Here is a 117,034-nt window from a genome sequence, read left to right as displayed (position 1 = left end):
GGCGTCTACAGCGCCATCTAGTCTAAGGAAAGAAAATCATGTACATCGAGGAATAGCACGGATAGAATATTACATATACAATAGTCAACTACGATTGTTCCCAGGACAGACCCCGTGGAGGGCGACTTTACATGGGATTATAGATAATATAGACCTCTGTAAGGTCGACTTCCATCAATTAACCCATTGTCACCACGAATTTATCACAATGGATTTCAAGGGGCCTGACATGGAATATTGCCATTAATTAAGTTATTAGTCCACATTACTAACAATCCCTTTCCTCCCAATTAATGAAGGAACGAAGGTATTTATTTGTTAGAAAATAAAATAGAAACCGCGAGTATTCAATGGTGAGTCTGAGTGTATAGTTATTGAATACATGATGAGATTTAAAACAAAACATAAAATATATCTCTTCATATTTTCTGTTTTAATTATATTTCAATAACAAACTGAAGTTATTGTATTATTATTGCAAATTGTGTTTGTTCTTAATATTGACATGTTATATACTTATATATTACATGTTTTTATTATTGACATCACGGATATCGATTAAATTAAAAGGCTAAAAGCATCCTTTTTGTAACACTGTAGTAACACGTAAGTACATTGATTACCGCTAGATGGCAGTAAATGGTAATATGTACACTCGGATACTTTTCGTAATAAAAAGTAATGACTTAAAAACGCATACATGTCAATAGTTATTTTATCTTAGTACATTGTATAACAAATAATTCTATTTACCATCGCGTGAATATTTTTATAAATATAATTATTTTAATTAGGTTTTGGTTATATTTTTTACAATGGCCACCCTCCAAATGACGTGGTTAAAAAAAAGTTATTAATTAGTCTATTCGCCATTAAAATGGCGTCATCGAAGGAAACTTATTGTTTGTGTGGTCAACCATATAATATTGGACAGTTTATGATAGAATGTGACTGCTGCCGTGAATGGTTTCATGGCAGGTAATGTGAAAAATATATGAGTTTCTGTGTGATAACTTCGTTGTGTGTTAAAAAAGATGGTGTTTAGTTTGACAGAAGCCTGCCGTTCGGCCATACTCTTGTCGCCGAATGTTTTCTTGCATTATTATCATTTACGTTGTATTCATATGCTTGATTTACCAACGGACGTATTATTAAACTATTTTAATAAATAAATAATAATATTATCCCCTCTATTACAGTGTCCATAATTGTTGTACATAGTTAATATTATAAAGCAAGTGCGCCGTTCAAAATTCTTTGTTTTGTTATTCTATGGTCTCGCCTCGATACCACATTCAAATAAGAAATATCAAATCAAAGTAGATACATAAAATTATTTTCTACCACCATTTGCATTAAATTATTTAATGTAATTAATACCTGAATAAAGTACATAAGTACAATCTGTAGTTTTAATTTCATAAAAAAAACAAATTGATTATCGTATTGAAGTGAAACCACGTGCCTATGTTTTTATTATAACAAATTTATTATGTTTACACAACGAATGATATAATATATAATTAGCCCTGCATTTTTAGTTCACAATATTTAAAAACAAAGAAATGTCTGTTATTGATGGATATAATTTTAATTTAATTATTTTAAATTTATGTATTTAAGACACATTATTATGTCTGGTTTTCAGACTAGACTTTAGGTTTCAGAGCAGGAGTTTTATATATTGGTTTTTGTATTCATTGATCTGTGATCTTCATCGCTTATATATTGGGATATTTAATTTTTAATTGTAATAGTAGTTCAAAATAATAATCTTGTTATTCATGAATAGATTTTTTAATAATTGTACTATTTTGAACTAATTCCTGTTTTATCGTAATATGGCAACTTAATAATATCTGTAAATGAGTAGTTCTTTTGATTTTAGTGGTAGTTTTGGCTTTAGTGGTGTTGCAGTTTAGCAAGTGAATTTACTTCTGATGGTCACCAGTTCTATTCCTCACACTCTATAATATTTATGAGTATGAATGTTTGCACTGGTCTATATATTTTCAATGTTTAATATGTATTTACAAAAAAAGGATATCAGATGTCTAGTACTCATAACACAAGTTCTGCTTGTTTGGAGACTCGATGGGGTTGTGTGTAGTGTACAGGGGTATTAATATTTCTATGTAATTAAGTGGTAAGCTAATTGCCCATCTGATCTCTGTATACATGAACAACATAACACATTATCTTGCTATGAACGTAGTCACTCTCAGGATTTGTTCGAGGACTATGAGTTCATACCTCCATGCTCAGTAAATTCATAAGTTAATCTGCCTTCACTTTCAAGATACAGTAGAGATATCTGAACTTCTTGAAATGTAGCAGCGTTTTCAATCATTCAATCCTACATTTTATAACTGTATTACTATTGGCAATGAATAGATTTATTATTATTTTTTGTGATAAACGATGGAGTGATGTACATACATGCTGTTGTAATTTGGACTCTATTCTACACATTTAGTGTCTCATCTAGGCCGCTGTATGTGTAGAGACGAGACCTACAAATATGCTATATTTAATAGCATGTTTGTAGGTCTCGTCTCTTCGTCTTTCAAAAGTGTCTTCTATACTCAAAAGTGTTATTAACTTTTGAGTATATTTTTCCATGACCTGTAGTTTGTGTGAGAACACTTTTTTTTTTCTTTTCATATTAATTTCTTTTCTATCTGCAATAAGCCCTTCCGGCTATAATCAGATTGTGTGGTGTTATGGGCATTTGGAGATGAGGCACATCCAGTGAGGTGCCATCTCATTTTTTTTTTTCAGATGTTGGCAATGCGAGCCCTTTTTAGTCTAGATGGATAGTTATATGTATCTAGTAGTTTTAAAGCTAAGTTGTTATGGCCAGGTGTGAGAAAACTAAATATTATTATTTACTAGCTGTTCCCGCGACTTCGTTCGTGTGGAATTATACTTTATTTTTTTAAATAAAAGTAGCCTAAGTTACTCCTTATTACATTAGCTACCTGCCAAAAAAAGTCCCGTTAAAATAGGTCCAGCCATTTCAGAGATTAGCTGGAACGAACAGACTGACAGACAGACAAAGATTGTAAAAAGTGTTTTTTTTTTTAAATGTACCGTATTTATAATTATGCATGTAGTAAAAAACGGTTATTTCAATATTACAAACAGACACTCCAATTTTATTTATATGTATGTATTGTATATGTATGTATGATTATCTGCATTTAGCTTCTCATTTACCTCGTTCTGTGTTTAGAGATGAGACTATTACAAACATGCTATTAAATAATAATTTTAAGTATACTTTTCCATGACCTGTAGTTTGTGTGAGGTAACTAATTATAATTATATATTTTATCCTCTGTTTCAGCTGTGTGGATGTTAAGATATACCACTCTGATGACATTGATAAGTATCATTGCCCTAAATGTGCACAGACATATGGACCTTCTGTATGTGAGTATTGCATCAATATTTACTATTAAATAGAGTGTGGATGATTTTTGTTTGATAGAACTAGAAATATAATAGACTTTAATCAAACTTAACACAATATATTTCCATATAAATATATGTACTGTATATTTATACTTTATGGTATAAATGTATGAAACTATTGTGATAAATTCATGGTGAATTTACCACTATGTGACTGAGTTGACCTGACCTCATGCTCATCTTATCAACCTCATCTGGTGCCCCGCCAACGTAAACACCTAGCGCAGAGCACATCCATAAAAAAAATCACCTCCTATGCCTTTTATTATTAAATTTATTTGTTTAGTTTTCTGAATGAAGTCATTATTAATATCTCAAATTCAAGTTCAATAAATAATAAATATATTTTACTAACTTATATCACATTTTATATCTTTCTAATCAATTGAAACTGTATATTGAATTGAATAGTAGGGAAAAAATATCGATATATAAAACTTGATGTTCATAAGCAGACATATATTTGATTTTTTGTATTATCTAATTTGATATATAATTTTATATTTTTCTTCTCAATTGGATCAATATTGAATTGGGCGGTAGGGAAACAATATCAATACAAAATACTTGATGTTCATAAGTGGCTTAAACATGCTCGACATAAATGAATGATTTTTAATTTTTTTTATTATTCACATTTTATTTTTTTCATATTTATATTTTGTAATCGGCTCATAAGTCTTTAACAGATTTCTTGTGGGAGTCTGATGACGGGAGACAACTGTACCTCCAGTGAAGAAACTGTCTCATTTTACTTTACTGTTATTATATTTGAATGAATATATTTTTTATTGTATGTTCCAGTAAAAATTCCAACGAATAACCACAGAGCTGATCGGTATGAGATCGGAGCGGAGAGTCACCCATCTCAAGTTGGGACACCAGCCTGGGTCCGGGCTTTGTCCGCGCGACCTTTACGTCCGTCACAAGCTGCTTTACAACGACTCCGATCACATCAGTTCACTGAGGAGTTTATCAGAGACGACGGATTTACCAAACCGGTCATATTTAGTACTCCCGAGGGATTGGACTTGAAGGTTCCCAACCCAGCTACGTTTACCGTGAGATCTGTGCTTCGATTCTGTGGTGCACAATTAGAGGTAATGTTCACTAACTCCATACAACTTTCTGGTATAGTTTGTCCTTTAAATGAAAGGTAATAGCAAAACAAACAGCTAAACAAATTAGGATCAGGAAACCTCACTATACATCCTATGTGGTTGTAGCCCACTCATGAATACACGAAATATGGAAAGTATATCCAGAGGAGACAAAATCCATCGCTCCTAAGAGTATTCTTATATTGCGTCATTGGGGTTCTTAAGATATAGTCGAGCGCAGTGATGGCTGGCTCATCCGTCATACTCATGAACGAGTGCTGCTTGTAGGGACTGGTCTGCTCTTATCACTACGACTGATTTAAACTTATTGTTGTATTTATATATATATATATATATTATAGTATTTATATTTAATTGTTATATTTGAGCCTAAAGGAATTAGTGCTGGTTGGTAGTTTGTATTCACACGTTTCGACTTGTAAAATGTGAACTTACAAAGATTATTTAAAAGAGTAACACACAATATTCTTCCTTATTCTTCTTGTGATGAGACAGCTTTCCGAATGAGCGGTAGACATAAATAAAAAAAATTTGACTATTCAAAAGTGCTTAAATTAAGTTTATTGAATTAATGATTTTCTATTCTATTCTATTCTATTCTTAAATTATTGTTACTGACGATTACTTGATAGCAAACTCTGAAAAAGGGAGCACAATATCTTTACGCAGGTCGCACTGCTACAGGTTTTAGCTCCTGACAATATTAAATAGAATATAATTTAGATCGTTATCTGGGTTTTTTTACACAAATTATTTTATGGTAAATAAGGATATTTACCTATCCCTTGACCCTCGACGTTTCATCTAAGTTGCACTAGGCGTAGTCAGGAGATGACTGGAGTAACAGTGATCGGACGATCTAGTGACGGTAGTAAAATAAAAAAAACGTGGAGAAACCTTTATTGTCCATAAAATGATTTCTGTTAAGAAATAGAAATAAGCTTTACTTAAATAAACTCAATACAATCATTTTATTCTACCACTCATTCCGAAAACTCATCACAAGAAGGATAAACCTTGCTCTTTTGAATAGATGTTATTTAAAATAGATAATTAAATAAGACCAATTAAAAACGAATGTTTAAAAAATAAAACTTCATTTATTATATAATAAACAGGTTGAGGTGATAGATGTACGCAAACAGTCCACATTACGGATGCCCTTGGGTGATTTCGTCGATTACTTCGAGACCCCACCAGAACACCGCGACGACAAAGCTCTCAATGTCCTCAGTTTGGAGTTCTCAGACACCAAGTGAGTATCACCAATGTATCACATGTTCAAATTCAAAATATCTTTATTCATGTAGGTCTATTACCGACTCTTACGATATGTCAAATCTACCATCAACTTGGAGTGCCTTTGAGTTAAGAAGAACTGACAAGAAACTCAGCTCATATTCTTTTCAATGCTGTTTTTTTTGCTATTCCAATTAACAGCACATCCATGAAGAATTCATAAATTGGTGCTACCTAAGGAGACTGGTCTGTTGGGTTACAGTCACTAATTAGACTATATCCTTTTGACAAAATTGCAATAGTGTATGATGATGGTCACATTATTCTCTCTAATTGAAGTTAAAAATAATCTGTATTTTTGTAATAATATATGTCTAATTTGAAAAGAATAAGAGCTGTCAGCTCTTATTCTTGACATATCATATGAGTCTGTAATAGACCTACATGAATAAACATATTTTGATTTTGTTTGATTTGAAAAAGCCAATTCATTCGTTTACCGAATGTACCTTGTTGTTTTATCTCTCTGTAAAAATAATAGAAAATTTACGCCTTAAGGAATGTCCATATTATTATATCATATGGTAAGTACATAAAATAGGTGTACCTACTCCGATGACTGATGGTGATGTGTACTGTGTCAGCCTGGCGCCGCTGGTGGAGCCCCCGGGGCTGGCGCGGCGGCTGGACTGGGCGGAGCGCGCGTGGCCCGAGGCGGCCGGGGAGCGCCCGCGCCCCGCCGTGCAGAAGTACTGCCTCATGTCCGCGGCCGGCTCCTACACGGACTTCCACGTTGACTTCGGCGGCACCACCGTCTGGTACCACGTGCTGCACGGCCGGAAGGTATAACAAGCCTGCCACTTGTTGAACGACCTGATATTATGACAAAGGTGTACGAGGCATGAAAGCCGCAAATCCGGCTCGAAGGACCAAAAACTATGTACAACATAGTTAAAATTGTGGAGATAAATAAAAACGCGATAATGCTATTTTCTAATCTTTCTAATAATATTTTTATTCTTAAAACAAATTCAAAATAAATACGAAATAGTTTTTAAGTCTCGTACATAAAGTGCATACCAATAGTTATTCATACACGGGATTTTCATTTCACGTTGGACATATACACCTATATAAATGCATAATGTAAATAAATTGGCTTTGAAAAAGATCTATGAAGTTACATGCCAGTTCTTCTCAATTGAATCTGTATACTGAACTAAACTATAGAGAGAAATTCTCAATACAAAAAACTTGACATTCATAAGCGACTAAAATGTCCTACATGAATAAATTATTTTTGATTTAATTTGTTTAATCTTACTCTATTATTTTTTTACCGCCTCGGTGGACCAATGACTTAGCACACTACTTTAATTCCGATGGTCGCGGGTTAGATTTCACTATAATTTATATCCCATAATAGCTCTGCTTATATACCACACCATCCATTCATCCATTTTTCTATTTATTCAGATATTCTACTTGGTACCTCCGACGGCCACCAATCTTGCCTTATACCAGCAGTGGAGCGCCGCCAACAACCAAAATGAGCGGTTCTTTGGAGATATGGTATGCAAATTTAGATCTTTACTAATATACTAGCTGTGCCCGCGGTTACGTGAAATTTGTAGCCTATATGTTATTCTGATGTATAAGCTATATTACTACAAAGTTTTAAATTGAAAAATTGAAGAATTCGTTAACGATAATAATGTTTTTATAGAAAAACTTTAAATCCATAGCACTGACAATATTATATAATTACACTAATAATGAGTACGTAGCGATTTCTATGTTGATTATCGCATGCCTCTTACTTGTTATACTGTAAATATTTATCTAAAAAAAAACATCTATTAAAAAGAGCAACACACAAGTTTCTTCCTCGTTCTTCTTGTGGTGAATCTGCATTCCGAATTAGTGGTAGAATCAAAATATGACTATTCAAAAGTGCTTGTAATGAGTTTATTTGTATAAAGATTATTTCTATTTCTATTTCATTATAAACCGTTTTGTAGTTTTTGCGTGAAAGAGTAACAAACATCCATTCGTATTCACAAACTTTCGCGTTTATAATATTAATAAGATCCCCCCGGTTTCCCCTGGAGATCATCGTGATAAATTCCTGATGAATTTGTCACGATGGGCTAACTACTCTGACCTGATGCTCATCTTATCATCCTCAACTGGTGTCCCGCCAGTGTATACCGTTCGCGCAGGCGGGTGCACCATTCCATTATCATCCATAAAAAAAAATATAACTTCACTATTTTGTCTCACTGCTTGATATATCGAAAACCTTTGAAATTAGATCCTCTTTACGAGCAAGTGAGTTACAAATGTATATTATTATTAATGTTGGTGTCAGGTGGAGTGGTACGGCACGGCGGAACTGCTGGCTGGACAGACGCTGTTCATACCCTCAGGGTGGATCCACGCGGTGCTCACGCCGTGCGACTCGCTGGTGTTTGGCGGGAACTTCCTACACTCGTATGCCATAGAAATGCAGCTGCAGTGAGTTCTTAGGAGTTGTTATTAAATGTATTTTTTTTAAGTTAAAGTTCCTTTTATTTATGTAAATAATAATAATAATAATAATAAAACTCTTTATTGTGTACACATAAAATAATGAGAAAATACAGTAAATAGTAAAATAATAACAAAAGGCGGTCTTATCGCTAAATGCAATCTCTTACTGACAACCTAGAAGACCTAGAACCTATTAATACGTATTGCACCGAGCTAGAAATCGAACTCGCGACCATCGGAAGTTAGGCAGTGGACTAAACCGCTAGACCGTCATGCCATACGTGGTTTGCACTTACAGTTACATAAAAATATATATATTTAAAATCTTGATGGTGTGTCTGTCTGGTGCTAGGGTGTACGAGATCGAGCGGCGCGTGGAGACGCCTACGATGTTCCGGTACCCGCTGTTCGAGGCCATGCACTGGTACGCCGGCGCACATCTTCTCACCATGCTGCGGCGGCACAATGAGGAGACACAGGTAACCTTGCATCTCATCTCATCTCATCTCATCTCAAATCAAATCATTTATTTGTTTTGCTAATTCATATAGTACTGTCCCAGAAGCCAACTGTACCTACCTATTCCTTATCTATACCACAGATAATATAATATTACATATTAATACATATAAATAAAATTGAAGTGTTTGTTTGTAATTTTGAAATAACGGTTTTTTACTACATGCATATGAATATAAAAAAACACCAAAATAACATTTTTTACAATTTTTGGTTGACACTGTCTGTCTGTTTGTTCCGGCTCATCTCTGAAATGGCTGGACCGATTTTGATGGGACTTTTTTTGGCAGGTGATCTAATAAGGAGTAACTTAAGCTACTTTTATTTTAGAAAAATAAAGTTAAATTCTACGCGGACAAAGTCGCGGGAATGGCTAGTAATAAATATAATGTCCAGTATATTAACCCTGCAAATTTTTATATATTCTTGTTATATGTAGAATCCAAACTATAATAACGATAAAATTACTAATGATGCCACCCTGTTTTGTTTTCAGGATGAAGATTTTACGCTAAGCGAGAGTGTGATACAGCCAGCGCCGTTACAGATTCCACCGTTGTTATTGCGCGGAGTGAAATTGTTAGCAAATGCATTAAAGGAGTGGCATGCGTTAAAAAGCGTGAGTAATAAACTTTATTGTTATACACACGAGGAAAGTTATATTTATATATATACTAGCTGTCCCAGCAAACGTTGTTTTGCCTTAATATAAAAAAAAAATTAGAGGTGGACTATCTTTAACATTTAGGGGGATGAAAAATAGATGTTCGCCGATTCTCAGACCTACTCAATACACTCACAAAATTGAACACACATGAGAATCGGTCAAGGCGTTTGGAGGACTATGAGAACGAAAACTGTGACACGAGAATTTTATATATAAGATTTCAGGCTATTAGGCCCATATAATTAATAATCTCAGGACAATTCACACAGCGCCATCTAGACCCAAGCTAAGCTAGCTTGTGTTATGGGTACTAGACAACTGATACATATACATAGAAAACACCCAGACCGATACAAACAATCATACCCATGAATACAAATGTTTGTGCCGTGCGAGAAATCGAACCCGCTACCATTGGTCGTAAAGCGGTGTGCTAGATTGCTAGACCACCGAGGTCGTCGGATAAATGCCTTATAGACTAATATACATATGAAATAATATTGTATAATATTAATAATTGTTGGTACTTTACATTGTAAAACAAAATTTGTATGTATGTATGTAATGATTTTGATTATTTACTAAACATGAAATACACCATAATATTTCACTAATGAAAAAAATTCATAATTCCACTAATGAGAAAGAACATGTTTTAGGTACTCTAAGTCTCAGTGTACTCTAAAACATGTTTTTTTTTAACAAACAAAAAAGTATAAAATGAAAGAAATATCTATAATCCTATTTGTATTAAGGGACAAAAGTATCAAAAAAAAAAAGTATCAAAAAGAAAAAGGTTTTTTACATTATGATACATGCATGTACATAGAAATTTGTACCCTGCGTTCTCATAAAATACGTGTCATTTTCAGACGGACACGGCGAAACGCGACAACGTACCCAAATGTCTGAACTCAGGGCAGCTGGTCCGTGAACTGTGCAAGGAGCTCCGCACATTGGAAAAGAGATCTCTTAGCGCCGCTAATAAAGATAAAGTAAGACTTATTACAAGTGTGTAAGATTGAAAATACACTACGAATTTATTATAGTCTTTGTTACACATTAGTTTTATAATTTGGGTTGTTATTATATATAAAATCCATGTTTGGTTGCTGAAGTTTCGGTAGAAGGTATAGTTTAAGGGAGAGCACAATAGATCTATGTAGGTCACAGTGCTTCAGGTCTTAACTCCTGACAATACCCCAAAACCCTCAATAAAAAAAAATTGGTAGCCGATCAACCCTCCACCAACCCATGGCCATTCCAACCTCTCGGTTATACTAGCCGAATCTACGGGGAATGCGCGCTGAAAAACTCCTGTCCCCTCTGTCGCACTCTCCCCCTTCTGGGGCAGCGGATGAAACGTCGACAGCTTCGGTGCCGGGCAGCTCTCCGTCTTCAGCGGTGTCCTTCCTTCTTGAACGCGTACCACCAGCAGTCCTCTCGTACTCGCTCCGCCTCCGGTGCCACTAATGCGCGAACTCCCGCAGCCTCCTAGGTAGCTGATCAGTCGACACTAGACTTCAGAGCTATATGAACTCTATGCAATGGATAATGATGCCTCGTTCAGATGCGAAACACGTGTCGCAATATGGCTGTTTACAGTCATATTATAACGGTCGGAATTTGATCATCAAATTTAATATATAGTAAAATAATAATACATAGAATGCCTATAGCGTTAAGTCCGCCTTTTGAACTATCATTTATTAGTGAATAAAAAAATTACAGGATGTCAAAGTGAAGAATCACACATCACCGAAGAAATCTCACTCGAATAAGCAACAGAGTTCATCAAAAAAATCACTCAAACTCACACTTCCCAAACCTATAATGCATATGGCGCATAATGGAGAGTTCCCTGATGATAAAGTGTACCCAGAGAAATTCGATGTATACAACGACAGTAGGTTTGTCCCGCAAGATGTTAAGTACACAAATGGCTTGCCCGAGAAGTATGTGGTTGAAGGGAAAGAGGTGGTGTTGACAGAGAAATTCCAGTTTCAAAACTACGGGGAGCAAGGTTATCAAGATGCAAACGGTTATGTTGAGAGGCAAGATAAAAAGAATATTCTGAAGATCAAGTTAAAGTGAGTAATTACTTATAATAATATAATATTTTTTCCTCAAGTTGGAGTACATTTTGTGGTTTATAAAATGTTTGTCTCTGAAACAGCTTGACCGATTTAGACGTAACTTGGTATTTTCGGTATAAAATGGTATTTTTATTTTATATTATGGCATTTTTAAAATAATTTATTGGTATAGGACATTTTAGCTGCTTATGAACGTAACTTTTTTTTTGTTCATATTATTTCCCTACCTATTTTTTTTTTGTTAATATTGTAAGTTCACTATAAAGATTAAATTGAGAACTGGTAAGAAACTCATCTGATTTTTTTTTTAAAAGACTACACTGTGTATTATCTAGGACTATGTCTTACATTAAATAAAAAACCCGTGCATGTGAAAGTATTGCCATGGACGTTTGTCATTTACTTAAAATTCATATGGTGTTATACTATTACTACTAGGTACTAGACATCTGATATAAATACTTAAATACATTTTTTTATACAACCATTATATACACAGAAAACTCCCAGACTGATACCAACAATCATACTCATGAATGTTTGTACCGTGCGAGGAATCGAAACCTCTACCGCTATCACAAGCCAAGCCACGCTAACAATTCTCCCATTATGAGAGCATTGCAATTATTAAATTTATTTTTAGGTAAGATCCAAGATGCTGACGTATACACAGAAGCCTTGCCTTCCATAATAAATAAAATAAGAATATTTTTATCATTGTATAGTTTAAGTAGTAAAATAGTTTTAAAATATAAACGTGTTGGCAATTAGCTGTAAGTTTATATTCTTCATTAAATAAATAAATAAAATAAAATAAATAAATAAATCACTTCATCGGAAGCGGTGTGCTAGACCGCTAGACCACTGAGACCGTAATTTTTTTTTATTTGTGGTTCTGATTATAAGAAGAAACATTTTGTTGCAGTAATTCCCCCTCATCATCACGAGAAGAGCCTCCACCTTACAGTGTGCCCGAGCATTCCATCCTCAAATCCCACCTCATCAGGGCTGACCGGCCCACTCTGAAACCCATCCATCAATGGACAATATCCAAGAAGGATATCGGTGATTACCATGAGGAGCAGATATTGTTCACAAACGAAAATCTACAGGCCAATATGAGGATAGAAGGACAGGAGTTGAATTATGGACCTGGTGAGTTGTTTTCTGCATGATTGTAATTGGAATGGGCCACCCCCATGACCCCCCTGGATCAGCCGTTGATCTCAATGTAGAAAGGGTAGAGGATTGTTGGATTGGATGATAATGGAATGATGCACCCACGGTTCGCAGGTGGAGCACTACTGGAGTATGTTAAAATGATCATGACGTCAGGTCATTTAGCCCATCTAGGCAAATGGTAATTTACCACAATGGTTTCCAGGGGGCATGGAGGATAATCTAATGATTGCTAATAATGAGGTTATTAGTTCACATTACTAACAATACACTTTTTCTCGGTAGAAATAAATGTGTCTCCAACAGGTATGTATTCAGCAGAGGATGTGCAGCAAGACTATCAGTATTCAGAAGCAGCGAAGCCTGGTTCGTACCAACCCGACTACGGGTACCAACCAGCAGACGTCTCCTACGTAGACTCCTATCAGCGGTATGAAGAGGCCCAACTACCGCAGACCGTACATCAGGTATGGAATTAAAAAAATAAATATAGCTTTATTCATGTAAGTCTATTATTACAGACTGTTATAATATGTCAAATATATCGTGAGTTTGGAATGATTTCCAGGTGAGAAGAAATGACAAGAAACTCAGCTTATATTCTTTTCAAATAAATGTACATGTTTACAATAATACATATTAATTTTAAATTCAAATTTGGGACAATAGAGTGAGATAGTTTCGTATACCTTACTATATTCTTCGCTGTTCTGTAAGACCCTGCTTAACGCGGGAGATACGTTCTAATAAGTTCCAGTGCTACACGAAACTGTAACTAATAGGTTTAGGGGAAGATGAGTAGAAAATTCGTCAAGTACTAAATTTAACAAACACAAATTCGACGAATCCCCGGGTAGAAATAAATTGCTTCTAGCTATATTATACGCCTTTTGTTATTAATTTTCTATTTAATATTTTTCTTATTGTATATCTTCTGTGCACAATAAAAAGTTTATTATGATTATTATTAGCGAAATCTCTCTATGATCTTCTAAAAGATCTCTGTCTGTCTAGAATTACAGTAAGTTCTATACTAGAATGTGTATCTAAAGCTGCACAGGCAGGCTCTTACCAGACTTGCCTGGGCAGGGAGAACACGAAACACGAGCGGTGAAGGTGAGTGTTAAGGTACGTCGGCAAGATGCCCTTTACACCTACACTCAGGTCACAAGTGCCAGGAACTGCTCGGAGTTTCCTTCTCTGTCATACGTTGAATCCGACATCCGTACGGTGAATCTAGGGAATGCTAAAATGTTGCGTCTTTTTACAGCAGACGGCAAGTTATAGCAATGTGCCTGTCCAAGATATGAACGGCAGTTATCACAACCAGCTGCCGTCGTACGACGCCGCCATTGCTCAGCAGTACGCCAACAATAATTATGTGAGTAGTTCTTTTTAAGTAAAAAAGTATTGTATTAGATTAAGCAAGAAAAAGTGTATGTAAATGTACTCAAAGAGAACGAGACACAGCGCGCGTACCGTCTGCTCGCGCAATTTTGTGAACTATAATACTTTTTTGCAGATAGCGCATTATTGTTTTTTTTATACATCATGCCATCTTCTTCAAGTCTTCCAGACTATAAATAGATTTATACTGTTTTAAATTTGACGCGGTCATTATTTATACGTATAACTAGCTGTTCCCGCGACTTAAAACTTAAACTAAACTTTTTCTAAAATAAAAGTGGCCTAAGTTACTCCATATTACATCAGCTACCTGCCAATAAAAGTCCCGCCTTTTCTGAGCGTAAAAGTTATGTGGACTAATTTTGAGGCGATAAATTAATTTTACATTGCCTTAACCATAGACCAATCTTTGTGAGAGCGTTTTATAACAGTTTTGTAGCTTCCACTTGATTCTTACTATAAGCTAAGATAACCCTATCATCTGCTAAAGTGGCTACGGTTGTTCCTGCTTTTCTGGAAGATCTGATGTGAAGATACTATATAGTAGTGGGCCAAGTACAAAGCCTTGTGGCACCCCAGCCATAATTTCGTAAAATGCAGTGGTGTACGCATTCTTCTTTACTTGGAAAATCCTTTCTCTAAGATAAGACTTAACCTATATGGAGTATATGGGAGGAGGTTCTTGATTTTGTAGAGTAAGCCTTCATGCCAGACTTAATCTAATGCTTGCTGTACGTCTACAAATGCTACGGTGCAATACTCTTTACGCTCAAACGCATCTCGAACAACCTTACACACTCTATGAACTTGCTCTATTGTTTCTTTCTGAAACCAAATTGGTGGTCAGGAATTACCAATTTTTTAGAGAGACTTTGTGCCAAACGTTCTAGGAATACCTTCTCGAAAAGTTTTGACACCACAGGTAAAAGGCTAATTGGTCGATAGGATGTGATGTCATAGGGTGGTGATTTACCCAATTTAGTTATCATGACAAGTTGAGAGACTTACCATAGAGCCGGGTAGTGTCCAATTGTCATAATTATAAAGGAGAATACCTTACTACACTGTTGAATAGTGTAGTAAGGTATTCTCCTTTGCGTGGTAGTTCTTTAAGTACGTACTTGTGAATCAGGTCATAACCTGGTGCTTTTTGTCTTTCATTTTTTGAATTAGTATTCCTATTTCTTGCGGTGTCGTTAGTTTTAGCGGAAGGTCAGTTTGCTATTCCTGATGTAGAGTCTCATTTACTATTCCTTATTTGACAAGGTTTTTGTCTTCAATAGGTTTGAATACTAAGGCAACATGGTTGGCAAATGCAAATGCTTTTTATTGTGGAGTTTTAGATGATTTATTATTTGACAAATGAATTGGAGGGTTTGAATCCAGTCGGAGTTTGATGTACTCTGCCTGCTTTCTAAAAGGAGTAAATCAACTGCAAAGTGAGAGACTCACTTTGAGCTCTATAGCTGCGTCTTCCGCATCTCGAATCGCATCATTTATAGCGCGTATATTTTATATTATAAGTATGTCTTTGTTTCGTAGTCAGATGTCATAAACACGTACGATCGAAGGACGCGCGTTGTTTCTCATTCCCTTATCTGCATTTATATGCCAATTTTTTCTTGCGTGAATGACGATTCACGCCCGCTAAAGAACCTATGAGTAACAGGCAGTTAATAGGGATATACTGCACTTTACGAAGAGATCAAATTAAATTCGGAGATAGGTTATGTTCGCTCGTTTGTTAATAATCGGGAAGTCATAATCCGTAGCCATTATCCACGCGCTGTAACCGCAGGTAATAGAAGAGCAGAAGCCGGCGGCGGAGCCCCCGTCGAGTGGCGCCGCAGGTGCGGGGGCCGCGGCCGGCGTGCGGCGCTCCGAGAGACCGGCGCGGCGCCGCGTGTCGGCCACCTACGACTACGAGGACGGCGACCTGTACATCGACGACGCGCCGCCGCCGCGCCGCCGCCGCCCGCCGCGCGCGCCGCGCCGCCCGCACGTGCCCCACGCCGCCGGTGAGTGTAGCTAGTGTCTAGTGTCTAGTGTCTAGTGTCGGCCACCTACGACTACGAGGACGGCGACCTGTACATCGACGACGCGCCGCCGCCGCGCCGCCGCCGCCCGCCGCGCGCGCCGCGCCGCCCGCACGTGCCCCACGCCGCCGGTGAGTGTAGCTAGTGTCTAGTGTCTAGTGTCTAGTGTCGGCCACCTACGACTACGAGGACGGCGACCTGTACATCGACGACGCGCCGCCGCCGCGCCGCCGCCGCCCGCCGCGCGCGCCGCGCCGCCCGCACGTGCCCCACGCCGCCGGTGAGTGTAGCTAGTGTCTAGTGTCTAGTGTCTAGTGTCGGCCACCTACGACTACGAGGACGGCGACCTGTACATCGACGACGCGCCGCCGCCGCGCCGCCGCCGCCCGCCGCGCGCGCCGCGCCGCCCGCACGTGCCCCACGCCGCCGGTGAGTGTAGCTAGTGTCTAGTGTCTAGTGTCTAGTGTCGGCCACCTACGACTACGAGGACGGCGACCTGTACATCGACGACGCGCCGCCGCCGCGCCGCGCGCGCCCGCCGCGCGCGCCGCCGCCGCCCGCACGTGCCCCACGCGCGCCGGTGAGTGTAGTGTAGTGTCTAGTGTCTAGTGTCTAGTGTCTAGTGTCGGCCACCTACGACTACGAGGACGGCGACCTGTACATCGACGACGCGCCGCCGCCGCCGCCGCGCGCGCGCGCGCCGCGCGCCCGCACGTGACCCACGCCGCCGGTGAGTGTAGCTAGTGTCTAGTGTCTAGTGTCTAGTGTCGGCCACCTACGACTACGAGGACGGCGACCTGTACATCGACGACGCGCCGCCGCCGCGCCGCCGCCGCCCGCCGCGCGCGCCGCGCCGCCCGCACGTGCCCCACGCCGCCGGTGAGTGTAGCTAGTGTCTAGTGTCTAGTGTCTAGTGTCGGCCACCTACGACTACGAGGACGGCGACCTGTACATCGACGACGCGCCGCCGCCGCGCCGCCGCCGCCCGCCGCGCGCGCCGCGCCGCCCGCACGTGACCCACGCCGCCGGTGAGTGTAGCTAGTGTCTAGTGTCTAGTGTCTAGTGTCGGCCACCTACGACTACGAGGACGGCGACCTGTACATCGACGACGCGCCGCCGCCGCCCCCCCGCCCCCCCCCGCGCGCGCCGCGCCCCCGCACGTGACCCACGCCGCCGGTGAGTGTAGCTAGTGTCTAGTGTCTAGTGTCTAGTGTCGGCCACCTACGACTACGAGGACGGCGACCTGTACATCGACGACGCGCCGCCGCCGCGCCGCCGCCGCCCGCCGCGCGCGCCGCGCCGCCCGCACGTGCCCCACGCCGCCGGTGAGTGTAGCTAGTGTCTAGTGTCTAGTGTCTAGTGTCGGCCACCTACGACTACGAGGACGGCGACCTGTACATCGACGACGCGCCGCCGCCGCCCGCCGCGCGCGCCGCGCCGCCCGCACGTGACCCACGCCGCCGGTGAGTGTAGCTAGTGTCTAGTGTCTAGTGTCTAGTGTCTAGTGTCGGCCACCTACGACTACGAGGACGGCGACCTGTACATCGACGACGCGCCGCCGCCGCGCCGCCGCGCGCGCCGCGCCGCCCCGCACGTGACCCACGCCGCCGGTGAGTGTAGCTAGTGTCTAGTGTCTAGTGTCTAGTGTCTAGTGTCGGCCACCTACGACTACGAGGACGGCGACCTGTACATCGACGACGCGCCGCCGCCGCCCGCCGCGCGCGCCGCGCCGCCCGCACGTGACCCACGCCGCCGGTGAGTGTAGCTAGTGTCTAGTGTCTAGTGTCTAGTGTCGGCCACCTACGACTACGAGGACGGCGACCTGTACATCGACGACGCGCCGCCGCCGCCCGCCGCGCGCGCCGCGCCGCCCGCACGTGACCCACGCCGCCGGTGAGTGTAGCTAGTGTCTAGTGTCTAGTGTCTAGTGTCGGCCACCTACGACTACGAGGACGGCGACCTGTACATCGACGACGCGCCGCCGCCGCGCCGCCCCCGCCCGCCGCGCGCGCCGCGCCGCCCGCACGTGCCCCACGCCGCCGGTGAGTGTAGCTGAGTGTAGCTAGTGTCTAGTGTCTAGTGTCTAGTGTCGGCCACCTACGACTACGAGGACGGCGACCTGTACATCGACGACGCGCCGCCGCCGCGCCCGCGCGCGCGCGCCGCGCCGCCCGCACGTGACCCACGCCGCCGGTGAGTGTAGCTAGTGTCTAGTGTCTAGTGTCTAGTGTCTAGTGTCGGCCACCTACGACTACGAGGACGGCGACCTGTACATCGACGACGCGCCGCCGCCGCGCCGCCGCCGCCCGCCGCGCGCGCCGCGCCGCCCGCACGTGACCCACGCCGCCGGTGAGTGTAGCTAGTGTCTAGTGTCTAGTGTCTAGTGTCGGCCACCTACGACTACGAGGACGGCGACCTGTACATCGACGACGCGCCGCCGCAGCCCGCCCCGCACACACGCTCCGCCCGCACGTGACCCACGCCGCCGGTGAGTGTAGCTAGTGTCTAGTGTCTAGTGTCTAGTGTCGGCCACCTACGACTACGAGGACGGCGACCTGTACATCGACGACGCGCCGCCGCCGCCCGCCGCGCGCGCCGCGCCGCCCGCACGTGACCCACGCCGCCGGTGAGTGTAGCTAGTGTCTAGTGTCTAGTGTCTAGTGTCTAGTGTCGGCCACCTACGACTACGAGGACGGCGACCTGTACATCGACGACGCGCCGCCGCCGCGCCGCCGCCGCCCGCCGCGCGCGCCGCGCCGCCCGCACGTGACCCACGCCGCCGGTGAGTGTAGCTAGTGTCTAGTGTCTAGTGTCTAGTGTCGGCCACCTACGACTACGAGGACGGCGACCTGTACATCGACGACGCGCCGCCGCCGCCCGCCGCGCGCGCGCGCCGCGCCGCCCGCACGTGACCCACGCCGCCGGTGAGTGTAGCGAGTGTCTAGTGTCTAGTGTCTAGTGTCTAGTGTCGGCCACCTACGACTACGAGGACGGCGACCTGTACATCGACGACGCGCCGCCGCCGCGCCGCCGCCGCCCGCCGCGCGCGCCGCGCCGCCCGCACGTGCCCCACGCCGCCGGTGAGTGTAGCTAGTGTCTAGTGTCTAGTGTCTAGTGTCGGCCACCTACGACTACGAGGACGGCGACCTGTACATCGACGACGCGCCGCCGCCGCCCGCCGCGCGCGCCGCGCCGCCCGCACGTGACCCACGCCGCCGGTGAGTGTAGCTAGTGTCTAGTGTCTAGTGTCTAGTGTCTAGTGTCGGCCACCTACGACTACGAGGACGGCGACCTGTACATCGACGACGCGCCGCCGCCGCGCGCGCGCCGCCGCCCGCCGCGCGCGCCTAGCGCCGACTACGAGGACGCACGACGCGCCGCCGCCGCGCCGCCTCCGCCCGCCGCGCGCGCCGAGCCGCCCTCAGGTGCCGCACGCCGCCGTTGAGTGTCTAGTGTCTAGTGTCTAGTGTCTAGTGTCGGCCACCTACGACTACGAGGACGGCGACCTGTACATCGACGACGCGCCGCCGCCGCCCGCCGCGCGCGCCGCGCGCGCCGCGCCGCCCGCACGTGCCCCACGCCGCCGGTGAGTGTAGCTAGTGTCTAGTGTCTAGTGTCTAGTGTCGGCCACCTACGACTACGAGGACGGCGACCTGTACATCGACGACGCGCCGCCGCCGCGCCGCCGCCGCCCGCACGTGACCCACGCCGCCGGTGAGTGTAGCTAGTGTCTAGTGTCTAGTGTCTAGTGTCGGCCACCTACGACTACGAGGACGGCGACCTGTACATCGACGACGCGCCGCCGCCGCGCCGCCGCCGCCCGCCGCGCGCGCCGCGCCGCCCGCACGTGACCCACGCCGCCGGTGAGTGTAGCTAGTGTCTAGTGTCTAGTGTCTAGTGTCTAGTGTCGGCCACCTACGACTACGAGGACGGCGACCTGTACATCGACGACGCGCCGCCCGCACGTGCCCCACGCCGCCGGTGAGTGTAGCTAGTGTCTAGTGTCTAGTGTCTAGTGTCTAGTGTCTAGTGTCGGCCACCTACGACTACGAGGACGGCGACCTGTACATCGACGACGCGCCGCCGCCGCGCCGCCGCCGCCCGCCGCGCGCGCCGCGCCGCCCGCACGTGACCCACGCCGCCGGTGAGTGTAGCTAGTGTCTAGTGTCTAGTGTCTAGTGTCGGCCACCTACGACTACGAGGACGGCGACCTGTACATCGACGACGCGCCGCCGCCGCCCCGCCGCGCGCGCGCGCGCCGCCCGCACGTGACCCACGCCGCCGGTGAGTGTAGCTAGTGTCTAGTGTCTAGTGTCTAGTGTCGGCCACCTACGACTACGAGGACGGCGACCTGTACATCGACGACGCGCCGCCGCCGCGCCGCCGCCGCCCGCCGCGCGCGCCGCGCCGCCCGCACGTGCCCCACGCCGCCGGTGAGTGTAGCTAGTGTCTAGTGTCTAGTGTCTAGTGTCTAGTGTCGGCCACCTACGACTACGAGGACGGCGACCTGTACATCGACGACGCGCCGCCGCCGCGCCGCCGGCGCCCGCCGCGCGCGCCGCGCCGCCCGCACGTGCCCCACGCCGCCGGTGTGTGTAGCTAGTGTCTAGTGTCTAGTGTCTAGTGTCGGCCACCTACGACTACGAGGACGGCGACCTGTACATCGACGACGCGCCGCCGCCGCGCCGCCGCCGCCCGCCGCGCGCGCCGCGCCGCCCGCACGTGACCCACGCCGCCGGTGAGTGTAGCTAGTGTCTAGTGTCTAGTGTCTAGTGTCGGCCACCTACGACTACGAGGACGGCGACCTGTACATCGACGACGCGCCGCCGCCGCCCGCCGCGCGCGCCGCGCGCGCCGCGCCGCCCGCACGTGACCCACGCCGCCGGTGAGTGTAGCTAGTGTCTAGTGTCTAGTGTCTAGTGTCGGCCACCTACGACTACCAGGACGGCGACCTGTACATCGACGGTGCGACTCGTGCGTGCGTGCGTGCGTGCGTATTTGCGTGCATACGTGCGTGAGTGCGTGTTCATACATATCGCGTTGTAGTAATTGAACAGCGCCATCTAGTGACAACGACATAAAACTAAATTTACAAAAGAAGATTAAACAGGTTGTTTGTTTGTCATTCCATATACATAAATCTAGTTATCTTTCTTACAGCAACACCGAACAGTTACCGCAGTACACCCGGCGCGAGTAGTGCAGCGGCGACTCGGGCGCCGGCCAACGGGATCGAGTCCCTCATACAAGCGTCCGTGCTCGCCGAGGAAGACCCTCCTAGCGCTACGTATGTTTACGTTTAATTATTTTAAAAAAAATACTGATTTTACTAATGAACAGAAGTGTTCAAAATCTACCCTATACCATCGTAAGCACAGATTATTATATTAGAGTCCGTTAGTTTTCTGTTCCCGCGTCTTTCCTTCCCCTCCCTTAACTAGTAACAAACGGACTGTACAGCGGCCTTGACGCGCGCGCGCATTGTGTTGTGAATTAAAATAAATTAGAACTGTGTTAACCTACTGTGAAGCTGGAAAGCTAGCGAAGATACCTTCGAGACCCTGAAGCCCAAGAAATCCGCAGAACCATAAAGGTAAATGACTGACGCTTCCCTAACATTTTGGTAGCAGAGTAGTTTCCCAAACAGAAGCATAGAAATAAACTGGTCACCCAACTGCAGGGATCGGGGAATCTGCTTGTAGGGACTGGTCTTAGGTTACGAACACAATTTCAAATTCAAAAATTATTTATTCATGTAGGACATTTTAGTCGTTTATGAACGTCAAATTTTTTACATTATAATTTTAATTTTTTCGCTATCATTGATTATATTTTTCGTTTCATGCAATAGCATATGCTGGTGGTCACTCTATTCTCCCAAATTTGAATTGAAATGATTCTGTATTATTGTAAACATGTACAACATTTATTTGAAAGGAATACGAGCTGAGTTTCTTGTCAGTTCTCATATCGAAATCATTCCGAACTGACGGTAGATTTGACAGATGAGTCTGTAATAGACCTATATGAATAAAGATATTTTGAACTTGAATAAGAATCTCTCGAATTAAAAGACTTGATATCCAGGGATTAGTGGAAAGATTAGCAAACTCTTCATAGCTTTACGTATGAAAAGAAATAAAATCTATTTAAGAAAAGTTGCCATCCGATTGGACTATTGCATAAAACAGATTGGCAATTAATATTATTTACCTACCGTTCAGTCAACTGGACGGGTGTGTATACTGAAAGTATAGATATCCGATTGAAAAGAAAAAGAAACTCCACTGGCTTTATTGATTTTTTTAAAAAGCCAGTTGAATCACTTTGTATACTTATATAGGTGTCTATGTCTAACATTAGATAAAAATCCCGTGCATAAACAGTTCATAATCTGCATCTTCCTTATAATAATTAATAAACATACACAACAAAACATACACACAATAAATTAGTGCTGGTTGGTAGTTTGTATTCACATGTTTCGACTTGTAAAATGTGAACTTACAAGGATTGTTTAAAAGAGCAACACACAAATTTCTTGCTTATTCTTCTTGTGATGAGACAGCTTTCCGAATAAGCGGTAGATTTAAAAAAATGTTGACTATTCAAAAGTGCTTCAATTAGGTTTATTTGAATAAATGATTTTCTATTCTATTCTATTCTACAACACAACATATCACACATACTATAACCTTATGATATTAAACATTTTTTATATATAGTTAGCACCATTGTACATACCATATTCTGACAAATAAATATATTATTATTATAATAAATATAATAATTATAATAAATAAAAATAAATAAGTATATATATTACTATCCCATTTATTTGTGGTCGGCGTTGTATGTTTTTCTCTTCCATTCATCTCTGTTCGCAGTCATTTCGTTATTTACTCCCTTTCTTATCATATCATCTTTCACACAGTCCATCCATCTCTTTTTCGGTCTTCCTCTGCCCTTATAACCATCCACATTTATATGTAACACCTTACTTAAGATATGATCTTCATTCATACGTGCAAAACAGCTATTGTCATTTAATAAATTATAACTATGTTCATTCCCCAATCACCAATTCCCAAATGGCCAGAAAAAAGAAATGGAATCGCAGTTTCAAGAAGGGTATATTAAGGTTTCTTAAGGGTCGGCAACGCGTATGTGACACCCTGGTGTTTCAGGCGTCCATAGGCTACTGTAACCGTTTGCCATCAGATGGGCCGTATGCTTGTTTGCCACCTAAGTGGTATAAAAAAAAAACATTACTAACAATTCCCTTCTGATGATGATGATGATGTTGCAGTGAGGATGCCGCTGTAGCTGGTATGCTCAGCATCAGTGAACGGTACACCGCTCCGCAGCGGACCTTCGGCCTCGCAGCAGAAACACACCAGACCAACAGCACGCCTGACAGGTATAGTATAATAATAATCTCAGAACAATTCACACAGCGGATTTTTTATGGATGACTAGCTTGTTCCCGCGGCTTGGTTCGCATTGAATCCATTAAATAAGTATCGGAGGTCATTGTAATAGATGACTTTATTACTGGCTGCTAGATGGCGCTGAAGTAGCAAAATTTGTTTTTTTTTTTAATAAAAATTATACTATCTTCATTCTAATAGCTCTAAGAACATGTGTACAAAATGTCATGATGATAGGTTCAGTAGTTTTTGCGTGAAAGCGTAACACCCTACTTCCACACTTATAATATTTTTAAAGGTAATTGAAATATGCGCCCGCTTGCGCTAACTTTACTCTAGCTTTAAGATAATAAAATGACTATGAAATCAGGCCGTTATCTGACTTGACTTCTTGACCTAACATCTTGGGAAATACCAAGTTACTACGATACGATGGTTTCTAGGGACCACCGCGTAGAGGTCAACCTGATATGGTATGTATGGGACACAGTCACCTAGATACATCAAAATAATAATTGCATTTAATAATGTCTAGTAAGACAAATTCAATATTGTCTACTAGGCACTACTGTATCTAAACTGTGTCACCCCACCTTACATTTTCCTACTTTTATTTAGTATATAAGATCATTATTTCTATGTACACATTGTCAGTTTATCATCATCAGTAATATACATCGTCTCGACCAGCAACATCGTATTATTCACCCGCAACAGTATGTATTCTTTTCTCACGATATTCACACAGCGCCATCTAGACCCAAGAAGTTAGCTAAAGCTTGTGTTATGGGTACTAGATAACTGATACAAATACTAAGAAATTTTTATTCCTAAATATATACATATTATACATAGGAAACACTCAGACTGATACAAACAATCATACTCATAAATACAAAGTTTCGGTCCGTGTAAACGAACCCGCGACCATCGGAAGTAAAGCGGTGTGCTAACCCGCTAGACCACTGAGGCTGTCATAGCTCATAGTATATACGATTAGACAAAAAAACTTTTGCTTAACCAGAATTAGACTAAAAAGACGTGCAGATGGCACTCCAAACACGCGGAAGGACTTATGAATTGGTTTGTAGGCCAACTCTTGCCTGACGGGTTTTTTTTATTTTATTGGGGGGTTTGGGACATTGTCAGGTGCTTGAGCCTGTAGCACTTCGACTTACATTTTCAGAGGTCGCTACTTAGACTCGTTCATCATCATCTGCTTCTTCCTTATCCCATTTATTTAGGGTCGGCGTAATATGTTTTTCGCTTCCATTCATCCCTGTTCGCAGTCATCGCGTTATTTACTTCCTTTCTTACCATATCATCTTTCACACAGTCCATCCATCTCTTTTTCAGCCTCTGCCCTTATAACCATCCACATTAATTTGTAACACCTTTCTTAAAATATTATCCTCGTTCCTACGCATTACATGTCCATACCATGATAGACGATTACTCTTCAACCTCTCTGACACCGGTGCCACTTTCATACTTTCTCTACTTAGACCCGTTAGGGACAAGAATTGAAGGATATTCTTAAGAGCGATGGTTTTTGTCTCCTCAGGATAGAGTGTTGCCTGACGGATACTACTTTAGTTTGATGGCACCGCTAGGTTTCAAACATCAGTCAGTTTGGAGTGCTTTCGAGCTAAGAACTGAAAAGAAACTCAGCTCTTATTCTATTCATATGAGTTTGTAAATTAGAGAAATTTAGATTTATTTTTAAATACAAACATGTAGGCTACCTACCTATATTGTATGAATGTCAAATAGATTCGCTTGCAAATTTCTGATTTAAAAAGTTGTTACATTAATTATTATTTGTAGTTTTAATTTTGATATTATATACACTGTCATTTATTAAATATTTTATTAATATCACTCCTTCTGTATCAACACTCCAACCAAACCCCAATCATAAGACAAGGAAGGTGTGGGAAGATATTTGTTTGTAATAAGTCTTGTACTTGTCAGTAGTGGCAGTTGCAGTGGCACGGGAAGGTCTCGATCTCGGAAGGCAGCCGCGAGTAGTGCCGACGAGGACTTTGCTGATGAGGACGTCATCAAGGAGGTCCACAGGGACGAGGAGTATGGTCAGTACATTCTACATTGTTACCCGACATGTGGCCCTACTCGGGGGCAATTTGATTGTTGAAAGGGGCAATACGAAAATGCCAGTTCTTCTCAATTGAATGTGTATACTTAACTGGAGGGTAGTGAAAAAATTATAATACAAAAAAATTAAGTTCATAAGCCGCTAAAATGTCCTACATGAATAAATGATGTTTTAATTTGAATTTGAATGTATTCGACACGTGTCGAGTCGAGAAGATGTCGGTGCCTATTTTAATATGATTGTATGTATATGTATTAAATTTCACCCTGTCATTATTTATACGTATAATTAGTAAAAATCACAGGATCATACCATGTTTTATTTTTTTATCGAGTTCCCGATATTTCGGCAGTGTTTCAAACGCCATGATCACGGGTAAACTGTAATATATGTGATTCTCTTTATGGTAAAGACTAGCTTTTGCCCGCGGCTTCGATCGCGTTAATTATCCCCTTAGGGGTGGAATTTATTAAAATCCTTAGGGGATGCCTACGTTATAGTAGATTTATGCATGCAAAGTCTCAGCCCGATCGGTTTAAAATTGACAAAGTTTCATACAAACTTTCATCCTCTATTTTATCCCCTTGGTGGTAGAATTAATCAAAATCCTTTCTTAGCGGATGCCTACGTCATAATATCTGCAGGTAGATGTTATGACGTAGGCATTGCATGCCAAATTTCAGCCCGATCCGTCTAGTGGTTTGGGCCGTGCGTTGATAGATCACTAGGTCAGTTACCTTTGAGTTATATATATTTAGATTACGGTTAACATTTGCTATCAGATGTATGGTCAACTCGTGTGTCTATTTGTCTATATTATTACTTAATATTACATACATGTCAGTAATTTACTAATTATTATTGGAATGGAGTATAGTGTAATGTGTTCCTTATACAGTGTACCCGTCACTGGAGGCGTCGTCAGACGAAGAGGACGAGTGGCCGCAGCGGCGTCGGTCCCGCCTCCCACAGCCCGCCAGAGACAAGTCAGTACTCCGACATTACTACTACCGCCGTATTAATAAGTAAACGTGGATTTATATTTGTCACACGTGATGTTACATGACGAGTCAGAAACAGTATGTAGTTAGTATATTTTGTATGGTAACGTTCATACTAGTAATGCGTAACGTGTTGTAATGGCATCTGTCTCGTCAGAAACTATACCGGATGCGTCAGAGCGAAAGGGTCTTAAGTACTATTAAAAATTAATTCTAACTGACGTTATTAACCTAAAACTAAAAACTTTAAAAAATATTATGTAATAACCGAAATAATAGTTCATATTAGATACTAAATTAGTATAATCTTTCACATGTATATAGATGTAATAATGGTTTGTGTGTTCCGCAGGGACGAGTCGTGGTCTCCGCGCGCCCGGCTCGGCCGCGTGGCGCCGCGACTGCGGGGCCCCGCGCGGGCCGGGGTGCGCAGGGAGTGCGTGCGGGCCGCCCTGCACGCCGCCGCCGCCCACCCCGCGCCGCACCCCGCGCCGCACCCCGCGCCGCCCCCGCACGTGAGTACCCACCTCACTGTACACATAGGTCGCGCGCAGGGAGTGCGTGCGGGCCGCCCTGCACGCCGCCGCCGCCCACCCCGCGCCGCACCCCGCGCCGCACCCCGCGCCGCACCCCGCGCCGCCCCCGCACGTGAGTACCCACCTCACTGTACACATAGGTCGCGCGCAGGGAGTGCGTGCGGGCCGCCCTGCACGCCGCCGCCGCCCACCCCGCGCCGCACCCCGCGCCGCACCCCGCGCCGCCCCCGCACGTGAGTACCCACCTCACTGTACACATAGGTCGCGCGCAGGGAGTGCGTGCGGGCCGCCCTGCACGCCGCCGCCGCCCACCCCGCGCCGCACCCCGCGCCCGCACCCCGCGCCGCCCCCGCACGTGAGTACCCACCTCACTGTACACATAGGTCGCGCGCAGGCAGTGCGTGCGGGCCGCCCTGCACGCCGCCGCCGCCCACCCCGCGCCGCACCCCGCGCCGCACCCCGCGCCGCCCCCGCACGTGAGTACCCACCTCACTGTACACATAGGTCGCGCGCAGGGAGTGCGTGCGGGCCGCCCTGCACGCCGCCGCCGCCCACCCCGCGCCGCACCCCGCGCCGCACCCCGCGCCGCCCCCGCACGTGAGTACCCACCTCACTGTACACATAGGTCGCGCGCAGGGAGTGCGTGCGGGCCGCCCTGCACGCCGCCGCCGCCCACCCCGCGCCGCACCCCGCGCCGCACCCCGCGCCGCCCCCGCACGTGAGTACCCACCTCACTGTACACATAGGTCGCGCGCAGGGAGTGCGTGCGGGCCGCCCTGCACGCCGCCGCCGCCCACCCCGCGCCGCACCCCGCGCCGCACCCCGCGCCGCCCCCGCACGTGAGTACCCACCTCACTGTACACATAGGTCGCGCGCAGGCAGTGCGTGCGGGCCGCCCTGCACGCCGCCGCCGCCCACCCCGCGCCGCACCCCGCGCCGCACCCCGCGCCGCCCCCGCACGTGAGTACCCACCTCACTGTACACATAGGTCGCGCGCAGGGAGTGCGTGCGGGCCGCCCTGCACGCCGCCGCCGCCCACCCCGCGCCGCACCCCGCGCCGCACCCCGCGCCGCCCCCGCACGTGAGTACCCACCTCACTGTACACATAGGTCGCGCGCAGGCAGTGCGTGCGGGCCGCCCTGCACGCCGCCGCCGCCCACCCCGCGCCGCACCCCGCGCCGCACCCCGCGCCGCCCCCGCACGTGAGTACCCACCTCACTGTACACATAGGTCGCGCGCAGGCAGTGCGTGCGGGCCGCCCTGCACGCCGCCGCCGCCCACCCCGCGCCGCACCCCGCGCCGCACCCCGCGCCGCCCCCGCACGTGAGTACCCACCTCACTGTACACATAGGTCGCGCGCAGGGAGTGCGTGCGGGCCGCCCTGCACGCCGCCGCCGCCCACCCCGCGCCGCACCCCGCGCCGCACCCCGCGCCGCCCCCGCACGTGAGTACCCACCTCACTGTACACATAGGTCGCGCGCAGGCAGTGCGTGCGGGCCGCCCTGCACGCCGCCGCCGCCCACCCCGCGCCGCACCCCGCGCCGCACCCCGCGCCGCCCCCGCACGTGGAGTACCCACCTCACTGTACACATAGGTCGCGCGCAGGCAGTGCGTGCGGGCCGCCCTGCACGCCGCCGCCGCCCACCCCGCGCCGCACCCCGCGCCGCACCCCGCGCCGCCCCCGCACGTGAGTACCCACCTCACTGTACACATAGGTCGCGCGCAGGCAGTGCGTGCGGGCCGCCCTGCACGCCGCCGCCGCCCACCCCGCGCCGCACCCCGCGCCGCACCCCGCGCCGCCCCCGCACGTGAGTACCCACCTCACTGTACACATAGGTCGCGCGCAGGCAGTGCGTGCGGGCCGCCCTGCACGCCGCCGCCGCCCACCCCGCGCCGCACCCCGCGCCGCACCCCGCGCCGCCCACGCACGTGAGTACCCACCTCACTGTACACATAGGTCGCGCGCAGGGACCGCATCGACAATACTCAATAAATACGACAATACTCACCTTATTTGTATAAATATATCAATAGCTGACTTTACAGGTATACTCTTCCGGGCGCAGATAGACTTTCACACAATCAATAATTTACATGCACATTGTTTCACACAAAATGTAAACAACGAGCCAATTCGCATTTTATTCATGCATGCTTTAGCGCCTGTGTTCAATCCGGCCTACGCCCGCGACGCCAACATCAGAACTCATTTGCCTCATATGCAGAAATAGTAAAATACAAAACCTCATGATTACGCGTGCTGTCTTTCCCGCGCAAAATTTTGCGCCCTCCTGAATCTCGCTTGATAGAATATATCGTCTAAATAACATTTTAGCCACTTATATCCGGCTCGAAGGACCAATTTTTGAAAGTGTTATTATTACTTCAATATTTGCATCATTTATTTTATTAACCAGAATATAGAAGATAATAATGTGATTACTTTAGAAAAACTTTTATATTTGCACATCTTCAAGCTAAAATATGGTATTTTACAGTAATTAAGAAATTACATTAAATTGGTTTTAATTGTTTTAAAAAATTTAAATCTTCTGAATGTTAGGGAAAATACTATATGTGGAAGCGTCTGTCGCTTACACATACGCTTACACATCACACGCTCCTGATGATTTCTTGGGCTTAAACATAGGTCGACGTCTCGATGATTTTTTTGCAAGCTTTCACAGTAGGTTTCACACTCAGTTTTAATTTATTTTAATGTAGAAATCATGCGCGTGCGTTATGGCCACCGTACGGTCTGTACTGTCATAGGTAAGGGGGGAAAGCGCAGGAACAGAAACTAACGGGCTCTAAAATAAGTCTGTGCTTACAATGTGTATAGGGTATAGGGTAGAATTCAAACAGTAACGTATGAACGGTATTACGGATATTGTATTAAGTTTTTAAACTGTTTTATTTGACATTTAAAGATTTAAATGTCAAATAAAACAGTTCCTTTGCAAAAAAGCTTACTATAAAATTGAAGAATTCGTTAACGATAATAATGTTTTTATAGAAAAACTTTAAATCTATAGCACTGACAATATTATCTGATTACATTAATAATGAGTGCGTAGCGACTTCTATGTTGATTATCTCATGCCTCTTACTTGTTATACTGTAATTATTTATATAAAAAAAACATCTATTAAAAAGAGCAACACACAAATTTCTTGCTCATTCTTCTTGTGATGAATCTGCATTCCGAATGAGTGGTAGAATCAAAATATGACTATTTAAAAGTGCTTGTAATGAGTTTATTTGAATAAAGATTATTTCTATTTCTATTTCTATTGTATGATACGTGCTGTCCGTATTGCTGTTCATGTAAATAGCCGCCGGTTACAACTTACCATCAGATTGTTTGTTACCTAAAATATGCTGTTATTAAATAATAATGACATCAATTAAAACAATTGTATGTTTTACAGCAAAACGCGAAACGTGCGGTGCTGGCCACAAAGAGCAGACGGCCTCCGCCGCCTGTGCAAAATACGCCAAACAAAAGTAAGTTAACATACTTTTACTAAAGTAAACTTTGTACAAAGTCAAAGTCCTGGATTACGTATGTTGTACCTAGATCTACCGCCAAATGTGCCTTGTAAGCTGTGTTGTTCTATTGAACAGTGAGATATGGTAGTGAAAAGAAATTACAGGATACTGAGACGTAAGATCATAGATCATAGATTTATCATCTCCGGAATGACAACGCTTGAGTCACGGGCGTCGCATGATAACGTGATGACTGTGATGATGTTCATTTATATAAGTGACGGTTGCCATTTATGTATTTTTATGTTTTATTTGTAATTGTAGAATGTTTTAGATTAGTGGTGTATTACCTCTGCTTAAATTATAAAGTTCATCAGACTGAATATGAAGGATTCTTCGGTAATGGTAACACTGATAACAACCCCAATAAAGGTTCATTCATTTTTAATTTAAGATTTTTGTCGGTGGAGATCTTTTCCAAGCTCCATTTTCCATGATCTTCCGTCAATCTCTTTAGTTGTTGATACGACACGACTCCAACTTTTCCTTGATCTTGCTGTGTCTTGGTCTTCCCCTTCTCCACTTTCCTTCTATTTTTCCTTCGATAATATTATTCATAAGTACTTCGTGTCGTATCAATTGCCTCGCCAATTCTCAATGATATTTATGATTTTTATGATCTGTCTCTTACCCTTTGCAGTACTTCTTTATTTCTTATTTTGTCTTTTCAACTAATTCTTTCTCTTCTTCTCTAACACCACATTTCAAAAGCATCCAGCCTATCCTTTTTCTTTTGAATCAATCACCACGTTTCACAGGCACACAATATACTTCAGAAATAGGTCTTGATGAGTTTTTTCCGAGAGGTCTTTGATATGTTAGCCCGCAAAAGATGTTTTTTTTTATCATTAAATGCTTTTTCGCGATAGCTTCTTCTTAGCCATAATTCCATTTATTTAGGGTCCCGTCTGGTCAATCTTCGCTAGTACGGTCACAGCTGGGTGGTCTATGGTGTTATTTCAGCTTTTTTTAAACCCCTGTTTTTTTTCGTATGGATGATAATGGAATGATGCACCCGCCTGCGCTAACGGTTTACGCTGGCGGGGCACCAGTGGACGTTGATAAATTAGTATGAGGTCAGGTCAATTAGCCGTGAGATAAATTCACCAAGAATTTATCACGATGGTTTCCAGGGGGAACCACGTGGAGGTCAATCTGAGATAGTTCATTGCTAGTTATTAGTCCACATTACTAACAATTGCCGCCCCCCCCCCCCCCCCTCCTCCTTAAGCCCCTCTTATTAACAGACATCCATGTGAGACGGGGTCTTCCGCGTCTCTGTGCTAGGTTCATGTTTAGTACTGCTCTTGTCATGTGGTCTGATGGTCGCCGACATCAGACTGCTGACATGACAGTACCACCTAATGTGGCTCCAAAATTTTTAGACTATTAGAATCGAATAGAATATTTATTACATCACACATCACAACACAATGATGATGCTCACACCATATAAGTTATTAACTGTCCCTGCTGCTGTTTCATCCACATGAAATTTATAGCCTATATGTTATTCTGAAGCCTAAGCTATATAACTGCAAAGTTTCACCAAAATCCGTTCAGTAGTTTTTGCGTGAAAGAGTAACAAACATCCATCCTTATTCACAAACTTTGGCTTTTATAGTATTAAATCGTATAATGGTTTCTACATAAAAGAAATACTTTTTCTCCAATTTTTTCTTTTTTTTCGATAGCTATTCAAGAATAATGTTTGTGAAGCTGTGTTATATGAATAAGTTGTATGTTTATTTCAGATTTAAGACTGAAAAAGGGCATGAAGACAGCTAAGCAGCGTCTCGGCAAAATCCTCAAAATACACAAGATGGTATATTAAATAAACATAGCTTACGTACGTAGATGTATATTTTATATATATATAGCACGGACCAATATGTGTTGTGGATATGTCGGTCTATCGTTTGTACGGTCGGATTTATAAATTATATATTTTGTACCTTATTTTGAATATTATTAGAGTTTAATTTGGGGCCGTTGATGTATTACGTAATCAGATTTATAACACTTATTTATTTAGACAAGGGGGTGGGCTGGGCCACCCCGCCCCCACCCCCTTGTCTAAATAAATAAGCAAAGTTCTTACCCCCTCCCCCATGCTTACGTAATCATTTTTTAATTGATGTATTATTTTTTTAATACAATGTGAGGGTTGCCGTTCTTGTAAAAAAGTAATTTACTGCCGATGACGTAATCATCATCTAGACTCCCCCACCCCCATGTCATCCAAAATAAGCAAAGCAAATACCCCCCTGCTCCTAGTATATAGTGCTTACGTAATACTTGAACGACCTCTTTGTGTTGATCGGACTTGAATATTTTGAGACTTTCCGTTTCTGCGCACCTTATATTTTGCTAGTTTGTAACTTGTGATATTATATTATACTTGATATATAAATTTATATACTTTAAGAGCAGTTGAGAGTGTTGTGGTTGTTTGCGGAAGGTAGTGAGTTCAAACTTGGATGAATGAAAACGTATGTGCGTCTATACTACACAGAGATGTGTAAATAATTTGTTTAATGAACACAAAGAAAATTGCATTAAATGCTTTTATATATTTAAAATGGTCGAGGTTTTGTTAACACGCAATATTAGAATAGCAACCCTAAATCGAATATTGTTAAGGTCTATTTTCCGTTGGAATTTACAAATTCGACCGTACGTCATCGCAATGTATCGTATTCAGGTCATAAATTGTAATTTACATACGCATTGTGTCGGCTCTGGAGCGTGCAGTTTTATATGACAATCGTATAACAACCTTACTACCTTTGTTTACGGTTCATAATTGTTTTATCAATTATAGTATTTAACCCGTCATTTGTAATACGTTTGTCATTGGACACTTAAAATATAATGTTGCCAGCTATAAGAGATGTTTGTGAATTGTGTCTTATAACAGGCGGGTTAGGGTTGACACTATTAAAAAAATAAACAATTTGTGTGTATTAAATGTTGCTGTTTCATAAATTATTGGTGTAACGGTTATATAATAATAAAGACCTAATAAATTTGTTCAAGTTATTCGACTTTTTGGGAAAATTAAGTGTTGCCACTGTTATATTTCTTTATCATAATAAAATGGTCAAATATTTTATTTTTGTATATGAGTGAGTTGTATATAAGGTTTTTTCTTTATTATTTTACGACAGGTATTATCTATGACGTTTCTGTAATACTTTTCTCTTTGGTAAGACAAAAGACAATAAATAGATCACCTTGCAGTTTTTGAGGTATCCTCTTGATGTTTGCAATGCGGTATTGTGATATGCGGCGCGGTATTTCACTAACCTCAAACGCATTGCACCGCAACGCAACGCATCGCATCGCACCGCAAGCATCGAGGTGCTACCTTAATATGCCCTCTCCGAGGCAAGCTGATTTTGATTTCTTTGTACGTGTACGTGTAAAATTGTGTGTTAAATTGTATTGATCCAACCTAACGGGTTGTGTATTGAGATCTGAAATGTTTAGTTTAATTCATTATTAAGTTTTATGATTGCAGTAGCTAAAAATAATATATGTCCCGTCTGTTATGTCTTTAGTCTTTGACAAAATTTAGTTTTTAAAACATTAAATTAGGTATTTTCACAATTGCATAATTAGATCCCACCTTGTTAGATAGTTGATTGGGAATTATAATTATAGGAGGCATCTCAATGCTTGGGGTGTATTGCGCAGCTCTGCGGTGAATAATTGTACTATAGCGTAAAGATGTTTTCGGTGCAGTAATACACAGAGTATTGTGTGAAAAAAATACTTTTTTTAAGTCATCAACATCAAGCTCTCACTACCGGACGTGTCTTTTATTTCGTCATCCCCTTAGATTATCAAAGCATTATCAACAAGTGTAGGAACAATCCCTACAATAATGAGAGTTCATAAATTCAAATTCAAAAATAATTTATTCTACATGAATTTTAGCCGCTATTGAACGACAAGTTATAGTTAGGAGTATAGAAATATATAATGTATATGATACATATATATATATATGTATCATATACATTATATATTTCTATAATATTAAATTAATTAAAAATGAGTTGTTACTACTATTTTATTTGGTATATCTTAGTGACATAATATTAGTAAAATTTGTGTGTGATTTGTTACACATAATAGAGACGATCGGCCTTATTACAAAAAGATAAACCTGGTTTAGCACTAGTAATAAACCATTCACCAATGTATTCCTTATTACAAAATGAAGTTTATCTCTAAATAGTGATTCGTCTATGGTCTAAAGTTAGACCTGCGATGCCCCTAGTTTAACAGTGGTTTAAATGCAAAAAATCAAACTCCATTTTAAAAATTGTATTTTAAGTTGTTGTTTTTCGAAAAATATTTTAACTAAATTAAAAATATATTAATTAAAAATATTTAAAGCTAATTTTACGATAATAAAAATATATAAAAGATGTTGCGGGTGAATAATAAGATGTTGCTGGTCGAGACGATGTATATTACTGATGATGATAAACTGACAATGTGTACATAGAAATAATGATCTTATATACTAAATAACAATAGGAAAATGTAAGGTGGGGTGACACAGTTTAGATACAGCAGTGCCTAGTAGACAATATTGAATTTGTCTTACTAGACATTATTAAATGCATTTATTATTTTATGTATCTAGGTGACTGTGTCCCATAGATATTCCCCCCTTGAGAGAAAAAAAATATATATTACACACAAAAAATTATAAAAGTTAATTATGAACAATATAAATTAATAAAATATTTTTTTTTTTTTTTTTACAAATTAAATCTCACTGTAGGATAAGATGTGCGTCCATAACGTGTTACTTTCAAAGGTCGGCTGTCAGCTGTTGACGAGCGGTGTCCTGTTTCTGCCTCGCCAGCAATTGCTTCGTTGTTTATTATGAATGCTGGCTTGAGTCTATCTATTGACACATTTGTTTCTTTTTCGTCACGCTTGATTGTGAATACTTTTCCTTTGCGTTTGACAACCAAAAATGGTCCTTCGTATGGTGGTGTCAACGTTGGACGTAATCTGTCACATCTCAGGAAGACGTGTGAGCAATCCATTAAACGAGGATGTACAAAAATGTTTTTATTTGTACTCTCTCTCTGTGGGATGGCTGCAACTCGGCTAATATTATTTTTAATATCTTTTATGAAGTCAGCATACGTGATTTTCGGCTCATCATAGAAAAAATTTGCCGGTAACTTGATGGTAGTGCCATATACCAGTTCGGCGGCGCAGCAACCAGTATCTTGTCGATAACTTGAGCGTAGTCCGAATAGAACTGATGGCAATTCTTTTGTCCAATTTATTGTGTTGGCTCTGGCTACTAATGCTGTTTTCATTGTTCTGTGTAATCTTTCCACTTTTGCATTAGATTGTGGATGGTACGGTGTAGTACGGATTTTCTCAATTCCCATCAACTTGGCAAGTCCTCTGAAAACGTCGGACTCGAATTGTCGTCCTTGGTCAGAGGTGATGTAGTCTGGACATCCAAAGCGGCAAATCCATCCCTCGTAGACAACTCTTGCAACAGTTTCTGCAGTTATATCTGCAACTGGAAAAGCTTCAGGCCATGAAGTGCATCTGTCGATTATAGTGATAATATATCGTTTATTTTGCGAAGTAGGTAATGGTCCTACGATATCAATGTTTACATGTGAAAAACGCGTAGCAGGCAAATATTTACCAAGCGGTGAATTTGTATGTCTATGCACTTTCGATTTCTGACATTGTAAACATGATTCACACAATTTATTTATATCTGTATTCATGTTTGTCCATATATAATTATTGCCAATTAATTTTCTTGTAGTTTTTTTACCAGGATGACTAAGATTGTGGTAACTTTCGAAAATAGTTTTTCTGAAATCTGGCGGCAAGTAAGGACGTACTATTTCAGTGGAAATGTCACAATATATTTTTTTATTTGTATTTGGTACTTGAATTAATGACATACGTAATGATTTATTCTTTTTGAGTTGTTGTAACTCAATGTCATTCTGTTGACTTTTTTCTAAGTCGGATAAGTCGATAACGGTTGGAAGTGATATTGTTTCGATGACTCGTGATAATGCATCGGCAACCGTGTTATCGTGTCCGCTTACATGCTGTATATCTGTACTGAATTGTGATATGAAATCCAAGTATCTGATCCTTCTAGGTGACTCGTCCACCGAAAGTTTCTTCGCAAAAGCATGAGTTAGTGGTTTATGGTCGGTGTATATTGAGAAAACACGACCTTCAATTAATCGTCTGAAGTGTTTTATTGCCATATATATTCCCAATAACTCCCTATCGTAGGTGGAGTATCTCGTTTGAGCTTCTGTTAACGATTTGGAGAAAAATGAAATTGGCTTCCATTCGTTTTTAATTTTTTGGTGAAGAACTGCGCCAACACATTTTAAGCTAGCGTCAGTCATCAATGCGATCCTTGCGTTCGACTCTGGAAACGTCATAGTTGTGACGTCACGCATGTCTTGTTTACATTGTAGAAATGCTTGTTCTGCTTCCGTATTCCATACGATAATTGTTTTATCGTTTTTCTTGCTATTTCTTAAAAATACATTGAGCGGAGCTTGATGCTTGGCAGCGTGTGGAATTAGGTGCCTATAAAAATTCACCATACCCAAATAACGACGTAAATCTTTGACTGTCGTGGGTTTAGGGTAATCGTCGATTGCTTTTAGTTTTTCTTGTGTCGGTTTCATCCCTTGGCTCGATATATGATAACCAAGAAAATCTAACTCATTTTTGAAAAACTCGCATTTGCTCATATTTATTGTAATTCCATTTTCATTTAAACGAGTAAAAATAATTTCTAAATGTTCGTAATGTTCCTTCTCGCTCTCGCTGGCTATCAGAATGTCATCGACAAATATAAAAATAAAGTCTAAGTCTCTGAATAGCGAATCCATAAATCTTTGGAACGTCTGACCCGCGTTTCTTAAACCGAATGGCATTCTTGTAAATTCGAAAAGTCCAAACGGAGTTATAATAGCGGTTTTCTCTGGCTCTGCAGTGGGAATGGAATGATAAGCCTTCCGGACGTCGATTTTGCTGAAGATGGATTTTCCACTAGCAATATACGAGAAATCCAATAACCTTGGAAGTGGATATCGGTCCGGTACGGTAATATTATTCAATGCGCGGTAATCACCGCATGGTCTCCATTCACCATTTTTCTTTTTTACCATGTGCAGTGGACTAGCCCATGGACTGCTTGATGGTCTGCATATGCCAATTTCTATCATGTCCTGAAATTCCTTTTTGGCAGCCTTATATTTATCTGGAGGAAGAGGACGAGCTCGAGCGCATACGGGAAATCCTTTTGTTATGATGTGATGTTTGATCTTATGCTGTACGGGAATATTCATTGATGTAGGCCTTGTGATTTTTTCATATTTTTCCAAAAGTTGCCTTATAGAGTTAGGCAGTTCGGAGTCAATGGAGCGAACAGAGGGAATGTTTGCTTTGATGAAACTTACAGGCGTTTTGAGCTCTGTAACTTTATCTATTAATCTCTTCCCGTGTATATCTACCAATAAGCGGTAGTGCTCTAGAAAATCAGCGCCTAATATAGGCATTTTTACGTCAGCAATGATGAAATTCCATTTGAAGGAACGTCGTAAACCCAAATTTAACGTTAGTGTTTTTTCCCCGTATGTCTTTATCACGGTTCCGTTTGCGGCGAATAATTTTAATTCGCTAGCGCTCTCATTGGTCTGTGCTTGCTTTTTGATCACCGAGATATTTGCTCCGGTATCCACCAAAAATCTATAACCACTGTTAGAGTCGGTTATAGCTAGGCGGTTAAACGGGTGAACAGCACAGAGTTCCGCCTTGTTCTGTGCTGAGCCTAGTTTTCCGACGGCTGTCTTTTATGGTTCCAGGAGCACGGCAGGTCACATTTATATGCCTTTTCTTTAAATCTACGATGATAATAGCAATAATTATTACTCTGTCTATGCGCTGACCGACGGCGTGAGTTTGATCTAGATCGGAAATTGCTGCGTCGGTTTATGTGTCGCGAGCGATTTTCGCGTAGTGCAGCAACTTCTAATTGCAGCGTCGCGAGTTGTGAAGACAGGTGTGTGACCGTATTTACGTCAGCGGTGCCTGTTGATTGCATTGTTGTATTAAATCGCATATTTTCATGTATGCGATCGGCCATTTCGCTTAATTTGTCCAGCGTCAATTGCTCAGTAACCGCTAAAACGGTTGTGACTGATGGAGGAAGCTGCCTCATCCATAATAGTCGGATGGTATCCTCATTAATTTTCCCGCAACCAGCTTCTCTCATTTTCCTCAATAACTGGGACGGTTTTTGATCTCCCAGGTTCATTTCTGCGAGCAGTTTGTGGAAACGTAAAAGACGTTATTTGTTATTTTTTCACTCATTTGACTTTGAAATAGTCACCATTCGCAGCGATCCAATAAAAATATCCCGCCGTTCCTTTTCTCCGTATAGGACTCTTACTTGTAATTTAAAACTGATTTTCAGCCTAATAGTACATTAACAAATATTATATATTAATGAAATAGTTATAATGAAGACATAGATAAATGGAAATAAATTTATTTTTAGTTTATACATTTTTATTTGAAGTAATATTATTTTTGATCTTTTTAGTTTTCTGGTAAAACGGAACATAATTGTATGCTAACAGACATGAGTGACTGATTTCGGTATGGAATACATAATGAACGATTTAACTGTAGTACTAAGTAGTCCTCTGTTAGATCTGGATTCGTAATAATGTTAGGTTTATTCCAAGTATTAACTTTAGGAATGGTTTAAACCACGACCATTTAGACCACGTTTCGTCCGAGTTTTAACAGATTTTTTGTAATAAGACCGGATGTCTCTGTAATATGTACGAGTATATGTATTATTTTGAACGAAAAAAATACTTTTAAACATTAAAAATATAATGTCGAATTTCAACCACTAATTTCAGTATTTATTGATGTATATAATTTTGGTTGTATACGCAACGCAACGCAACGCACCGCAACGCACCGCACCGCAACGCACCGCATCGCACCGCAAGCGTCGAGATGCAATTTTTAATTAACGTTACTTGTAACTTAATGCGATGGTATTTTGATAAACAGTATTAATGTATGAGAGTGGTTACAAATTAATGCGTTTTCGGTAATTGGAAGGAGACTATAATACACTAGTCCTATACAGGGTTCTTAAAGGGTATGCCAAGACGAAAGGCCAAGTAGAATACTCATAAAGCTGTATAACTTTCAGCAAAGTGGAATTCTTGAATTAGTTTTTTTTTTAAATTAAATTGACAAACAAGATTTTAAATGTTATAGAATTAAAATATATGTATAGTTTAGTTCAGATCCTTGCTAGGTCTGTAGCTAAACTAAACCCCTAACTCGCCTGTCCCAAACATTTGTGTCCATTTATATATATACATATAAATAAAATTGGAGTGTCTGTTTGTAATATTGAAATAACCGTTTTTTACTACATGCATATGAATATAAATACGGTACATATAATAACATTTTTTACAATTTTTGTCTGTCTGTCTGTCTGTTTATTCCTAATTACGTATTAAAAGAATATAATAATACAAACGATATTGGATCGAAATTTCCAGTGAAGATCTGTCAAGAAGTCCTCTTATAGTATGGTTGCCAAGTGCTAATTTAAAAAACCAATATAGAACGTTTAATAAACCAGGACTATCCAGTTTAAAAACAGAACGCAGTAATAGTATCGCAATAGTTATATTAATATATAGTAAAATTCAAGTAATTAATATAATCAGGTTTTTTATAAAAAGTATTTGATAAAATTATACTGTTGAAACTCAGTAATTAAGGGGCGTGTAAAGAAAGTCCTGAAAGTCCTGGGTTTTTAAAATATGCGCATATTTTAAAAACCCAGGACTTTCAGGACTTCCCAGGACACTTCAAAAACCTAGGACATGTCCAGGGAAAACAGGACGGTTGGCGACTCTATCTTATAGTAAATTCTATTCAATACAAAGTCATAACGCTCTTATATAATTTTTTTAAAAATACTTTTCCAATAAATTTCATCACAATTTTATTTAGTCTGTTTTTTATGTTACGATGGTGTCAATGAAGCATACGGCCCTTCTGATGGTACACGGTTACCGTAGAACGCCTGAAATACCACGGGGTGTCACGTGCACGATTTAGTTTTTTTTAAATAATTTGAAACAGTTTGTTAAAATATCATCGTTGATGTTCTGGAAGTTTTTTTTGTTGTTTCCTTTAGTGATAGTAGCTTAAGTTGTATGCTGTTATTTTGTCTATGGCGCTGCTTGATGGTAGGGTTGTTACTGTTACCATCAGGGCTTAAAAACGACTTGTCAACAGCTGCCTATAAACGATACGCTCGATCGCGTGGGACGACGATCGCGCGCGATTTATGAATTAATATTTTCTCCGATGAAACAGGGTTGCAGTGTTTGAAATAGCAAATCGAAATGTTCGCATTTGAATCACGATGTATATTTTGTTAATTCTATATGTAATCATATTGAATTTTATCTGTACAACGCAATTTGTTTAACCAACTTGCTAAAAGATTCCAAATTAAACCGGTTTTTTTTTCATAATACTGAAGCTGTAAAGACCAGCTGTGGGCAACAGCATTAGAATAGTTCTAAAACGTCTACACACGAGTCGATTTAGAAGCGATACAGGCAGTCACCACAATAGCTCTAGTAGTATCGTGTGTAGCCCTTATTATTTATAATTACTTGGCTATATATATAATAAGTAGGCAGAACAGATTTTTTTATTTTTTAATTCATTTTGCGATTGTATGGATAAAATTCGCATCTTAAGGGCCTTTGTCACAAATAACTATTAAGTGTTTATTTAAACTTTCGCGTTTACTACACATTATTAGAGCTAAAATATGTTTAACATGAATCATTATATGGTAAATAGAGATATTTTACCTCTCGACGCAACGTTGAGATAGGTAGGTGACATTTATTTACCATAAAATTATTTGTGTTAAAATCTGTTTAACTATATTTATAACTATTAAGTGTAATTTGTACACGCAATTATTTGACAAGTTTGCTGGAGAATAGAGATGTAGCTTGATTGTAATACAATTTATAAGCGTGTCCCTCGAAATAGATTGAAATTACTCAATGGTATTATGGATGCTATATAACGGGACATTACATATGAGTTTCAATCGGTTTTAAATGAAAATTGTTAACAACATTATTGCTTTAATGAATGAATAATGTACACTGGCGAGCAAATAACGACCCAGCCGTTTCCACGACAGCAACTGTAAATAATTTCATATTGAATATGTAAATAATTGACATATTTTTGATCGTATATACCAAGAGAACAATAATATATGTATAATGCTTTTAATCACTAATATAGGTAGGTGGTTATGTTTCTTTGCCTCTGAGTATGTGTACACAAGGATTGTACAATGTTTTCTAGTTTTTTTTATCTAATGACATATTAATAAGAAGAGTGTTCACTACTGCAGTTTTTGTAACGACTGCGTTGTCTATTTTTAAAAATAATTACATAATTTGATTCAAACAAGTATATGCTTAAACTTCTTATGCTACGTTTACATTCAGCCGCTTCCCCTGCCACTCGCGCTGCCGGAAATATTGCCGGGCGACAACTGAGCGAGAGGGCTGAATGTAAAAACACGCTGCCACTCGCGCTGCCAGTCCTTTGACTCGCGCATGAAAAACCAACAATCAAGGGAGCGCCGGGCACCGCGAGTGGCAGCGACAATGATGTGGGAAGTGTTTCCACTCGTGTTTCCACTCTCGCGCTGCTCACTTCCTTGCTCACTCGGGCTGAATGTAAATTTGGCATTAAACCTACACCCATTGTATTAATTATTCTATAATATGATTATTAATAATGTTTATTTGTTGCCAGAACAAAAGACACAAATATAAATTTGAATTCGTACGCTGTTGCTTAAAAGAAAAATAAAACTAAAGAAATGAACCTCTTAAACTACGTATAAAACAGAAACAGTGATATTAAATATTGTTTAATTGTCTTTGATAAAATAGACAAACATAGCAGACTAGTGAACTCTCTATTGTAATATGTCATATATTCCATTGTAAATAGACCATAAACTAACATCGATCCAACTGTGAAATCGGTCCTTAATAGTCAATAACTTATTTTGTTTAAAAACACTAAGTAGATATTAAGTTTCAAGCGCCTTTTTGCTTAGATCTAGATAATGTAATATAGATATTTGTTTTCCGATATTTTACTCCGTAGTGTAATGTTACTAATTTTTCCACACGTGAGACTGACAGAAATGTCAATATTTGGCGCCATTTTTTGGCAGTTTATTTTTTTGTCTGTGCCCTGTGATATATTAAAAAATATATACATAGTCAGGGCTTAAGTGTTTTTTTCTTGGCTACAATTTTAACTTTAACCTTTATATTGGTAATATCATCGAATTCTGTTATTTTTTTTATTGTTAAGGTAACTCCAAGTTAAAAAGATAATATCTGTTTTTAAACATCGGCTCTGTAATAGAAAAAATATTATTACATTAGACCATAGACCATACAATAAAGACAGTTTCTTAACAAAGAAAATTTCCGTTTTTATTTTGTTCATAGAGTTGCCTTTTTAAATCCGTATTACTTTGGCATAGACAGTAAAATTATGTTAGAATTATATTTATATATAGATAAATAATTACCTATATTTTTTTTATATGGTGTCGTATAATTATGATCTCACTGTGGATATAATGTGGACGATATTATAAAAATAGTAAAAATTATAAGATTTTCTATATAATAAATATGTCGCTGGCGACTTGCATTATCTGTATAGTTTTGTTTTATCTATAAACTGTGTGCCTAAAGAGAAAATATCGGGAAACAATAGTATGGAACTTAGTGTAAAAGATTTATTGTAAATTAAAGCGATTGTATATTGATGTGAAAGAGAAAGAATTTTCTAGACGTATCCAACTTTTTGTGTTTTATTTATTACCTAACCAAATATCTTCAATTGGGGGAAGTGGATTGTTAGTAATGGATTAATAGCCCCATTGATAGCAATGTACCATGGCAGGTGGACCTCCACGCGGATCCCCAGGAAACCATAATGTTAAATTCCTGGCGAAATTGCCGCGATGGTCTGACTGACCTGACCTCATACACATCATCTTCCATTGGTGCCATGCCAGCGTATACCGTTAGTGTAGGCGAGTGCACCATTCCATTATCATCCCTTGAAATAATATCATCAATTTGTGTACGATCAAATCGAGCCCTACTCTTATTTATACATCTTAAAATTCAAGGCTAAAAGTCCTCAACAAGCCAAGCACCTAATTTGTAAGGTATGTTGCATTTTAGGGTGCCATTAGGCAGTGAAATGAATGGAAAAGAGGCATAACATCTCATTTTTCTGGTATGGCAACAAATGAGAGGTATCATAGATATCATAAGATGATGTGATATATAAATGAACAGCACTACGAATCTCGCTATTATCAGGTGAGCCGTCAGATTATTAGTCAATCTAATTACATAAAAAAAAAAACTAAAGAAAAGTACTAATAAAATAATCATAGAGTTTGTATACTAACTACGCCAATAACCAAAGGGAGATGTGATAGGCATGACGTAACAAAATGACGCCATGACACCTGCGCGCGTCTTACGCGAAATTAATTCCATTTTTAAATTGCAAATTTTTGCATTGAAATTTGTATTTTTTATTTGCATTAGTATTGAGTTCAGTGCCTTTTATTTATTGTTAGACAGGTTTATAATTATTGTAGTTGGCTGTATAGAAAGAAAAACGTTAAACTTACGTAAATTCGTTATCTATGACAATTAAAACTATAGCTATATCTACTACATGAACAATAAATACTTGGTACCTGTATATTAGTATTCGACACGACTCATACATGAATTATACCAAATTTGTACATCGTGAGAGTTAAACGTGGCTATTGTTTTAATTACAACATTACATCGATGCGTATTAAGATTAGTTTACCGCCATTTTTAAAACAGGTTTGTTTTTATTTTTTAATTGCTCGTATCGACTTTGCTTTGGTAAATACATATATTCAGCCAATGCGGGGACTGTAGCAATTTCTTTGGAGGTATTTGATTTGGTTTCGGTATTTAGTTTTTAAAAACAACACTAACGACTAATCTTTTACTTGCTTATATAAATATACATACTTTGTATAAACTAAAAAATAACGTTTAAAGAATAATAAAAATATGTTTTTTACTGTCTTCAATCAGAAATGAGTGCACTGCGCAATTACTGCGTAATATTTTCTACTCTTGTAACAAGGTTAATCTAGCAGTACACATTAGAATACTAGTTATGGCCCGCAGTTTCTACCTCTATTAAAATAATCAATAATTATTTTCAAAATCGGTCCCGTAGATCCGGAGATTATTGCCTACAACCTCACTGAAACTGCTCTATAATATTAGTATATATTACAATTAACACTTGTACCTACTCACAAACAAAGAAGAAAAAACCATACAATTTTATGTTTTTATATTATAAATTTAAATCCATGTAGATATGTATACAGTTGTTGTGTTTTGACGTAATCCAAAAGTAACTTAAATATCTTGAGAGATGACTTAATATCAACTTAAAATACTTAGGCTTTTTTAAATTGATGTTAAGTAAGATATTTTATACCACTCGACGACATAATGTGATGGTTCTTGAATAGAATACGAAATAATTTATTGACATAAACTTACATTGAAGCACTTTTGAATAGTCGTCACTTTTTTTTCAATCTACCGCTCATTCGGAAAGCTGTTTCATCATAAGATAACGAGCAAGAAACTTGCGTGTTGCTCTTTTAAATAATTTTGCTGTTACTGTACATTTTTAGGCTAGGGGATTGTTAGTAATGTGGACTAATAACGTAAACCATCATGTAAATTGCTGGTGCATTTGTTATGAGGTGCTAACTGATCTGACCTCATGTTCATCTTATCATCCATCCACTGGTGCCCCGCCAGCATAAACCGTCAGCGCAGGCGGGTGCATCATTCCATTAGATATCATCAATTAAAAAAGTATGTGCACTATCATATTGATCTGAAGCTGGAAGGCATTCTTAGTAATGGATCTTGCAAGGGATAATCAATGAATTGCGTCAATTGAATTTCATGATTTTTGACAAGTCTACGAAATACTGATGCATAACTAACAAACAAACAGATACAAAACCTGTTTCAAATGCATTCAGTATAAATGTCTCTATTAAGCTATTTGGTTTATTTAACATATTTATGTTATTCATTAACATATTTATAAACTCCTTATGTATATTTTGTTATAAATTAAAACTACTTTTTCTACAAAGTAATTTATAACTCAAAAGCATTCAATATAATAAAATAAAAAAAATCATAGATAAATAATCACAGATCAAAAAAGTTATTATAAAATATAACAGAGCGATCAAGTTTATCTATATTCGTTATTTTCCTAAAAATAAGAATAAGATTCTATTCTCAGGAATTACTGACTTCAATAGATTTGAATGTGAAATGTGAAAGTCTGTCACTTTTTGTTGATAGTCCTCAACCTGTCCATCCATAAATGTTATATTATATATATTGATTAGCAGACCCGGCCACGCGTTGCTGTGGCTAAGGTTCTTGAATAAAATAATATTGCGACTATAAATTGAGATGTAAGCCATCCTATCTTTCAAGTTGGATCAAATGGCGCAGAAAGTGCAAACCAAATTTGCCATCGGTTCAGTAGTTTAAGAGTCTATCGCGGTCACAATGTGACTTGTCATTTTTATATACATATAAAGATATAGATATATACCGTTTTGTCTCAATTATTACCTCTACATTTTGTTATAAGCAGCAATTGTAACAGTTTATTATTTAAGACAAAGATGATTATTATTTTATTATATCAACATTTCAACAGGTGCAACATCGACTTGTCCTTCATTATCAGTAATAATAACAAAAAAATTACAAAAGCGGAAATTTGCACAACTGTCATTGGTACGTCAGTATCGAGAGTTGTCTATAACATTGATGGACACGTGGGAGGTGTAGACGTTGGCTTCAATGAGTATCAAGACATATTGTTCAGCGCCATTTTTAAAACAGGTTCGTATACATTTTGTTACCAGATTTTTCTGGGCAGGGAGAGACACGTGCGGTTTAGGTGAGTGTTGACCTACGTCGGTATAGGGCCCTCTACCAAATATGGCTGGGCAGGGAAAGAAACACGAGCGGTGTAGGTGAGTGATGACCTAAGGCATAAGGGTCCCTTAAAACTACACCCGGGTCTCAAGTCCTGGGAGCTGCTCGGAGTTTCTCTGCCACACGTTAGATCCGGCACCCACACGATAGATCCGGCACCCGCACGGTGAATCCATGGAATGAAAAGAAATTCCTCTTGGAATGGGATGGCTAATAAGCTAAAGCTGCTTGATGGTAAGCGGTAACCGTTTTCTATCTACATCACGTTGTCAGGTGATAAATGTGGTACCACTCACATGTAGCCATCCTAGAGAAGTATGATGCCACGGCTTTTATCCTGTAAGATACGTGTAGGTACATATTTCTTCTTTTTCTTATATTAAAATTGTATTCTCGTACATTCTGCGGCGTCACTGATAAAGAGTCAGAACAATTTGATTATTAACATGCATTATTCCCCCTATTAATTATACTACCCACGCGAAGCCGGGTCAGACCGCTAGTTTTATATGCTGACCCAAATTTTATACCAAATTCTGAGAAAATTTCGTCCTTACTCATCCAGACATTTTTTGCGTGTAATCTTACGATTTTACGATTTTATTATATTTAAAGAATCTTTTTTAACACTCTTGATAGAGTGGTTGTGGCTTTTATGATGGTATCAGTATATTTTCTTCGTTGTCAACCTTGGACAGAGCTCCTAGCAGTTTATCGTCATCTGGTACGGTATTTGGCTCTACAAGAACATTGTCCAATTGACTGATATTTTAATATGAATCTATTATTACGTTCACAGGTATGGGTTGCGTTCGGTATTCTGATGTTGACTGCCGGTCAAGGAATGGTGATGGGGTTCACAACCATACTGCTGCCAGCACTGCAGCAGCCTACGTCCGTTATCCAAGTTGACATACATAGAGCATCACATCTAGGTAATATATCGTTTTTTTTATGTAATTTGAATAGCAAAAAAGCTGACAGTAAGCGGTAATTATCGCCTATATTCAGAAACAGCAGTATCCTGTATTTCACTTGTTTCTTGAAGTATTTGTTGTTATTCTCTTAGAATATTTTCGGATGTATAGAATATTTTATCGAATTAGGTGTTATTTCGCGGAAGTCAATTTCATAATCTATACTACTTTATATTACTTTGTTTAATTCCTCTACCATTAGCTTGTGTAAGATCATAAATATTCACTGCGAAAACTTGACTACTCTTACTGGGAGCCTTACGACTGTCCTCTTTACTGATCAAATTCCAACTATTATTTTGATTCAATAATACCAATTTTACCTCTAAACGAGGCATCATCTGGTCTATGTGATCTACATAGGTTGGAATACTAGTGTTGACTGTTTGTCTTAATATGGTCGCCGAACAGGAGTTGGCTGCTCCATTAGTACGTTCGCAGGTTTCCAGTGCTCTCTGTACTCATTTACATATCGTTTGGTCAAGATATAAAGGCCAACTGCGGTCAATAGCATTATACAGATGTTCCAACTATATTTCATGTTTTTAGATTAATAATTATTATTTTTGTCTTTTTCAGTATCCTGCATAGCATTGTCTTCTATTATTGGACTGCTTCTATCATCCACTTTAATGGACTGGTGCGGCCGAAAAATGACTTACTTATTAATAATTTTACCAGGAATAGTTGGATGGTTGTTCATTTATTTCGCTGAAAGCTTTCCAGTGCTCCTCATTGGCCGTATCCTATGCGGTATTACTCCTGGAAATTTATCGCTAACATCATTCATAATAGGCGAATATACAAGTCCGAAATATCGAGGTATTTTTCTGATTCTAAAAACTGCTTCAGTATATATTGGGATTACAATCATTCATATTTCAGGAAGTACCTTAGATTGGAGATTATTAGCAGCGTTAACATTAATATTCTATGTAGTGCCGTTTGGAATGGCTTGTTTTTGGCCAGAGAGTCCTGCTTGGTTAGCGTCCAGACAGGAATTCAAGAAATGCGAAGAAGCCTTCATTTGGTTAAGAGGGACTGATGAGAAGTCAATGGCAGAACTCCAAGAGATGATCAAGCTACATAAAGAGCAATACATACTAAACAGAGAACGTTTAAGAAGCAGAACAAAAAACAAAGTGCGTTTACAAAAATTTACAAAAGGAGACTTTATAAAACCTAGTGTAGTTATGTTGTTTGCTTTTTTATTACTAGAAACAAGCGGCAAACATTATTTTCCAGCGTACGCTTTACAGTTTATTGGGGAAATAACGGAAAATGTACCTTATACGTACTATTATACGTTATGTATTGATTTGGTGATTGTAGGAAGTTGTATACTTTCATGTGTTTTAGTGAGAGTGTTTGATAGACGTAGCCTGTTATTAACTACAGGGTTAGCGGCTGTTGTTATATTAATTTTAGCAAGTGCTCATATTTTCTTAACATTCAATGGTACATTAACTAATAGAGCATGGGTTTCTATATCATTATTATTTTCATATTTCGCATTAGCAAATTTAGGTTGTACTACATTACCTCTTGTTTTTATGGGGGAAATATTTCCTACTTCACACAGAGCCGCAGGTTCTGTAATAGTTTGTTTTACAATGTCCGTAATATTTTGGGGTATTATGAAAGTGACACCACATTTATTTTTGAATATAAAAGTTTATGGTACGTTAGCAGTTTTTGGTGCGTTGATCACTACGTGCCTGTTAATACTGTATTTCATATTACCAGAGACAAAAGACAGAACGCTGGAAGAGATTGAATATTATTTCAATAATGGATGTTTTAGAAATGAAGAGAATGTGATTGATGATGTAAACATAAAAATGATTAACAGTAACTATTAGTTGTATAGGATGGGACTCGAGCTTATTGGCAGTTATTTTAAAAAAGCGATTTTGTAGAAATATGTTCCTAATATTGTAATAATTTTACATAATTAATAAAGTCGATTTCGCTGTCTGTTAGCTTAGATCTTTTAAATTAGGCATCGGATTTTAATGCAGTAGCAATAGATAATTCAAGAGGAAGGTTTATATGTATAATACATGTACACCCGTGGCGAGTAGCTAGTTAATGTATAAATCAAGGAACATTTAGAGGTAGAATAATAGTATATAGTAAAAAAAATTGTAAAAATATAATTTCGATGAAAAACTTGAACATCATTAAACGTTGACTTTACATATTTGTTTTAATTTAATAATATCAAATTATCTGTAATGCCAATTGAAACAAATATTTCCATCTGAAAACCTTTTAATAGCAGATCCCTGCATTTTTTATTTTAATTTTAATTATAAAATACATATATTATACTAGCTGTCCCGGCAAACGTTGTTTTGCCTTAAAATAAAAATAAAAAATTAGGGGTGGACTATCCCTAACATTTAGGGGAATGAAAAATAGATGTGGGCCGATTCTCAGACCTACTCAATACGCTCACAAAATTTCATGAGAATCGGTCAAGCCGTTTCGGAGGAGTATGGGAACGAAAACTGTGACACGAGAATTTTATATATAAGATATACCTATGAGCAGCACCAGGATTGTTTTATGTATTTACTAAATATAATTGGAGGCAACCGTATGTACATATATCTAATTTAATTTTCAAGGAGACTAACTATTGAGAATTATCAGACTATTAAGCTGCAACAACGTGTTTATATCATCTCCTCTATCTAGTGCAATAAGGTGTATATAAATTGAATATAAAATGTACAATGTTCAGGATCTAGGGAGTTTTCCACTGAAGTAGTCATCCGAACTGGACGGAGTGATAAATCTATTTTTTATTAGTAAGTTTTAATCTTCAAATATTACCTACGTAGAATTTAAGTAGTGTATTTGTCTAATATATTTTCACTCAGGACAATTCACACAGCGCCATCTAGAACCAAGTTAAGCTAGCTAAAGCTTGTGTTATTGGTACTGGTTAACTGATACAAATACATAGATATTTTTTAGTAAATGCATATTATATATAGAAAACACCCAGACCGATACAAACAATCATACTCATGAATACAAATGTTTGAACCGTGCTAGAAATCGAACCCGCGACTATTTGAAGTAAGATGGTGTGCTAAACCGTTAGACCATCAAGGTCATCAATCTTAAAAATAAAGAAATCCTTTGGCTGACAAATTACTGACCAACTTACGTAGTATCACAGATAACATAATATTACATAGTAGTATGGACAATGTCGTCTACAAAATAATCGTTTACAGAGTAATAGGCTTCAACAACCTCGGTGGTCTAGTGGTTTAGCATACCGCTTTACTATCCGATGGTCGCGGGTTCAATTCCTCGCACGGTACAAACATTTATATTCATGAGTATGTATGTATTTACAAAAAAAAATGCATGTATGTATTTATATCAGTTGTCTAGTACTCATAACACAAGCTCTGCTTAGCTTGGGACTAGATGGCGTTGTGTGAATTGTCCTGGGATATTATTTTTATTATTATTTCTACAAAGCTGCCTTTTTATAGCATAGGGGACAAAAGAGTTTGCAGCTCACCCGGCGATTGCCGCCGCCCATGAGCACCCGCAACACCAGGGGAATTGCAAGTGCGTTGCCGACCTTTTAAGAAGGAATAAGCTATTTTCTCGAAGGTTTCAATATCGTATCAGTTCAGAAAAGTTACAGCTGGAAGGTGACTCCACAATTGACGATTGAAATAGGTGACGTGAACTAGATGATATTTTGTATCAAAATATATGGACAATTATTGGTATATCTGTTAAAGTTTCGACAAATTAATAAATAAATAAAACAAATTATTATTTAGTAGTCTCAATTTTTAATTAAATTATTTCTAACTCACTAATTACTAACATGATTATCCTATATACAATGGATATTTGTTGATTTTATTCGCTAAATTCAAGCTCAACGCCTGATGATGAGTCGTTCAGAGGCGAAACACGTATATCAAATAAGTGTAGACTCAATAACGATCGGAATGAGAATTGATCAGCAATAGAGAAGGTCGTAACGCATCCAGTAGCGGTGGTTAGGTTCGAGTGTGAGGGGGATGACCTCCTCGTAGGGCCCGCTTGCGGTTAACCGCCGCTGGGGTTGATTGCCAGCTCGATCCGCGACCCTGGCACTATGGCGGCGAGGAGGAATATCGTAGGGTTTTTGGTGAATAAGGAGTCTCACAGTACCCGTCCGTCCAACCCTGATACCCGTCCCTAATACGGCCTGGTCTCCATGAGGGATTTTCCCCACATAAAAAAAGAAGCGGTAGTTAGGCTGCCGCTTTGAATATTCTCTCACATGCTAATGATATTAAACATAATAACATAAATTCATTAAGCATTTAACAGTTGAAAATACAAACAAATAGTACTGTCTACAATTGCAACTGTCAAATGGTCCATTTCATTAATAGTGTAAACTGAAAGCGAATACTAACGCAGATCTTCCGCTACAAAATGTGAACCTATAACCAAACCAATTGCATTATTATAATCTTTATCTTTTTCATTAATAGTATAAACCTTAAAGCAAACACTAACGCAGATCTTCCGCTACAAAATGTGAACCTATAACCAAGTCATTTGCACTGTTATAATCTTTATCTTTATCATTATTATTTATCTTTATAATTTATTGCCTTTATTATAATTTGTTACCTAGCTATCAATTTGTAGTTATTTATATATATATACATCTTTCATTTAATTGTCATTATTAGAGTTACAGAAGCTCGGCTGTGATACAATTTAACAATTTTATCTTATTACTTTTAAATATCATTAATAATTTTCTGATTCTCCGTATCATCTATTTCACTTACATTTTTATGTTGAACACTTCGATTACTGAAATAGTCTTCAATCTCTTGCAATGTTTTATTCTTAGTCTCTGGTAGGATAAAATATAAGATGAATAAACCCAGTGCGGTTATGGCGCCAAAACTTGCAAACGTTCCGTATGCTTTAATCTCTATTAACAAATATGGAATTATTTTTAAACTGACCATCAAAATCACAGATCCAAACACTACTACCATGCAATTACCGACCGCCCTGTATTCTAATGGAAATATCTCGCCAGCCAACGCTATTGGTATTGGACTACAACCTAAATTAGCGAAAAAGAAATATACTACAAGAAGCAGAACTACTATCCAGGGTCTATCGTTTGATATTATACCTTTCGAAACTAAGAAAAAGTAAATACAAGCTAAAAACAACGCAGTTAAGGCTGTAAATCCAGTAGTAAACAAGAGTGTACGAACTTTTATTAATCTGACTAGAGCAGATGAACAAATAGCTCCAATAGTAATAATCAAATCTAAAATGACAGTGTAATAATAATGGTACTCAGTTTGGGGGCCTATGATATCACTCATGAACTGTAAAGCATAAGACGGGAATACATGTCTCCCGGACATTTCCATAATAATAATAGCTATAATAGATATTAAAAGCGGTTTCAGAAAGTCTTTTCTAGTAATTTTGCTGAGTAATTGCAAAATGTATACACGTCTTATAATTTTCTTATCATTCGACAAACGTTCTCTCTGTGCCTTGATTAGTTCTTTGACTTCACACTTGCAACTGTTGCTTCGTCCTCTGATCCAATAGAAGGAGTCTTCGCATTCGTCAAACCGTTTTTTAGAGGCGTACCACGAGGGGCTTTCGGTCCATAAAGTAGCCATTCCAAAGGCTACCCCATGGGGAATTAATATAACAATAGCTCCTGCTCTCCAATGAAGATACGTTCCCAGTCCGTGGATAATTGCAACTCCGGACGTTATTGTTGCTGTTTTGAGGTTCAAAAACATGCATCTATATTTTGGATGAACATATTCAGCTATAGATACAATGCCTATTGAATGTAATCCGCCTGATGTTAATCCATTCAACATTCGTCCAATGAGAAGAGATATATAATTTTGAGCGAAATAGGTTAGTAATAGACCAATAATAGCTGGTAATGTGAATAATATGAAAGATTTCTTCCGACCAAGCCAGCCTAAAAAGAAGCATGATAGTAGACCTCCTGTCAATGCGGCTGGGGCAAATGATGCAGCTGAAAAGAAAGAAATAAATTATAAATATACCCTTACTGCAGTGGCTTACATATTCTCAACAGTAACTTTCGATGTTATTGTAAACGTAACACTTAATAATCCGACATTTCTCTTAGTATATCAGTACAGAACGTAGCTAGGGGATTGTGAAATGAAGTACTTGGTACTTGGAAGTGAGGGGTTTTTAAAGAGTTCTTAAGCCTCCATTAAGCGCACTTACACTCCTGGTGTTTCAGGTGGTAATAGGTTACGGTAACTATTTACAAAGTCGACATATGGTATAAAAAGGTGACGTAAATTTGCACTCTATAATATACTTCCTACATATTATTATTATTTCGGAAGTGCCACCGACAACTTAGTTGTTATTGCGTTTCAATATTATTTATACAGGTGTTTCCGAGGAGAAACGCGATTTTAGAAAAGAAATTTATAATGTTCAAGGCCGTCCATTGCCTCTCTCTCTTGTTTATTCTATAATGTTTATCTCTTATTTTACATGCGTCAGTATTTTCTGTGATAGGAAATGTTGTGTTTCTGTACACTTTATTTTTATAACAAAATTCTCAACTTCACATATTAGAGACCGTTTGATACTCGATCGTCCCGTTCATATCGTCCCGTCCCGTTCCGCTTTTTTTGTCAAGGGGAAATGTTCATAATCAGGTGAGCCGCGTGCTCGTTTGTCCCCTGTGTTAAAAAACAAAATAAAAAAGTTACATCAAAATCCATTCATCAGTTTTTGCGAGAAAGAGTAACAAACATCCATACATACTCACAAACTTTCGCGTTTAATATTAGTAAGATTTATATAAAAAAAACAAAAAAAATTACTTAGCCATGAAATAGAGGCTACGTCTGTTTTAATGGGAGAGTCGGGTGCACTCAGAGCTGCTATTAAAATCGATTGGTAGCCGAGTATTAAACCCTGTCCTATGTTAAGGATAAGAACAGTCGAGGCAGTCCATATCTGAAACAAAAATCCAGTTAGCAATTTTGACAAACGTGCATGGCAATAGTTGTTCATGTACGGGGTTATCATTTAATGTCAGACACACAATCTATATAAGTACACAACTAAACAAACGGTCTTTAAAAAATGTTAAATAAACAACAATTTAATAGTTCGATCAGCATATATGATTTTTTAACTCTACAGAATAGAGATTAAGTGCGTAGTGCGTAGTAGGTTTTTATGTTGATTGTCGCATGCCTAATCGTTGTTCTTAATTAAATATAAGTAAATCAATATTTATTTAAAAGAGCAACACACAAGTTTCTTGCTCATTCTTCTTGTGATGAGTCTGCATTCCGATTGAGCGGTAGAATCAAAAAACTTGACTATTCAAAAGTGCTTATATTAAGTTTATTTGAATAAAGATTATTTCTATTTCGACATTTACAAATTCAGAAATTCTTAGGTAATACAATTTTTACTAAATTGTATACAGTTATAGAAGAATTATTTTAAGCATAAAAATGCCTGTGCCAGGAGCTACTATAGTGTTTTTTAAAGTAATTCTTATATATTCATAATTATTCTATTATATTTTCTTTATTTATATAAATCTATTTTAAATGCATTTATTACTCTTCTTTTAACTAATTCTTAAATATTTAGAATTATTATATCTTATCTAAATTTATATAACTCAACTAGCTTTTGCCCGCGGCTTCGCTCGCGTTAATTTATCCTCTTAGGGGTGGAATTTATCAAAATCCTTTCTATGGGGATGCCTACGTCATATTAGCTTTATATATGCAAAGTCTCAGCCCGATCGGTTTAAAATTGACAAAGTTTCATACAAACTTTCATCCCTTATTTTATCCCCTTGGGGGTAGAATTAATCAAAATCCTGTCTTAGCGGATGCCTATGCCACAACATCTACCTAACGCACAGCCCAAACCACTGAACAGATCGGGCTGAAATTTGGCATGCAGATAGAAGAAAGGATTTTCATTAATTTAACCCCCAAGGGGATAAAATAAGGGATGAAAGTTTGTATGAAACTTTGTCTATTTTAAACCAATCGGGCTGAACTTTGCATGCATAAAGTTACTATAACGTAGGCATCCCCTAAGTATAGATTTTGATAAATTCCATCCCAAAGGGGACAAATTACGCGAGCGAAGCCGCGGGCGAAAGCAAGTTCATTTATATAATTCTTTAAATGCATTGGTTATAGGGCTTTTACTTAAAATATGCTCGACTTGAAATGACAGACAGCTTACTCGTCTGTGTGTCTGTTATATTTACTTTTTATTATTATAATATTTACTATTATATTTTCATATATTTATTTATTGTACAATTCAATGTTACATTCATCCTTATGATATAAGGTGAAACTCTGCTCCCTAAACAGTAAAAATCTTAGGTTAAGCTGTGCTCATACCCTATAACAGTATCGTACCAACAATTAAATCCAATAAAAGTACTTACCTGTTTCCAAAACGGGGAGAAACAATTAAGTATGTTACACATTATGATTTTTACTAATTTAATCACTATGTTTATTCAATTATTATAATTGATATTTGAATTTATATCTGTAAAATCAGTTTTCACTTAACTGTCATAGTATATAATATAGGGTAGTCATCATGACATTGTAATAATTATTAATAAATCCTATTCGAATCAACTATGTTATTACAGTTGGTAAAAGCTGGTGCTTCAAATTATAGCCACCGAGCAACTAAATTCGCAACACAAGGCCAAAGACCAGAGCCTCCGTGCAGAATTGTTTGCATAAGTTAATTTCTTTATAGTTTAATCTATTGTACTATGAATACAATTAATTATTCATATTAAGAACTTTCACATTTATTAATTTGTTTAAAATGTAATTAAAAAGTCTTTATTAGTTAAAAACGTTTACATTTTTTCGGATTACTCTAATGCTGTTGGCCGCAGCTGGTGTACAGCTTCACCGGACGATAGGGGGCGAGTGCAGATGGCACTCCAAACCAAGGAAGGACTTATGGAGCTGAGAGCCAAGTCCCGCCTGACAGATACGAATTTTGTTAGATCTACAATTAGAATTGGTAGATATGTATATTCGTTTATCCATATTTTAAATATGAGAATTCTTTTTATACAATTGTTTTATAGACACCTCTGTCACTGCGCTCTGCTATAATAAACGTCTAAAAAATATCTTTCTTATTGTCATTTATTATTACTAACTCTTTGTTCCCGCGACTGCGTCCGCGTGGAATTTACCATTATTTTTCTAAAATAAATGAATTATTCTAAAATAAAAGTAGCCTAAGTTACTCCTTATTACATCAGCTACCTGCCAAAAAAAGTCCCATCACAATCGGTCCAGCCATTTCAGAGATTAGCCGGAACAAACAGACAGACAGACAAAAATTGGAAGGGGGATCGATCGGAGGGGTTAATTTACATATACTACTGTATATATACTAGCTGTGCCTGCGACTTCATCCATCATCTTCATCGTGAAATAGAAGAGGAATTACGAATTTCCAAACTTTGAATGTCATATTTATTTACATTTAATCAACAGCCTAAAAATAAGTTTCAAGCTAACTTTTAAAATAACGATACAACGGGATTGAAACAGGAGATTAAATGTACAATCTTTCATGTCCCATTTTTTTTTCTCAGTAAAAATTGTCGGAAAAATCGTTTTTGGAATTTTAACTTGAAGGCATGACAGACAGACAGAGTTATTTTTGCATTTATAATATTAGTAAGGATAACAATAAGCAAGACAAAGAGGCGACAATGGGCAGGCTTACTGCTATTGCCTAGATTTCTCTCTTCTAGGCAACCTTAGGATGAAGAGGAGTTTATGATTACATTTCTGTCTAGTAAAGGTGTTACAAATGAATGTGGATGGTGTAAGGGTAGAGGAAGACCGAAAAAGAGATGGATGGACTGTGACAAAAATGATATGGTGAGAAAGGGAGTAAATAACGGGATGACTGCGAACAGAGATGAATGGAAGAGAAAAAAACATTACGCCAACCACAAATAAATGGGATAAGGAAGAAGCAGATGATGATGATGATGATGAAAGGTATAATAATAATAAACAATATACTCAGAGTTATGTTAAAGTAAGTATCCATACAATTTACATATAATAAATAATCCTGAATGAATAACACAGCGCCATCTAGTCGTACGGTAAACAGAGCTGTTATGAGTACTAGACAATTGATATACATACTTCGATGTTTTTTTAAAAGATTCATAATTAGCTAGCAGAATTATCTATTCGCCCCGGCTTCGCACGGGTGTACATGTGTTATATATATAAACCTTCCTCTAGAATCACTCTATCAATTAAAAAAACCGCTTCAAAATCCGTTGCGTAGTTTTAAACATTTAAGCATATATAGGGACATACAGCGACAGCAACTATGTTTTATAGTATGCAATGATTCAAATAATTATAGGTACTCATGAACACAAATATTTGCACCTTTCGAGGAATCGAACCCACGACCATCGGAAGTAAAGCGTTGTGCTAAACCGTTAGACCACCGAGGCCGTCAGACACAATACATATACATACACACATGCAAATCAAATATAATAATTTATTTGAATACAGTGCTTATAGATTTTAACGATATTAAATATTTTGTCCAGTGTATTCAGCCTGCATACATTATATAGGTATTATTTCGTTCTAATATTGTAGCAATAATTAATTTAAACTAACAAATATTTGTACAGTTGTATATGATTATATTAAAATTAATGTTTCATAGGAATTTCAATAACTACCATACAAAATTAATGAATATTATTCTAAACTTATAGATATATTTAAGAACTAGCTGCACCTGCTGATTTAACTTTATTTTTCTAAAACAAGATTGGCCTAAGTTACTCCTTATTACGTCAGCTATTACATTACAATAAAAGTCCCGTCAAAATGGGTTCAGCCATTTTAGAGATTAGCCGGAACAAACAGACAGACAGACATACATTCATATGCAAGTAGTAAAAAATGGTTATTTCAATATTACAAACAGACACTCCAATTTTATTTATATGTATAGACCGATTTTCACGGGACCTTTTTTGGCAGTTAGCTGATGTAATAAGGAGTAACTTAGGCTACTTTTATTTTAGAAGTTAAATTCCACGCGGATGAAGTCGCGGGTACAGCGAGTATTACGAATATATTATTAATGTTTTGTTCAATAAAAGCACAGATAAGATAATATTACATATAAAAGTAACTTCAGTCGTGAAGAACAGATAAGAAAACAGGTCAGGATTTATAACAAAAGTACTAAATCAAATTGCTGTAAAAAATATTTTTTTGTAACTTCAATAAGTTTTAAAAATGTAGGTCTAGCAATTACAAAAGGTTTTAAAAGACAGCACTATGGATGTACTCGTCTAACTATAAGATATCTTTAAACTTTTTTAACAGATTTAAAAAGAACACGAAGGTTTTTTTGTTCGGACTACTCTAATGCTTTTGGCCAACAGCGACCAACATTAGAGTAGTCCAGTACAAAAGAAAACAGTGGTCGGTTGACGATAGAGGCCGAGTGCAGATGGCACTCCAAACCCGTAAGGATTTACGGAGCACTTGAAGGCAACTCCGCCGAACGGATGTACGATAGCACCCTATATGCACTATAATTCAGTCAATATGTAAAATTTCAATTCAATCTCTAATCATTATCGTCAGCAATGACCTTGATAGCTTCACCGGACGATAGGGGGCGAGTGAAGATGGCACTCCAAACCCGCGGAAGGACTTATGGAGCGGCTGAAGGCCAACTCCCGCCTGACGGATTCGACTTTAGTCTGAGGGCACCGTTCAGTTTCCAACCTTGACTCAGGCCGTCCTAATTTCGATCCCCGTTTGAATTGAACGGGGGATCGATCGGAGGGGTCCAAGAAGGTGTATATTCGATTAGCTTGTATTTTAAATACATTTTGTTATTATTATTATTGTCTCATTTTCACAGCTTTTGCTGTTTTTTTACGCTTTGTGGCGTATATGTGTGTGTGTGAAGTGTTTGGGTGTGTGTGTGTGTTAGATAGAGACAGAGAGAGAGAGAGAGAGTTTGTACTTAATGTGAACCTTTGTGATTATTATTGAGATAGGGATTATACGATGATATTCAGTCATAATCGATGTATTATTGTAAACATGTACAATATTGTAAAAAGAATACGAGCTGAGTTTCTTGGCAGTTCTTCTTAGCTCGAAATCATTGTGAACTGACGGTAGATTTCACATATCATAAGAGTTCTGAAAAACTATGTATTGGATGTAATGTTACCAACCGTTCTCATTTTATTTTTAGATACAAAACAATAGACGCAATTCTCTAAATGGAAAATATTGCCATAATAAAATAATAGCTTATGATAAAATTTCAAACTTCCCAGTTACATCCAAGGAAGTTTTTGTCGGTAGAACATTTGCTTCAAAATTAGCATAATTATCATAACAGGAAATTATCATTCTTATCATTTGCTTGCACATTTTCGTGATGATTATAAATTGGCTAATTATTTTTATTATTCTATTTGTATGTAATGTCTTAACACGATACTACGTGAAGCTATATTCAAAACACCATGTACTGGTGTTTAGACTGGAAAGGATAATTTTGGTTAGTAATTAATACAGTATATATAATATATATTGCTAGTAGACTGTACGCCCAACATCCTGCACAAAGGAAAATCTAAGAGGTGCGACAGAATGCGCAAAAGTCATCGCAATGTTCTGGAGAAAATATATTTAGTTGCCGTTGAAACGAAAGAAGAAGTAGACTGTATAATATATAATATGTATAATATATATACTGTTAGACACGTGTTTATAGTTTTAAAATCAATAGAATAAGGATTAATAATTCATTATTAACTAATATAACAAAGGATTATTAACTAATAATAACTCATAACACAGATAACATCATAAGTCGTTACTAAACGGGCTCTAAATTAATAATCTGTGCTTACCACGGGTGTCTACGCACTCAACTCACCGCTCCGCGGGCTGCGGTGGCGGTGCTGCGCATCGGCAACTGTGGCAGACACCGGCACTTCTGGTCCGACCGGCCCCGACACTTACCGGCTTACTAAATCATCCTACACTTACCACAGTGCGCTAGTTTTATTGGCTATCCAGGACTTAACAACGGGTATAGGGTAGATTTTGAACAAGGAATAAGGAAATAAGATTTTAATACTTTTAATTTTTATTGATTTTCAATAATTTTTCTATTCGCTTCATTCTCCATTTCATTTTCATTGTTATTTCTTGATCTTCCACCTCCGAAGTAGTTTTCAATCTCTTGCATTGTCCTATCCTTTGTTTCGGGCATGATGAAATATAAGATCAATAACCCTATTAAAGTAATAGTGCCGTAAATAACAAACGTTCCATACGTCTTTATATCAGCTAATAAATAAGGAGTGACTTTTAAACTAACCATTATGATCATTGACGAAATCGCTCCTATTGCAATATTTCCAATCATCTTATGCTCTAATGGAAATACTTCAGCTAATAATGCTAGCGGTATTGGATTGCAACCTAAATTCGCTAGAAAAAAGTAGACTATGAGAAGAGCAATTGCTACCCAGGGTCTGTCATTCGATAAAATATTTGTTGAAACTAAAAAAAGATAAAATGATGTTAAAAATAGAGCAACTAATGCAGCAGATCCTGTAGTAAATAAGAGAGTACGAATTTTTACCATACGTACTAATAAAGAAGAACATGCAGCGCCTATTGTTATTATTAAGTTTATGGTCAAAGTGTAGTAATAAACTTCACTTTGCCCTAAAATATCAGTCATAATTTGTAAAGCATAAGTTGGAAATATGTGTCTACCAGACGCCTCCATAACAATAGCGGCAATGGTACTTATTAGCAATGGTTTGAGGAAATCTTTTCTAGTAATAGTTTCTAATAATCCAACTATACTTTTTGTTTTTGCTTTTGTGGGACAATTTTGTGCTTTCATTACTTCGTTCAATTCCGTTTTGGAAGAATCGCTTTTACCTCTGATCCAAAAGAAAGCAGCTTCGCATTCGTCAAATCGTTTCTTTGAGGCGAACCAAGCTGGACTTTCTATCCACATTGAAGCCATTACTAAAGACATCACATGTGGAATTAATATAACGATAGCTGCGCTCCTCCAATGAATATAATCTCCGAGACCCTGAAGTATTGCAGTTCCTAAAGTGAAACTGGCTGTTTTAAGATTCAAGTACATGCATCTATATTTGGGATGAACGCATTCTGCGATGGTGACCACACCTACTGTGTACGTTCCTCCTGTCGTTATCCCGCTAAGCACACGACCGATTAGAAGCGGTAAGTAGCTTTGAGCGAAATACATTATCAGTAAGCCAGTAGTACCGGGTAGTATTAATAATAGAAAAGCTGATTTACGACCCAACCAGTCCATGCAGAAGGATGCTAATATGACTCCTGTCATTGTAGATGGACCGAAAGATGCCGCTGAAAAAAATAAGAAAATTAATAAGGATGTTTTTATAGATGGAGTAATCAAAGGTAATAATGACTGTTGACGTCATAATGAATACAACGAATGACTTGCTCGAATATTCATATCTACATATGAATCTAATGTGGTAGGAAGTGAACCTATTGCCATTTATCAGATTAATCAGATCTGTTATGAGTATATTGTCAATGGAAAATATAGTTTTAATGGAGGTTAGACCGAAATGTAAATTGAGATCCAAAGTTTTTAGGTATTGCCAGAATACGAGGGTCAGTAAATTCACTGCCATATGTAATCCGGAATCTCATTCTCCAATTGAAATAGCTTACAATCAAAAATGTTTGGTGGCTGTATTAGGTAAAACTGAGGTATCTACGCCTTTGTAGGCTGTTTATTAACATTAATTCTGTAATAATTTAGGAACCTCGCTCTTATCGGTGGAGATCTTGCCACTTTTCACGTTTTTCCATCAATCGCTTTAGTATTTGATACGACACAGCTCCAAATTTTGCCTTAACCTGCTTAATATAAATGTATCGTAATCTCTCCTTCTTCTATCTCCTTCCTCTCTTTCCTTCTATATTTCTTCAATAATATTATTCACTAGCTGTACTCGCGACTTCGTCCGTGTGGAATGAAACTTTACTAAAATAAAAGTAGCCTAAGTTACTTTTTATTACATCAGCTACCAGCCAATAAAAGTCCCGTCAAAATTGGTCCATCCATTACAGAGAGTAGCCGGAACAAACAGACAGACAAAAATTGTAAAAAAAATGTTTTTTAGGTGTATGTACCGTATTTATATTCATATGCATGTAGTAAAAAAAATATTATTTCAATATTACAAACAGACACTCCAATTTTATTTATATGTATAGATAAATCTGTTGTGTCGTATCAAATGTCTGTTAACAAACAAAATCAAATTTGGTATTAAGTCATTACCTAACCACGACATAGAAGTAAGATCAGAGTTAATGGGGGAGTCCAGAGCTGCTATGAGTAAAGTTGGGTAGCCCAGTACCAAGCCTTGTCCCATAATAATAATTAAAACAGTCGACGCTGTCCACATCTGTAAATAAAGGTTCTGTTATTTATATATGTTAACCGGGTCTTCATATAAATAATTACATGGTACGTTCCGTACATTCATCACGTAATCTTTTTTAGCACCTTCAAAAGGGTAGGTAGGTAAAGCTTATGTTATGAGTACTAGATAACTGATTCAAATCCATAGATATAAAAAAAAATATATTTCTAAATACATACATATTATATATGTATAATAGAAAAAAAAAATCTATGTATTTGAATCAGTTATCTAGGACTCATAACCGGTCGGTCAGACCGACACAAACAATCATACTCATGAATACAAATGTTTGCGCCGTGCGAGTAATCGAACCCGCGACCATCGGAAGTAAGGCATTGTATTAAGGGGTTACATGGGTTTCCTCGGGCAAAAAACGGCCTTTTTTCAATAATTTTTTTTACATATAAAAAATGAAATATTTTAATGAATTTTTTTTTATTTAAAAGATACATATTTAATAAACATTTTGCAAAATTGTCAAAAAAAAATATCAAAATGGCGGTCATTACGACGCCATTTCCGGCAGTCCCTCGGAAAAAAGGTGCCTCCGCGTTGTCAGCAGAACTTCTTTCAGGATCATCTGAAATAAAAATAAAAAATACGTGTTTTAGTAAAGACAATAAACTAGGTATTGGACGAAGGAAAAAAAAAATAAATGAAAATTGGATTTTTGGCAGACGTTTTTATAAAAAAAATGCAAATTTCGATGAAAATTTCTCGACATTTTTTTTTTTTAAATAGTTGTAATTAAAATAAAAAAAAAGTCCTTCGTTCAAGACCTTGTAAATGATATCTCGAAGACCTGTGTAAAATTTCATCAAGATCGGTTGAGTAGTTCGCGAGAAATCTTGACAACCGTCTTTGAAAACATAGTTTTGAGAAAAACGCGTTTAAAGTTTTAAGAGACAATAAAAGATAGTATTTTTTTTTTTTTATTTGAACTTACATTGATTCGTCGATTCCTGGGCCATAAAGTAGAGAACCTGCTGCACCTGCATTGTCCAGGGCATCCTTTTGCTCCAGTCTATGACGAATCCTGGCTTCACGAATCTTGTGGAATGAAACTTTAAAAATAAGCTGGTAGACTTCTTTTCGGCTGCGGTCACCCGGTTTTCATCCATATTTCGGGCATATTCATGGCAATTTGGGCCAAGTTTTAGGTCCATACCGTGCATAATTAATAATAATGCTGATACGAACACCTTCCGTTATCTGGGTTCTAGACACTTTAAACGGCATTTTTTATCGAATAAAATTCACAACAAACACTTATAACCTCAAAATGAACTTCGTAGTTTAACGAGAAATCACCAAATGAAATATTTTCCAGTAGTTTACCTTATATAAAGAAAAAAAGGGACAAGAATTACAGCTAACAATAGATGAGCTGCAGCTGCGTTTTACCTACTGCGCCCTCAGCCTATACCTTTTTTAGACCTCGACCGTCCACCTTTTCAAGGCTGTATCTCCGAAACTATTAGTCGGATCAACTTGAAAATTTAGGACAATATTCTAGAGATGTTATAGAATTTAATAAGACAAAAAAAAATTTTTCGATTTTTTGAAACCGTGAAACCCATGTAACCCCTTAAACCACTAGACCACCGAGACCGATAAAAGTGTATACATGTATTTATATCAGCTGTCTGGTATCCAAAGTCCGTCCACAAGCTCTGCTTATCTTGGGACTAGATGGCGCTGTGTAAATTGTCCTGAGATATTATTATTATTATTAATATTATACCTGTGGGGGAAGGAGATTGTTAGTGATATGGATTAACTAGCTTTTACCCACGGTTTCGCTCGCGTTAATTTGGATGATGGAATTTATCAAAATCCTTTCTTAAGGTATACCTACGTCATAGTAGCTTTATTCATGCAAAATCTCAGCCAGATCGGTTTGAAATTGACAAAGTTTCATACACACTTTCATCCCCTTTGGGGGTAGAATTAATCAAAATCCTTTCTTAGCGGATGCCTACGTCATTACATCTACCTGCATGCCAAATTTCAGCCCGGATCGGGCCAGTCCAGTGGTTTGGGCTGTGCGTTGATAGATCACTATGTTAGTCACCTTTGAGTTATATATATTTAGATTACGGTTACCATTTGCCATCAGAGGTATGGTCAACTCGTGAGTCTATTTGCCTATATTATTACTTAATATTACATACATGTCAGTAATTTACTAATTATTAATATTTCACTATGTCCTTTACTTTTTGCCTTTGAGTTATATGTAAATATATATATTTAGATTACCCCATTGCTAGCAAAGTGCCATGTCAGGTTGACCACGCGTTTCCTCCTGGAAACCATCCCTGGTGTTATCGTCACCATGGGCTAATTAACCTGACTTCATTCACTTAACATCCTTTCACTGGTGCCCCGCCAGCGTATACCATTACCGCAGGCGGGTGCTCCATTCAATCACCATTAAAAAAATATATATACCTGTTTTAAAGATGGTGAAAGATTATTCAATAAATTACACATTTTATTGTTCAATTCTACAATTAATTAAGATAAGAAAACGTTTAGAGCAGGCCAATGCAAGTACTGAATTGAACTTAACGACTTTGATATATCCTTTTAAATGCATCACTAGGTTTTTATTGAATATTCAGTGCCAATGAATGTCAGTGTTCTGTATACTGATTATATATACAAACTAGCTGTACCCGGGACTTCGTCCGCGTGGAATTTAACTTTATTTTTCTAATGCCCAATTTACACTCAGCCCGAGTGGGCAGGGAAGTGAGCAGCGCGAGAGTGTAAACACGAGTGGAAACACTTCCCATGAATATGGCACTGCCACTCGCGCTGCCTCGATTGTCGGTTTTTTGTGCGCGAGTCAAAGGACTGGCAGCGCGAGTGGCAGCGTGTTTTTACATTCAGCCCTCTCGCTCAGTTGTGGCCCGGTAATATTTCCGACAGCGCGAGTGGCAGGTGAAGCGGCTGAATGTAAACGTAGCATAAAAGAAAAGTAGCCTAAGTTACTCCTTATTACATCAGCTACCTGCCAATAAAAGTCCCGTCAAAATCGATTCAGCCATTTCAGAGATTAGCCGGAAAAAACAGACAAATAGACAGACAGACAGATGTTATTTTGGTGTATGTATCGTATTTATATTGATATGCATGTAGTAAAAAACGGTTATTTCAATATTACAAATAGACACTCCAATTTTATTTATATGTGTTTTTATTCTTCTTATCCTTTGACAAAAAAATGTAGAACTACTTCTATGTAGCTGGCTTAAGTTATAGGCCCACCTGATGGAAAGGGGTGACAGTCCACTATATACATGAACAATTGAATAGCATAATTCACATCACGTCATCATGCGACTCCTGTGATATAACTAACTAAACATACTTTAATATTACAAAGCTCCAGAGTTTGTTAGTTTGATTGCGATAATCTCAGGAACTACTAGTTCGAATTGAAAAATTATTTTTGTGTTGGATAGTCCATTTGTCGAGGAAGGCTTTATGCTATATAACATTACGTTACGTACGACCTATAGATGCGAAGCATCGTGAAAAATGTTGCAAATAGGGCAAAAAAATCGCGATAGTGTTTTTGATAAACACGCGAACGAAGTCGCGGGCACAGATTACACAGTATAAAACAAAGTCGTTGTCGCTGTCTGTCCCTATGTATGCTTAAATCTTCAAAACTACGCAACGGATTTTAAAGCGGTTTTTTTAAATAAATATAATGATTCAAGAGGAACGTTTATATATATAATACACGTACACCCGTTCGAAGCCGGGGCTAGTAGCGGGGGAGTATATAATAAAAATATATATGATCGTTGTCTGTACGTATATAACAACAATTGTTATTGGGCTACTATATCAACTTTATAGAGCCTATATTTTTACTTAGAAGTTTTTGAAACTGTTGTATTTGTGCGCCTAACCCCAGAATCGGCTTAACCAATTATGGTGTAGTTTTAACAAATATACCATAGTAGTTTTACTAAAAATTCAGTTTTTGTTTAGTGCAATCGTTGTTTATTAATGTGGCAGGTTAAACTAAATATATAATATGTGTACATAAAAAACAACCTCACCAATACAAACAATAGTATTCATGAATACAAATGTTTGTATAAGTTGCAGATAATATACAAATCTATTGCTAAACGCCTACTAGATTAAAAATCGCAAATACAACTCATTAGTTTTATGCTAACAGATAAGTGGTAGTTATCATTTAATTTTTAACTATTTTTTTTTATCTTTTAAAGGAAAGGCAAAGTGAACAGTGATATCTGCGAGATTACATTGTCATTTTGATATTGTCATTCTAATTCCTAAAAGTCATTTCTCGCAACCCTTATAACGAGTATGTATTACACGATTTTTAGAGAAAATTATCTTTAATTCCATCATGAACTAACCAGTATATGCGAGAATCAAACCTACACCACTTACACCTAGTCCTAAAAATTACTCAGTTGACTGTAATATATGTTTTAGTCAAGCCTTTTTTGAACTAACTTTTTCGGACAAGAACTTACATTCCATCCTGAACTAACCAGTAGAGTGCGAGAATCAAACCTACACCACCGCCTAGTCCTAAAAATTACTCACTCGACTGCAATACCTGTTTTTGTCAAGCCTTTTTTTGAACTAACTTTTTTGGACAGGAACTTTATTTATAGAAATTTCGAGTCGTAATTTAGTCAAAGTTAATTGCGCGTCTACAATGTCTAATTTAGACATTGATATGCAAAGCAGGTACGTGTAATTAACTTATTTATTTCTATACTAGTACCCGCACCGAGATTGCCCCCCTCCGATCGATCCCCCGTAAAATTGAAACGGGGTTTGAAATTACGATGGCCCGAGCCGAAGTTCGAACCCCTAGCGGTGTCAGACTAAAGTCTTATCCGTCAGGCGGGAGTTGGCCTTCAGCCGCTCCATAAGTCCTTCCTTTGGTTTGGAGTGCCATCTGCACTCGCCCCCTAACGTCCGGTGAAGCTGTAAAGGCCAGCTGCGGCCAACAGCATTAGAGCAGTGCGAAAAAACCGAGATTACACGGTGCAGTGCAAGATCGTATTGAGGACACTTTGTACAAAGTAGTCTGCGAGCGTTGAGATTTACCTTGAGACTGAGCTGTCTCAAGGTAAATCTAAGACAATTATTTAAAACTCGCAACTCGCAAGTGTCTTGCTCGTTTTTCTTCTGATAAAAGCTTTCGGAATCAACGGTAGATGTAAAAATAAGTATGACTATTCAAAAATGCTTTTTAAGGTCATTTTCATGAAGAACTTTCTATTATAATCTTCTTCGTTGTATATATATATGCAAACAAATAGAAATTTACCATGATGGTTTCCAGAGAGAATCACGTGGGGGTCAACTTGACGTGGTACATCACAAATGGCAACTTACCATGATGGTTTCCAGAGAGAATCACGTGGGGGTCAACTTGACATGGTACATCACAAATGGCAATTTACCATGATGGTTTCCAGAGAGAATCACGTGGGGGTCAACTTGACGTGGTACATCACAAATGGCAACTTACCATGATGGTTTCCAGAGAGAATCACGTGGGGGTCAACTTGACATGGTACATCACAAATGGCAATTTACCATGATGGTTTCCAGAGAGAATCACGTGGGGGTCAACTTGACGTGGTACATCACAAATGGCAACTTACCATGATGGTTTCCAGAGAGAATCACGTGGGGGTCAACTTGACGTGGTCCATTGCTAACAACCATGATGGTTTCCAGAGAGAATCACGTGGGGGTCAACTTGACGTGGTCCATTGCTAACAACCATGATGGTTTCCAGAGAGAATCACGTGGGGGTCAACTTGACGTGGTACATCACAAATGGCAACTTACCATGATGGTTTCCAGAGAGAATCACGTGGGGGTCAACTTGACGTGGTACATCACAAATGGCAACTTACCATGATGGTTTCCAGAGAGAATCACGTGGGGGTCAACTTGACGTGGTACATCACAAATGGCAATTTACCATGATGGTTTCCAGAGAGAATCACGTGGGGGTCAACTTGACGTAGTACATCACAAATGGCAACTTACCATGATGGTTTCCAGAGAGAATCACGTGGGGGTCAACTTGACGTGGTCCATTGCTAACAACCATGATGGTTTCCAGAGAGAATCACGTGGGGGTCAACTTGACGTGGTACATCACAAATGGCAACTTACCATGATGGTTTCCAGAGAGAATCACGTGGGGGTCAACTTGACATGGTACATCACAAATGGCAACTTACCATGATGGTTTCCAGAGAGAATCACGTGGGGGTCAACTTGACATGGTACATCACAAATGGCAACTTACCATGATGGTTTCCAGAGAGAATCACGTGGGGGTCAACTTGACGTGGTACATCACAAATGGCAATTTACCATGATGGTTTCCGGAGAGAATCACGTGGGGGTCAACTTGACGTGGTACATCACAAATGGCAACTTACCATGATGGTTTCCAGAGAGAATCACGTGGGGGTCAACTTGACATGGTACATCACAAATGGCAATTTACCATGATGGTTTCCAGAGAGAATCACGTGGGGGTCAACTTGACGTGGTACATCACAAATGGCAATTTACCATGATGGTTTCCAGAGAGAATCACGTGGGGGTCAACTTGACGTGGTACATCACAAATGGCAATTTACCATGATGGTTTCCAGAGAGAATCACGTGAGGGCCAACTTGACGTGGTCCATTGCTAACAACCATGATGGTTTCCAGAGAGAATCACGTGAGGGTCAACTTGACGTGGTACATCACAAATGGCAATTTACCATGATGGTTTCCAGAGAGAATCACGTGGGGGTCAACTTGACATGGTACATCACAAATGGCAATTTACCATGATGGTTTCCAGAGAGAATCACGTGGGGGTCAACTTGACGTGGTACATCACAAATGGCAACTTACCATGATGGTTTCCAGAGAGAATCACGTGGGGGTCAACTTGACGTGGTACATCACAAATGGCAACTTACCATGATGGTTTCCAGAGAGAATCACGTGGGGGTCAACTTGACGTGGTACATCACAAATGGCAATTTACCATGATGGTTTCCGGAGAGAATCACGTGGGGGTCAACTTGACGTGGTACATCACAAATGGCAATTTACCATGATGGTTTCCAGAGAGAATCACGTGGGGGTCAACTTGACGTGGTACATCACAAATGGCAACTTACCATGATGGTTTCCAGAGAGAATCACGTGGGGGTCAACTTGACGTGGTACATCACAAATGGCAATTTACCATGATGGTTTCCAGAGAGAATCACGTGAGGGCCAACTTGACGTGGTCCATTGCTAACAACCATGATGGTTTCCAGAGAGAATCACGTGAGGGTCAACTTGACGTGGTCCATTGCTAACAATGGGATTATTACTGGCAAACCCTTCCTCGTTCTGTTCTATTCTGTTCTATTTCAGCCGCCAAGTTTGCTTTGTATCTGACTTTCGGTTGTAGGTCATATCATAGGTAGATGGGATAAGGCAGTGAAATTATAGGATGATATAGCATGACATACTCCTCAAAAATGATAGAAATGGAAACGCATAAGTGGTATGAACATGTTATTTATGTATAAGCGAGGTTTACCACTTACCATCATTTAGGTTAGTTTGTTTGTCATTCCATTTATATAAATAACCTTTATGCTACTTCATATAATACTGTCTCAGAAGCCAACTGTACCTACCTATTCCTTATCTATACATATAAATAAAATTGGAGTGTCTGTTTGTAATATTGAAATAACCGTTTTTTACTACATGCATATGAATATAAATAAGGTATATACACCAAAATAACATTTTTACAATTTTTGTCTGTCTGTTTGTTCCGGCTAATCTCTGAAATGGCTGGACCGATTTTGACGGGACTTTTATAAGCAGGTAGCTGATGTAATAAGGAGTAACTTGGCTACTTTTATTTTAGAAAAATAAAGTTAAATTCCACGCGGACAAAGTCGCGGGAACAGCTAGTAATATGTAATTGCATATGCATGACTAAAATTGAAATGCATTTAGCGTGATAAAATGCATTGTACAAAGTCCATAGAGACTACATCATAATAAATGTAATAACTTCCCATAGTTATGGCTGTGCATAATTTTAGTCGAACTGGCAAGCGAAGGAGTGTTTAGTATGCTAGTTTTTTTTATATAACAGCAATTTTATTTGTAAACTTGTTTCCATTTCGTATATGAGATAAAATTAAAAAATAAAATAAAGTATAATATGGGAAATATTTTTTATTGATGGTTATGGAATGCACCCGCCTGCTTTAACGGTTTACGCTGGCAGCACCAGTGGAGGATGATAAGATGAACATGAGATCAGGTCAGTTAGTCCATCGTGACGATTTCACCAAGAATTTATCACGATGGTTTCCAGAAGGAACCGCGTGGAGGGCTACCAGACATGGTACATTGCTAGCAATAAGATCTTCCCACAGACACTTGAGTTTATTGCAAGTTCTTCTTAACTAAAGCGACTGCTCTGGTAGCAGGTAGTCATCTGAAATGGATGATAGGTTCAAAAAATAACATAAGAAACTGATTTGCATATCAAACCAAATCGAAACATCCATATTCATGTAGGTCTATTACAGACTCTTATTATATGTCAAAAATCATCAGCTCGGAGAGCATTCGAGATGAGAAGAACTGAGAAGAAACTTAGCTCTTATTCTTTTCAAATATGCTTGTACATGTTTACAAAAATACAGTTTCATTGTTAAATAAAAAATTAGACAGAATAGAGTAACCACCAGCATATGCTCTTGCAATTTTGCCAATAGGAAATAGCCCAATCAGAAATGATTTATCTTTATTCTTTATAAAGACATTATTCGGGTATGTTCATGTCATTTTTGTCTGTCTGTCTGTCGGTCTGTTTGTTCCGGCTAATCTCTGAAATGGCTGGACCGATTTTGACGAGACTTTTTTTGGCAGGTAGGTGATATAGTAAGGAGTAACTTAGGCTACTTTTATTTTAGAAAAATTCTTTAATATTAGAAAAATAAAGTTAAATTCCACGCGGACAAAGTCGCGGGTACAGCTAGTCTATACATATAAATAAATACCCTTCTTGAAAAACCTCATGCTGTTATCTGTCGAGGAAACAATACTTTTATTTCGTAGAGTTTAATCTATATATATAAATAAAATTGGAGTGTCTGTTTGTAATATTGAAATAAACGTTTTTTACTACATGCATATGAATATAAATACGGTACATACACCAAAATAACATTTTTTACAATTTTTGTATGTCTGTCTGTTTGTTCCGGATAATCTCTGAAATGGCGGGACCGATTTTGATGAGACTTTTATTGGCAGGTAGCTAATATAATAAGGAGTATTATAGGCTACTTTCATTTTAGGAAATAAAGTTAAATTCCACGCGGACGGAGTCGCAAGTACAGTTAGTTGGTAATAACATTAACAAAGAACTTATCTCTAACAGAGATCTCTTCCAGTCAACCCAATAGTGTGATATTATTATTATTTTTATTAAAAATAAAAATTCATTTAAACATCAATAATTTATTAATCAACTTAATCAAAATATCATCGTAAATTTATAATAATATAGTTTAATATTAAATAATCATACTGTTGAGTATCAAACTTATATCAAAACTAAATAATTTCTTTTATAATAAACTAAATTATGGAATTCGTATAAACATGGAATTTATTACTCTTTAATAATTATTATATTATAAAAATCTAACATCAAACACAACATATGAATAAATTTGGAGTGTCTGTTTGTAATATTGAAATAACCGTTTTTTACTACATGCATATGAATATAAATACGGTACATATACCAAAATATTTTTTTACAATTTTTGTCTGTCTGTCTGTTGGTCTGTTTGTTCCGGCTAATCTCTGAAATGGCTGGACCGATTTTTTTTGGTTGTATGTAATAAGGAGTAACTTAGGCTACTTTTATTTTAGAAAAATTTAATTAAATTCCACGCGGACGAAGTCGCGTGAACAGCTAGTTTCTTAATAGATAGATATAAAACGAATTCTATACAAATTGTAACAATTCTTTAGACCATATAGAAGGCACTTGCATTCACAATTAATTCCACAATAATTGTGTGGCGGGCGCAGAAAATTCTAGCAATACTTAATATAGATCCAAATACATGGAATGAATCTTACGAAATTATCTAAAAGTAATACATAAAATATAAATTAATGACTTACAAAACATACACAGACAGAGAGACCGCACTGACCATCGAAAAACAACCGCTTTACATGACAATGTACTTTGCATAACCCGCCAATGAAAAAATACTAGTCCGTAGCTCAGAGTTTGAGTTTCTGACAGGTCGGGATCGAAAGGGCGACTTAACTTTGAATTGACGTACAATTTACGGCAAAATTTTATTTGCCTGACTTCAATTACTTAAAAATTCAATAATTACTCCAATTTACAATACACCTAAAACTATTAACTACTTAACAAATATAAAAATAGACTTTGATCACTACAAAAACAAACAGTTGATATAACCTTGAAACAGCACAGTTTTTATGTGGTTTGACTTTTAAAAACTACTAGCTTTTGCCCGCGGCTTCGCTCGCGTTAATTTATCTGGGGTGGACTTTATCAAAATCCTTTCTTAGGGGATGCGTACGTCATAGTAGCTTTATGCATGCAAAGTCTCAGATCGATCGATTTAAAATTGACAAAGTTTCATACAAACTTTTATCCCCTATTTTATCCCCTAGGGGGTAGAATCAAAATCCTTTCTTAGTGGATGCCTAGGTCATAACATCTACCTGCATGCCAAATTTCAGCCCGATCCGTCCAGTGGTTTGGGCTGTGCGTTGATAGATCACTACGTCAGTCACCTTTGAGTTATATATATTTAGATTTGTACGTCAGTTCAAAGTTACATCGCCCTTTCGATCCCGACCTGTCAGAGTAGGAAATTCTGAACGGCCGGACTTTAGTCAGTTAATATTGCATTTTTCGTCTAAGAGGTCTATTAAACTCCGGCGAGTATGATGTAGTATGATTTTTATAAAGCAATATTGTTATACGCTTTTCATTGTGCTCCAATTATTCAATCACTCTCTTTACTTTTAACCTCAGATGCCAACCTTACTATTATCATCATGCAGGTACGAAATTTTGGTCTTCGGTAGAAGGACATGATTATCCTTGTACAATTTTGTGCCAGATTTTGACCAGGGGAAATGTATTACTATTCATTATGTATTTATTTATTTTTGTCTAAATGTCTCAGTTCTGTATCTTCTGTATCTAAATTTTGTATACCTTGTTCTGGAGATGGGCACAAATAATTGCAGTATGGTTTACGTACATTGCATTTTTGGGTCGTCTGCATTATTCTCATAACGTGTCCATTCAGTCACTACCAAAATTAATTCACGTTTGGTCATCAAATACACCGCATATAGCTATATGAACAGCTGTTCATTTACCATTTTATCATTAATTACCACTTACGATTAAAGTTCATATTTTACTGTGTAATCTAATAGTACAAACATAGTTTTTATGTAGAAAGATGTTTACGATCCAAACATGTTCTTGTTATTATTTCTATGGGTTTAAACAAATTATTTACTTTATCATACAAGCCATAAATTTCGTATATTTGTTTAATATGACTATCTACAGACCCAAATACAAACATGATATTTTTTTTAAATTCTTCATTTGAGACAATAAGTTTTAAGGTTGGCATTACTGTTTTAACAGACATTAATACTAAATCACATAAAATTTGTACTAACAAAATAAATAATTTCACCTCTGCCCTAGAGGATTCCAAGGATTCCAAAGACTAAATAATAGGGCTGCTGCATCTTCTATCTTTACTGTGCTGTTTCCACGATGTCAAGGACTGAACAGATTTTAATTCATCTACAGTTAATGGTCTACCTCTAAATTCATTCTCAATATCTTGAAGTGTTCTGTCCTTCGTTTCAGGAAGTAACAATCCTGCTACAACTAAGCAGTAACCTACTACGAAAAAGTATAATAAATAAGCACCATATATACCTACAGTTTTAAATAGAAGAGCTACAGTTTTAACTGTAATAAAAAGATTCGAAGATAAGAACAAAACACTTATACCGCCAGCTAAACTTCTATATTCTAAAGGAAACAGCTCTCCAGCTATTATGAATGGCAATGGAACAGTTCCAGTTGCAATAGAGAACATGTGTATGTGTATTAGTGCAATACCAATAGCTGGATGATCGAATGGCAATAAGTTATGAGATTTAGCATAAGTGTATGCAGCGATTGATAGAAACGCAAAAAGGTTAATGCCTACTGTGATGAAGAGCATGGTACGTCTTTTGATTTTTTTAATAACATAAACGGCACAAGAATTTGAGATAATTCTTTGGATATCTAATAAGATAATCATAAGAGCTACATTGACCCCATCTCCGACTACGTTGTGGAAGATGTCTGTAGTGTAAGATGCTAAAATGTTTGCACCAGCCCACTGTCCTAGCGTATAAACATGCATCATAATAAAAATAGGTTTGTAGAACTCTTTCTTTTGTATTGTGATACAGAAATAAGCCATATTAGCTTTCATTCTCTTTAGAAATGATTCCGACAAATTGGCTTCGTCCTTTGATTCTCTAATGATTATACTGGCTTCTATCATCTCTTTCAGTTCCTCTTCTTCACCATCTCCTCTTAACCATCTAAAGACACGTTTACTCTCTTCATATCTTCCTTGATCAGATAACCAGCTGGGTGATTCTGGTGAATAGATCACTATTAACAAATCCACAAAGACAATACAAGCGCAGACTAAAGCCGCTGTCTGCCAAGGTAAATAAGAGCCTACTGTGTGCACCGTTAAGACTCCAATTGCAATAGTCAGTGATATACTTGTTAAAAATGCACCTCGGTTGTTAGGGCTAGTATATTCGCCAATTAAAACTGGTCCCAATGTTGCGCTCATGCCCATAGATATTCCTTGAAGAAATCTGGCGAAGAGGAGTAATGGTATATTGGTCGCTGTGATGATACAGAACCAGCCGACCAACATTGGCACAATACTGACCAGGTTGGCTGTTCTTCTGCCATATTTCGCCATTATGGTCGGTGCTATGAAGTTGCCTGCTACCAACGCGAAACCCAGGATTGAAGCTGGAACAAAATATGAGGTATAAATTAATATTTTTATATATAATAACAAAAAAAAACATATTGTTTGAGAGAGTTTAACGATGTTAGATTGCATGGGGTTTTTCAAGAAGGGTTAAGGTTTCTTAGGGATCGGCAACGCGCACGTGAAACCACTTGTATTTCAGGCGTCTATAGGTTATGGTAACTGTTTACCATCAGGTGACCCGTATGCTTCTTTGCCACCTACGTTGTATAAAACAAAGATTCAAACATACCTAGCGAAATCTTTATAGTAACCAAATACCCGCGACTACATCCGCGTGAAATTTAACTATATTTTTCTAAAATAAAAGTAGCTAAGCTACTCCTTATTACGTACCTGCAAAAAAAGTCCCGTCAAAATCGGTCCAACCATTTCAGAAATTAGCCGGAACAAACATACAGACAGACAGACAAACATTGTAAAAAATGTTATTTTGGTGTATGTACCGTATATACACGTAGAAAAATACTAATTTCGATATAACAGACACTACAGTTTTATTTATATGTATAGATAAGTGATAATATATTATAACAATAGTTAAGTTACTAGTTTAGTAATGTTTACATGATAAATTTTATAACCGTTCATAATAATCCTTTCACGGTGATATATTTAAGTAACTAATTTATTATATACAACTATATAAACACATAGCGGGTTGTTCGTCTGGAAAGCAGTTTGTGTTACTCGCCATTATTTTATTGTAAATTTCAAAACGTCATATTCACTAATTAAACTAAAAAGCCGTTAAAAGGCAACAAGCGGACGTACTATCGCATTTATATTAGCACTAAATTTAGCCCGCGGTTTCACTCGCGTTAATTTATCTCCTTAGCGGTGGAATTTATCAAAATCCTTTCTTAGAGGATGCCTACGTCATAGTAACTTTATGCATGCAAAGTCTCAGCCCGATCGGTTTAATATTGACAAAGTTTCGGACAAACTTCCATCTATCTTATCCCCTTGGGTATAGATTTAATCAAAATCCTTTCTTAGCGGATGCCTACGTCATAACATCTACCTGCATGCCGAATTTCAGTCTGATCCGTCCAGTGGTTTGGGCTGTGCGTTGATAGATCACTATGTCTGTCACCTTTGATTTATATATATTTAGACGGGGAAGGGAAGTTTTAGCAATGCGGACTGATGACACCGTTGCTAACAGTATACCATGTTAGGTTGACCTTCACGCGGTGCTCCCTAGAAAACATCTTGGTAAATTGTCATTGGGCATTATGGGCTCACTGCCCTGACTTCATGCTCATCTTATCATCCTCCACTGGTGCCCCGCTAGCGTAAACCGTTAGTGCAGGCGGGTGCATCATTCCATTATCATCTTTTTTTGGGACTAATCTGATGCTGTTGGCCGCAGCTGGCCTTTACAGATTCACCGGACAAAACAGAGAGTGCAGATGGCACTCTAATCCAAAGTAAGGACTTAAGCTAAAGGCCAACTCCCGCCTGAGGGATACGACTTTAGTCCAAGGGCACCGCTAGGGGTTCGAAACTCGGCTCAGGCCATCGTAATTTCGATCCCCGTTCGAATTGGACGGGGGATCGGTTGGAGGGGTATTATCATCCGTAAAAAAATATTAGCGTAGAGTCATCTCCACGCTAATGTAGGTATGTCTTAGATTAAATGATACGTATAACTCTCATAGTGTTCAAGGTGAATGTCAAGGTAAAAGTAAAATGTTTATATTTAACGCTGTGACTTTGAAGCTTCCGATGACATAATGTCACAAATGTGTTTCCGATAATAAATCACTAGGAACTCCCACTGTTTGAGGTGAGCTAAAAATTCTGCGTTGGCACTTTACCAAATAACGCCAGTAGAGGATAGAGCAAACGTTTTGAGAATACGGCAATGTTAAATAGGTACAAGATTATATCCGTGACAGACTAATTGTATGACATTTAAAATTTTATGTGCAATACTTTGAGACTATGTTTTTACAATCGTAAATTACCATTAAATATATTTCAAAAACATGTTATTGAAATGTCGTACATAGAGCGGCAGTATTTATTGTCTTGTTTCTTTAGTTTCTTTCAGTTACTCTATCATCAGTCTCTGAGTAAAGTTTTTCTTCAATAACACTTATTAAATAAGTACTGACTAGTTTGTTTTATAGCCCAATAGTTGCAATTTATCTGCAACAGCATTTGTATTAAATACTATTAAATTTAATTACGGCATAAATGGAATCAAATTTCTAGAGAAAAGAAGAAAGAATATTGGCCCCTAATATAGAACCCTGTGGGACACCACGTTAAATTAATGTCAAATTTGATCAATATGTCATTTCATATGACTTATAAACATACGATGAGTTTATTTTAACATATTGTTTTATATTTTTAAAATATTATTCTATTAATTATTATTTCTTCATCATTATCATAACTAGCTGTACCTAAGGTATCACCCGCGAGAAATTTACAGCCTCTATCTTATTCTGATGCTGCTATATCAGCAGCTATATTACTGTAAAGTCTTAAAAGTATTTTTGATTGATCCTTTATACGAACATACATAACAAGAGTAACAAACACTCATCCAATATCTATCCATTCAAACTCACAAACTTTTGCGTTTATAATCTTAGTACGATATTCTAATTTCGTAAAAAATCTATTACTATCATTGAATACACGAAACATCAGGAAAATGTCAGTTGTCATATGAATATTGATACACTATCAATATGATAACGTGAATAAGCGAATATTTTGATGTACATCAATGATATCTATTACATTATTGATATTGTAATACTCCGAATTATGGGATTAAACGGAATCACCAAGTAAATCTATTGGCGGCTTTAGTATTTGACAAGGCTTTACACCTTGTCATATAATTTTCTTTAGAACTGGACAAGGCTTTGTAGCATGTCTTATAGTTTTATCGTTTGAATCAGAAAATGAATATGCATTTTCTAACGATAAAGTCATTATTGTATGTTGTACTAGTGGTTCTCTATCTTGACTGGGAGCTCCTAAGTTTCTGTGTTTTGTACATACAAATTGTTTTATTGTTTCGTGTACTTATACTGATGATAGGTAAGTAATTTTAAGTAGACATGATGTGGTTGAATGTCTTGAGTAGTCATGTTCATTAAAATGTTCAGACATGTAGTGGCATGGTGGACCGGGTCATTGGGCTCCCTAAAATATAGTCGAGCGCAGTGATGGCTGAGCTGTCATACTACGAGTGCTTAGCTACTAAACGAGTGTTGCTTGTAGGGACTGGTCTGCTTTAATCACTACGGCTGATTTGTTTAATAATCTTATTGATTAATTTATTAACGACTAGCTGACCCCGTGAACTTCGTAACGCCTAACAGTCGATTCGATTTTTTTAGTATTTTAATACTATTCTTTTATATTTTTCAGTTAAAAAATGAAAATATAAATTAATATATATATATATATATATAAATTATAAAACACCTAAAATCTTAATAATCAATAAAAATTATAATTTCACATTTTTTATTATGGTACCTACTTATTATATTTAATTTTATTTGTGCTTATTATAAATTAAGTTTTATTTTTATTGTAGTACTTTATGAAACACGATATCCAACAACATGGCATAATAATGGCATGTTCATCAATAGTAGGTGCATTAAAACGTCTTACATTTTGACCCACAGGAATTTTATCAGCTCTAGTAACAATTTAATAATAATGCGGGCGGCGGTAATCACTTACCATCAGGTGAGCCGTATGATCGTTTGACCCCTGTGTTATAAAAAGAAAATTGTAATCATCAGATGGCATCATATTCATTGCACTTTTAAATAATATAATCAATTGATTGTGTTCGTAAAATAAGTTTTGTAATTGTTCAACATTTGACTATTTCACTTAAATGTTACGTGAATAACGTAGTTTGATTTCTTGTGGAGGATTGCCTTGCTTTGTAGTCGCTATCGGACACTGGTAACAGTGAACCTGCTTTGTAATGTATATGATGTTCTATCTCAAGTAAAGGAAAAAAATGTATTGTAAAATTGTTTATGGGTTTGGGTAATAGTTATGATTAATAAACATACAACAGCAAATCCTATTACAAATCTTAAAAGTTGGCATGAAATTTTCCCGAACTAATTTTATTGCTCCAGAATGATGTCATTTGAAAGCGGTTGTTGTATATTATTTAAAAAGTGTATGAAATCTGTTCCTATTTCTAAAATCAATGAGTACAATGGCTCTGGAGGTGGAAGCAATGGTAACAATTTCACCTTTCCATATTAGCTTCAGTTTTGTATATCAATGCCTTACAATATTACAAACTGAGTTCATAGGTCCAATAGTAACACTATCAATTGAGCTATCGTAAAAGAAAGCAGCTCGATTCTAATTTGCACCATTATTAGTCGAATATAGCGCCTCACTAAATTTTTCGGGTCTCTCTAAATTTTTCCGCCGCCTTATTAATAGAACTTGTAGACCTTAGACTTGCCTGTTGAACATTATCGAGGCATATCTTATAAGAGGCTTGTCGAGTATAAATGAGTTACAAACATTCAACACTTAAAATTTTTGGCTTTTAGATTTGTAGTAATATTATAGATGCACATCAATGAGACATTTACACTGCAAATGACATTTTATCACTGACAACCTATTTTTGACTAATATTGACATATGCCTTCTCGGAACCTCTGCACTTACACATGAACTTTATGGTATGGTATTAAAGTTCAGATTGACTTTTAAGTATCATTAAGAATCGTTTGTATGGGATTACAGAAAAGTATTGTTTTTAGGCATTATTAGGCAATTTTTAAAAATTTTCTCTCCGTAAGAACCATCCTTGTACCTCAAGGAATATTCTAAAAAAAGAATTATCGAAATCGGTTTAGTAGTTCTCGAGATTAGCGCTTACCAACACATTTAACGATTCATTTTTATATTATAGAATATGACTAATGACTACGCTAGCACTAATCTAGTTGGTAGTTTGTATGATATTTCAAGTAAAGTTACAACTAAATGATTTAATAGAGCAACAGACAATATTTGTGCTCGTTTTTCGAATAAACTTATTTTTTTAATCTACCACTAGTAGATGACTATTCAAAAGTCAAAATAAAGGATTTTCTATTCTATAGTATATTAATATTTTAAACGAAAGTTTGTGAGTATAGATGGATGTTTGTTAGTCTTTCACGCAAAAACTACTGAACTGATTTTGATGAAACTTTATAGTAATATAGCTTATAGGCTATAAATAATAGATAATATTTAAAGTATTTAGCTGATACATATGAATGTTGATGGTTATAAGGGCAGAGGAAGGCCGAAAAAGAGAGGAATGGAATGTATGAAAGATGATATGGTAAGAAAGGGAGTAAATAACGAATGACTGCGAACAGGGATGAATGGAAGAGAGAAATATATTACGACGACGCCAAATGAATGGGATAAGGAAGATCATGATGATGAGTGATAAATAAAAATTAATATGCTTGACGGGCAAAATAATCATGTAAACGTTGACTTTCATATTATTAAAATCTACTACATTTTTTAAATTAGTTAACATATTGAGAATGCTGTCAACGACTCTAACCTTGCAATTAATACAATGCTTGTTACCATGTAATTTCTACGACTACTTGATACAGAAAATCTTATATACAAAATTCTCGTGTCACAATGTTAGTTACCATACTCCTCCCAAACGGCTTATATTCAGTAGGTCTCAGAATCGGCTACTATCTATTTTTCACACCCCTAAGTGGTAAGGGATATCCACCCCTAAATATTTTCTTTTTTGACTTAATATTTTATTTTCATTTTATTATTATTTAGGATTGAAAATATATACAACACTAAAGTTTCACCCTACTATCACCAAATCCCTATTTTTTACAACACAATTATGAACTCAATGTCAATTTGAAGTATTAGAACTGGATACATAAACCTTGCCCTCGAATGTATTCTATCGTGTTACTTAGGGTTATACATTCACGCAGCCTCCCAACACGACTGCTCTAGTTCACAATGCTAACCTCTAGTTATATTTATAACCGTGTTACCAACTGTTTTGAATACTAAGTCTATTTTTTTATCTTCAACCTTGGCTGAATAACGGTTCAGCATTCCGAATTCCGCTTGTCGCGGGTCCGATTCCTCTCACGATATTTGTATTTATGAGTATGATTGTTTATATTGGTCTGGTGTTTTCTATCTGTATTTTTTATGGATGATAAAGCATCAATGAAGAATGATAAGACGATCATGAGGTCAAGTCAGTCAGCCTATCATGACAAACTAGGAATAGAGCAGACTAGACACAATCCTAGTTTTCCTCGAGTCGGCTGACCCCAGGGAAACTGTACTGTACGTGTAAAATGCAAGTACAGCGGCTCAGATGAGAGGCTGATGGTGGAAAACAGAGTCCAATGTACATATGTAAAAATGTTGTGTAAAAAGACATGTCCAAACTTTTTGTCTATCTATCTATTCAAGGAGTAAACTGTAAACTTACCGGGGGAAAGGGGGTTGTTAGTAATGTGGACTGATGATCTTGATGATGATGATTGCTCTTATTGCTAGCAATGTACCATGTTAGTTTGACCTCCACGAGGTTTTCTTCAGGGAAAACCAATAAATTCACGAAAAATTTATCAGGTTATTGGTCTCAGGTTATCAGGTTACTGGAAACTTGAATTTGTCAAGATGGATTAACTAACCTGACCTCATTCTCATCTTATCATCCTCCACTGGTGCTCCGCCAGCGCAAAATGTTAGCGCAGGCGGGCGCACCATTCCATTAAAAAACTAATCCATAAAAAAAAGTGTAGACTTACCTATCCAAGATCCCGAAGATTCATCAATGGGTATAACAGAGTCGGGTCTGCGGAGCTGCGGCAGCAGGATAGCAGAAAAACCCATGACGAGGCCATGCCCGGACATATTGAGACATACACCTATTGTTACGAAGCACTGGAAAAAAAACAATAACTTATATAAATGTGTTGATGATAATAAAAAATGGTTTTTATATTGAGTTACATAAAGTCTAAATTGAATATGTATTTATTTAGATAGGTAAGACTCGGCTCTACACGCAAAATGGTCTGGACGAGAGGCTAACTGCGGAAAATTTAATAATAATCTCAGGATTCACACAGTGCCATCTAGACCCAAGTTAAGCTAGCTAAAGCTTGTGTTATGGGTTCTAGACAACTGATACATATACATATACATATTTTTTTCGTAAATACATACATATTATACATCCAAACTAATACAAATAATCCTACTCATGAATGCAAATGTTTGTACCGTGCGAGGAATCGAACCCGCGACCATCGGAAGTAAGGCGGTGTGCTAAACCGTTAACCACCGAGGCCATCTCGACCGTCTCGTCACTCGTTTCAAGGCAACCTTAGGGAAACGGATTGAAATATCGAACAGGTAGTTAAAATGACATGAACAGGAGAAAACTAAAAGGTAACAAATATATAATGATGATAAAGGAAAATAATAATAAATATTATATGAATTAAAATTTATGTACATAATAATAATCATGTATTAAACTAGATACACTTACATAAACTGAATATATATTATAAACTACGTACATAATTTTAAAGTTAAATAGAATAAACTAAATATAAATTAAAATGCCATACCGTTTAAACATATGAATGGACTTTGCAGTTCTTATAGTTACAGGTAACGAGTTCCATAACTTGATAACAGTTATAGTAAAGGAATTGTGATAGAATTCGGTGGAATGGGAAGGTGTGGAAAGCAAGAGATTTTCGGAAGAACGTAATAATAAAGAATGAGTAGAAGAGGAAAACTTGAAATGTTCTGTGAGTTAGGAAGGAGCTTTGGGATTAAAAAGGATGTTGTAAAGGTATGTAAGGGTATGTATATCTATTCGCTGTTGTATAGTATACAATATAATACAGTACAACAAAATTACAATACCAGGGTCACATGTATTATATAGGCCGTAGATCATAAGTGTCTTATGATTATGTAATTTGATGTTTTCTACTTCCTTTTTTGTGCAATTTGGGAAAAAATTGCGGTCACGTATGAATTGGTACAATTTGGTATGAAAAGTGAAAAATTATTGTCAGATTTCCACTTCGTTCCTTGGTTAATTTTTTTTTATCATTCGTCTACCCGATTTTTAATTTAATCTGTAGATATTAAATATTATAGAAATTATAATTAATAATAAGGGGGGGGGGGGGGGGGGGCGATTTTATTTTATCGATAAATAGTAATCTATACAAATAAATATATCTACCTAGCAAGCGTTATTTTGCAATAGAAAATAATATCTCTATTAAAAACAATTTCAGTGTGAATTTTATGCGGTATCATAAAAAAAATTAAAGTAAAATAAAAATACCCTATTTTTAGGTACCCCTAAGTGATAAGGGTTTATCACTTAAGGGTGTGTATTTTACGCGGAATAAGAAATATTTTTTTTTTTTGTCACGTAGGGGTATAAAACCATAACGACGTCATCTCAGATCTACCGAGTACATATACAATTTCATCAAAATCTGGTAAGTTCTGTCACGAGAATTTTGTATACAGGTAGGTACATATATATTACGTACAGATAGTTCATTTAGTTTAAATTCACCTTAATGTTAGTATTATGTTGATCGACAGCTCATTATTCAAAATGACTTGCTATAACTAAGTACAATGACTGATTATAATCATTTTGCTAACTTGTTTGCAGAGATATTACTCAAATTGAAGGCAATTTTCATTATTGGCAGCACATTGTTTGACGAGTAACTAGGTTAAAATATCGTAGTTAATGTTAACTGTATCTATATATATATATATATATATATATATATATATATATTAGACATATATACAGCTAATATATCTATACATATAAATTCGGAAGACCGAAAAAGAGATGGATGGACTGTGTGAAAGATGATATGGTGAGAGAAGGAGTAAATAACGAGATAACTGCCAATAGAGATGAATGGAAGAGAAAAACATATTACGTCGACCCCAAATAAATGGGATGAGGAAGAAGCAGATGATGATATCTACACATATAAATAAAATTGGAGTGTCTGTTTGTAATATTGAAATGATGTATAATCTACACATATAAATAAAATTTTTTTGGCAGGTAACCGATGTAATGGAGTATATATATAAAATAGTCTGTTTGTAATACAACCTTTCATCCTCTAAATTTCCTATATTTGGCATAAAAAAGTAGAAATAAAATGTTTCCGTAGTTAATGCGAGATATACATATATATTAGCGTTTTTTTACTACTGTATGAATATAAATACGGTACATACACCAAAATAATATTTTTTACAATTTTTGTCTGTCTTCATTCTTTTTTATGTACCGTTCTTGTAATTTTTTTTAAGCGTTTGGAAGAGATTGCTGTCTCATCATTTTAATTGTTTTTTTTTTGTTCTGCAATTGGTGCAAGAAGAACGATGTTGAGGTAGATAGAATAGAATAGAATAGAAAATCATTTATTTCAATAAACTTAATTTAAGCACTTCATCAGAAACTTGTGTGTTGTCTCATTTTAAATAATCCTTGTAAGTTTACATTTACAAGTCGAAACGTGTGAATACAAACTACCAACCAGCACTAATTTATTAGGGTCAAATATAAATATACAATAAGGTTGAATCAGTCGTAGTGATAAGAGCAGACCAGTCCCTACAAGCAGCACTCGTTCACGAGTATGACGGATGAACCAGCCATCACTGCGCTCGACCATATTTTAGGGAGCTCAATGACCCGGCCCACCACGCCGCCATATGTCTGGACATTTTAGTGAGCATGATAGGTTGTAAGACAAGGACGAATATAGGTTATCTGTTATCTTAAAAAATGCAAGCGAAATGGCAAGAAACTATGTACCACAGTAGGTATCGTAAAGAGGAAATGTTTTATTTCTATTTGTTTGGATATTCGTAATCGAGCCAGAGGGTTTTTTTCGTGAATTATTTCCTCCTGGTTGAAGACTTCTGTATATGACTACTATATATTAAGAAAGTTATGTTATGAAGCTTAGTGAAAGTCAGCTGCGCTTTCGAGGGTGAGGAGTACCACCCTCGTAAACATATAAAAGAATCAGTAATTTCCTCCCGGTTCAAATTGCCATTAAATTATAGTGAAACCGATATATTGGTCGAGTACATACAAATTCAAATACAAAAATCATTTAGTTTAGTCACTTACGTTCGTCAATTTTTTATATTATAATTTTTGCCTACCGGACTGTACATAGATCAGTATGTAGATCTAATTATGAAGAACTGGCAAAAAACCCAATTGAATATTCGTTTATTTTTTTTTAAAGGCCAGTTTATTTATAATGTACATTTTTATAGGTTTTTCTAGAATAATAACATCTTCACATAGCGCAACCTCTCCAACACTTGGCTAAGGCTCGTGTGAGTGAGTATCGCCTTCTTTTAAATCTCAGGGCAATTCACACAGCGCCATCTAGACCCAAGTATTACAAATACAAATGTTTGTGCCATGCGAGGAATCGAACCCGCGACCATCGGACTTAAAGCGTTGTGCTAGACCGCTAGACCACCGAGGTCGTCAAATCAGATAAAAGAAGAGAAAAGTAATAAAAATAATGACATATCCTTGGACAATTCACACAGCCTCATCTAGTCCCAAGTTAAGCAGAGCTTGTGTTATGAGTACGGGAAAATAATAAATACTTTTGTTTTATAAATATTTACATAATATACATAGAATATACCCAACAGACAGACAAGTAATCATGCACGGTGCAAACATTTTGTATTTATGAATAAGTAACAAGTGCGAAGAATCGAACATATTCCAAATGCAAATCTAGTGAAAAAATAAACAATTCACTTGCGTATTTCTAGAACGTAAACAAATATTTAGTGTATATATTTTTTTCAGATTTTAGCGGCCATATTGGTGCCGCTTTTATTTATGTTATTGAGTTTAGCAGCAGCAAGAAAGGAACAGATGAAATTATGAGTTAAGTGATGGCTATTTACATATTTATGTTAACGAAGTATTTACAATAGATACATATATAAGACGTTTTGACGACCTCGGTGGTCTAGCGGTCTAGCACACCGCTTTACGACCGATAGTCGCGGGTTCGATCGATCACGGCTCAAACATTTTGTATTCACGAGTATGATTATTTGTATCGGTCTGGATGTTTTTTATGTATAATATGTATGTATTTACAAAAAAAAGTATCTATGTATATGTATCAGTTATCTAGTACTTATAATACAAGCTTTAGCTAGCTTAACTTGGGTCTAGATGGCGCTGTGTGAATTGTCCTGATATTATTATTATTATTATCATTCTTTATTTTTTCTCAGCTATTGCTGGTTTTCTCCACACTTACGGGCCGAAACCAAGTAAGTGCAGACTGTGTGTATGTGTGTGTGTGTGCGCGTGTATGTATGTGTGAGTGTGTGTGTACTTATTGTGTGCCTGGTGTGACTGGTGTTATATCATTTTCATCGATTTCGAGAAATTTTCGGACTGTACGACAAGTATTTAAGATGGCAGCTTTTTGAAGGGTGACGTAAAGTGTTTTTTGTATATCTAATTGTTTCAGGCTATGATGTAGGTGTTTGGGTATGATACCTGTAGATGAGAGGACTATGGGTATTATATAAACTTTTTCCTGTTTCCAAATTCTTGTTACTTCTTCTTATTATTATTATTATTATTTTTTTCTTTTTTCCAAAAATTCTCATCTCCCCTCTTAAGGAGAGGAGATTATTATTATTATTATTATTATTATTATTATTATTATTATTATTATTATTATTATTATTATTATTATTATTATTATTATTATTATAAGAAGTTTAAAGACTATGATAGGGCCGTAATATTTGTATATCGAGTGTTCGCCTGGTACGGGCAGCGGCAGGAAAAGGGAAGTGAAAGGATGAGTCCAGTCGTGGCTTTATATAAATGTGTATTCTTGAATTATTTACAGAGGTTGAATAATATCAATAATGTATACAGAAAATAAGCTATATCAGATAAGACGGGATTCGGTCCGCTCTGACAGACTTGTTATTATTCTCCCTATATGTCGCTAGGCCGTGCCAATATCCATAGATTCCCCACACTAGTATATTTACAAGAGGCGATTCGGTCTCGAATGAAAGGCTTGTAAATTTTCTTGTTTCATCGTAACTAGGCAACTAGATGATAGTATATTCGCCACAAGTTTATTCTTTATCTTTGTTTTTTTTTTATTTATTCTTTGATAAGTGTAAGCAATAAAATTGTTTATATAATTACACGTATTTACTTAATGCTATTAGATTAACAAGGTACTAAATTATATATAGTGAAGGGTCCATAAAAACCCTTACTGAGGGGATTTCCGTGTGATATTTGAGTTTCTTCCCTTGACATTTCACGTTGTTTGAATTCTAGTCCAAAGTTAAACAGTGCTTGTGTTTAGGGTACTAGATAACTGATATAATATAAATACTTAGATATGTTTTTGTTAGTAATAATACCCCTGGATAATTCACCCCTAAGTGATAAGGGTTATCCTCCTCTAAAATTTTTTTATTTTTAATCTTTATAATGTGACTTTAAAAATAGATATAACCCTAAATTTTCACCCTTCTATCACCATCTCTTATTTTTTAATAGCGATACTGAAATGCAGACCAAAACAACGTTGTCCGGGACAGCTAGTAACCAATAACATTGTATTTAGTGATGATAACGCGTGATAACTTGATAGTTTTTGAGTGCCTTATTGACATATTGTCTTTTTTATATTAGTACTGAATTTATTTACACAATCTTTGTTATTACTGGTGGATTTTAATTATAATTTTTTGTTAGTGTTATTTATTATAGTATTACTATGTTTTATATGTTTACTCTGTTTTAGGCCAGTATTAGTTTCGTGATCTTTATTGGCTGATAAACATACTATTGTTTACGACAATTATTAATATTTTTGTTTTATCTATACATCTATACATATAAATAAAATTGGAGTGTCTGTTTGGAATACTGATATAACCGTTTTTTACTACATGCATATGCGTATATAAATACGGTACATACACCAAAAAAAACACTTTTTACAATTTTTGTCTGTCTGTCTGTCGATCTGTTTGTTCCGGCTAATCTCTGAAATGGCTTGACCGATTTTGACGGGACTTTTATTACCTGCCGATAAAATGTGATGTAATAAGGCTACATTTATTTTAGAAAAATAAAGTTAAATTCCACGCGAACGAAGTCGCGGCGAACAGCTAGTTTGTAAATAAAATTCAGTTTTTACTATTGTACTAAGAAAATAATAAATATATAAAACATATAAAATTTGTACTAAAATACTGTTTCCTTCGAATTTATCCTAGTTAATGTTTTTAATTTTATTCTAAGAATTGTAAAAGACATAAAACGTCTTATATTGAATATCCGTATGGTTAGCATACATTTGTTAAGAATAAATGTAAAAATATATATACTAGGACAATTAACCTACAACTAAAAATCTTAAAAAATATAGGTAATTCATCATCATCATCATCGCAGCCCGGAAGACGTCCACTGCTGGACATAGGCCTCCTCCAAAGATCTCCACGACGATCGGTCCTGCGCTGCTCGCATCCAATGACTTATAATAATAAGGTAATACATATAATAACTAAAATGTTTTATTAAAAGAAGTCCCTTTAGGCAAGGTTCCGAAGATACTGGCAGCGTTTCCCCTTTGAATGCCTAGACTAATTTGTCCGAGGTAGCTGCCAGCTCTTCGGTCTTCTGTGATGTCGACAAACCTTTTTGCCATGTCCCTAAAAAGCCTTATAGTGTTAGGACCCCACGGACCAAGGGTGATGTGAAATAGGGATATGAAAGTGTGTGTGTGGTAGATTTGACATATCATAAGTCTGTAATAGACCTACATGAATAGAGACATTTTGAATTTGAATTTGAATTTGAAAAAACCATCATAGTGTTTCGTTTATCTCGAGAGTGATAATGTGATAGTTTTTGAAAATATACATTTGTTAGTTTCAGTAATATGGAAAGAGAATTTTCATGTTTTTTACTCGAGAACCGTAAAGGTGGATAATGATTTTTAGTGTGTGTATTTTGGCATAATTATTTTTAAAACTTTTTTGTAGTTTCAAGTTTTTTATAATATTATTCCTACCGTCCAGTTAGGTGTATAAGTTTTTTACTTAATTAATTTATTTATTCATTTTTTTAAATGTACAAATATTACAAAATTTATTATACATTCGACCCCGCACTAGGCGAACCTGTATCGAGGGAGTCCACAAAAGAATTGCCTATGTCGGATTACCTAATTAATTAGGAGTGTATATTGGATATGATATGAAAATCTCATGCAAGAACTATAAAAAGGCAACAAACACCTGTAGATTTAAAAAAAATCGAGTATTATATGAGTAGAGCCTGTATATTTAAAAGTTAAACATGTTTCTGCATACAGAATTTAATTATTTATATACCCAGTTAATGTGCAAATATGTTTATAGTGACAACGTATGTTTTATTAATTATCATGGAATTTAACGTAAGTTACAAACATAGTTTGTATTATTACGGCCCCGGTGGTCTAGCGGTTTAGCACACCGCTTTACTTCTAATGGTCGCGGGTTCGAGTCCTCAGACGGTGCAAACATTTATATTTAGCGTTAAGGCCGTCCATTGTTAAATTCTATATTATAATTATGTTGTTTTTCTTTTTATATTTGATGTACATATTAATTTATTTAAGATATAACATCTTGTTATGTGTGAGAGGTATATGTATGTGTGAGAGGAACAATAAAGAGTTTTTATTCATTCGTCCATTCATTGTTTGCATAAGTCGGGGTGTATTTTATATACATAAAAAAATATAAGTATTTATATAAGTTGTCTAGTATCCATAACATGAGCTCTGCTTAGCTTGGAACTAGATGGCGCTGTGTTAATTCTTCAGAGTTATTTATTTTATTTATTATACATATAGTATTAGTTAGCTCCAGCAAGGTGGACCGACGATCTGGTCAAGATCGCGGGAAGGCATTGGATGCGAGCAGCGCAGGACCGATCGTCGTGGAGATCTTTGGGGGAGGCCTATGTCCAGCAGTGGACGTCTTCCGGGCTGCGATGATGATGATGATGATGATAGTATTAGTTTACTCTGGTTCTGTCTAGCCACTTATAACACAAGTAGCAGCATTTCCGACCCGATACGATATTGAAACCATCAAGAAAATAGCCTATTTCTTCTTAAAAGACCGGCAACGCACTTGTAATTCACTTCGTGTTACGTGTGCTTATGGGCGGCGCTAATCGCTTAGCATCAGGTGAGCCGTGTGCACGTTTGTCCCCTGTGCTATAAAAAAATGTTATGTATGCTTGTCTGCCAACATTGCGGTATAAAAAATTACTGCCATAAGCTGCTCTGCATATGTCTATACAGATTAAAAAGCAATCTAAAGTATGTGAGCATAAATGTCTTATATATGTAGACTTTGTATAAAGTCATCTGACTTTGTAAAAACTCTACGTGATTTCGTATTGGTATAAATAATTAAAAAGCCGCCTAAATTTCTCAATATTTTCTTTTATAAGAACCTTTTCTTGACAAAAACAAATACAAAAAAAAAAGAATTAGCAAAATCGGTCCAGCCGTTCACGCGTGATGCCGGGACCAAGAGTAATAGGGATTCTATTTTTATATTATTATATATATATATATATATATATATATATATATATAAACACCTCTTTGGGCACTTTGTTGATCACGCCACAACCTACACACTTGCCGATTCCACCTTTTGCACTAAATAACTTGACTCCTATCGCGTATATCTCAGGCGGTATGGCAACGTCGCATTCTATTTTGCGATGCGGCCATATATATTCGTCGATAGTACGATATACTCGACACTTTTTTTACTAATAATTCGTGACTGAATGGCTCCGAACGGCTAAATTTTTGGTATACACAAAGACTTTTTGGCTCTGAATATATTCCAAAAATCAATTAATTATGTTGATCACTTTATATACTCGTCCTTACTGCGATACTTACTTTCATCCGAATATATATAGATACCGTAACGGTCTATCAATTATGACTTTATTAATTTACTAATGTAGATATTTTATATTCGCAATGCTCCATACATGCAAGCTCCAGCAACGGTGGAGGCAGGGTCCCCCTGCACCGTACACCGCACCCCGCGCACACAAACAAATTAGATATTTTTTGAATACACAAAGACTTTTTGGCTCTGTATATATATTTCAAAAATCAGTTAATTGTGTTGATCACTTTATATACTGGTCCTTACTGCGATACTTATTTTAATCCGAATATATATAGATACCGTAACGGTCTATCAATTATGAATTTACTAATCTAGATATTTTATATTCGCAATGCTCCATACATGCAAGCTCCAGCAACGGTGGAGGCAGGGGGGAGCACCGTACACCGCACCCCGCGCACATAAACAAATTAGAATAAATTAAATTCATAAGATTATTTATATATTTCGACTGCCTCGGTGGTCACACCGCTTTACATCCGATGGCCGCGGGTTCGATTTCTCGCACGATGCAAACATTTGTACTCATCGGTCATCGATTGTTTTCATCGGTCTGGGTGTTTTATATGTATATTATATATGTATTTACAAAATAAAAATATCTATTTATATCAGTTCAGTATCAGTCTGTGTTAATTGTCCAGGGTTATTTATTATATTTTTATAAACGGTTATCTTTTTCCATCGCACCGCTCGCTATCGACAGTGAATTCATAGAAATGTCACTCTAAAAACAAAAATAGTTTTGTGTTTTGTATTTCAAATACTAAATGCAAAATAGGTATTTTCAAAATACTTTTTAAAAATTAAGTACCTTTTGAATTTTTGTCCAAACCTCAGATATTTTATTTATTTTAGGTATATCAATCATTACATAGTAATATAAAAACAAAGTCGCTGTCGCATCTAACAGTACATAAACAAAGAAAGAAGACTTTGGCTCTGATACCGTAACGGCCTATGAATTATGAATTTATTATACCTAATCTAGATATTTTATATTCGCAATGCTACGTACATTGTAATATCCGCCTCCATTCATTGTAACGGTGGAGGGACTAAATAGTTGAATAAAACTGAATAAGCAGTTGCTCCACTCTATAGGTACTGCGTCGTCGTCGTATGCTGTTCATTTTTTCACTCGTTTTGGCGCCAAGAGAGGGTCACATAGTCGTGGTCAAGTTAAGAACTTATAATTTAATTTTGATAACAATAGATACAAGTAAAAAGTAGGTATTATATTAATGTACGTAAGTACTGTACTTAAAAATATTTATTCTTTACTGTATGTACATTTGAAAAACTTAACACTTAAGGACTTGTACATATACACGTACATACTGCCATTTTCTCTTAAAGACATCCAGAGAAGCACTATTTATCAAATACGCGGGGTGCACCGACCTTTGACCTTATAACACCTGATTCGCGCGTAACGAATTACATTGCTATTTTTTGGTATTTTATAGTGGATATGTCACTATAAAATATTATTATTTCTTTAGATTATGACATAATAACATAGTTTACATGATTTTAAGGGAAACATACGATAAAAAAAATCCCGTAAAATGTAAAAGATAAAAAATGGTTATTGTTGGTTATCCTTAAGAGATAGACATATACCATCACGGACTTTTTTGTTGACCTTATTTTGATACATCTCAAAGCACTAGACAACACGCATTTTCATTAAACAGTATTGTATTTTTTTATTTCTTTAACTTTAATGCACAAAAAAATTTGTACATGTGGCGGACTTAATATTTGCCGCGTTATTTACCAGGCAACCATGAGTGGTGCAGCGAAAGATTATTGGCGGTGCACTAATATAAATAAGAAATGTCAAAAAAAGATTTATAAAGATAATAAAGATAAGCAAAATATACATTTCTATAAAAAAATAACAATATACATACATAAATATATATCTAAATATAACCCATAAATGTATAAATATTGTATATAAGTAAATACATAATGATCCGATAATCAAATTATAAGTACAGTCTCAAATTGAAAGTAAGAAAATCAGAAAATATAGAGAGAACTATATGGATATAACAGAAAGATGTGAAAAAAGGAGAAGGACAGTAAAAAAGTTACAAATTTAAATAATGTTCCCGCAATTTCTGTTTAAATGAATTTATTACATTATTATATATATTAGGCATACGACTAGCCTTATGACTGTTACTTTTTTTTAATCTATACATCTATACATGTAAATAAAATTGGAGTGTCTGTTTGTAATATTGAAATAACCGTTTTTTACTACTTGCATATGAATATAAATACGGTACATACACCAAAATAACATATTTTACAAGTTTTGTCTGTCTGTCTGTCTGTTTGTTCCGGCTAATCTCTAAAATGGCTGGACCGATTTTGACGGGACTTTTTTGGCAAGTAGCTGATGTAATAAGGAGTAACTTACGCTACTGTTATTTTAGAAAAATAAAATAAAATTTCACGCGGACGAAGTCGCTGGGGCCAGTTAGTCTATAGATATACCGAGATTTAATGTTTAAGTTGCTATTATGTTGTTGACAAAATTTTACTGTAATGTTACTATTACGTTATCCTACACAATTTGTATTATTTTGGATGAATAAATAAATAAATAAATAAGAATCTATACATCTATACATTTAATAAAAATTGGAGTGTCTGTTTGTAATATAGAAAAAACCGTTTTTTACTACATGCATATGAATATAAATACGGTACATACACCAAAATAAAATATTTTACAATTTTTGTCTGTCTGTCTGTTTGTTCCGGCTAATCTCTGAAATGGCTGGACCGATTTTGACGGGACTTTTTTTGGCAGGTAGCTGATGTAATAAGGAGTAACTTAGGCTACTTTTATTTTAGAAAAATAAAGTTAAAAACCACGTGGACGAAGTCGCGGGAACAGCTAGTGTATAATATATTAGAGATACCTACGTGTTTTTTTATTGATGACTAGCTGTACACGGGATTTCGTCCGTGTTGAATTTAACTTTATTTTTCTAAAATATAAGAAGTTAAATTCCACGCGGACGAAGTCGAGTGTACAGCTAGTTGTCGGTAGTCTAGCGATTTAGCTAGCACACTGCTTTGATTCCTGCTTGGTGGTCGAGGGTTCGATTCCTCGCACGCTGCAAACATTTGTATTCATGAGTATGATTGTTTGTAACGGTCTGGGTGTTTTCTATGTATAGATAATATATATGTATTTACGAAAAAAAATCTTTGTATTTATATCAGTACCCATAACATAATCTTCAGCTAGCTTAACTTGGGTCTAGATGAAGCTGTGTGAATTGTCCTGAGATTACTATTATTACTATAATAAATCTTTTCAAATCAGCCGATGTTTATTTTTGCCATAATACGTGCTGTTACCATGTGATAATATTACGTACGTACTTATTAAACTATTAACTTATTATTAAATTGTTTGTAACGGTCTGGGTGTTTTCTATGTATAGATAATATATATGTATTTACGAAAAAAATCTTTGTATTTATATCAGTACCCATAACATAATCTTCAGCTAGCTTAACTTGGGTCTAGATGAAGCTGTATGAATTGTCCTGAGATTACTATTATTATTAATTGGTACACAGGTAAACTACTAACTAGGCCATATTGGTGGTGTTGTTTGTTATGGTGAAAAAACTAGTAGGTATATATATAAGTTACACGTACAATTTCAAAGACTTATTTCTTGAAAACTACTGGCTATTCTGAAATAAAACTTTAGTGTTTGTATATGTAATGTTTGCATATAAAATATGATTAAAGGTTACCAGTGTATTTACACTTTTACTGAACAAACAGAGTTGTTTAATACTGAAAATATTGTGTGGAAGGCATCAATTACTTTCAGTGCATGTATAGCTTTTCTCTTTTCCTAATTATTATTATTATTAAGTTTAAAGTGGTTGAATTTTACGTAAGGGGTTTTTATACATTATTTCTAATGTACCATTTATTTTAAGTTTTTTAAACTCTATTCATCGAGACCTATCTAATGAGTCCAAACACGATATTTCTGCTGTAAGTTTTCGAAGAGTATGTTCATCATCTGATAATACTGGTGCCAGCATGAAGTCAAGGTTAACAGATAACTAATTACTTTTATTTCGTCAAAATCTTTAGATTACGTATAATAAATTCATAATATCGCTACCTATTCAAATCAAAACAAGTATTAGGTACTTCATGTACTAGTATATAAATTCATCAACACACAAGTAAATGATTTTTAAATATATTCAGAGCCAAAAAATCTTTGTGCATTTAAAAAAAATGCCGATACGGATTCACTATTGCAGGAAATTGTTGAAAAAATATATATCGAGTATAGGTATCTACTACTATCGACGAATACATTTGGCAACAACGCATGGTCTCGGTCGGAACGGCAACATCGCATATTAGAATACAAAGATAGTGGTAGAACGCGGAACGGCAACATGTTGCCGTTCCGCCACGCTACCGTTATAGTGGTAGAAAGAGAGAGACAGTGGAATCAGCAATATCTACGGATCGTGGCTGGATCAACTAAGTGTGCAAATGTAAGTATATATATATATATACTTACATTTGTCTTTAATTCAAAGGAAATATAAATAATGAACGCATCACATTTAAAACAGTAATAAGTACGTACGTAATATTATCACATGGTAACAGCACGTATTATGGCAAAAATAAACATCGGCTGATTTGAAAAGATTTATTATAGTAATAATAGTAATCTCAGGACAATTCACACAGCTTCATCTAGACCCAAGTTAAGCTAGCTGAAGATTATGTTATGGGTACTAGACAACTGATATAAATACAAAGTTTTTTTTCGTAAATACATATATATTATCTATACATAGAAAACACCCAGACCGTTACAAACAATCATACTCATGAATACAAATGTTTGCAGCGTCCGAGGAATCGAACCCTCGACCACCAAGCAGGAATCAAAGCGGTGTGCTAGATAAATCGCTAGACTACCGACAACTAGCTGTACACGCGACTTCGTCCGCGTGGAATTTAACTTCTTATATTTTAGAAAAATAAAGTTAAATTCAACACGGACGAAATCCCGTGTACAGCTAGTCATCAATAAAAAAACACGTAGGTATCTCTAATATATTATACACTAGCTGTTCCCGCGACTTCGTCCACGTGGTTTTTAACTTTATTTTTCTAAAATAAAAGTAGCCTAAGTTACTCCTTATTACATCAGCTACCTACCAAAAAAAGTCCCGTCAAAATCGGTCCAGCCATTTCAGAGATTAGCCGGAACAAACAGACAGACAGACAAAAATTGTAAAATATGTTATTTTGGTGTATGTACCGTATTTATATTCATATGCAAGTAGTAAAAAACGGTTATTTCAATATTACAAACAACAGGCTTCAACATTCTCAAGTACCATAAAAAAGATGTTTTTATTAAAAACAAGGTGTTCCCGCGACTTCGTCCGCGTGGAATTTAACTTTATTTTTCTAAAATAAAAGTAACCTAAGTTACTCCTTATAAATCAGCTACCTGCCAAAAAAAAGTACCGTCAAAATCGGTCCAGCCATTTCAGAGATTAGCCGGAACAAACAGACAGACAGACTAAAATTATAAAAATAGTTATTTTGGTATATGTACCTTATATATATTCATATGCATGTAGTAAAAAACGGTTTTTTCAATATTACAAACAGACACTCCAATTTTTATTAAATGTATAGATGTATAGATTATTATTTATTTATTTATTTATTCATCCAAAATAATACAAATTGTGTAGGATAACGTAATAGTAACATTACAGTAAAATTTTGTCAATAACATAATAGCAACTTAAACATTAAATCTCGGTATATCTATAGACTAGCTGGCCCCAGCGACTTCGTCCGCGTGAAATTTTATTTTATTTTTCTAAAATAACAGTAGCGTAAGTTACTCCTTATTACATCAGCTACTTGCCAAAAAAAGTCCCGTCAAAATCGGTCCAGCTATTTCAGAGATTAGCCGGAACAAACAGACAGACAGACAGACTGTACTATGCTATACTATGTATTGATTGATATACCTAAAATAAATATAATATCTGAGGTTTGAACAAAAACTCAAAGGGTAATTTATTTTGAAAAAGTATTTTGAAAATACCTATTTTGCTTTTAGTGTTATAGTACTTTAACTGTTATGTTTTAAGTAACAATGTTTAATTATAATTAATACTACTGCACCAACACTCCGATCGTGCAAAAAAATTTGCTGTTTCATTATTTTTTAGTTCAATTAGTGGTCTACCTAAGTTCTGGGCTAAGGGGGGGGGAGAGTCATGACGCCCCCATGACTCCCATGACCTCCATGACGCTCCCCCCTGGATCCGCCGTTGCGTCTTCTCTTTATTCGCTCAGTAACGTTGTTACAAAAGAAAAGATTCCCATCCAAAAAATAACAAGTATTGAGGTTTGATCTGGAGTCACGTTACTCCAGACTGATTTCTATAAATATTTAGATTAGGTAGACTATTATTTTTGAAATACTAGCTAGACATTATTAAGTTACTGTAGCCATAATGTAGTAGCCCAAACGTGCCAATGAGGAAGCCCTTGGCAAATGCTGCACCCTGATTGGCCCGTTTGAATTGGATCAAGAACTGCTCGTATGCCAAAAAGGTGGATTTGTATAAAATCGTGTATAAATCGCTTAATTATTATTATTACTCGTCGTGACAGTTGTGGCTCAAAACGGATCAACATTTATATATGGTCATCTGGCATTAGATCAACAAAAGGCCTCCGGATCAACAAGTGAAAAAGGATCAACAAAAAACTACCTATACGGCACGTCTGAGCCACAAAGTGCCCAAGGGGATATTTATATATATATATATATATATATATATATATATATATATATATATATATATATATATATATGTATATAATATATAATTAAAAAATATTAAATAATAATATAATAATAGTATAAAAATTGAATTGAAATCTATATATATATATATATATATATATAGATTTTAATAAATATACCAGTTACATTTTGATATTGAGATGTTCTGGATTCGAAGTCTAATATAAATACACAGTAAATACTCACTTGCTTTTTAAAAGGTGTTATCCATTTAGAATTTTTTTCCATTATAACTATATTAAACACACACTTTCAACCATGGGTGGTTGTAATTTGTCGTTAATACACCGTTCACAATAATATTCCATACATCATATTTTTATCAGATTGTCAGCATATAGATAAATACTTGAGTTTAATATCAAGTGTTCGCTGCAATGTAGCGACGCGTACGGTGTTTGAAATAGCTCTGCCTCTATTTATAATCGATATATGTAAGTTTCTCCTCTCAGCTGATTGCGGGTTACATATATTGGGTACTGCAGCTTTGTGGGTGCGACGGAGGAATGGCTAGCGTTTAGTGAAACGTTTTCGCTTCGCACTCGCTGTCCGCGCACGTGAAATTGTTTAAGGATCTCGAAATATTAATGTTAATATATTCAATAAATATACTTAAGAATAGGTCAAAGTATTTTTATAACAGATACATTTTTTTTAGTTTACCCAACATATAAACTATACTGTGTTCAGCCAAAAAGCCACCCACATCGACTTCACTTGTTAAGGGTAATGTCACATGAGAGGTACCAGTTTCTAAACAAAAAAGAGAATCATGAAAATCGGTTCATGTAGAATAAGTTCTGAAATGACAGACATAAAATAGGATAAACAAAAAATATAGTCGTTTTGACAATTTTATTTATTTTTTTAATGGAAACTTAGTACAATTTGAAATCAGTATCAATAAAAATTTAATCTTTATAATATTTGTTTAGTTTACCAATTTGATTACTTCAAGATTAGTCACCTTAGTTACATGTACATTTTATAATGTAATATATAATTTAGTTCTAGGTTAAACCAGCTGAATATATTTATACAAAAACGCGTTCTTCGTGCATTATGTATTCGCAATATGGTATCTTGGTATGAGCATGTTATGCGGAGCAAGGACCGTGTCTTAAAGAAAGTAGGTATATAACCATGAACAAAAAAAAAGATTGATCAAAAAAAGATGAATGGATTCTGTTAAAGATGTGCTAAAAGGAAAGTATGTTCAGATGTGCCGATCACAAATAATAGGGTAAAGGCAAGGCAAAAATGAATATAATTGTATACAAATATTATGTACTTATACATGTACACACAAGAATGTTCACTTTATTTTAAAAATAGCAATATTATACTACATTTATATACATAATAGATATAGTTATAAAGTTTTCATGGGATCAATTCCCATGAAGTTACTAAGTTCTACAATAACATACCGAGGGATATTTTGGATCTATCTTTATATCAATTCAAGACTTTTGATGCTTTTTCCGGTGATAAATACATCCGGTGATAAACATCTATGACTAGAAAGGTCTGGTTCAAAAATATATCGAAATGTGTTAAACCATAAATCACCATAAATTCGACAGTTGACATAAGCTATCTCTGACTATACCATAAGGGGTATAGAAGTCGTGATCAAGTATATTTGGGTTTTATTTGAGTGCAAATTTCAAGGTTTATATAAGGCATAAGGCTGCTCTGTTAAGGTGTATATATAGAAATAGCAATAGAATTAATCTTTATTAAAATAAACTTAATATAAGTACTTTTGAATAGTCATATTTTTTTTATTCTACCGCTCATTCGGAACGCAGACTCATCACAAAATGAATGAGCAAGAAACTTGTGTGTTGCTCTTTTAAATAAATGTTGTTTTAATTAGATTTACATTAACAAGAATTAGGCATGCGACAATCAATATAGAAACCGCTACGCACTTAATCTCTGTTCAATCAGATAACATTGTCAGCGCTATGAATTTATATGTAAGATGTAGGTAAGGAAAGATTCATTTAGGTAAGACAGTTCATTGACCATACAGACATAATGTGACCTAATCGGCAACAGATGTTTTTATAAACCATTTCAAAAAAATATAAGTGTATTTTTTAAAAATATGTAATTTAGTATTACTAAAGACATTTCAGTGTGTAAAAAATAATTATATTTTGGACACGAGAGAAATCTAGTTATAATTATAATGCACCTAATAAATAATCCTGGACAATTAACACAGCGCCATCTAGTCCCACGGTAAATAGAGCTTGTGTTATGGGTACTAGAAAACTGATATAAATACTTTTTTTTGTACCTACAATGACCTACATAGTATACATAGAAAACACCCAGACCGATACAAACCGTGGGAGGAATCGACTCTGCGACCATCGGAAGTAAATCGTTGTGCTTAACCGTTAGACAATCGAAGCCATCAAGTCTAATATTATGATCTGTAAGAATGCAGTTTTTTCTTGAGCAGTATTCTAATGCTGTTGGCCGTAGCTGGCCTTTACAGCTTCACCGGACGATAGGGGCGAGTGCAGATGGCACTCCAAACCCGCTGAAGTACTTATGGAGCGGCTGAAGGCCAACTCCCGCCTGACGGATGTGCGATAGTACCCCATATCTATACATATATATAAAATTGGTGTGTCTGTTTGTAATATTGAAATAACCGTTTTTACTACATGCATATGAATATAAATGCGGTACATACACCAAAATAACATTTTTACAATTTTTGTCTGTCTGTCAGTTCCGGCTAATCTCTGAAATGTCCGGACCGATTTTGACAGGACTTTTTTGGAATATAGCTGATGTAATAAGGAGTAACTTACGCTACTTTTAATTTAGAAAAATAAAGTTAAATTCCACGCGGACGAAATCGCGTGTACAGCTAGTGTAGTATACAATTGAGTCAATATGTAAGATTTCAATTCAATCTCTAATCATTATCGTCAGTAATGATGAATTGCATCATCGAAACGTGACAGAATGTACAAACAAATACTAGATTTTTCCTCACCGCGCCTCGAAACTAAGTCAATACTAAATATTTTAATTATTCACTACCATATCTAAGATAAAATCGGCCTTGTCGGAGCATTATTTAACATTTACATACAGCTTAATATTATAAGGTAGTACACGGAACTGTGATGACTTACGGCACAGAGACATGGTCGCTAACTATGGGCCTCATGAAAAGGAAAAAGAAAAAGAAAAAGAAAAAGAAAGAGAAAGAAAGAAAGAAAGAAAGAAAAAAAGAAAAAAAAAAAGAAAGAAAATTATTTATATGGTACATAGCAATACTGAAAATAATTTTTAATAATTTAAAAATTATTTTCAGTAAATTACTTTTATAGGTTTAAATTAATTTTGTAGTACTGAATAGGTCTCCGCTCAGCAATTATGTCGTGACGGGGTGCCACGACGCTGGTATTCTGCAGATACTTTCATATATATAATAAATATAATAAAATAATAATACACATACATACATAGATCTAGGCGGATAACACAGAGTAAACATTTACGACATACTACCGTATATAAATAAATATCAAACATAACTACACACTGAAACATAAAATAAACGTAATGTTCTGGTGATACTAGCAGGCTGACCTTGCATTACCCTGCATTTGGAGTGCAGACACATCACAGCACAGTTTCCTGAGTGATGATGAGTATTTTTTTAAATTTATTTTTAAAAATCTGGACAATGCTCAGATCTGCACAACGCTCGGAGTTTCTCTGCGTGATCGAATCAGAAATGATGAGATCCGCAGAAGAACCAGAGTGACCGACATAGCCCGAAGAATTGCGACACTGAAGTGGCAATGGGCAGGGCACACAGTTCGTAGGACAGATGGCCGTTGGGGCAGTAAAGTTCTCGAATAGCGACCATGGACCGGAAGACGCAGCGTGGGAAGGCCTCCAGCAAGGTGGACCGACGATCTAGTCTAGGAAGGCATTGGATGCGAGCAGCGCAGGATCGTCGTGGAGATCTTTGAGTGAGGCCTATGCCCAGCAGTGGACGTCTTCCGGGCTGCGATGATGATAATGACACGGAAGTTTGTACCTAATGTAGTACGTTATATAACCTTTTTTTACTTTTTATACCTTGGTTTACCTTAACCAACTTACCTTAACGAACTAAAGTGCACATACGCAACTTTTAGTATCAGCGAAGTGCAATTATGACGAATGGTTACAATTGCCATTTGAGGCAAATTCAAGTCGTTATTTATGGCATAAAATCTTATAACATCATGTGTGCGATCCGTCATACTCGTGAACGGTTGTTGCTTGTGGCGACTAGTCTGTTAGGGTTACGAAAACTGATTAGACTATCTGCTTTAGCAATAGCATATGTTGGTGGTCACTCTACTCTCCTAAATTTGAATTTAAAAATGAAACTGTATTATGTAAACATGTACTTATAACATTTATTTGAAAAGAATACGAGCTGAGTTTCTTGTCAGTTTTTCTCATCTCGAAATCATTCCGAACTGACGGTAGATTTGAGATATCATAAGAGTCTGTAATAGACCTACAAGAATATCTAAAGATATTTTGAATTTGTATTGAATTTATGTCTGTGAGACCGGGTATTTAAAAAACAATGAATATATTACATACTAGCTGTTCCCGCGACTTCGTCCGCGTGGAATTTAACTTTATTTTTGTAAAATAAAAGTAGCTTAAGTTACTCCTCATTACAACAGCTACCTGCCAAAAAAGTCCCGTCAAAATCGGTCCAGCCACTTCAGAGATTAGCCGAAACAAACAAACAGACAGACAGACAGACAAAATTGTAAAAAGTGTTGTTTTGGTGTATGTACCGTATTTATATTCATATGCATGTAGTTAAAAACGCTTATTTCAATATTACAAACGTCTGTTTGTTTATATGTATAGGTTTATATTTAATTTCGGGTAGCTACTTTATTCCACGGATAACATTTTTACTTATTTTATAATGGCTGCGTCATACGTCATACTCGTGAACGAGTGCTGGTTGTAGGGACTGGTATGCTCTAATCACTACGACTGACTTAACCTCATTGTGTCTTTATATTTGACCCTAATAAATTAATTAACTGCTAGCTGGTAGTTTGTATTCACACGTTTCGACCTAAAAATGTAACCTTACGATTAAATAATCGTAAGCTTTAAATAAAAGAGCAACACACAAGTTTCTTGTTCTTTCTTCTTGTGATGAGACAGCTACGTATTATACATAGAAAATACCCAGACCGCCAAAGACAATCATACTCATGAATACAAATGTTTGTGCCGTGCGAGGAATCGAACCCGCGACCATCGGAAATAAAGCAGTGTATTAAACCGCAAGACCACTAAAATCTTAATTTCTAAATATTAATACTGTAATTATGTTTCCTCTTCACTTGCTATAGGACTTTGTGCAAAGTCACCTTTTGCCAGTTCTTTAACAAGTCAATGAAATAATATAGAATATCCCGTCAAATGGATTTACCCCCCCCCTCCCCACCCCCCACGGCCCCCAGACCCCGGCGCCCCACAACAATGGTAGCGGTCATGGAAGCGGCGGGGCAGGGGGCGGAATATATGTACAGTCATATTTACGCGTTTTTTATATGTTTCTATTTTTCCGCTACCCGGGAATATTCCGTTGGAATCATTAAAAAAATAACAACGATATAAAAGTGTGTATAAACAAGTCTATTCGAAAATAGTTTAATTCAATTCTATTTTAAATAGACGTAAGATTTTAGAGGTTCTTAAATGAGCTGTGTTTTTTTAGTTGTCTACTAGATGACTTCTATAATGCTGAACCGATTTAGATGATTGTTTTCTTAATAGAATGTGGGTTATTTTTGTTAAGTATTATTGTTTATGTTACTTGCAATTTTATATAATTTATCGTCGCTATTTTGAGATTATTTATGATATTAAATAATTATTTGATAATTTTGCCACTTGATAATAATCGAATTCCGATTTATTTACATTCGCTTGGATAACACGAAGTAATTAATTATTATTTGAGAATTTTGCCACTATATAATAATTCAATTCCGATTTCTTTACATTCGCTTGGATAACACGAAGTCAAAAAATAACTATTTGACAATTTTGCCACTATATAATATTTCAATTCCGATTTATTTACACGCGCTTGGATTACACGAATTAAATAAATAATTATTTGAGAAATTAGCCACTTGATAATAATATGTTCCGATTTATTTACACGCGCTTGCATACCAACGATTTCAAAAACATGATCATTCAGATTCAACAGTAAGGAACATCTCGTGAAGATAAATAAAATTAATAAATTTGTGTACTAGCAATAAAAATGCGAACAAAAAACCTACATCTGTCACTTAGTTATGAAAAACCCGTTACGTAGCGGATTCTGCCCTGAACATGTTGAGATCAGTTCAAAGTCTGCAGATGATAGTCCGTATTGATAACACGTAGTAAACACTTCACATATATCTTATCTATGTTTAGATGGTATTCTCAATTCAATATTCATAATGCATCACACCGCTTTATATCCGACGGTCGCGGGTTCGATTCCTAGCACGGTATATTTGTACTCATGAGTATGATTGTTTGTATCGATCTGGGCGTTATCTATGTGTTATTATTCATATCCGTTTGCAGATCAGACCTAATGAGGTGGGATTTGAGGATAGAATGCTTGGGAACACTGTAAGTGGAGGCTCTTCTCGTGACGAGGAGCGTCAATTACTGGAATAAATTACTTCATATAATCAGAACCACAGAATAAATTTAACGGTTATTGAAGTGGCGGCAAGTTACGGCAACGACGTGTGACTCGCGAGTTCCCCTTAAGCTTAAGGGAAAAAATTACAAGACCATGATCCGGCCTGCTGTCTTGTATGGATCAGAGTGTTGGCCTGTAAAGGCGACGGATGAAAGACGACTGCATGCAACTGAAATGAGAATGTTGAGGTGGATGTGTGGTGTGACAAGAATCGATAAGATAAAGAATAAATACATTAGAGGAAGTATGAAAGTGGCACCGGTGTCAGAGAGGTTGAAGAGTAATCGTCTATCATGGTATGGACATGTAATGCGTAGGAACGAGGATAATATTTTAAGAAAGGTGTTACATATGAATGTGGATGGTTATAAGGGCAGAGGAAGGCCGAAGAAGAGATGGATGGACTGTGTGAAAGATGATATGGTAAGAAAGGACGTAAATAACGCGATGACTGCGAACAGGGATGAATGGAAGCGAAAAACATATTACGCCGACCCCAAGTAAATGGGATAAGGAAGAAGCAGATGATGATGTAGTCCAACGGTTTATTACATCACTTTGCTTCCAATGGATGCCTGACATCTTAGTCATGTCACTGTCAGCTTATATAGCATATTCATCCTGATTTGCCTTCACACGAGGCGATGTATTTCCTTACCTTTGCTTCGAAATTCCTTCTATTTCGATTCTATAACGGAAATAAATGATACAAGATAGCGCCTGACAATAAATAGTAGGCAATAACGTAGCTATGTACTTTCATGCAGCGATCCCCCGACTAGGGGAATGAAATGCAAAATACTAGTAGGTACTATTGCTATAGTACTAGTAATTAGTGGTTCAAAAAATCTGCTTTCTTGCAGACCATAATATTAGATTTGATGGCTTTGATAGTGTAGTGTTTAAGGATACCGCTTTTCTTTAGATGGTCGCGGGTTCTATTCCTCGGTGCAAACATTTGTATTCATGAGTATGAGTGTTTGTATTGGTCTGGATGTTTTTTGTTGTTTTCTCTGTATATTATGTACGTATTTACAAAAAAATCTAAATGTTTACATCAGTTGTCTAGTACCCATAGTACAAACTCTGCTTAGTCTGAAACAAAATGGCGCTGTGTTAATTGTCGTCCATTATTTACTATTCTATGTACTTGTTTTCTTTCCTCTTTATAATCAGCTCATGAAAATGCATGATGTAAAAATTTGTAAGTATCTACGTGAAATCCTTCGTGATGTATTGCATGATAATCGCAGATTCAAGGAACGAATAATTGTATCAAACGGCATTTACCACTGAATAGAAAAGATTTAACAATTGTCACTAATTATGAATGCTGATTACTGATAATATCTCTGAATATAGCATTGATACATTTCCCGATATAATTATGTGAAATTCATTATTTAACTCTTTCATGGTTATCTTACTTAAAAGTTGTTTCTTGCTCATTTTTCTTGTGATGAGTCTTTTGATCCCGACGACCCCATAACGGCAGGGAACCTCCCCACGGGCCCACCCGCGTGTTTGGAGTGCCATCTGCACTCGCCCCCTAACGTCCGGTGAAGCTGTAAAGGCCAGCTGCGGCCAACAGCATTAGAGTAGTCCGATAAAAAGTGAAGAGTCTGCTTTCCTAATGAGTGGTAGAATAAAAAAATATGATTATTCAAAATTGCTTGTATTGAGTTTATTTAAATATTAATTTATGTTTTAAATGTTTATTTAAAAATTAACCAATATTTGATTAGTAGTTTTGGTTGCTTGATAGTGGTAACACTCAACACTTAACACTCCTATGCAATAAGTTTATTTTCTCTTTTGTTTTTATATTTATTTTATTATATGAATTGATAATATTTTCCTATATATTTTATGCTTATATGTTATACCTATTTCTTAATTTATTATAGTTTTTTTTAATGTATTACTATTTATGATAATATAATAGGGCTGATTACAAGCTGTGGTCTTGTTACATGCGTCCTCGCGTATGTCTCTGGGCAGTACCTGAATATCAGTGATTTGCTGCTTGTATGCAGCAAACAATACACTGAGGTGCTGCCTTTTTACGTATGGGCCATGCACACACACTACGTTACTCATACCGTTCTGTTTAACTGTATTGCATTTTCTTTTATCTGTATATTTGTTGTGTATTGTATTTTGTTTGACTTAACTAATGTAATATGCATATCTGTTTTTATTTTTATTCTTATTATTACAGTGCCTTGTGTGTGTGTGCCTTTAACGTGACTAATTTTTTTATCTATATATCTATTTCAATAAAGATTATTTCTATTTCTTACTACATAGTATTATATTATAAACGCGAAATTCTGTGGGTATGGATAGATGTTAGTTACTCGTTTACGTAAAAACTACTGCTCTAATACTTATTGTTTTTGTCAAGGAATAATAAATGAAAGTAAAACTCAAAATTATTTCTTAACATAAGACGTTTAAGCCTCTTATGCACGTGATATATTTATCAGGATCCCTACTTACTCAATCTAGTTTAGATAGCTACTTAAGTTGAGAAGAACTGGCAAGAAACATAACAGCATGTGACTCATGCGTTGCTATTTCAGAGGACTAAGGCGCACTTTATCCTGTAATTTGACTGCCTAATCTCACCCTTCCAAGGTAAGGTGTTGGCGCCTTTAGAAACTCTTTAGAATTTATTTTTCGGACTATTCTAATGCTGTTGGTTGTAGCTGTCCTTTACAGCTTCATCGGACGATATGGGGCGAGTGCAGATGGCACTCAAAACCAAAGAAAAGGCTTATGGAGCGGCTGAAGACTTAACATGTTTTTTCATTGACATTTTTTTATATATATTATGTATGTATAAAAAATGTGGTGAGTAATACATAGGAAACACCCAAACCGATACAAACAAAATCTTTATACCGTGCGAGGAATCGAACCCTTCGGAAATAAAGCGGTGTGCTAAACCAGTATACCACCGTGGCCGTTTAAATGTATATTAAAAAATATAAATTACATTAAAAAAAACCGCGAAATTTTAAGCGTAAATCATTCGTTTTGGAATAAAAGTAATTTCAACTTTCGTTTTCACGTAAAAGTATTCAATGTTGTGTATCTTTCTGAAATATTTGAACGGGTTGCTTATCTATGCAAATTTAAGTAATTTTTTTAACGGCTAAGGTCAAAATTAAGTCTTGATATTTTAACATGTCTTGAAGAAACATAATGAGGAAAAACATATAAATTCTTAATTATTATTTATTAAAATTTCAATAATTAAATTCTGCGCACCAGTTTAAATTCAATATATATGATGTTGATATATTATAAATATAAACAATAAACATTCTGGAAGAATCACTTGAGATTATAGTGAAAACTGTATCAAAATTCATCATTGACAGAGAGTCTGATTACATTCTGAATAACTTTATATAAAAAAAACATGGCTGCAGATTTCAATTGGTTGAAAATACAAAGAGAAAGCTATCAGAGTTTGAAATTGTCCATTAGTTAGAACATACAAATATTTCCCGGCCACGAATTAACTATTTAATTTTTAGATAAAGATAACATGTGTAGATGTTCTATTCAGACTGAACATTGGCTAAAAATTAACAATATGATGTTCATCTTAAAGAATTACTATAATTTGCATCAATTTAAAATGAGCGATATGATGTTCAGCTTAAATATTTATAATATTATAGCAGTATATGATATTTGTTTGTTAAAAAAACTTGTTACGTGCCTTAGAAAAACTCAGCGGAAAACAGACACTTTTCTTTATACTATCAAATATAACTGATATTTAATACAATAAAGAACATTGTTTATTTAAATATCATCATCATAATCTGATGTACCTAATGCTGTATCATTTGGGGTCGGGGTAATATTTGTTCTCTTCCATTTCTCTTTATTCGCAGTCATCTCGTTATTCACTCCCTTCTTTGCATATCTTTCATACTATACAATATCTAATATTACAATAATAAAGATATTTTGATTGTGATCACATTTGGCTAAATTTGATTGATCGTAAAAATAGGTAAATACAAATTCAAATTCAAAATATCTTTATTCATGTCAGTCTATTACAGACTCTTATGACATTGCTACTCTTATGATATGATATTGCTCTTATGCCAAGGATAGCATAAAATTGTGGACGAAGTCACGAGCGCAGTTAGTCTGTAAAACATAAATAAAATTATTTTGATGTGATCTGATTTCGCTAAATTTGGATGATCATCAAATTAGGTAAGGTGCGACACAACAGAAAATAGAAAAAAATCTGATTTTACGGTAGGTATCATAACAAAGATAATTCTAACAACAGAGAACGATTTAAGCAAATAAATAGTCACACTGATATTATCTCCGTTGAACTGTTTACTTTCTTAATTCGCAATAGGAAATTTACCTAATCGTTCGTATAATGCTATCTCTAGTTCCTTATGACTACAACTTTTATTAGGTTCCGTAGCCCATACTTCTTGCGTCGCGTAGCCCATACTTCTTGCGTCGCGACGCAAGAAGTATGGGCTACGGAATCTAATGCGTCGTTGTCTTTTTCTTTTTTCGTCTTTTTCTTCTTCTTTCGTCTTTTTCTTAATATGCTTGTTATTATTATCATTGTAACTGCAACTTGCCTTTTCTGTTTTGTTCTATTTTTCCACAAATTGTAAGGTTTTACACTTGATACGGCATGCTGTTATGAAAGTTATTATTAAGGGGAAGATAGAAGCAAAGAAGGGGAGAAGACACAGCTACATCAAGCAAATGAAAGACGGAATTGGAGTCGTGACGTATCAAGGTTTAAAGAGAATGATGGAAGATCGTGGAAGTGCCCAGAGCTCCACCAACAAGAGCGTCGCTCTTAAATTATGAATGAATGAATAAGTTTCATAAATTCATACCGTATCAATTGTCGTAACATTTCTCCCTTAGTGTTTATAATCTGTCTTTTCTCTTCAATCTTTTATAGGACTTTTTATATGGAGAGAGCTATGCTTGGGATCAAATCCGAAACGAAGTAATTCGCCACAGAACTAGGGTCACCGACATAGCTCTTCGTATTTGCAAGTTGAAGTGGCAGTGGGCTGGTCATATCTGTCGCAGAATCGATGTTCGCTGGAGTAGACGTGTTCTGGAGTAGAGACCGCGAAATGGCAAACGTATTGTAGGACACCCCACAGCTAGGTGGAGCGACGACATACGTAGGGTTGCGGGTAGTAACTGGATGAGAAGGGGTGAAGATCGTACCCAGTGGTGTGCCTTGGGAGAGGTCTATGTCCAGCAGTGGACTGCAGTGGACTGATGATGATGATGATCACAATATTCTTTAATTCTTAAACTTTAATACAAAGATCATTTAATATAAACATACATAGAACTCCAATATCTTAGATTTCAGCAATAGTGTATTTCAAATTGTAATTTATATTTTTTTTGGATAATGTATAAATCTATTTAATGATCTTGATATATATATATATATATTTTAATTGGATAAAGGTATAATAGGTTAAGATGAGCATGAAGTGAGGTCAGTCAACCCATCTTGGCAATTTACCATGGTGGTGGTATAGGATGAGTGGATATTGGTAGATTAGACATTACTCATGACGGATTTTGAAGCAATATGTAGATAGAGTCTATTCTAATTAACAAATTATGTATATTAATATATACTTTTACATTTTTTTAATTATATATATTCAGCATATATATATAAAGATTTCCTGTATATAATAATATACAGTTTATATACTTAATATACGTAAATTCTATGAATATGAGAAGTTTTACTTTGACGTTAGCATTTATAAAAATGATTATAATGTTTCTTTTTTTTTCTTTTTAACTCATTTTCCTTTCTTTTAAAACTATTTATAATTCTTTGACAAACTTACCTATTCCCATTATGCAGTGTAGATATATTAAAAAAGTGGTAATTATTAAAAATATCTAGACTATTATTTACAGTCTATACATTTATTATCTGTGGAGATTATTATTAACATTCTTAATACAAATTTTACTACTGTACGTGTATCAAATGAACACATTTTCTTCTTTATCTTTCTTCTAAAACTATAAATCTTTAACAAACTGTGCTATTCCATTATCTAATTAGCCAGATACATTAGTAATTATTCAAAAATCTAGATCATTCTTTTAATAGAATAAGAATAGAAAATCATTTATTCAAATAAACTTACATTGAAGCTACGCTTTCATATTTCTAAAATCAATCAACTAAATCAAGAAAGCAATGAGAAAATTAAATTATAACGTTGTATGCTAATAAACGAATTATTTACTTGATATGTTGTCGTCTATGAATTCGTCTATCCTGTAATAGGCTTTGTTACATAAAAATTATTTAATATAAGATTTGAATTGTATTTCTGTCAGATTTAATGCAGATTCTGGCAGTTTATTATAAAATCTTATGCAATTACCATAGAATGAATTACTGATTTAACTGTAGCGATTATCTGTGGATATCGTTATTTGCGTTGATACAAAATAATGTATCTGACTTCCCCAGTTCGTTGTTATTACATTTATGAGTACAGTAAACAATCGTGTTACAGAAAGCATTTTAACTTGTGCAGATAAAGACCTGTTGACTCGGAATATGGTGTCACCGGTTTTACGGCAGGTTATATTTGTTTTTTTATTATAATTTTATATTTTGTATTGTTTATATTTAAATTATCTATAGTTGCTTTTATTTTGAACATGTTATTAAATATATTCTGTCGGGTTTTAGTAGATTTTCTTTGTTTATTTGACTTCTTGATGTAAAACTTCAGTATATTTAATACATATGGCTGACTTTAAAAAACAGTTATTTTAATATTACAAACAGATACCCCAATTTTATTTATATGTATAGCTTTATAAGTGTAGTAAAAATATTCCGCGCCTGCATGTTAAGTTTTTTTTCAATTCGATGATAATGTATATCTACTTGCTGTAACGGTAAATGGTGGTGAAAATAATTATTCTGTAAATTTTTTATAATTTATAAAAGTAACGAGTCACGTTGTTTGTCCACGATGGACTCCTAAACTACTAAACCGATTGCAAATTTGATTTGCATATTGTGTACAATTTGACCAACTTAAAAGATAGGATAGCTTATGTCTCAATTTATAGTCGCAATATTATTTTATCCAAGAACCTTAGCCACAGCAACGCGTGGCCGGGTATCCTAGTTATCATATATATGTATATGTATATATATATTATTTATTAATATAGTGTTAACCACTGTGGAATATAGGCAAAACCACTGTGGTATAGGCAACTTATTTAGTCAATGCTCTAAATTAAATTTACATTTAAATTATTACACAACACGCAAGTTTCTTGCTCGTTCTTCTTGTGATGAGACAGCTTTCCGAATGAGTGGTAGATTAAAAAAAATGTGATGACTATTCTTTAATTGAAATATCATATTTCAAATTCCAATTTTATTTATATGTATATATATTAGAACGTGTATCCTACCCAATTTGTCTGGGCAGGGAGAGAAACACGAGCGGTGAGCTCTCCGAGAACTCTGAGCAAGGTGAATCAATGGAATGCTAAGATCATCGTCTCTGTGTATAGCATTCTGAATACATTGATGAAAAAATTTTATCCGCCAATTTTTTTTTTTTATACCACTTACGTGGCAAACAAGCATACGGCCCATCTGATGGTAAACGGTTACCGTAGCCTATGGACGCCTGAAACACCAGGGGTGTCACATACGCGTTGCCGACCCTCAAGAAATCTTAATATATTATACTTAGTTAGTATACTTTGTTAGGCAAGGATGTAACAACTTGTAACCACTGTCCCCTCCGATCGATCTCCCGTCCAATTCAAATGGGGATCGATATTACGACGGCCTGAGCCGAGGTTCGAACCCCTAGCGGTGCCCTCAGACTAAAGTCGTATTCGTCAGGCAGGAGTTGGCCTTCAGCCGCTCCATAAGTCCTTCCGCGGGTTTGGAGTGCCATCTGCACTCGCCCCTAACGTCCGGTGAAGCTGTAAAGGCCATTTGCGGCCTGTGAAGAAAGATAGATAGATAGATAGATAGATATAGATAAAGATTTAAAATATGTAAATTATTAACAAATGGGCCATTGATGCCATAATAAACACACTTATTATTATTATTCCTAACTTCCAAAAAAAAAATCTATTATTATTATTATTATTATAACTATACTGAAGAAGATTATATAACTTACAATTTTCTGCATATCATGTTTGTTTATGTACATTGAGTTTGGTTTTGTATATCGAGATCTTAATCACAGTGAAATAATTACTCAATAAAGAAAGCAGTAGAATAGAATAGAAAATCATTTATTCAAATATTTTTTTCACACAGCGCCATCTAGTCCCAAGTTAAGCTAGCTAAAGCTTGTGTTATGGGTACTAGATAACTGATATAAATACATAGATTTTTTTTGTAAATACATACATATTATACATAGAAAACATCCAGACCGATACAAACAATCATACTCATGAATACAAATGTTTGTGCCGGGCGAGGAATCGAACCCGCGACCATCGGACGTAAAGCGGTGTGCTAAACAGCTAGACCACCGAGGTCGGCAAATTTAGATTAAAATTTACATTGAAGCACTTTTGAATACTCATCACATTTTTTTTTAATCTACCGCTCATTCGGAAAGTTGTCTCATCACAAGAAGAATGAGCAAGAAACTTGCGTGTTGCTACAGTTTAAAAACAAGTCATAACTTAATGTGTAAAATCAACATATTAATTATTATACCATACATTTTTTTTGTATGATGATCTTTATACTTGTATAGAGTATACTGAAATAATCAATAATAATTATATTAATCAATAATTATATAGAATGATAATTAGGAAAGACAAATCTCAAGTCAATTTCCTCATAAATTCTCTTTATTTGTACATGGAGATTGTTTTATCTATGGTTATATAAACACATGGATTAACTATATCTATACATATAAATAAAATTGGAGTATCTGTTTGTAATATTGAAATAACCGTTTTTTACTACATGCATATTAATATGAATATGGTACATACACCAAATATTTTTTTTTACAATTTTTGTCTGTCTTATTGAGGTTTATAATCTAATATACCGAAAAAGAAATAAATGTCAGTTACTTAGTGACGGTTGTTTGAACATAATAAAATTTTACATTTTACACTGCATATCTTGTTTCTCTAATATGTCTGTCTGTCGGTCTGTTTGTTCCGACTAATCTCTGAAATGGCTGGACCGATTTTGACGGGACATTTTTTGGTAGGTAGCTAATGTAATAAGGAGTAACTTAGGCTACTTTTATTTTAGAAAAATAAAGTTAAATTCCATGCGGACGAAGTCGCGGGAACAGCTAGTTGAATAATATAAAATAACTAACTATATTCTCGTGTCTAACTACAATGTTATGATACAAGGTCAAAATATAGGTTCATCGGTCGTAGTTATTTGTAAAGTGAAGATTTTTGAGAATATTTTTCTTATTTTATTTTTATTCTGTCATACAGTTATTAAAAAAAATTCAGATAGACATCAAGCAGCTTGTAATATAGAATAGAATATAATTTTATTAACTCGTTTTACATAATAATGACAAAAAATACAAACAACAATTTACACATTAAAAATAGAGTCAATATGGATCACAAATCAGCGTAATGCTGGAAACATAGTTTCCGGTGCTGATTTTCAGTTATAGTACCTACTAGCTTTTGTCCGCGGCTTCGCTCGCGTCAATTTATCCCCTTAGGGGTGGAATTTATCTTTAGGATCTTAATGAGTAATGCAAATGTACTTTATTATTTTTAGGATCTTAATGAATAATGCAAATATACTTTATTATTTTTAGAGCTATAAACTTGAATCTAAATATTAGGTCCTAACATATGAAAACTGAGAGACGCAAAGAAAAACCAAAGATGGAAAAAACATATGGATTACGGTTTTCGAAAAGCAAATAGCTGTATAAATATGAAATTAAAATTCCTAACCAAAGAAGAGATATTTGAAGTCAAAGTAGGCCAGTACGACAAAACACTAATTTCATATGTAAGGACATAATATTTT

At 36.8% G+C, this 117,034-nt stretch overlaps 6 protein-coding genes across 6 annotated transcripts in view; 3 read left to right on the top strand and 3 right to left on the bottom strand.

Annotated features, from left to right (window-relative positions):
* Positions 1–877: 877 nt before the first annotated feature.
* Positions 878–32,913, top strand: LOC131842688 (histone lysine demethylase PHF8-like). Its single transcript, XM_059191265.1, has 22 exons — positions 878–978; positions 3,350–3,435; positions 4,282–4,577; positions 5,717–5,853; positions 6,482–6,680; positions 7,314–7,409; positions 8,209–8,354; positions 8,722–8,848; positions 9,385–9,507; positions 10,428–10,550; positions 11,287–11,645; positions 12,577–12,806; positions 13,137–13,297; positions 14,101–14,218; positions 16,088–16,261; positions 21,434–21,560; positions 23,583–23,693; positions 25,678–25,796; positions 26,718–26,805; positions 27,173–27,320; positions 30,788–30,863; positions 32,663–32,913. The coding sequence occupies exons 1-22, from the start codon at positions 878–880 to the stop codon at positions 32,740–32,742; spliced, it is 3,225 nt and encodes a 1,074-aa protein (XP_059047248.1). The 3' UTR covers positions 32,743–32,913.
* Positions 32,914–46,855: 13,942 nt separating this feature from the next.
* Positions 46,856–50,277, top strand: LOC131842679 (facilitated trehalose transporter Tret1-like). Its single transcript, XM_059191253.1, has 3 exons — positions 46,856–47,092; positions 47,988–48,123; positions 48,745–50,277. The coding sequence occupies exons 1-3, from the start codon at positions 47,051–47,053 to the stop codon at positions 50,025–50,027; spliced, it is 1,461 nt and encodes a 486-aa protein (XP_059047236.1). The 5' UTR covers positions 46,856–47,050; the 3' UTR covers positions 50,028–50,277.
* Positions 50,278–52,946: 2,669 nt separating this feature from the next.
* On the bottom strand, positions 52,947–56,725 carry LOC131842663 (facilitated trehalose transporter Tret1-like). The gene is made up of 3 exons (XM_059191233.1): positions 56,684–56,725; positions 55,074–55,209; positions 52,947–54,238 (listed from the first exon to the last, which is right to left on the bottom strand). Exons 1-3 carry the CDS (start codon positions 56,723–56,725, stop codon positions 52,947–52,949), a joined length of 1,470 nt encoding a protein of 489 aa, XP_059047216.1.
* Positions 56,726–61,458: 4,733 nt separating this feature from the next.
* Positions 61,459–63,775, bottom strand: LOC131842662 (facilitated trehalose transporter Tret1-like). The gene is made up of 3 exons (XM_059191232.1): positions 63,682–63,775; positions 62,097–62,729; positions 61,459–61,877 (listed from the first exon to the last, which is right to left on the bottom strand). Exons 1-3 carry the CDS (start codon positions 63,773–63,775, stop codon positions 61,459–61,461), a joined length of 1,146 nt encoding a protein of 381 aa, XP_059047215.1.
* Positions 63,776–75,335: 11,560 nt separating this feature from the next.
* LOC131842676 (facilitated trehalose transporter Tret1-like) lies at positions 75,336–100,515 on the bottom strand. The gene is made up of 3 exons (XM_059191249.1): positions 100,320–100,515; positions 83,898–84,033; positions 75,336–77,036 (listed from the first exon to the last, which is right to left on the bottom strand). Exons 1-3 carry the CDS (start codon positions 100,359–100,361, stop codon positions 75,706–75,708), a joined length of 1,509 nt encoding a protein of 502 aa, XP_059047232.1. The 5' UTR covers positions 100,362–100,515; the 3' UTR covers positions 75,336–75,705.
* A 12,980-nt stretch (positions 100,516–113,495) lies between these two features.
* The window catches only part of LOC131842681 (facilitated trehalose transporter Tret1-like), a 7,544-nt gene continuing 4,005 nt past the window's right edge, over positions 113,496–117,034 (top strand). The window contains exon 1 of the mRNA XM_059191256.1: positions 113,496–113,578. Within this exon, the coding sequence (XP_059047239.1) occupies positions 113,555–113,578 (24 nt within the window). The 5' untranslated portion in view covers positions 113,496–113,554. The remainder of the gene's footprint in view (positions 113,579–117,034) is intronic.

The sequence above is a fragment of the Achroia grisella genome, unplaced genomic scaffold, assembly GCF_030625045.1.
Source record: "Achroia grisella isolate CSIRO2021 unplaced genomic scaffold, CSIRO_AGI_Agris_v1 utg241, whole genome shotgun sequence".
In the NCBI taxonomy this organism is placed as follows: Eukaryota; Metazoa; Arthropoda; class Insecta; order Lepidoptera; family Pyralidae; genus Achroia; species Achroia grisella.
Note: the sequence above shows the minus strand (reverse complement) of the source record. Positions and strands in the feature narration are given on the sequence as shown.

Excerpts from the sequence above, each read along its gene's own strand:
- LOC131842676 (XM_059191249.1), bottom strand. The coding sequence starts at position 100,361 with ATGGAAAAAAATTCTAAATGGATAACACCTTTTAAAAAGCAA. Across the intron at positions 84,034-100,319 it reads TAACACCTTTTAAAAAGCAA|TGCTTCGTAACAATAGGTGT; the intron begins GTGAGTATTTAC and ends TTTTTTTTCCAG. Across the intron at positions 77,037-83,897 it reads ATCTTCGGGATCTTGGATAG|CTTCAATCCTGGGTTTCGCG; the intron begins GTAAGTCTACAC and ends ATTTTGTTCCAG.
- LOC131842663 (XM_059191233.1), bottom strand. The coding sequence starts at position 56,725 with ATGTGTAACATACTTAATTGTTTCTCCCCGTTTTGGAAACAG. Across the intron at positions 55,210-56,683 it reads TCTCCCCGTTTTGGAAACAG|ATATGGACTGCCTCGACTGT; the intron begins GTAAGTACTTTT and ends TTTTTGTTTCAG. Across the intron at positions 54,239-55,073 it reads AGCCTCTATTTCATGGCTAA|CTGCATCATTTGCCCCAGCC; the intron begins GTAATTTTTTTT and ends CTTTCTTTTCAG.
- LOC131842688 (XM_059191265.1), top strand. The coding sequence starts at position 878 with ATGGCGTCATCGAAGGAAACTTATTGTTTGTGTGGTCAACCATATAAT. Across the intron at positions 7,410-8,208 it reads AGCGGTTCTTTGGAGATATG|GTGGAGTGGTACGGCACGGC; the intron begins GTATGCAAATTT and ends TGTTGGTGTCAG. Across the intron at positions 11,646-12,576 it reads ATTCTGAAGATCAAGTTAAA|TAATTCCCCCTCATCATCAC; the intron begins GTGAGTAATTAC and ends ATTTTGTTGCAG.
- LOC131842679 (XM_059191253.1), top strand. The coding sequence starts at position 47,051 with ATGAGTATCAAGACATATTGTTCAGCGCCATTTTTAAAACAG. Across the intron at positions 47,093-47,987 it reads CAGCGCCATTTTTAAAACAG|GTATGGGTTGCGTTCGGTAT; the intron begins GTTCGTATACAT and ends TTACGTTCACAG. Across the intron at positions 48,124-48,744 it reads ACATAGAGCATCACATCTAG|TATCCTGCATAGCATTGTCT; the intron begins GTAATATATCGT and ends TGTCTTTTTCAG.
- LOC131842662 (XM_059191232.1), bottom strand. The coding sequence starts at position 63,775 with ATGGGACAAGGCTTGGTACTGGGCTACCCAACTTTACTCATAGCAGCT. Across the intron at positions 62,730-63,681 it reads TACTTCTATGTCGTGGTTAG|CGGCATCTTTCGGTCCATCT; the intron begins GTAATGACTTAA and ends TATTTTTTTCAG. Across the intron at positions 61,878-62,096 it reads TATTGTTATGGAGGCGTCTG|TTTCAACAAATATTTTATCG; the intron begins GTAGACACATAT and ends ATCTTTTTTTAG.